The 121,896-nt window shown below is 37.3% G+C and overlaps 4 protein-coding genes and 1 long non-coding RNA gene across 11 annotated transcripts; 2 read left to right on the top strand and 3 right to left on the bottom strand.

Moving 5' to 3' along the window:
* Positions 1-1,293: 1,293 nt before the first annotated feature.
* On the bottom strand, positions 1,294-39,910 carry Rdl (Resistant to dieldrin). Of its 6 annotated transcripts, none has more exons than XM_064685469.1 (10): positions 38,402-39,910; positions 25,979-26,076; positions 25,653-25,720; positions 18,413-18,639; positions 17,130-17,212; positions 13,677-13,814; positions 10,570-10,854; positions 5,633-5,853; positions 5,297-5,548; positions 1,294-4,309 (listed from the first exon to the last, which is right to left on the bottom strand). In XM_064685469.1, the coding sequence occupies exons 1-10, from the start codon at positions 38,539-38,541 to the stop codon at positions 4,148-4,150; spliced, it is 1,674 nt and encodes a 557-aa protein (XP_064541539.1). In that variant the 5' UTR covers positions 38,542-39,910; the 3' UTR covers positions 1,294-4,147. The 6 variants fall into 6 exon arrangements, with proteins under 6 accessions (XP_064541539.1, XP_064541543.1, XP_064541551.1 ...); XM_064685473.1 differs by having other exon boundaries at positions 5,297-5,545; XM_064685481.1 differs by lacking the exon at positions 13,677-13,814 and adding an exon at positions 15,397-15,534 and having other exon boundaries at positions 5,297-5,853.
* Positions 28,709-67,927, top strand: LOC135430718 (larval cuticle protein 65Ag1-like). The gene is made up of 3 exons (XM_064685492.1): positions 28,709-28,738; positions 67,371-67,618; positions 67,687-67,927. The coding sequence occupies exons 2-3, from the start codon at positions 67,500-67,502 to the stop codon at positions 67,883-67,885; spliced, it is 318 nt and encodes a 105-aa protein (XP_064541562.1). The 5' UTR covers positions 28,709-28,738; positions 67,371-67,499; the 3' UTR covers positions 67,886-67,927.
* Positions 67,928-70,036: 2,109 nt separating this feature from the next.
* Positions 70,037-70,451, top strand: LOC135431418 (larval cuticle protein 65Ag1-like). Its single transcript, XM_064686562.1, has 2 exons — positions 70,037-70,185; positions 70,253-70,451. The coding sequence occupies exons 1-2, from the start codon at positions 70,067-70,069 to the stop codon at positions 70,449-70,451; spliced, it is 318 nt and encodes a 105-aa protein (XP_064542632.1). The 5' UTR covers positions 70,037-70,066.
* Positions 70,452-77,491: 7,040 nt separating this feature from the next.
* Slc45-1 (Solute carrier family 45 member 1) lies at positions 77,492-83,213 on the bottom strand. Its single transcript, XM_064686892.1, has 4 exons — positions 82,851-83,213; positions 78,915-80,349; positions 77,889-78,063; positions 77,492-77,753 (listed from the first exon to the last, which is right to left on the bottom strand). The coding sequence occupies exons 2-4, from the start codon at positions 80,321-80,323 to the stop codon at positions 77,532-77,534; spliced, it is 1,806 nt and encodes a 601-aa protein (XP_064542962.1). The 5' UTR covers positions 80,324-80,349; positions 82,851-83,213; the 3' UTR covers positions 77,492-77,531.
* A 48-nt stretch (positions 83,214-83,261) lies between these two features.
* Positions 83,262-83,593, bottom strand: LOC135431660 (uncharacterized). Of its 2 annotated transcripts, none has more exons than XR_010436807.1 (2): positions 83,518-83,593; positions 83,262-83,393 (listed from the first exon to the last, which is right to left on the bottom strand). It is a non-coding gene; the product is annotated as an uncharacterized LOC135431660 (long non-coding RNA). The 2 variants fall into 2 exon arrangements; XR_010436809.1 differs by having other exon boundaries at positions 83,484-83,589.
* Between the last annotated feature and the right edge of the window lie 38,303 nt (positions 83,594-121,896).

Raw genomic sequence — 121,896 nt, 5'->3', positions numbered from 1 at the left:
TATTTTTGTTTTTTTCTTTCATCTTCTTCTTAGTTTTTCGTTTTTTCTCGGTAATATAATTGAATTCCGACACCTGTATAGCTACAAAATATATATGTATATAGTATATGCCAGTTATACATATATATATATTTATGTGCTTTTCTTTTTTGTTTTTTATTTTTTGTCTTTGTTTTTATCACCGATTTCACTTGCTGTCGCGTTCGAGTTGAGTTTGCTGCCTGATTCTAACTATGTACTGAAAAAATTGTGTTCCTAAGAATAGTTTTTCATTGCTGTTCTCACTGCTCTTCGTCTTCTTCTCCAATATACCCTTGTAGGTAGGCGTTATAATCACGTGACTTAAGACATTTTCGAGCTTATAAAGCATATATATTCTTGATCAGCATCAATGGATTAGTCGATATGGCAAGTTCGATGAAATAGGCTCTGTTGGCGTTCATAGTTCGGAGCTTTCCGGATCGGACGACTTTAATAATATCGGTCAAAAACTAAGTTCTGGCATAAAAAGGCATTTTTCTTCTTTGAAATTTCCTGAAAAGGGCGACATTTATTAGACTACGATGCTTTTTATATACGAGCCATATCTTTTTAACAACGGACCACTTTAGGAATAATAGGAACAATAGACCGAAGCTTAAGTTCTTGTTTGAAAAACTTGTTTGTTTCGAATGATATCTTCACTTAACTTGGCGTTTACGAGTTCTACCAGGCTTTACACATTTGAACCACGGGCTTTTCATATCGGATGACTTTTTAAACGAGCTCTATGGAAAGATCAGCTCGAAGAATGAATTTGTTTTTGGAATCTCAAGATATCTAAGCCCAACTCTGCCATAAAAAGCTTCTCAATTCGCTTTCATATAACTGCCAAACGTCTACAAGGGTATTCAATGTTCGGCATGCCGAAGGTAAACTATCTTCTTTATTTTATTTGAATTCTTATATTTCTTCTCCTTCGGGTGTATTTGTGTAAATCAATTGCAGTTGCAGTTTATCTCAAATCCATGTAGGTAAGTACTTGGCTCAACTGATCATACAAAAATCTAGGTAAAAGTTCAATTGCTTTACTTTCACTTAATTTATACGTGAGTGTGTTCTCTTGTGTGTGTGTCTGTTCGTGTGTGTGTGTCTAGAAAGTTAATAAAGTAATTTTTGCTTGTTGTTGTTTCCTTCAGATGTATCTAGATGTATCATTAGTTAGGTTATGTTTGGTTAAGTGTATGTATTATAGGTATTAAGGGTAGCTGTTCCTTGTTGACTGTGTAGATTTAGCTATTTGTCTTTATTTGCTGCCTCCTCTCCTTCTTCTTCTTCTTCTTCATCTGTGTCTATAATATTCCTCAATTTATCGACAGTCTTGCGCCTAGAATTGTAATTTCATTTAGCTTACACTGCCAGTATACCTTACTATGGGAGTACTTTTTGCCATATACTATATATATATAAAATTAATTGTTTGTTTTTTTGTTTGTTTACATATAAAAAACTCGTGCTACATATAGGTGCTTAAATACGTTATGTTATTGTATATACTCATTGCATAAAGTACACATACATATATTATATGCAGATGTGTCTGTGTGTGTAAGTGTGTGTGTGTGTTTGTCTATATAATAGGTATATGCGTGTGTCTGTGTCTGTATATAACTATCATATTACCCATATACATAATACTACTCATACATATATGGTGTATAACTCAGCATTAGCTATAGCCGCCCCTCCTCATCTCAGCTAACTGTACAAAAAACTTTGGGCCTAGATATAGCTTCCTGCTTCCGCTTCTTCCTCTTACCATAACTAATAAATTAAAACTTTATGATGATATATTTGTTTGTTGTTGTTTTTTTTTTATGGTATTCGTGATTTCGTTAAATTTACTCAGTATTGTGCTAGGTTTTGGTATTCAAACTAAAACTCACTTTTAACTAAATACTTTTTGAGGAACTTTACCAAAACTTCAAATGTACTTATGTGTATGTGTGTGTGTGTGAGTGTGTGTGTGTGTGTGTGTGTGAGTATTATACTAAGCTTAAATGGTGCATTGTTTATATGTATTTATCGCTTTATTGACTGCTTGAACTTGTGTCTGAGTTGCTTTAACTAGTTGTAATTACATTTAACTAATTTTAATTAATTGTTATTTTCATTTTGCGAAGTTTTGCTCCTACTTTGCGCTTCTCCTGCTGCGGCTGCTGCTGCTTCATCAGTTTTTATATACAATTTGAAAATAATAAATCTTAAATATCTCCACGTCATAAAAATCAATTAAACTATCAACTATCGTCATTGTTAAACAACTATTTTGTGATGCTTATAGGCTAAGTTTCTTTTTAGGCAGTTTCATTCAAATTTGGTGTACATAACTCTATTTATTTTCGATTCGTAACTCGTCTATTGTGTGTTATCTTTTATCTACCCTGAACCCATTGAGACTGACACAAGAAAGAGTCTGGGAATTTGGAGTATATGTACATTCCACTTCTCACATTTTCATGATCGTTAAATGTCGATGCTGAGAAATGGAGTTTGGGGCATGGCATGGAGGTTACCGTAGTTTAAAGATCTAAAATTAGATCAGAATAAAAGTTAGAACCTTGCGCTTTGGTATGCACACACATTTGGGTGTCATAATCAAGTCCTGAAAGTCTCATAGAGATGGGACAATAAACACCGAAGTTATACGGGAATGCTTTTTTTCACAAGGAACAGCGCATAGAAGAAGAAGCGCTCTGCTTATAAGAAAACGTGAATATTTCCCAGGGCAGCTTGTCGCTGGGTTCAGGGTATCCCCTAGTCGAGCACAGCCGACTTTCTTTTCCACTTTGCTTTCGAAATTGTGCCGCAAAGTTGTCTGGATTTTATCTTTTTTGTGGTGTGCATTTAAAATATTCGGTTTATTCCTCCTGTTTGCATTAGTTTGCGTTATATTTTTTATAAAATTTGTTGAAAATAAAATCGTTTATTAAAACTTGAATTAACTATTTTGCTTGTTTGTTTTTGTTTTTTTTTTTATATATGCCCGATGCCTTTCGCATACAAAAGGTGCCTTTGATAGTAATGCATAAGAATTTTTCTTTGTATTTATTTGTATAATTTTCCATGTGCAAATTATTTAAAAATTGTTATTATTTTTTTTAAGAGTAGTATTATTATTTTCGTTTGTTTTCATTCGCTTTAAATTAAATGATTTGCTTAATTTGAAAATTGGTTGTTTTACACTTTTCCTACAAAATTTGGCCATTTTTCTTGGAAGCGCTAAAAAGTGTTCAGTTTTGAAAAATCAAGAAACATATTTTCGATGCCATAGATGAGGTGCCCTTTAGACGTATTTCCTGTGGAGGGTTGTGTGGGGGTTGTTGGGGTTGGGGGAAGGGGGGTTTGTTTTAAAAACCATAAACTAAATTTAGTTTTCGCCTAAACTAAGGAAGACTAGTTGACTGTCTGCTCGGGAGGGAAGTAAGGGCAAAGTAAGAATCGATACAAATGAAATGGAAACTAGTTGAAAATCTCTCAAAAAATGTTTCTTTCACTTTGGTTTTCCCTTCATTTCATTTTTTTTTTTTAAGAGTTTTTCTTTATAGTTAGGTTTTCTATATTAGCTTATGTCAATTGCATCGGGTGTATTAAAAATTTGAATTATGTGAGTCTGAAATTAATTCTTGTTGTCTGTGCTTTATTTTCTTTGCTATTTGTTCCGTTTTTTTTTTTATATCTTTATATTAATTCTGCTTCTGCTGCACCTTTTATATTTTCTACTATTTGCTTTTGATTATTCATCGTGTTGTTGCTGCTCCTCGTCTTCCTCATCTTTATTTATGCTATTTTTTTTAATATTTATTTTCTTTATTTTGCGTAAATCTATTTAACAATATTCTTTACTCTCGTCCGTAATATGTGTGTGTCTTTATTTTTTTATTATTATTATTTTAATTTTTATTTTTAGTATTTAACAATAATATGTTGCCTTTTGCATTTCTCCATATCGCTAGTTAAAATTAGTTTTTGGTTAATCATCTGTTTTTTTTTTGCTTTAATTTTTTTTTATTTTTCTTTTTTGTTGTTTTTCAGCGCCTTGCACAGTTTAACTCTCTTGTGCGCTGTTGTCCATTGTTGCCGTCGCCTCCTTGGGGGGCGTGGCGATTTATTCCTCCCCGAGCAGGACAAGATCGTCGGCAACGACATCGCTCACGTGCAGGTAGATAATCCAGTACATCAGATTGAAGCACACAAAGCACACGGGAAACACAATGCGCGAGTATTTGTCAATATCCGAGGGCGTTATGCCCAGCAGTTTGTTAATATCCTGCGAGAGGATCACAAATTATTAATATATACCATATGATAAACTAGAACTCAATATGGAAAGCAAACTAAAAAAAAACTTTGCGAGATTCTTTTAACTGAACACGGAAAACGAACAAAAGGCAATCTTAAAGTTTCAAAAAAATTAAAAAAAAAAATTCAAAATTCTTCAAAAATAAACTTGATTTAAGCATAAAAAGACGAACGAAAAACGAGCCTTAAACTTCAAGTACGATTCACACTTGTTTTTATTACAAGAATGTATAAAAATATTGCTCAAAGAACAATTTCTAAATCCACAAAACAAAAAATCGAGCGAATTTGAACTTAAAAATTGAAGTACACGCAGCACGAGATATTTGAAAATAAAATAAAGTAAAACTAGAATTCTGAAAGTAAGTACAAAACACTTGATTCAAGAAAAAAAAATCTTATTCAAATATAATAGCGAAATTTGTTAACATAAAAAATTCCCAATTAGCTTGATAAAATAAGATAAAATATTCTTGATTAAATCTTGTCTTGTTTTAAGTACAAAAGGGTGAAAATCTTAAAAAGGATAGAATTATTTAAAAAAACTTATTTCTTAAGTAAAGAAATCTTAAAAAAATAAAAGAAATTGTTATTTTTGCATATAAAATCTTGCTTTGAGTACAAGAGGATACTGAAAATAAAACAACATATAAGTAAAGAATTCTTAAAATATATATCAAGTGCATAAAGGTCTTGATTTAAGTAAAAGAGAATACTGAAAAAGAAAAACAACAAATAACTAAAGAATTCTTAAGAATATAAACGAAATCATGGCTCGGTCATAAAATGCTTCTTTTAAGTAGAAAGGAATACTGAAAAAGAAAAACAACAAATAAATATTATTTCTTGGAGTAGAAAATTAAAATTCTTGATTTGTGCATAAATATCTTGATTTAAGTAAATATAAAGTAAGATTTTGAGGTATTGCCGTATCGAGTACGAGATTTACCTTTACCTTTTTTACTTTGCCCGGATGTAGAAGATGTGCTGGGACTGCCGCCTCCGGATCACCGCCAGCATCTGGCGGTCCGCCACCACCGCCACCGCCTCCACCGCCGCCGCCGCCGCCGCCACCGCCAGGACCAGCGCCGCCGGGCACTGGGCCGGGTCCATGGGATTGGGGACCGCCACGTCCGCCATTCACCGTATTCTCCAATGTGCCGCCCTTGGAGTGTGCCTTTGGGTCGTGGACCTTGAATCTCACCTCCTGGAACAAGGGTCCCACTATCGAGCAACCGCGCGTACCAACGTTTTGTTGGATATTTGAAAAGCCGATTGGGCGGTTACTCACTGTTTGTTTGGGCGCATGCGGATGACCATGGCTGTGGGCATGATGACCATGCCCATGTCCATGCTCAGGACCGGGTCCGCCTCCGACATTCGGATTCGGATTGGCCTGCTGCTGCACACCATCTAACTGTTGCTTTTTCTGCTCAGCTATCTTTTGGATCGCCATAAATCTTTGTTTTCGCATTTGAATTCGTTTTGCCATATAGCCGACGGTGGCGTATTCTACGATTGCGATATGATATTTGGATATTGGATACAGTTTCGAATTGATTTTTGTCAGTTTATAGAATTTTAATTTTTTTTTTTTCGTAATGCAACAATTTTGATAATGGGTACGGACGGTTGCGGGCGGTACGTGGTGGTGTTGGGTGGGAGGAAAATTTAGGAGTTAATGCGGATGCACAAAATTTTGAATCAAGTCGCGTTCCACATGAGGTTTTTTTAAGATGATTGTTGAATAATTGTTGGTGGTGGTTGTTGTTGTTGTTGTTGTAGTTGTAGTTGTAGTTGTTGTAGTTGTTGTTGTTGTAGTTGTTGTAGTTGTTGTCATTAGTTGGATGGTTGCACAGTTTGTAATTTTGAAGTACGGTTTGGAACGGTTTATGGGGGGGATAAAATGGAGCGTTTTTTGGAAAATATTAATTTTTATTTTTTTCTTGTTGGCATTCATTTGTAAATGTACGTATAAATATATATAAATACATAAATATTATGCAAATATATTATGTAAAGCAAGATAAATGGCAAAAGGAAATTGTGATTTAGAAAAATTTTGGATATATGATAATATATATATGTATATGTAATAAGAAACAGAAAAACTGGGAAAGGGCTTTGGGTAAGCACTACACAGGGTAATAAAAGTCAGAATTACAACAGACGAGTGTGCTCGACTGGCCGATACCCTGTACCAAGATATCAAATGTTAGCAGCAGAAGATTAAAATTGTTGCAATTCGTCGAATATATTCGTAAATATGTATGTAAATATTAAAATTTTTTGCAGAAAGTGAGTTTAGTTGTGTTTTAAGGAATCTAGAAGTAAATCCAAGCCCAAAATTCAGGTAAGATTATAACAAACAGCAGAACTTGGAGACTCTTTTATCTCTTTTATGCTCCTCTTTTAAGTTGAATTGAGTGTGCTTCTAAAACTGAGAGCCAGATTGATTCTATAAAGTCTTTTAAATATATAAGATAAGCTATATTCTACCTAGGATATACCCACGACAAGTATATAAAGACAGACTGTTAAAACGATTAGCTTGTTATCCCCCTTCTTGACTTGCACAATTTTCCAGGGTACAGGGTATAAATAATCAACGTCACTTGTGTGTGTGTTTGTGTGCGTGTGTTTGTTGTTGTTCACGTTGGTTGGTTGTTAAATAAAAATTGAATAAATTCATATTCTGTTCGTAAGCCAAGCAACAAAAAAGAGTGTGTAGAAGCAGGTGTAGTGTGTGTGTGTGTTGGTGTGTTGGTGTGTGTGGAGGTAAGATAGGTAAGTACAGACAGAGAAAGATAGATAGAGAGCAATAAAGGTGTAACGACTAAATGTTGGTGTATGTGTGCGTGTGTGTGTATGCGTGTCTCTGTGTGTGTGTGTCTGTGTGTGTGTGTGTGTGTGAGCGTGTGCGTGTGAGTGTGCGTGTGCGTGTGTGTGTGTGCTTGTCAGTATCTGTCTGTCTGCTGCTAATGTTATTGTTGCTGTTGTTCTTTTTGTTTCTATTTTGTTGTGAAATGAGTGAACGAATAAGATAAAAAAAATTATATTTAATTTGTTGGCCAAATGGTTTATGTATTAAATTTATATCTGCTGTTGAGACCATCATTCAAGGAAAATGTTTATGTGCGTGCCTTAAATGCAAATTCATTGAACAGTCGCCTGTGTAGGGGACACACACATTTCCAGCTTTTCGTTTCGCCACGTCTATTTGAGTAATACACATATGTCAAATCCTTAACTGGACCACATGCACGGATCGTATATATGTATATATGGATATATGGATCGCAAAAGACTTACAGGATGAGCGCTATGTTTGGTTTGACCAACAATGTTTGGGTAGGGCTTTTTTTTTTGGGTGTGAGTAAATAGTTTCTTAGAACAAGTAACGAGCGAGTTTACTTACCCGATCTCCGAGCGCCGTTGCTGTAAATGCATAGAGAATGGAAACAGAGGGAGACCCTTTCGGCCTCGTATCTTACCTAACCTCAAATGGTGGAGAGTTTGCCTGGGCGTCAACATTTGCGCCTGTCATGTCTGGGCCACACATTCAAATGACGCAGACTTGACAGGCCAAATGTTATATGTGTATATATGTAGATATAGAAATATATCAAGGCAAATTTTGTTGAGGTTTTTAGATATATAGGTTCAGCTATGCATGGCCGGCACATCGTCTTCTTCTTGGACTCTATATACAGTGTAGTGTATTTTCTTTCTTTTTTTTTTTTTTTTACATATTTCTTATTACGTTTTTTGTCTATTTTATTCAATTCAATCGCGACTCAAGCCAGGTGTGACGCAAGGCATGCTGGTATTCATATTGGATTTTTTAATGCGCTCGGTTTTAGCTCGTACCCCTGGGCTGGAGATTTCAGAATCGTTGTGTTTGTTTCATTTCAGATTTGGAATTTCATAATTTTTATATGTATGGTAAGTAGCTTTTGTTTTTAGGCTGTTCGTAGGCTTTGCGTTAGAGTGGAAGCTGGGCGTATATTAATATCTGGGTACCATTGCAGGTTGAAATGTGTTCGCTCATGTGCATTTCTCTATGCAATTATCATGATGACAAAAATCTTTTTCATTCTCATTTTCATTCTCATTTTAGTTTTTTTGTTGTTTTTTTAGTTTTTTTAGTTTTTGTAATGTTTTGTTTTTGTTTTGCTTGTTGCGTGGAACACAATGTCAACCTGAGGCGACTACAATAATAGTTAAGTACGAGTAAAGCTAAAAAGGCTAAAATAATTTTTGGCATATATAAACTTGGGCTATTCAGAGTTGACTGCAAGGCAGCATAAAGTCGACTTTAACAGATGCTCCTAAGGTAAGGTCTCCTTTGAGTACTGGAACACGGCCAAATTAGACTTTGATAGATTCAACTAAGGTTAAATCTTATGTGAGTTCCAGTCTGGTTAAAGTAAACCTTAAAAGATGCTCCTGAGGAAAGATTTTCTGTGAGTACTCGAGTATGTTTAAAGTAAACCTTAAAAGATGCTCCTGAGGAAAGATCTTCTGTGAGTACTCGAGTATGTTTAGAGTATACTTAAATAAATGCTCCTAAGTTAAGATCTTCTGTAAGTATATAGTAGACTTTAATAGATACTCCTAAGCTAAGGTCTTCTATGATTATTCGAGCATGGTTAAAGTAGACTTTAAGAAATGCTTCCAGGCTAAGATCTTCTGTGAGTACTCGAGTATGGCTACATAGAGGTAAAGTACGACCTTTTGTGAGTTTACGAGTATATTTAACTATTTTCCATCTTAATTTGTTTTTAGTAAAAATTAAAAAATGGTTGAAATTTGAGGCAAATTGAATCTGATCTTCTTTGATTAACAGCGTTACCTTTGTATCATTCATTAAGAAATGTTAAAAACTATAGAAAACAGTGTTGGAAAACACAACGAGAGTCTATCATTCACTGTATCTAAATATCTTCTGGCTTACATAAAGGTGGAAGAGAGTGTGAAGTTGTCTAATTTAAGCTGCTTTGCAGGCGGTTTTCTCTGAATATTCCAAATGCTTTTTTTGTTTACTTGCAGAAGCATGCTTCGATTGTTTTAAGGGTATTCTAAAAGCTCTGCATGTGTATTAACTAGTGCACTATATGTGTGTGTGTGTGTGTGTGTGTAGGGTGTGTGTTGTTGTTTGTGTGTGTGTGTGTGTGTGTGCAAAACTTTTCGCTTGGAAATTTTGTGCCCCTACTGTTTTCGGGGGGTGGGGCAGCGCGCGTATCTATGAATTTGCATACATTTTCTTTAGATGATAGTTGCATTGTTTCTTTGTATAGAAGAAATTAACAATAACATACAAATACGAAAAAAGAGATTTTTTTTTTTTATCATTTTTTTTCATTGTTTTTTTTTTTTTGTTCTCATTGTTGTTGACCTGAGTTGAGAGTTTGTTGTTAGGTAAAAAGTAGTGTGAGTTGTTGCTTAAGATGTTAGGATTTTAAGAGAGAAAGTTAAAAGTTAGAGCATTGGACTGGACTGTAGTAGAATTGTTTCAAATATATTTCCAGAGCAGTACAAAAATTTTGGATAATTTACATAGAAAGCTGATTGGCTCGATAAATAGATTTGAAACATATATAGATATATATATATTGTTTTTTTTTTTTTTGTTTTTTTACTACCAGCATTAAATGAATTTTGTGGAAATTAAATTGAGTTGAGGGAAAAGTTGTTGAGCAATAAAAAAAATCTACTCAAAAAGTTGTACCAAAAGCTCAAGTAAATCGTATTCAAAATTTACTTGAACTTCTCATTTTGTTACTATATATATATTTATTTTGGTTTTGTTTTTTGCTGTAAAAAAAGACTGTTGAAAGATAGTGTATTTGTATCTGTGGTAGTTTTTTTTTTTTTTTTTTGCTGCAAAACGCTAAGCGAAGTTGAGTGGCAAGGTGTGGCAAGTATTGGCATATTGGCTGGTTCGAGTGCCTTTCGCCAAGGTAAGAAATCAAAAACTAAAACTAATGATATAGTACGAGATGTGTATCAAAATCAATTTCGAGAAATAAAGCAACACACAAAATTTCACAGGGTATGTGTGTGTTCGTATTGATGATGCTTCTGTGTGGTGCTGTTGTGAATTTATGGTATTTAATTGTATTTGGCTACTTGATTGGTTTGTAATTTAAATTCTGTTTTTGTTTTTTTTTTGAGGGGGTGTGTGTTGGTAAAAGTGTTTTGTTTTTTTCGCTAGATTTTGTTTACCCAGTAGACTGGCAAAGACCATAACGAAGCATGTTCCCAGATAGACGTCAATCGATTTGACGTACGAAATCTTTGGCAGCGCTGCGTTTGTTGACGACATCAAAGTGGTCATTGTCAACACGGTTGTCACACCGAGCGCCACACGCGCCGGCGTTGCATTGCGATTGAGCCAAAATGATACCCATGATATAATAACGATCAGTCCAGAGGGTATGTAGATTTGTATAAGATAATAGCCCATCGAACGCACGAATTGTATTTCGCAGGCTAAGCGCGAATAGTTGCCTGTTCTCACACACACATTTGTATATATATACAGTCAGTATTTGGTTATGATTATTATTATTATTTAATAATTGTGAATAGAAATTGTAAATTGTTTTCGTTTTCGAGTTATTCAAAGATCGAGCATATGAAAAGAGATTTTTTTGGGGAGAGAAAGAGAAAAAGAGAGCAGAGAGTAATATATTATTAGTAAATATTTCGCTAAAAATTCGAATGTATTTTTTTTCTTTTTCTTTTGCTTTTCTCTTTTAAATTGAAATCATAAATTGTTTATGTATATTAGTAACAATTATCAATATAAGTTTTCAACACTCAACAGAAAATTAATAAAAATAAATCGAATTTAAATTAAATTAACTAATTAGAAAACATTACAAATGAATTAAGCATTTTTGTAAATAATGAGCGCATTTAACTGAGAGCAACGAGTATTTCGATGGCCGCAACTCGAGGGTTGCAAACACATCGCTGTTACGATAAATCTATCGATAAATCTATCGCTTCGACAGTTAATTTAAGAGTATGTTAGGTTTGCATATGGTACTTTAAGAAATATGTGTATGTATTAGTACGTAAATACCAACAAAAGCAAAATCGAGTAAACAAACAATATATATGATAATGGGATCTGCAATATTTGAATAACATTATGTAGTTAAAGTTGTGTGTTTAGTGCTAATTAGATGAAATACTTAACGCTGCAGTCGCCTACTTGCTAAACTGCAAACTGTTTGAGTAAACGAGTATGTTAGGATATTTATTAAAACAAGTAACTAAAATGAAATGAAAGAGCGAAAACCTCTTAAAAGTGGCCGGGCGAGAGACAAAAAGAAAACTTCCAGAAAATTATTTGAAAGAAAAAGTTAACATGAGCAGAGAGCGAGGCAGACAGAGAGAGAGAGAGAGAGAGGGAGAGAGAGAGAGCTAGCCTAAGGCCCAGTTAGGCACAATTGGTTTTTGGCCTGCGAGAATTTGTATGTAATAAATATATATATATATTTTTTTGTATTTTTTTTTTTTTTGAAAGGAAACTTTAAAGATGAGAGCATGCTTGGGAGGGCGTATCTTGTATATTTTTCATATTTGTTTTATATATTTAATTATATATATATTTGATTTTATTTTTTAGATTTTGTTGCTTGCTTCTGCTAATTATCAAAAAAAATGGATTTTAGTTTTTATTTAAGTTTTAAAATTCTAGGTAGTATTTTTTTTTTCGATTTGAATGTTTTTGCAGTATTTTCTGTGTATATTTTTTTGTTGTATTTTTTACAATATTGATGTGATTGTTGCTGTTGTTGGGTTATGCTAATGAATTTTCGATAGCGTTTTCAATTTTGGCAATTACTTTGTTTTCTTTAAGTATTTAGTATTTTTAGTAAAAACTAAATGTGACTAGATAATAATGTATATAGTCAAGTGTGTGTGTGTGTGTGTGTGTTTGAAAATATAATATATAATTTGTACGAGTTTGAATGCCAGGCATAAATCGAAAGGATGATTATCTAAGTACAAAAGCCATATAAAGTTAAGCATCGCTATACTTTTTTATTTGTATTGGTGTTCAATAGATATATATATAGAAGATATATGGTAAGTATTTATTTTGCATATAAATATATATTTTACTTAATGCTTTCCATGACACAAATGTCGCTAAGTCAATTTCAGTTTGATTTCGTTTTTACGTTTTTTTCGCTTTCAAATTTTTGTCTGTTTTAATTTTTAAATGTTCTTGACGGAGCATGAGAAATTGTTCAATTGCTTTTTTGTCGATTCGTTTGGCAATGCCAATAATTTAATTTTGTTTATGAACTAATGACGAAATTAGTGAAAAGAAATCGGAATCAACTCGAAACGAAACTGAGAAAATAAGTGAATTAAGTGAAATACTAAATGAATATTAAAGAAATAAAATTCAGCTAGCTTAACATGCATTAGTCTTGCGCTTAAATATTGATATATGTTTTTATCTGTAGCTCTAAATTGCGCTCAGGCTGTTTATATATTCAAATTCCTTTGGGCAAAGAAATGCATTTGCTTCGCTATAAACTTGCAGATGTTCCGGCTGAACGCGACTTGCTGTGAATCTAAGTCCATGAAATATGGTTCATATTTTTGTCCAAGCTTTAAATTAAATATAAATTGGTTTCAGTCGGATCGGACAACTATAACAGATAGTCACAACAGGCAAGGTCGAATAGATATTCGTTTTCGAGTATTTGGCTATCTGCAAGAGTATAGAATCTTCGGCGGACCGAAGCTAGCTTTGATTCTGACTCCGATTTATTTGAGCGTTAGTTAAATGTAAATGTTGAGAGTAAGCAAAATATTATGCATACATGCATTTGTCTAATTTTGTTGCCATTTTCGTTTGGAACCGCAGATCAAATTGCACTCGAACTCGATTTAGCCCAATATATTTATATATATATACATATATATATATCTGTATATATATGTATAACTGACTGACGTTCTGGTTAGATGAGGAAGTACGAGTGCTTTATCAAAATAATTTGGGTTGTAAAGAATGCAAATGTTAAGGTTAAGCAAATAATCGAACTAAAGATGGAAACGCAAAATCTTTATATATATATATAAAATGTATATATATATATATATAAGTATTAATACAAGTCGTCATCAGCACTATTTTGTATATACATACATATGAAGCATATGTATATGTATAGGTAGTAAAGGTAAATAAGTATATGTATATATATATATATATATATATATATATATACATATATATGTATGTATATATAAAGTTAAAAGTAAAGTTTGTAAAAAAATCGGTAACCGTCTACAGGTACCTGTGGTAAGACTGATCTCCATAGCCCTTTGACGATGACCCAAGACCTTAAACTGGGGCAGCGATACCTCGCTCGAGACACCAACCGAGTTAGGGCCTTCGTTCCATTTATAGCGTATGTCACGCATCGTGTAGCCGACTATATATATATATATATATATATATGTTGTGTATATGCAGTTGGAGATGATCCATGGTTTTATAATTATCAAAGTATTTTTTTCATATGATGATATATATTTTTTATAGAATTTATTTGTTGTATTTAAGTTATTTATTTATTTTTTTATACGTATTTTTTTTAAATATTTTTTTTTATATTTTTTAATATATTTTTTTATATATATTTTTTATATTTGTATATGTATATTTTTTTATATATTTTTTTTTGTTATCATAATTGATATATTTTATATTTATTTTTGATTTATATATTGTTTATAATTTAATTGAATTTATATTTTTGTACAGTTGTTGTTCGGCGTTGTTCGGTGTGGTTGTCGTTGCGAAAAATATGCACAAAACAAAAAATACATTTCGTGAGACTATTAATGATTGGCAAAAAAAGAATTTCATAGTAAGTCTTATCAATTTTTCTTTTGTGTTTTATACTTTTCTGTTTTCAATTTTGTATTGTTTTTTTTCTTTTTGCTGTTTATCATTTGTTTTATTACGTTAATTAATAGTCTCATTCAGAACTTGTTGCTTAAAGTGTTGTCAAATATATTTTTTGATTCACATTTTAGATAGTTAGAAATATATTTTTGCTCATATATTACAATTCCGTATTACATGTATTGTACAAAAAGGGGTTATATATAATTGCTATGGATTCATAATATAGAGAGCATTCAAGAATTTGTTGAATAGTTTGCAACTAGACTTAAAGCTACTGTTTGTTCTTATTGGCAGTAGTTAGTTAATTAGTATTCGTTTTTCTTTTTCACTTAAGCACTTAAAAATGGCAGAAATTGGTGCTCTTGTGTTTTCTGTATAATATATATATATAGATCTATGTATATTTATTTTCGGTTTTAGAAAATTTTTTTATAAAATATTTGTTGTTGTTGTTGTTGTTGTTGTTGGTTAGCCTACCCAAGCAAATGCGCTAAAATGGACGGCAAACTGGAACTGGACTCGTAAGTACACACAATAATTAAAAGGAAAAGAGTTTGGAAAAAAAAAAAGAAGTAGAGTTTACGGCATACTCGCAACGCCTAGCAAAGCACTGTCTAACACTGGTCTAACACTGTCTAACACTGGACTACGAATCGTTTATAAATTATTGTTAAATTGTTTTAGATGATCAATCAAAAGTGATGTAGGCACAACAGAGGTTAGTAGAGGAGGACACTCGAAACACAATAATATATGTATTTAGTATTTAGTTAGTAGAACAAGTTACAGTTAGCACTCGATATAGGTGAAACACAAAACTAAAGAAAATGTGCATGTTGTTGGTATGTTTAATATATAGAACATATATATTGTATATATGTATATTTATGCGCTAAAAACCCTTTTTTTGGTTTTTTGAAAGGAAATCAAAACACAAAAATTGATTACGAAATGTTAAAGAAATGAGAAAAATCAAAAGGAAAACTGTTTGTCACAACAAATAAAATATATGTTAATGTGATTCATTAACAATGTTTGTTTGACTTGTTTTTTTTTTGTTTTTTTTGGATTTCTGGTATGAATTTGTAATGTATGGAGGGTACCTGTGGTTAGGTTTATTTCGGTCGCCCTCTGCCTGTGTCCCAAAACACGGAACTGCGGTAGTTCGACCTCACTGCTCATGCCAACACTACTCAGTCCATCTCTCCAGAAATATCGGATATCTCGCATCGTGTAACCGACTGGTTGTGGTTGTTGTTGTTGTTGTTGTTGTTGTTGTAGTTGTTGCAAAGAGGGGGGCGGTAGTTAATTAATTATTGTAATTGTTGTTTGTTGTTGTTGTTTGTTGTAGTTGTTGTAGTTGTAGTTGTTATTGTGAAGGTGGTTTAAGGATTAGTTTCGGTTAGTAACACTTGGATTAGTCTTAGTTTTGCACTCACATATATAGCATGAGTTTTGGGTGGTTTTTACAAGTATCTTAAGCTTAAGACTACAGTGAGTTAAGATCTGGTTTTTGCCGCAATTTTGTGGCGTGTGTCTTGACAAAGAATCATAACATATTTAAATGTATTTACATTGGTTAGCTTATTGTGTGGCCTCTGAGTAAAAGCGTGCTGCGTATGTACTTTTTTTTTTTTTGTTTTTTTTTTAATAATATACATTGAATTGTTTTAAATATATATATGGTATAATATAACGTTAGTTAATATTAAGCACATTTAGTTTCTGTTAAGTCGATCGATCAAAATCAGGAGCCTTCTGCGGTTGCTGTAAGTGAGAAGGCGACCGAAAACCAACCAATCTAATGAATTCTTTTTTTTTTTTGGCTTTTATGTTCAATTTTTTTGTTTTGTTTTTATCTGGGAGTTTGTTTTGGGGCACATGGATGAAACATGAGAGTAAAAAGAGTTGTACGTATGCTGCAGGATAAATCGTTGGAAAAATATACTCATATATATTTATTAGCTGATTTGGCGGCTGTGCAAAATGGCCAAAGAAAAAACATAAAAACTGGGGGATATGTACGCAGTAAACCCTTGCTAAATCTACAGCTAGGTACGAATAAAAGCAATGCTAAACAAGTTTTCTTTTTTATTCATATTATTCAAGTGTGCCCGATTTGTAAGAAAACGTAAACTATTGTTAACCAAATATTTGAGAGCTAGAAAACAGAGCATTGTGCCTCAAGACCTCATTTGATTAAGGTAAAAAAAAACATATATGTATATATGTATATTATGATATAGTACATAATACGCTGCGGAGATAATGACTATCCGTCAAATATCTGTAGAAATTATTGTGTTTATTTCGTAAATACGATAATTAGTAAGTATGTGTGTGTGTGTTTGTCTTCTCTGTGTGCGTTGACTTACAATTTGCTTGCGTTTTTCAACACTTTCTTTTTCAATTTTCTGCCCACACTGAACAAACAGCGCGCGGCCTTAAGCTTAGTGGCCAAAATTTGGTGCAGATGCAATTAGTTACGGGCTAGATATATATAAATATATGTATATATATGCATATGTTTTCAGATATTACTAGACTAGGCAGCTACACATGCTAAATTGGTCATGATGAGTGGGCAGTTTGAGCGTTAGCCAACACTAAGCACATCGGCACTTTACTTTGGCCACTCGGGTTCTGGTTAAGTGCTTCATATTCTGAATGAGTTCATTTCTTATCGATATTTATATCGATATAAATACAATTACAATTTTCATTTCGATATTTAATTCAAGTTTCTTTTGTCTTCTCTTTTTTTTTTGCCTTATTTACTTTAGTTTGTAGCATTTTAATTGAATAGAATAGTTAGGTAATTGGGCATAGTACTTACAGCTTTCGATCTCAATGTGACACAGTTGACGGTCCATTGGGAAATACTGCAGATTCATCGGACACGATGCGGTGATAGTCAATCTGAAAGGTCATTTTTTTCGTGTGTTTTTTTTTTTTTTTTTTTTGTGTTTTGTTGAGAAGAAGAATTCGATTAGTATGTTAGTGGAAAAGGTTTGGCATGAACACAGCTAATGGTTACAACAATTAAATAAGCAGAGGGTAGGAGCAAATAATTTACGACACTAAGGTTGGGGTTAGGGTAATTTTCTTATATAATATATATATTATATAAAATTTTTTTTTTTTTGGTTCTTCTAGTATTTGAAACAGAGCGAGTTCAATTGGTTATGAGTTAACATTCATTATTATTACAATTGTTATTAGAAATGTTAATAAATAACAATATTTGTATTTTGTAAGTGAGAGTTACGAGTGGCATTTGGTTGTACTTAGATAGTGAGGCGAGTGGCGAGGTTAATTGGCCTAAGTTCTACGCATACGTGATAAGGCATATTAGTTAAGTTTTAGTTTAGTTTGGTTTGGTTTGGTTTGGTTTGGTTTGATTTAGTTTAGTTAGTCGGCTTCCCCGTTGAGCAGCAGCAGCTGGGTAGCGATTTTGGACAGATTCTTGTTTAAAGGTAGTAGAAAATTGTATGCCCAGTAGCTACAGTAGCTACTGCGACCAGTGCAACCTTTTGGCGGTGTAAAAGACACATGGAGACAACTGCAACTGGTACCCCTCTTGAGGTTGTTGTTCTCAGTTCTACTTCTTGTTCGGATGGGGCGTGGGGGGGGCGGCGCGGGTTCAGTTTTGCAAACTTCATGGAAACTTGTCGAAATGAAATGTGCAAAAGATTCTTTTGATTTAAACGCTCGGAATATATTGCATATATATATATATATATCGCCAACTTTCTATCGCTTTCACTTTTTGCCAATTGAACTCACTTGATTGAAAACTGTTTTTCATTTTGTTGAACTTTTCGTTTCGTTTCGATTGTTTTTTGTTTTTTGTTTTGTTTTGTTTTTTGGTTAGTAAATTACAACATCCATTTATACACACACATCAAAAACAGTACAAAGTTGCAAAAAGGGTTAAGAAATAATTGGAACAAACAAAAAAAAAAATGTTTTAGTTAGTAAATAGTTTTTGAACTATTCGCAGTACATTTTAAGTTTTGTTTTTTGTTTTTTTGTTTACACATAGACATATAGATTGTTAAAAATAATTTGAAAAATTGCATTTGATTTGATTTGCTGGAAGATAGTTGATAGTTTTACCTAATACTTCTTGTTATCGATCCAGAATGATGCACTCGAATGAATTCATTACTGGTTGTTGCAATGTGAAAATATGATTGTTTTTCATTTACAAAAAAGGTGTCAGGTACCCAAATATTCTTAATGAATTCTGATCCAACCGATAGTGTTTCTACACCAGGTCGTTTTCTATACGCTAAACGAGGATCGGTCCAAAATTGACGAAAGTAAAAATCCAATGTAAAGTCCTATACACGAAAAATATCGATACGAGTATCGATCCGAATTTATCGACGACGATTTCGATATCGATTACCAAAATGGGGAGCAAAAAGAGATGTTTGTTTCTTATTAGTAAACTTAGTATAGCACTTAAAGCTTAGAGTATTATGAAAACAATAAACACAAATCGAACTGAACCAAAATAGTTTCTCATATATCGAAAATGAAAGTTTAAGAAAGTGTTTAAGAATTGTTGGAAATCAGGAAAAATTTCGCACAGATTGAAGTATTAATATCGCATATATTTTTGCTAATTAGGAAAATAATAAAAATGCGCTTTACAATACACACAAAACAAATTGTTTTTCATTTTTTTTTTGTGATAGAAACCAAAATTGAAAATTTTGTTTAACAATATCGTGCAACAATTTGTAAACAATATAAAAAGTTGGTGGACTCGGGGGGAATTTTCATTTTCTTTTTCTTTTCTTCTTTTTTGGGGGGTTGAAAATACATTTAAATTTCAGGGCATGCAAAAACATCAAATTTACAGTAAGTTTTTGGGCAGCATTAATGTTTTTATATCGAGTAAATCAGAGAAAAACTGAGAAAACAAAGTAAAAATAAAGTAAATGTAATTAAAAACTATCTTAAATAAAGATTAAAATATTTGTAATAATAAATAAGCTTATATACAGTAAGCAGTTCAGAAACCTCTCACAAATATTTGATTTGCTGTGATGTGAAGTAGTTTAGAGATATTCTGTTTAACTCGAACAAAAGATAGTTATGTACTTAATTTAAGTTGTAAAAAATTCTTGTTCTAAGGCAAATGACTGTTCATAATTCATTTGTACAGCGAGATCTTAACTGTTGCTAGCTTGGCTTGGTTTGGCTTGGCTTTTGGCTCTTTGTTGTCCTGCTGCAGTGCCTTTAAGCTAAAGCGTACTAAAAACTTAAAGGAAGCGGTTCGGGGCGAGGCGAGGCGGAGCGGTACTGGGTAGAGGGGAAGACTGGGGTTTAGTTATATAGTGGAGCAGTTCAGATCAGTTGATCAGGCTGAGCTTGGTATACGAGTCATGTGTGTGTGTGTGTGTATGTGTGTGGCTATTGGATTGGATTCTTGTTTTGGGTACACACAATTTGTATCTCGTGTTCAGGATTCGAATTTTAAACTAAGACAAAAAGAATTGAAACGAAATTCGTAAAAATGCAAGTGATATGCGTAAGAGAGCGTACTTTTGGGTACATTTTCTTGTTTTAGTAGATATGTCTAAAATGCTTGTTCGAGAAATTGCCCGCCGCACTCGTGACATTTGTTTATGCAATTCTCGGTTGGATAAATTGATTATCTGTAAGTTTCAGGCTTAAGTTAAACTCTAGCAGATTTGGTTTCCACTCGGTACAGGCACGCCAAAAACAAAACTTTAACGAAAAGATTCAAGTATAGCGAAACTCAAAATATTTCAAAGCTCTTTAGGCAGTTATTTAGTTAGTTATATAATTTTTAAAGGGTTCGAGACTAGTCGAAATCATAAATTACACATATTTATGGTACGAGTTACATAAATATACAATTAAACTCGAACGCGAGGGGTTTAAAGAGTTGATTTCCTTTGTTTTTTTGTGGGGCTAGGTTGAGTTTTTCTTACACCATTTATACAATTTCCATAGCTGCTGGCATACTTTGATCGGTGTATCTGCATCTGTTTGTGTATGTGCATTTGTATCTATATTGAGTTGCATCTGTTTTTGTATCTTTATGTATCTTTATCTTTATTCGTACAAGCATTTGGTCTGTACATATGTCTGTACTGTGTCTATAAAAGTATCTCTGTGTGCAAAGTAACTTGGATCTGTATCTATTACGGGACTCGGGGAGTATCTGTAAAAGTTTTTGTCTCTGTGTCTGTACAAGTATCTGAATCTGTATAAGTAACATAACAGTATTCTGTATTTATATCTGTAACTGTATCTGTCAAGCTGTATCTCGATCTACATTGGTGAAAGTTTCTGAGAAATAGGTCGACGAACTGCAACTGTAACTTGTAGCTGTATCTATATCGGAAAAAGTATCTGTAAGATTATCTGTAATAGTAGAATTATCTGAGTATGTATCTGAATCAACACTGTGTGTGTATCTGTGTATTTATAAGTGAAAGTATCAGTAAAAGTATGTTCATCTGCATCTGTGCCTGTATCTGTATCTATGCATGTATCTATCTGTATTTGTCTCTGTGCCTGTATCTGTATCTGTGCATGTATCTATCTGTATCTGTATCTGTGAGTCTGTATCTGCATCTTTGTAACTGTATCTGAATTTGTATCTGTTTGTGTATCTGTAACTCTATCTGTAACTATCCGTATCTGTATCTGGATCTGTATCTGTATGTGTATCTGTAACTGTATCTGTAACTATCCGTATCCGTATCTGGATCTGTGCATCTGTATTTGTATCTGTAAATGTATCTGTAAATGTATCTGTGAACGTATCTGTGCTTGGGAAAGACAGATTGTTTTTGCCCTATTATTTGCTTGCTTGTTAATTTCTCTCCATCAGTATTTTTTTTCCGAAAAGATATCTTGTTTTTTTTTATGTATTTTTGAACTTATTTGTACAGTTGTTGTGTACTAAAAAAAATAATATGTAAACTTATAAAAAACAATGCGAAGAATGTTATGTAAGAGTAAGTTTATGCGCATGTTGTTGTAATTGTGTATGCATGAGAGAAACTACAAAATTGTTGTTGCTGTTGCTGTCGATGTTGTTTTTTTGGCATGGGGCATTTGGGTCTTGTTCCGTGTGCCGTGTTTCGTGTTGTTTCGCTGCCCCATCTCGTGTACATGTTACTGCTATGTTAACCACGTTTATTTCGCATAAATTGATTGCTATTGACTTTTGATGCCAAAGCCAAACGGTGCACGTGTCAATCCACCCAGCATTGTGCTTTACATAATGGTGCAGTTAAAGTGTAGCGTATAGAATACGGTTGATTCGATGGGTGCTTAAGTACAGTGTATCTGATTTCGCAGACACATGTGCCTGAAAACTGAAACAACGTTTGGCATTGCTTGCTTCCAATCAAATGCTATTCTCTAGCGACCTCATTCTCAGTGAAGCGTGTATGAGAATGTGTTTATATTTAGCTAAAATCGAGCCAATTTTGTTTATTTGTTATTCAATGATTACAAAAGTCGTGGGTTCGAATGGGGTAAAACTATAAAAAGAGTCTAATTCAGGTAATTCAGAACTTCCATGAAGCTAGGTTTAAATATTTCGAATAAAAGCAATTTAAAAAACAATTCGAATGGAACTGTGTGTATATCCAATTGTATGTGTTATAGTTAAGTCTTTGCTTTGATGAACAAAAATGCATAAGAATTTAATAATTTTGTTGAATTTATTCAAAACTTGAAAAAGCAAAAAATATGTGAATTAATTCAATTAAATTTTGTTTTAATTTTTTGTTGCTCTCAAAGACCTGTCGAAATGAATAAAATTAAACACAGAAGTACACTTGTACACTTATATACTTTGGCTATATCGAGTATATATATAGATATGTATATCACATATGACATTGAGCTTTAATATATTGTACGAGTATGCTATATGGCGTACATTATTCATATTCATATTCATATTCATATTCATTCATATTGTTAACAAAAACGCATGCGCGCAGCCGTTGTCGACAGGACTGCTGTGATTATCTTTTGCCTTTGGCCAGAATAAAGTACAATTAACTAGTTTATGATCAATGCAAGTTTCTAGTTGAAGCATTTAACTTATAAGCTCGAAAAAGTTTAACGTTCCGATTGAATTATGAAACAAATGAGTTTTTAGGGATGCAGGAAACATATTAGACTGAGAGACTTGAGAGGTATAAAAAACTAAATATCATTATAAGAACAAAGAATGGCTATCTTCAGCAAGCCGAAGATTCAATACCCTTGTGGAAATTTGGCAGAGCTCGTAATTGCTGAGTTTGGTGAAAATTTGAGTGAGAAATAGGAAATTTTTTCAGTCGACTCTCTTCTATTTAGATAAAACCTTGCTCTGTAAGAAGCATATTGAGGTCCGATTTGGTCGGAACTGCCTTTAACAGAAAGTCTAACCAATGCAAAGAATACTGAGTATAGCTTAAGCTTAAGACTAGTTCGCATAGAAACAGACAGACGTCTATATTGACTGGGTTTATTGATGCTAATCAGGAATAAATATGCTTTATGGCGTGGCAATTGTTTCTTAATATGCACTATGAATTTGATAACAAGGGTATACAAAAAATTTATGAATTTAAAGCTTTAAGTTTTTAAGCAAGAGCAGCGCATAGTATAGAAAATAGAAAGTTTAACCGATTCAAAAGACCAACTCGATTATAAGAAGTATTGATAAATTTAAGACTTGTAAAATATAGATATATGCCCAATTTTAACAGATTGAAGCTACAAAATATTATGCAATATGTGTGTAGTTTTTCTTCCGACTGTACTTTATTTTGGCTCAATGACAAACTGACGGCATTGCAAAAACAATTATGAACACAACATTTAATTGTTAAAATTTTTTGTAGAATATATGTTTATATATATTAAATAATGTTTAGATATTGTATAATGGGTATATATGCATTGGAAAGTTGCGATTTGCTTCGAATGTTTCAAAACCAAAAGATTATGATTTACAAATAAAGAGAAAAACAAATGTGAACATAGCGAAATTAATAACGAAAAAATGTGTACACAAAATGTGTGTTAAGCAAGAGTAAAGGCAGAGAAGAGAGACAGAGAGAGAGAGAGAGAGAGAGAGAATGAGAGAGAGAGAGACAGCGAGAGAGAGAGAGTGGGGTAGATAGCTGGGGTACAGAGTTGTTAGAGAGTTAAATTAAGAAGTAGACATATGATATATATTTTTTTTGATTTAACTTTTGATTGATTTTAAGAAACAGAAAAGTTGATTTTCACTTTTTGTTAAAATTTGTTATTAATTTTGTTTGGAAATGTTTTTTTTTTATTTGGTATATTTGGTTGGTATGTACCATGAGAACTTCCGAAACCGAACTGATACTGAGGACATACATTGTGACGCCGACCTCCACAGGGGGACCTGCAACATATACACACACACAGACAGGTTTGAGGGTTTGTTTGTTTTCTTTTATCTTTATCTATTCAAATTGTCGTTGTTTTTTTAAGTTGTTCTTGTTGTTGTTGTTGTTGTTGTACTAAAACGTTGTTTGTTGTTTGTAGTTGTTGTTGTTAGTGTGGAGCCCAACATAAATATTAAGTATAAATTACACGCACACCATTGCAAAAATAACATAGACAGAGAGAGAGAGAGACTTATTGCCGTCACTGTCAACTGCCGGAAACAGGCAGCAGGCCTTGCAATTCTTTTCATTATAACCCGTATGTAAATGTATTTTGTTCTAATATTAAGCTGAACGGCTTGAGGGCAATAATGTTTAGTTTGTTGTACAATTAACAACAATTTTACGATTCCAATCATCAGCAGACTTTGCTAACGACTCTAGAATTGTAAACGTCTGGCAACCCTTTCGAAGCCTTAACTTGTTGGGAATTGTAAGCTTCAAACATCGAAAAAAGTACAGCCTGCAAGCCATAGTTCAGCTTAATATCAGTTTTCATACTCAAAAACCGATTTTTATTTGTGGTTGTTTAATTTTCATTAGCAAAATTAAATATACAATGTACAGTTGTGCGCGTTTTTCTTAGTTTTTGATATATAATTTATTTCTACATATTTTCTAAATGTGTGCAAAGGGTTTTGCTTTTGTCTTGTTGCACGCGCCGAATGAAAACCAAATCAACTATTTGAGTTTTGTTATTATTTTGTATATATTGCTGTTGTTTTTAAGGCCCAGCTATATGAAAGCTATGTATTTTTTTTTTCAGTGTATTTCGAATATATTGATAATAAAGTCTAGCGTAACATAAAATGTATTTATATATTTTTTGTATTCTTTTTGCTGTGATAGCGGATTTAACACACCATTTGGAAAAGCTTTGAATTGTACTGAATGGTTGGCAGCTGCAAGTTAAGAAAATGTATCTTAAAAGCTTTGTATGATATGTGTTGTGATCCTATAAAAACATAAGAAGAAGAAGAAGTAGACGAACACAAAAAGACCATGAGCTGAACGCAAGCAAGTTTTGCTTTCAAGTGTGAGTGTTCGGGTGGGGGAGGGGGGGAAGGAAGTAGGGAAAAATTGGTTGAATGGCATGAATTTCTATATATCGTTGGGCATAGTTTGTGTGAACGGGTGGCGGGGGATTTTTGGGGTGGTAAAGCTTGCTATCTGTGCTGCACCAATTACAAATTGTACTCAAATTGTCAACGACACAAACACACAGAGAGAAACTCGTTTCAAAAATTGTACACACTAAATAAAAGCGTGAATTCGTATTGTTAAGAAGAAGGAAAAAAGCATCGCCAATCTTTAGTTAGTTTGTAGTTCACAGTTACTAAGAGAGAGAATGATTTTTTTTTAGATTTTATTCGAATTAACTGAGTGCAGCCTCACTTTTGGATTGGTTACTTAAGGTACCTAGTTTTTAGAAAAGTTTAGTTCATAGCTCAACCTAATACGAGTCAGCACTAACTGGAAGAAACCTACGAGAAGTTTAAATAAGTTAAGCTAAATTATAAATGAAAAAGAACTAATCGAAACTTAAGCAAAGGCAGAAGAAACAAGAACATTAAAAATAGTACGAAAATTGTTCTACAAATTCGTATATCAAAAAGAAAAAGTAGTGTATGTGTGTGTGTGTGTGTGTGTGTAGATATGTATGTGTGAATAAAACGTGTTTCTTTTTTTTTTTGGCAACAAACTAAAGCATTGTGTGGCACAAATTGAATGTTTAAAGTAAAGTGAAATAGTCAGATACAAAATAAATTAAATTTCAACAACAGAGACAAGAAGAGAGAGAGAGATAGAGTATGCGAGCGAAACAGAGAGACAGAGAGAGAGAGAGTTTTAAGATCTTAAAGGTACAAAGGTCATTTAGTTTGTACCATTTTCACTTCTGAGAGCGAGCTGATTGATAGCACATACATGGTGACTCCGACTTCGACAGGAGGTCCTGAAACACGTACAGTTTGTTTTGGCATGGTTATATATATAAATATATAGATATATATTTTTTATAGGCGAAACAAAATAACGCTACTTAACAGTTAGTCAGTTCAAAAGTATATGAATTAGTTCAGCTAACATTGAACTTTACTAAATAATATATATATATATATACGTTGTGCCCGCCCACGTTCAAGTCGCGTTAACTAACCCTATTTAGTGTGTTTAACTAGTTGTTGTATTTAAATATTGCGCTTGTACTTACCACCATAATTGGGTCTTACTCTTTTGTCGTAACTAACACTAAAGGAGTCGAGTATAGCGGATATGTTTACGTCACCCAACATGCTGCCGCCGCCAGTTCTAAAAAGGGGAAGAGAGAAAAAAATGCATGTTAAATAAATGAAGTATAATCATATGAAAATAAGCTGTACTTATATTATAATAATAGCAAGAACAGCTAGTTGTGGCACAGCGAATATTAAATACGCTTGCAGACTTGGCAGGTTTTTAGTTACTACTTATTAGATATAGAGGTCTATTTTCGAACCCCTGTTCCTGTAGAAACTAGTATATGATATAGAGGTTTTGCAAAATTTGCAGGGTGTTGACAAAATATGTGGGGCGCACATTAAACAGCTGCATTTTTGACTGAGTCCTTAGCCTGTGAAATATTTACAGTAATAGTAGACCGACGAAGTCTAGAGACGCAAGTAATGGGACCCTCAAATATCCTATATAGACATGGGTCAAAATGTCCCACCCCCATAACTCGGTCAAATTTCATCCGATTTTCACGAGGTTTAGATTTTTTTTCGTGGTTTGGCCTTTAGATGAATTTGGCATCAACATCTGGAAACATTATTTTTGGTCGAAATTCATGTGAAAATGGTACCCTCAAATATCCTATATAGACATGGGTGACAATTTCCCACCCCCGTAACTCGGTCAAATTTCATCCGATTTTCACCGGGCTTGACTTTTTGTTCATGGTTTGGCCTCTAGATCAATTTTGCATCTAAATCTGGCAACATTATTTTTGGTCGAAATTCACGTGAAAATGGTATCCTCAAATATCCTATATAGACATGGGTCACAATTTCCCAACCCCATAACTTGGTCAAATCTCATCCGATTTTCACCGGGCTTGGCTTTTTGTTCACGGTTTGGCCTCTAGATCAATTCTGCATCTAAATCTGGCAACATTATTTTTGGTCGAAATTCACGTGAAAATGGTACCCTCACATATCCTATATACACATAGGTCAAATTTCCCATTTCTAATTTCTAGCACAAATGCTTAACATAATCTTTAACTTACATGGGAGCTACGAGTGACCGTGTATATCTTTAACATAAAATAGTAACAAGATTTGTTTATAAAAACTCTGGTTTTGACACCTATATTATATAGTATAGTTATCATTTTAAAAGACAAACAAGGTTAAAAAATTTCAGAAAAAACATATATTTACAATAAAATAAATGTATTTTTTTTGCAACCGTTGGCAAGCGATCTCCTAAGGAGGTGTAATATAGTTTTTATATTGTTATTAGATTTGATTCTGTTCAAAGTTAAAGTAAAAAGAAATTTGATTTGTATAACAGAAGAGCCACAACCTAGATTTTTGTTGAGAGTGTGGCAACAGCTAGGCAAACATGGCTAGACGATATAGCTATATGCTCTATATGCTGGGAAACGCCTCCTCTTGGCTGTTATCTACATTTATACAACTTTATTAAGCCCTTGTTTTTTTTTCCCAGACATTTTATGGCTGCAGGGTATAAAAGCGGATGAAATGGAAACTGCTGCTGCAGGTATGTGTGTGCGTGTACGTGTGTGCCTGCATCTGTGTATATTTCTATGTGTGTGCGTGTGTGTGTGTGTGTGTGCTTTTGTGCTACATTTACTTTATTTGGCATCAAGTGCACACACCCACGCAAAGTCAAACAGTCAAACGGGCTGCCACAACCCATAGCCAGGCACATATATACGAATATTTATTTATGTGAATGCATATATATATATGTATATATATATATATGTGTATATATGTGCTTACACATGCGAGAGTGTATATGTATGTGGCAAGAGTGTGCTTGTGTGTGTATTATTTATGGCAAGTCCCTGGCGCTGAAGGCACAGCCATGACTGTGTTTATTTGCGTCTATTCTGCGCTAAACTGTGCTATTAAAGCGCGTTTGTTGGCATTTTAACTGTCTCGCTGCTCGGCTATACACTCAAGTCTGCATGTGTGTGTGCGTGTGTGTGTGTGTGTGTTAGCTGCTGTTGTGTGTGCGTGAGTGAAATCACAATTTAATAAAAGTTACGCCTGCAAATAAACAGCCAATATGAGTTACTTTCTTCTGTTTTGTGCGCGCGCGCAGTTCAAAAATGTTTGTGTTTTTATGCCCTGCCAGAGGGTATTATCAGTTTCTCAATGAATGTGTAACACATAGATGGCAGACATCTTAGATCACAGATTATATATATATATATATACTCATATCCGTCTGTCTGTGCATCTCCCAGTCTATGTGAACGCTTCGCACTCGGAAACCCGTGAAGCTAGAGACACTTAATCTTAAATATATATTTCCTTCTATAGCAAATGCCAAAAGAGCATAGTTTTACCTTTCGACAAATCTCATTTGCATGATATCGATAACAATCGTTGTGATAATATGATATCGATACGTATCGAATATACGACGTGGTTTTTACGCATAGCTCGAAGACTATTAGAGCTGGATATACAAACGTTAAGGTTTTCGTATATCATACACAGATTAAGAATTCTTAAGCTTTTTGGGATCCCCAGAATACTTCATAATTGGAAAACAACTCATTTTTGTGGGTACAGCCATACACTTTGGTATTCACATTCATTTATTTGTCATATTTAAGCATTAACAATTTTATAAAGATCGGATGATAAATACTCGAGTTAATCAAGAATGACACTTCCATATGGAAAATATGGAGTATGGAGTCAAGAGAAGAAGAAGCAAAGCCTGGCCTAAGGTGCGCAAATTGCGGCGTGGGTTTGTGTGTATGTATGTACATGTGTGTATGCATGCATAAAGTTAGATTCTTAGTATAGGTAGGTTCAGGGTATTTGCTAGTCGGATATTCCCGACAAGATTATATAGGTTTTTAGTTTTTTTTTAATTATTTCCATTTTAGCATTACTGTACACAAATTTGAAATTTCACCTTTTGGGCTAATTATTATTAGAGCTGAATTGTTTTTAATTTAGGAGCCAGCTGCAAACTGTAATCAAGCCACAGCGACCCTTTCTCCCCCTCTCTCTCTCTCTGTCTCACTCTCTCTCTCTCCCTCTCTCTCTCTCTCTTTGCCTCTCTCTCCCCGCTCACTGTTCTCACTGTCTCGCTTGCTGTCGGCTTTTGTGTATACGCAGCGTTGGCATTAAAGCAAAAGCCGACGCGAAAAAAATGGCAGCCTATTTATAAATATGTATTTATGTGTGTATAAGTATTATTTATATATACATATATATATATATATATATATATAGATATAGAGTCTAGCTGCTAGCTTCTGCAATGGCCTGACAACAGTTGATATGCGGTTTGCCTGTGCTTTGTGGATAATGAAAAAGTTTTGATTGCTATTTGATTTGAGTCTAAGAAATGACAGCATAACAGAGCGTATGAGCACTTCGCTGCCGTACACACCGCTGCGTATGCGCAATATTTGTTATTCAGCTCGAAAAAAAAAAGAAAAACAACAACAAACGAACCCCTCTTGGCAATGTCATCAAAATTTTAATCTTACCCACTGACAGCTTGTCGTGGCAATTGCTAGCAGAGCGCGCCTCGCATTTGCTATGGACAAAATTGGGGCGTGGCCAGCTGGCAGCGCGGCGTATACGTAATATGCAAATGAGCTGGCAAGCCAGCTGAACTAATTATTATGCCACATTTGATCAACTTATTTATGCAGCTGCGCGCGGCACGACCCTCTACAAAACAGACATGTGTACACACACACACACACACACACATATGTGTGTGGTGTGTTTCTCTGTTTGTGTGTGTGACACTTGTTATTGAGTGCACTAGAAAATATTGAAGCAGCGTCCAAATATTTGCCTATTGAGACATGCAGATACACATAAGTAGAATTGACTGATTGTTATCTTATTGTAAAACCTTGTTGTGTGTGGCAAGTGGAAATGCACGACTAGCTGATGCCCTGCATAGAGGATGGAAAATATGTTGAACAGCTTACATTGAAAATATCTTTAATAGAAGAGATATTATGTATAACTAAGAACAAGTAAATAGTTCCCTTATTGTAAAACCTTGTGAGCTATGTGTGGGAAAGATAAATGACTGACTAGCTGATGCCCTTTATATAAATAGAAAGTATCTTAAGTATGTTATGTATATTTATCGAGTGTATATTTTGTATATTATATAATTATAATTAATGTTAATATTTATAATAAAAGTTTATAATAAAAGCAGAAAATGTACATTACAGGGTATACAGGGTATGCAATTAAATGAATGTTGTAAAAAACTTTTATTTATACGTCACATTGCCATTTACATACTTTACAATAAACATTAACTGTAACATGCCTTGTAACTTTAATGAATATGACAGATATATAGAGAGGTGAATTAAGAAGAAGAGGAAGGGAAGAGAGTTCAGTTCTGTGTCGCGTGTCGAAGAATAAGTAGTAAAAAGAACTACGCTTTGTCTAATTTGTTATTTGGCTTAATAGCTTTTCGGTCTTCTACAATTTATACTTTAAAAAACGAATAATAAATAGAATTTCGTTTTAATTTAAGTTGCCTATTTGGTCTAGTCTAATAAAATCTTAAATATATTCACTTTTAAAAGAAATCCATACCGAATGCAGCATACAGGATAAGCCTAAATAATATGATTTTTTTTTATATATTTTAACCAAATGATTTAAACTTGAATTTCTATGATTTTATTGCACGATTGTTTAAGTTATGCACTAAAAAAGAGTAAATTTTGTTGGAAGTCTTTCTACTTCCATAAACTAAACTATTTTATTTTAAGTCTTAGACAGTCAGCACGGGAAGCACAACTTCGCTACAATTCCATTTTTATTTTGTGTCCATTTTTCACTATGGGCATTAAATTCGCACATAAGTAGGCAACGTTTGTTTTTGTTAGTCATTCGAAAAAGGCCTAAATTAAATTGACGGGGAAGTAATAAACATACAGGCTGCGAATTATGTATATTATATTATGTTAGACTTAACTGTAGAATAAGTTGCATTGTATTTATGCATGTGCGTTTAATTAATCGTTCCCTTAATAACAGTATAATTATATATATAGTATATAGTATAGTATAGTATTTTTTCTAAATTTAAATTAAACCAACGAAATTGTAGTTACTTTTAGGGGAAATGATTAATTATAATAATAATTAATAATGGTCTTATAAGTCATTAGAGCTTTGCTTCAACTCTACTTTATGAAGAATTCTGTGGTCACCAAGTGTCTATTATGACCATAGTACTTTTATTCTTTACCATTTTTTGATAGTAAGTAATCTGATTAAATTATATTTACTTTTAGCAGATATGGCAGCAAGAGTTCATGTCATGTATTGTATTTATTTTTCACAGAAAGTGAGCATAATGCCCATAGTAGGTTTTTCTTGTTCCATTTATTTCTTTATTTAAATATATATAATATATAACAAAATTTTAGTTACTTTCAAAGGAAATGACCAGAAGAAGTCATTAAAACTTTGCTTGACAAGCTTTTCTTTTCGCAAAATGTCCATAGCAGGTTTTTTTTTTCATTTTTTGTAAAGTTAAATAAACTAACTCGAAAAGAAATGCAAGCAAGAAATCACTAGAACGAAGCTTCAGCTATGCATTAACAAGCTTTCCTTTGCATTATGCACATACTAACTTATTTGTACAAAAACCAACAAATTTATGTTTACTTTTAACACAAATGACAGTAAGACATTAGAACTTCGTTTGTAGAACTTCGCTCTGCATTATTAATTTTATTTATGCCGCTCAAAGCACATTTGGCCCATTGTGCGCGTTGCATGCAATAAATGCGCGCATAAGTAGGCAACGCTTTTTGCAACACACAAAATTGCAAAGTGGCTTGCACGAGTTTCAAGCAGCCTCCGCCTCAGCAGCAGCAGCACAATAAAAGCTGTAACAGTTACGAAAACAACAACAACAACGACAACAACGATGAGCTATAAGAAAGGCATGTCATGCGCAGGAGTGAGCATGGTCCAAGCCCAAAACGTGTCGCCAAGTGTTATGCCAACACCATCCGCCATATTATCGCTGGCCACACAGTTTGTTGTCTTATCTGAAGCTGCTGTTCGCAATGCCTGTGTGTGTGTGTGTGTCTGTGTTTATTTGTGTGTGTGTGCCTGTGGCAACGCCCCAACATTGGTGGCTGCGTAACTTATGCTGCTCGCTCGCAAATGAAAATGTAAGAAATATCTTTGTTATTGTTTGTTGCCGCTGTTGTTGTGGTTGTTGCTTTTATTGTTGTTGCTGTTGTTGTGGTTTCTGTTTTTGTTGTTGTTGTCGGCGTTGCCGTTGTCGTTTTTAGTGGCACTTTGAGCGCTGGCCCATTACGTATACGCTGCGTTGGACACGCGCCATTGCATAAATTCAAGTGTTATGTTAAAACAAAGCGGAAATGCGAAAAAACAGCTAGCTAACATTATCTTGCTGCCAGTCAGCATGCCCCACCTCCCGCTCTCGCACTCTTACTCTCTCTCTCTCTCTCTCTCTCTCTCTCTCTCTGTTCGAATCCGGGACACCCATGTCAGACAAAAGTCTAGCTGGCAACGCCAATACCAGCGCCAAGATAAGCACAACTTTGGCAAAGGCCTTTATTTTGCGCAGTAAAACGCTGCGTCTTTGTGTGCGTGCGTGTGTGTGTGTGTGTGTGTGTGTGTGTAAGTGACTCGGGACTTTTACGCGGCAATTGTGATACCCAACATGTGACTAAGCGTTTTTTAATAAAGTGATAACTTGATGCCTGACGTTTCCTAAAAATAAACATATTCCACAGCTGAAGCCTGAAGTGCGGAGCGTGCGGAGCGTGCGGGAAAAATGGCCGGATAAACATGTTTGGCGCTGACCACGCCCATGCACACACACACACCCAACATCATTTAGTGGTAAATAAAAAAAATGGAAAAATAACCAACGGAAAGGAAGATTTTATGTGGGTGTGACAACATGATTGGACGAACACATAAAAATATTAAAGCAACAAGTTATCGCAAAATTAAAGATATAATATCAAAGTTTTTTTTGGATTATCTGGCTTAAAATGAATAAACAAAAATATTGAGAGCTGTTGTCGAGTCGATTTTGGGGCTAATATTCACTTGAGTCGTAAATATTTAGCACAGTTTTACGGGGTAAAATACAGAGAAAGAGGACTCGCGCTTTGCTTTTCTAATTGCTTGACTTTTGCAATTCTCAACAAGTTAATGCTTCTTAATGGCGCTTGCAATCCTTGACTCGGAAAATTTGTTCTTTTCAGTGTACAGACAACCTGCTAATTGAGGAGTTGAGGAGTTTTTGCCTTCTCGCCCATTACATTTATATAACAAATAACTAAACATAAACCTCTAGCCGGACAGCTTATTACAAGTAATCAGAGTTCAATTAAACCAATTACCTTATTAGGGTCAATTTGACTCCGTTCGCGGGGCACAATAAAATACTTCTATACAAAAAATGGTTTATTTATAGTCCGTTTTTATATGGCCATTACTCAGATATATAATTAAAAGACTCTCAATATGGGCTTATTGCTGCATGGCGAACAAGTTTGAATATTATAATAAACTTTACTTCTGTTCAACAAAAAGATTTTTTCGGCGGTTCGGGCCGCAAGCAAGCGAAGAACCGAAGAACCAAATCAAAAGAGACATTTCAACTATTATTGTAAGAACCGATTTACTTACAATTTCTTTACTTCAACAAATATATATACGAATTGAAAATTTCTTTCGAATTTGAGCCAGCGAGCTTACGCTTGCTAGTTCAACGCTTCTACAAGATTTGACCAAAGTTTGCCTTCATTTTAAAGTCGAATTTTACAACAACCCGACTGAGTGCTCACATTCAAGCCAAAAGGAAGCAATAACATAAATTTCAGCCTCCAAGCTCTTAGGTTTTGTGTTCTGCGTTGATTACCAATCAGTCAGTCAGTCAGTCAGTCAATCAGTCAGTCAATCAGTCATTCAGTCAGTCAGTCGAAACAAATTCTTTTATAAATGTAGATCTGTGGACTCTTACTTATAATGTATTCTTTAAAAAATGCATAAAAAATTGCATTACTTTGACAAGTCCTTGACATTTCCCAAATGAACATCAACAGACAGCACACAGATAGAGAGAGGGGGAGAGAGAGATAGAGAGAGATAGAGACTATAAAAAACCAGGCTAGGGCAAATACCAGCGAGGCTAGCAAAAATAGTTGCTGGTCGAATTGCATTACGAGATACATTTGAAAGGAGAAAAAAGGCTGGCACAAAAAAAAAGAAAAAATGAAAGAAAAATATATAGATTGTGAAGTTGCCGTGTCTGGGCTTTATTAAATATTTGAAAAGCGAATAGAAAATGGCAGCGGCTGGCTGAACTGCGACCCTAAAAGGCCCCCTTTGCTTGGAAGCAGCCCCTTTGTGGATATTCTCAATCATCCTCAAAATGTGAAGGAACAACAATTTACGCTCAATGGCACTCGACGGCGAGCTGTTGTCGCAGCTGCTGCCAACGTCTCCAGCCAGCGATGATTCTTGTCATACCCTAACAAAGGGTACTCTATCTTATCGCAGGGAGTATGTAACGCTCTGTAGGAAACATTTTTAAGGAATATACTATTGTTATCTTGATGAAACTGGGCATATATATATGTATAAACATCTCATCACGAACCTGCGAGACTTAGATGTGTGTACGTCGAACTAGCAAGCGTGAGTTCGCTGGTTCAAACCCTACAGCACTTCTCTTATATCAGCTGTTTATTAGTTTTTAAGCGAATCATCATATCGAACTAGCATATTATATAGATACCATAGAAACTATCTTTTGAAAAGCTCGAACTAGCAAGCGTGAGGTCACCGGTTCAAACCCTGCAGCATTTTTCTTACACCTGCTGCTTATTAGTTTTAAAGCGAATTATCATATCGAACTAGCATATTATATGGCTGCCATAATAACAAGGTGTTGCAAAGCTCGCATGCGGCCAGGAATATATGTATGTCGAAACTGTATGCTACTTTGAAGGGTATTGAAACTTCGACACTACATTTTCTGTTATTTTTTTTTGCTGAATGATGCAGCCTGCCACACACACACACACACACACACAGACTTCTGCTGCTTCTGTCGTCAGCTGGGCGGTGTTGCTTTGTCGCTGGCACTTCGGCATTATCTGCCATCAATAAATTCCAAGTGAAGTGCGCACTTGTGTGGCAAGTGCTGCACAACGGGGCACACAGCGGGAGATAGAGGCAGCAGCAGCTACCAGTGCCAGTGCCAGTCCGTGTCCGTGTCCGAGTCCGAGTCCGTGTGCCCAGTCTCCAGCAGCAGGCAGGCAGTCAGGCAGGCAGCAGGCAGCCGGGCAGGAAGTTGAAGGGTCTAAAAGTGAGCAGCAGACGTTGGACTTTTGTGCGGGCAAATTGTGTCGTTGTGTTGCTTTGGCCTTTAACCTTTCTTAGCGGCAGCTGCGCGCGTGTGTGTGTGTGTGTGTGTGCAAGGCTGCACGGTTTCTGTGTGTGTGTCTGTGTGTCGGCCGTGTCGCCTGTGCAATGTTGCATGAAAAAGTGGCGTAAACTCAACTCCAATGCCGCACCGCCTGGCCCAAATAAGCAGCCAACTGTGCTAAAGTCGTGCCACTTGCCACATTTCCACGACATTTGCCTTTGCCTGCCGCCAGCCGCTTGCTGCCCCCCAAACCCCTTGTTGTTTTTAGCAGCACACGCGATCAGCTAAGCCCATAAACGTGCATTTGTACGTCTCAGTTCCTAGTTAGTGGCAGTCGCCTATCCGCCGCTGGAGTTGCCCCCAAACCTTTTGATTTACTTAAATTGCCTGTTTGGGCGGCTTATGCAAATCTTGTCTATGTGTGTGCTGAGAACTCAGCCATTTTCTAGCTAAATTTGGCTATATTCGGAGCTTGTTCGACAGAAACAGGCTATTTTTATCAAGCTTTTGTTCAACTATTTCGAAATATATTGAATACTCTAAAGAAAGGACGTGGGTTGATTTAAAAGAAAACAAGTTTTGCTTTGTATAATTCATTTGCATCAAACTGGAATACTCAATCGACTTAGCTGAAAACCGACAGGCGCTAGCTGTTGAGCTTCTAACTGAGCCGTGTTCGAATAAAGGATTTACCACACCCGAAGAAGATCCCATAAACAAAGTTCGAGCTGCTCAGCAACATGTTCGAGCTGCTCGAGTCTAACAACATGTTCGATCTAAGCTTGTTTGTGTTGTGTCAATGTAAGATAATGCATGTATGTACCATTAGCTTAAACACAACTGAAAACAGTCGAGTTTGGAGCTCGTTTGCTCCATCAGCTCGGGCTTACTTTTAAGATTGAACTGAGCTCTCGCTCGACTCAACAGACTCAATTGTTTTGCCTGCAACTCAAGCAACTCGAACTGAATGTAAGTCCAGAATCGTTCGAGCGAAATAACTGTTGGAGTATCCGAAATACGTTTGGGTTAATTAGAGCTCCGCTCTACTCCAAGCACTTTAAAAATTCAGCTACTTTTCAGTCGACAGTTGGCAGCACTGTTGCCGTCCCCGCCCTGCAAGGCTGCACCTAAATATGGCCTAATGAGCGTTAACTCGAAAAGGCAAAGAAAAACATTGCCAAATGCCACAAATTGTGTACAATTCTTTTGGGCCGCTAATCAAATATGTCGCATGCACCTTTCCGAAAACCAAACAACCCGAACACACTTTCAACAAATCCCCAAGCCAACCCCACCCCACCCGCCCAAGCAGCCCTTCAACTAGTTGGTAATTACAAGCGCTGCGCCTGGCAGTTGTCATTTTTCAGGCCCGTCGCATTTTAATAGCCGCCACATGCAAATGTGACGATGACGAGCTTAATAAATTGCCAACATTCATTTAAAAAAAAAAAATGGTAGTCCTCAGCTGTAGTGCTCACTGTAGTAGTTTACTGTTGACCCGCCGCTCGAAACAAGCTGTCATTGCGCCTAATTAGCCCAGTTGACCAGCTCCGAGGCTCAGCTTTTACACGTTGCGCATTTTGCAGTCAACTAATTTTGTATAATCATAAATTATCGTGAACTATGACTCCATTGGGGCACACACAACTCACACACACACACACACACACACAGGGGCCGCTGCAGTTGTGCAATGCAGCAAAGTGCCGCAACAATAAATTTATTTCTATTAAAATATTCAACTGAAGCGTTTTTTATGTCTACTTCAATCTGGGGTAAAAAACTAAATGGGTTTCATCTTGCATAAGCAGAAAGAGACTCTTGCGATCCTATTAATCATATGCATATATATATTTTCTAAGCCAAGATTAACAAATGACAAAGCTTTGCAAAGTTATGTGCAGGGGGAAATACATTACCAAAATAAGCAGAAAGAGACTCTGGCGATCCTATTTATCATATGCATATATTTTCTAAGCCGAGATTAACAAATGACAAAGCTTTGCAAAGTTATGTCCAGGGGGAAATACATTACCAAAATGCACTCATTCATGAAAATCGGTTTAGATATCAAAAAGTAATGGAAGTTTAGTAGGGGCATCTATCTTTAAAATCAATCAGTCAATCATTTAATCCCAGTTCTACTAACTGTAGTAGCGCACTGTTCTAGAACTAGTTCAAAACTGATTTGAACCTGATTTTGCCTATAAACAATCTCCATTGCGACAGCTAAAGGTTAAGTTTTTACCTCAATCAATCATTCAATTGGATCAATCGAGATTACTGCTAAAATTTCGCTCAAGAACCAATTCAAACGCGGTTTGAACCTGATTTGAAGCATAATCGATCTCTCATACTACAGATAAGTGTAAAGATTTCAATCAATCATTTAATCAATCAAATAATTGGTTCAATCAAGTTTTACTAATTGCAGCAAAACTTCGTGCAAGAACCAATATAAAATCAAGGTGTGCTTGAATTTAGCCATAATCAATCTCTAATGCGTCAACTAAATGTGATGTTTTTGCATCATCAATAAATAGATCAATCAATTATTTAATTGGTTCAATCAAATTTTACTTATTGTTTAAACCTGATTTTAGGCCTTATAAATTCCTTTTACTGCAGCTTTGCGTGAAGATTTAACATCAATCAGTCATTAAATCAATCAAACACTTGGTTCATTCAAGTTTTACTGATTTAAGCAAAACTTCACTCAAGATCCACTTGAAAAACGTTTAGAGTCTGATTATGAGTATAATCAATAACTAATACGTCTGCTAAATGTTGAGTATTTAAATCAATCACCCAATCAATCAATTAGTTCATCAATCAAGTTTTGTTAGTATGTTCTGGAATCAGTTCAATGCTGGTTTGAACCTGATTGCAAGCGTAATCTATCTTTCGTGCGACAGCTAAATATAAAGTAAGCAATCAATCAATTAGCTCAATCAAAACTTACGCAGATTGCACTGTGGTGCTCCGTTTGGGGCCCGTCTCCTGTACGATTAGCGCCATGTTTATGGCCAGCCAAATTGTTAGCAGGGGTGTGCGGGTGCGGGGCGTCAGTATTGTTAATTTATCCATTGCTGAAACACTCATGGTGGTGCAAGTTGTTGTTGCTTTTGTTGTTGCTGTTGTTGTTGTTGTTGTTGTTGTGGTGCGTGGTGGCAAAGTCACAAAGTTTGGAAGGTTGTAATTGGTAGTCGTGGGTGCGAATTATTGCTTAGTTAAAAATCTTTATGTTGTTGTTGTTTTTTGCTTTAGTTAGTTGCGTGGCATTAAAAAGGTTTTTTGTATTATTTATTTTGTTTGGTTGTTGTTTGTTTATAAAGTAAGTTTTAGTTGATGTTTTAGTTACAGTTGCAGTAATTAGTTAAGTAAAGCTTCTTCTGCTTCCTCTGGTACAGTTGAGTTGAGTCTTCTGCTCTAGCTAGCTTCTCCCTTAACTTCTTGTCTTTCTTCTGGCGCTCTAGTCTCTCAGTCAGTGAGTTAGTTGGTTGTTTTAGGCAGCGAGGCATTCAGTCAGTACATCAGTGCATGCGTGTGAGTGTGTGTGTGTCTGTGTGTGGGTGTGTGTGTTTGTGTCTGTATGTGTTTTCCTTTGCAAATTGTCTGCTTGTTGTGTCTCAATGCATGCGCTGCCAGTGCGAGATCGTTTGACTGCGCGGCCAGGCGTAGCTCAACCAGAACAATGCCAGCACGAGTAGCATCAGAAGCTGACACAACAGCACCGAATCCGATATAGATTCAAGTTCAATGGCACTCGGTATGGGCAGACTGGCATGAGCCACTGTTCCTGTTCCTGTTCCAACTGCTGCCTCCTGCTGCTCCTGTTGTTCCTGCTGCCTCACAACGGCTGCTGTTGCTCTCGTGTCGGTTGTTGCTCTGCTGCGCGCTGTTGTCCTCGGCCACATCAATTGCCAGTTGCTGCTCCAAAGTTGTTGTTAGCCCACCTCCGTTTTGCTGCGCTCATCCGTTAACTTTCTGTTTGCCTTTTTTTTTTTTTCAGCCTGTGTCTGCTTTTTATATTCTTTTAATTACTTTTCTCTCTGGTCGTTGAGCCTTCTACGTTTGTTCAGTGTGCACATTTTATGTGCTGCGTATGTGCCTAGGCTCTTTTCGGTATGCTGCTCATCTTTATCTTTCGCTTACGGTCCTTCAGTTCGTCATCCAAATAGACGCTCCATTCCATTGCCTGTTTAATGTCCTGCTTATTGTTATTGTACCACGGCGCCTTTATTGTCCTCGACCTGTAACCAGCGCCTCTTGTTGCTGTTGTTGTTTTTGCTCTTGCTGTTGTTGTTGTTGTTGTTGCAGGCGACTTGTCTCATTTTATGTGTTTGGTTTGGGAATTGTTCGTCTGTTTGTTTTGCCTTTGGCTTTAACTTTTGACATTGTTACTACGATTTTTGGTTCCAATAATTTTGAGTGTTCTTTTTTGTTTGTATTTTTACTTTTTTCTTAGTTTCTATTATTTCAAAAACACTGAAAATTTGTAGAATTAATATTGAAACATTTTTCTGTTATTTTAATTTATTTTGTTCAATAGTTAGTTTTGTGATATTTTGTAACTATTTATTAAAAGCACACATTGGTTAAATTTGAAAATTTATATTCGCTCGTTAATTATATAATTTGTATAATACACTTTGTATTTTCTTATTGTTTGTTTTGTGTGTTTTTAATATGTCAACTTTTTTTTTTATTTATGTTCTATTTTAAATGTGCTTTATGATATAGGTCACAAAACTCCAAAAACTATGTTTTATGTAATATTACTTAATTTTATCAACATATGAGTATATTATAGTTCTATATATTTTATTGATTACTTTCTCGTTTATTTGAATTCTTTTTAAAAATGACTTTTACTATTTAACTTATAGTTTTATTTATGTTTCATTTATAAAAGTTTAATATTTTTCTGCATTAATTAAAACATTTGTTTCACGTATTATTTGTTTTATATATTATTTAGTTTATTTTATTTATATATTTATTTATTTTATCTTAATTTGATTACTGATTTATTTCTTTTGAACAAAGTTTTTATTTATTTATAAATTTTTTATTTAGATCTAATTTTTGGATATTAGCTCCAATCAAAATATTTGTGTTATTGCCTTTTTATATTATTTAATTATTTTAATTTATGTATGTATATTTATTATCCAATTTAGGTTTTTTATGTAATTTCATTACTTTATCGTTATTTTGAAATATTTATTTATTTAATGATAAGTAATTTATTTATTATTTTGTTAAGATACTTTATTTGATATTTTATATTTATATGTCTTTTATTTATTTATGTTTTAATTTTTATTATAGTTCTAATTTAAATAGTTTTTATATATTCCAAAATTTTTCTTGTATTCCAATTAAGCCTTTTTCATATATAAATTTGTCAGCAGTTTGAGGGCTTCAAATATTGTTTGTTAATTTTATTTGATATTCCGAATTATGTTGTCTAATTTTGTATTTTAATTCACTTCGTTCGAAAGTCTTGACTTTTAGTTGTTTCAAGTTTATAATTTTTAAATATATATATAAAAATAACGGCTTGATTGAAGCGCAGCTGGCTTGAATCCAAATTTGTTCAGCTTCGAAAGTTTCGAAGTAAATCTATGCATATGCGTAAAAGTCTACTGACACACATAAGCACGCACTCACACACAGGCACGCAGGCACACTGACACACATAAACACACGCATGCACACACACACACACACACGCATGCACACATACACATACACACACAGAGTTATGAGCAGGCTCTTTTGTATACTTGTAATTTTGTTTGGTTTTTTGCCACTTCTGCTTCTTCTTCTTCAGCTTTCGTCTTCCTTAGATATATTTTATTTTTTTTTATTTTTATTTCTATTTTTTTTTCTGCCCTGCTGCTTGCGTCCGTTACATTTTCTCAGCTGCGCGTTTGAAAGCCGTTTGGCCGTGTTGGCAAACGGGACCAGAACCGTTGACAGTTGTTCAGCGCCAGGCTGTGGACGCGAGAGCGTAGCGCGAGCAGCGAGAGAGAGCGCAATGGAGCCAAAAATAGCCTGAGCCTGTGTGCGACAGAGAGAGTGAGTGAGAGTGAGAGAGCGCAGCGCCTGTAAGTATGCTATGGCTGCAAAGGCGCGCTCACCTCCGCCTCGCCTCGCCTGCTCGGGCTCGTTCCGCCTCGCTCGCTCTCTCTCTCTTTGCTTCTGTCTGTCGCTTTGGCCGTGCTGTGCGCTTTGGGCCATGTTTTTGTTCCCTTTTGGACTTGGCTTTTGCAGAAAATGTCACTGGCAAACTGTGGCAACCCCGGCAGTTACACTCTGTTTAGCATAAACGCTTGCTACTTGGCTCCTGCCACTAGCTGCTAGCTCTGTGTGTGTGTGTGTGTGTGTGCGTGTGTGTGTTTTAGGCCTTTTGCTTTTGTATTGTTGTGTGTGTGTTATTTTTTTTTTTTTTGTAATTTTAGCTTTTATTTGTTTTTTTCTAAGCGCATTTGATTTGTATGCCGCTTTGGCTCCTTCCGGCGCCGCGTCCTTTCGCCCCCGCATTGTAATATGCTTTTTATGTTTTTGCAAAATTCCCCTACACATATCTCGTTAATTGGTTTTGTGTGTGTATGTGTATTACGTATGTGTGTGTGTGTGGCTTTTGCTTTCAAAATTTTGCCTCGTTGCTTTGATTGCATTTGGTGGCAAAGGATTTAAATTTGGTGCCAGCCGCTAAAATGTTGTTGTTTTTGTTGTTGTTCTTGTTGTATGAGCGTGTGTATGTGTGTGCATTGTTGCCATGGCTGTTGCTGTTGTTCAACTTGTTAAAAAGCATACGAGCTAAGCCTTTGCCTTTGCCAAATAAATTACATAAGCACATGCACATGTATGTAAACATACACAATGCACTGTACAGAGTCTGGCTGAAGAGTTTTCTGGTATATTAATTAAGTTTGATATGAATATCAGTTGTTGTATTTATATATAGACGTATTTAAGCTGCAGCTAAAACTGCGTACACAGCCGGGCCTTTGTCTGCGAGTTATTAATGAGTTTTACATATTTGATGAGCTACAAAACGGAATGTTCTTATACCCCAAACCCATTAAAAAAGGTTATTAACGGCAGAAAAGCTTTGTGAAAATGTAGGTAGAAGGAGAAGAACACAGAAGGAGGCATCTCTGAGCCTATAAGGCATATGCTTGCTTGATCAGCATCAAAAGAAGAGTCTGTCTGTCTGTCCGTCTGCATGAGTCTGACCATCTTGAGAACTTTAAATGCTAGAGACTTGAAATTTTGAGTACAGTTCGATATAGCTATATGTTGCGAAAGTCTTGCAACTTCGTAAGCATGTATGCTGTGTATAGTATGTATAGAATGTCAATTATGTATAATATATATGGTATGAATAGTATGTATGGTATGAATAGTATGTATAGTATGTATAGTATGTATAGTATGTATAGTATGTATAGTATGTATAGTATGTATAGTATGTATAGTATGTATAGTATGTATAGTATGTATAGTATGTATAGTATGTATAGTATGTATAGTATGTATAGTATGTATAGTATGTATAGTATGTATAGTATGTATAGTATGTATAGTATGTATAGTATGTATAGTATGTATAGTATGTATAGTATGTATAGTATGTATAGTATGTATAGTATGTATAGGATGTATAGGATGTGTAGTGTTTATAGTGTGTATAGTAAACATAAATCTATCATATATCACATTTTGATTGCCTCACTCAAGTCTCCACGATTTATATAATGCATATAGTCTTGGGCGTTGATATGAAAACATTTTGGTATGAAATATTAAGGCCCTGTGTCTTGTTGTCTATGAATAGAAGTAAACCAGATTGATTTTAGGGTATCTCCTAGTCGAGCACTTCCGATTTACTTGTTTAATATGCAGGCGTACGCCTTACTTTTGGCCCAGTCTTTGCATATTTAATGGTCACCAACTTGCAAATTACTTAATCAGATTTTATAGACAACTCACAGTATTTTTTGGCAAAGTTTTTAATGGCAGCACCGAAATTACTTGCAATATACCAACAATTTTTGGCCAGCTTTCAAAAAGGCCTTTAAATATTCCTTACGCCCAGCTGTCAGCGTTGAGGTGCTGGCTAAGACTTTAAGCCCTTAAGCTTTGGGGCCAGTATCATTATCATGAGCGACTGTGCTTATGCCTCGTTTATCTACAGATATGCAGCAGTAAACCAGCTGTATGTGTGCAAGTGTGTGTGCATGTGTGTGTGTGTGTGTGCCTTGATATGTGGGTCTGCGCGTTTTTGGCAATTAAAAGCATATGCGGGCCGGCTGCCTCATCAGGCTAATCAACGAGCGAACAACCCAACAATTTGCTTCAAAATAAAACAAAGCCAAGTTAGCAAAGGAAGGGCGCAACGAAAGTGGGTGGGGGGGTGGTAAGGGGTGGATGGGCGAGGGGTGCCGCAAGGCGGCTGCCAAAACGAGCGTTGGAGACGCGCACGAAGACGCCGTCGACGATTTTGACGTCGCGGTGCGATGCTCCTAACTTATGCAGAGTGCCCAACCACAGGCAAACAAACGTTTATATACACACACACTCACACACACAGACACACTCACTCAAGCACACACACAGACAAACACACACTCGCGCACACACACGCGCGTTGCAGCAGACTCCTTTTTGCCTTCACTTTTGAGTATTTATTTAGGGTTTGCTTTTTTGTTGTGCTGCCTTTGTGTGTGTTAGCGTGTGTGTGTGTGTGTGTCAAGCAAACACGGCCAAAATCATGTGTGTACGTGTGTGTGTGTGTCGGAGCAAATGATTCAGCTGCTATTATTTGTTTAAATTTGTGCTGTTTCGCAAAAAATGCGCAACTTATTTTTTGATAAAGAATTTGTACTATATATAGTATATGCATATATAATATATATATATATATTTTCTAAACACGTATTTGCCGTTACACACACTCACACACACACACACACACAGAGCCACGCACACGACGCGCTCTCTACACCAAGAAATATGCATAAAGTTGGCTTCGATTTTTGCAGCTACGCCTCTTTTTTCGCCCAACGCCAGATTGAAGCACAATTGTTTTTTTTTCATATTTTTTTTATATAATTTTTTAATAATTTTAGGCACCGTCGAATTGGTTGTTGTTTAATTTTGCATAATTTTTTTTTTTTACTATATTATTACCAGAAATCGGTGTGTGTGTGTGTTGGGAAAATGTATCTATGGCTCGCTTTGAACTATTTTTGCACACAGCGTTGACGAGGACAAACGTCTGAACTCAACTCGACACGGACACGGACTCGGGACTTGGACGCCGACGTCGAGGCGCTCAGCAGAAAAGCAGCCAGAACGAACCACTGGCCCAGTGTTGTAAAACACGAAGCTGCACAAAATTCTGGGCGCGACTGGCGAGAGTCCAACACGAAGCGCCAGCCGAAGGCCGAACGCCGAAAGCCGAACGTTGAGACGAAGTCGAACCGGGCCGAAAGTTGCACGCTTCAGCTCTCAGTGTTTGTGCAAAGGGCGGGGGGTAGGTGAGTTGAGGGGGGGGGGTGGAGGGGGTTGGTTGGGTGTATGTAGCCGTAGCTGTAGCTTCTATAAGTCCTTGTTATTGTTGGCTTTAAGCGCACGCTACTGTTTCGCTGCCCGCGTCGCTGCCAGCGCTGGCGTCGCAGCAAACGTTTTGGGCCCCTCGCGCAGCCCCTCCCCCCGCTGCTCCTCCCGCAGCTGCTGCTGCTGCTGGAAACTCTGGCACTTCTCGCTCACAAATCAACATAAATCAGCTAAATCGTCAGGAAACAAGCAACACAGCGACTGCAGCAGCAGCGGCCGCCGGCTAAAGCTCTGTATTAGTAGATGTAGCTGTCATATTTGTTGTAGTTGTTGTTGTTGTTGTTGTAGTAGTAGTTGTTGTTGTTGTTGTGTTAGTTGCAGTTGTTGTTGTAGTTGTTGCTGCTGCTAGAGTAGTTTTTACTCAGGCAGTTGCTCTTGTTTGCCATTTGCTGTCTTCACATGTAGTTCATTTACCAGCACTGGCACACTTGTCGTATGCTTGATATATATATATATATATATATATAAATTGAACCAACACGCATTTTGTATGTGTGCCAAGCTGTTGACAGCCCGTCTAAAGGCGCTTTTCCAATCATTTATGCCATACAAATGCTCTTTAAATATCAAATTGCAAATTTCATTTGCATTCTCGATTACTAAATATTGTCTTAATACTAAAAGCATCAAGTTAGAGGGCCCGACTAGTAGATACCCTGGCATATATGTATACAAACGAACGCACGCTGCAAGCTGCGCGGCTCTGCTTCTTCTTCCCTTAGACCAACACTTGGTAGGAGAAATGCAATCTTGATGAACTAAGCTGTTTATAGTCCGATCTTTATGGAATTTTCAGAGCTTAAGTATGGCATACAACGGAGTATATATACCAAAGAGCAAGGCTCTACCGTAGACAGCTTCAGTTCCAACCTTGGAAGAAAAAGGGAAGGGTTTCCAAAAAAAAAGAGAAACATTTTTAATCTGTGCATGCTATACGAGAACCTACAAACCAAGTTTGGTGTATCTAACTTTTATAATCTTCGAGTCATGCTTAAAAAATTATCCATGCAACCAACCAAATCGACATAGAGAAAATCGAGAATGAGAAAACGAAGACAAGCCCACTTGCCGTTTGATTTGGGAGAATAAATATATTTTAAATTTCCAGATTACAGCATTGTTAGTTTACGAAGTAATTGTTATTTTTGGAGTTTTTCGCATTTAAATCAAATGTTGTTTCTTTTTAATGTTTAATTGATTTCTAAGAATCTTTATGAAAAATGCATGTGAGCCGTGTTTCGCAGATTCCAAGACTTCGAATATATATGATAGATATAAATTTTAAAGAAGAGTTTGACGAGAGAAAAACAATTGGAAAATAATGTATATAACATGAGGCAAGGAACTTGAACTGGGTCAGGCTGGAAAATACCAGCTAGGTAATTTATATATCAAATTAAGAGTTTTGGTTTTTTGTTGTATTTTGTTGTATGTTTTCTCATAAATCCAATGGGCATCAAAATCATCTCAATAATATAGAAATTCAATCATAGTCAAAATGTCAATTTATGCGGTCAGTTAAGGGTCGAAAATGACAGGCCAGAGATTGCGGAGGATTTCATGCTGGCGGTGTCAACCGAGTTGACTTTTCAATGCGCACTGCTGATTTTTTAATAAGCATAAATTTTGCGGGCCAAGCCCAAATACGCCAAACCGAATCACGTATACGCACTCATTCACATGCACACACAGGCACACACACAGGCACACACGCACACACACTCTCACAGTCACATACAGGCGCGCAAATTGATTGAGTTTGCCGTTGTCATTTGTTGCTGTGGCTGCCCAAATTTATGAAAATGAAATACCAGAGCTTTTACGCCTCGCACGTGTGTGCATATATATGTATGCATGTGTGTGAGTGTGTGTTTGTGTGTGTGTGTGCGTGAGTGTGTTTGATGTGTGTGTGTGCGACAGAGTCAAATTAATGAAACACATGCAGGCAGCAAGCGTTGGGTAATTTGTCATTTCGACAAATTTTGAATTATTTAAGCGGAAATCTTAGCGCCCGGAAAGCAAACAAAACAAATGCGCAAGTGATTTGTGATTGCGACTTTGTGATTGTGACTGTGACTGTGATTGTGACTGTGCCAGTGACGGTGACGGTGACGGTGACAGATATGAATGACAGTTAAAAAGAATTGTTAAGAAATCAGGAAAAAGAAAGTAGAGATGTCTCGGATGTGAAAAAGCGTAGATACCCTTAGAAATTTATTTAAAAGTTTTCCAATTCCAATACTTCTCTAATTTTTCCTTTCCCTTTGCTCCAATTACATTATTCTTGGTCAAAATTCATGTATAAATGGCCCCTCAAATATCCTATATAGACAGAGGTCGAAATTTCCCATCCCCCATAACTCGGCCAAATCTCATCAGATTCGCCCGAGGGGTGGCTTTTTGTTCATGGTTTGGCCTCTAGATCAATTTTGCATCTAAATCTGACAACAACATTGTTGGTCGAAATTCATGTGGAAAGGATACCCTCACATATCCTATATAGACATAGGTCGAAATTTCCCAACCCCATAACTCGGCCAAATCTCATCAGATTCGCCCGAGGTTTGGCTTTTTGTTCATGGTTTGGCCTCTAGATAAATTTTGCATCTAAATCTGACAACAACATTGTTGGTCGAAATTCATGTGGAAAGGATACCCTCACATATCCTATATAGACATAGGTCGAAATTTCCCACCCCCATAACTCGGCCAAATCTCATCAGATTTTCCCGAGGTTTGGCTTTTTGTTCATGGTTTGGCCTCTAGATCAATTTGGCATCTAAATCTGACAACAATATTTTTGGTCGAAATTCATGTGGAAAGGATACCCTCATATATCCGATATAGAAATAGGTCGAAATTTCCCAACCCCATAACTCGGCCAAATCTCATCAGATTTTCCCGAGGCTTGGCTCTTTGTTCATAGTTTGGCCTCTAGATCAATTTGGCATCTAAATCTGAGAACAATATTTTTGGTCGAAAATCATGTGGAAAGGATACCCTCACATATCCTATATAGACATAGGTCGAAATTTCCCACCCCCATAACTCGGCCAAATCTCATCAGATTTTCCCGAGGTTTGGCTTTTTGTTCATGGTTTGGCCTCTAGATCAATTTGGCATCTAAATCTGACAACAGTATTTTTGGTCGAAATTCATGTGGAAAGGATACCCGATATAGACATAGGTCGAAATTTCCCAACCCCATAACTCGGCCAAATCTCATCAGATTCGCCCGAGGTTTGGCTTTTTCTTTTTGTTTTAACTTAAAATTTTTAATTCATATTCTACACATTCTGGCTGCTTTTTGTGTTAAATGCAATTAAAATTTCGTTAGGTTTTGTCTTGTTCACAACTTTTTCACCCATTTCGTTTGTTCCCCAAAAATGCTGAGCTTTAAAAAAACAAATAGGTTTCCCAACCACATGGAAATGTAATTGTGTGCAATTTTCAGCAGACAAATGGCACACACGCACAACCACATACTATGTGGGCCAATTTTTTACTTACGAAAACAAGAAGAAAAAGGAAAGACCCAGAGCAAAAAATGACAAATACAAACACCTTTGCCTGGGCCCGGAGCACACGTGGCGTATGCTGCATATTGCGTATACGCGGCGTTTGGGTAGATGTTGGGAAACTCAGCTCGAATCTGAAATCTAAATTGCGCAATGTCGCATATTCATAAATGACAAGCACAAATTTGTACGCTAAAAATAAAATGTAAATAAATAATTTGCACTGCGTCATGTCAGAAATTTTAAACACATAATTAACAGCTTATTTAACCCTGTTCTGTGGCTCTGGCCGCTGTCGCCGCTGCGCCAGATTATTCCACATGGTTGGACTGTCAGGCTGACGAGGGACGGTTGGGTTCTGTATTGGGCGGGGCTGCTGTTGTTTCGGGTGGGGCGACTGCAAATTCATAAAAAACTTTTCTATGCTTGGGGCGCTCGCAGTTACAATCGTGGCCTGCACCAACACAATGCCAATGCCCAGGACTGGGGGCAGCCAGGGCAATGATGACAACGACAACAACACTCGAAACAAAAGCGACACAAAAACAACAACAACAGAAGCAACAACAGCCGCAATGGAGCAGCAAAGGAATTGCCTTGCCCCACACACACACACACCCATTTATAAATATATATTCCTTTTTTGAACAGCGGGAGCAAGAAGCTGCGCTCGGAGACTTCTGCCAGGCAGCCATTAACAGTGGCTAACAAATATACAATAATCCATACGAACTTTCATTTATTGTAAATTTAAATTTACAATTTATTAAGTAAGTGTAATACAAATGTATTAATTAAAGAAAATATTCAGTAATTATAAATAAGCATGCATGTTTTAGGCGTCTGATCGTCGGACTAAAGAAAGGCAGGTCGCTGGTTCAAATGCAGCAGCAATTTTAAAGGTTTATATTACCCAATTTAATTTGTTATATTTCCCAAAATTTCAGCTGGACTTAGCGTCGGCGCACTGAATATAAAGTTTGAAGATTGAACCCCCGTAAATACAAAATATTTACTTTTCAATACAACCTAGAAAACATAATGTAACTTGGTCTACCAATGTATGTAGAGCTGGCAACTCTGTCAGCAAGAGATAAATGTTAGACGTCTGTTAAGTAACAGAAGGGATGTTAACAGGAGCATACGATAACAGGTTCGTTGAGTTGAGTTCGAGCTGCTGACGCGATCTTGTTGACTACAAGGACGGAAACGCATCATTGTATAAATAATTATCCAAGTTTAACAAGTGAATGAAAGCCAATGTAGCCATATATTTAATTAATGGAAGAGAACGTGCAATTAATTGCTCCACTAAATCGATTTCTACATGTATATGTGAAATACCAAGGGACAGACCAAACTATCAGAGCTACGAAGCTAAAATTGTGATTAAAACTGCCTTATTTGGTTAAAAGTGAGCACAAAGACGAGGCTATGAAAATTTCGATCTGCAAAAGTGTGAAAATTAGGAAAATTATCAAAAATCTTACTTGAGCAGTTAGTTAAATGATCAAACCTGCTAAGTTGCGGGATCGAGCCCCCTCCATGCCAATCAGGGAGCTCCCTAGAGCCAAAGCTCTACAAAGATATACTTAAGCTAGCTTTTCAATTACTTTCTACGTAGCCGTCTTTTATTCAGAGTTTCATCGTCTCATTGGCATTCACCTTAAGCCTTCCCATAATTTCAAGAGTTGTTCAATAAAATGAGGAGTAATTAAAAAGAAGTTTTAATGTCTCCACATTTAAATTATCGCATCCAGCCTCACAATGCCCCACTGTGCCTGTCGCATAGGCAGCATAATGTGTCTCTGCCGTATGTGTGTGTACGTCTTCTAGCATGATATGTAGGCGTTAGGTAGGCGTGTCTGGGCCCACCTACATAGCCAGCGTGTGTTGTGCCATCTTTTAATGTGCCAATGCCCCCCGCAGCGCAGCGCATCGCATCGCATGGCATCGCTTCGGATTGCATCGCAGCAACCATCAAGAGCATCAGCAACAGCCATTGCCAGCAGTTGTCTGATGGGTGGGCGTGGCACAGACATGGCCGAGCACTGGACAAATGTGCATGTGCAACGACAGTAAAAGAAATAAAAAAATAAAACGAGCAAAAAGGAAAGCTAAAATATAGGCGACAACAACATTTGCAATGAAGCGAACATAAAAAGGCGAGAGAAAAAAAGGAGGAAAAAAAACATCGAGGAAAATGAAGCAGCAAAAAGAAAATCATTTATTTCGGTTGACACATTTTCCTTTTGGCGCTGCCATCACTGACCCGCTCAGCGAGCAATTTCAATGCGAGACATAAACACAGCAACAATACGACAAGCAGCTGGGGGAGGAGTGCGGGGGGGGAGTCGGGCTGGGAGTTGTGGTGAGGTAGGGGGGATTTGGAGTAGCGCAGGGAGCCATAGAAAGGAGCAGGAAGTGCAAATGTTTCTTTCACTTTTCGCATGCTGCTTCTCGTTTGCCAGCGTATTCATACGCTGTTCAGCGAGTGTTCAAAGGGGTATATTCGTTTTATTCAATGCACATTTGAGTGCTTGTTCTTTAGATTGTACACTTTGCGAGAAATAGTACACACATCAGGTAAAAAGGCTTTCAAAGTGCAGCCAAAGTAGCTGAAGCTTAAAATGTAGGCAAGCTTATGATGTTTTTCCTGATATGTGTAACGTATGAAGCGAGACATCTGCGACCCCATAAAGCATATATATTCTCGATCAGCATCAACAGTCGAGTTTATAAAGCCATCTCCGTCTGTCCTTCCGTCTCTTTCTTTGCGAAGTAGTCTCTCAGTTTGAAAGCTATTCTCTTGTAACTATATGGGTCTGTCTTTCTGTCGCAGGCAGTACATATGTCGGATCAGAGAACTATATCATATAGCTGTCATAGAAACGATCGGTCGAGAAGTAGGTTTGTGTTTATAACACGTGTTTTTTTGTCAAGGAAAATCAACTAAATCTGTCAACAAACTAGTTAAATCTGGCTAGGCGGCCATTAGCTCTAAGGGTTTAAAATCTTCTGTCGAAGATATCCCAACTTTCTCGTTTGCTTCTCAATATAATGAGGGCATTAAATATTCGGCTTGCTCAACATAGCTTTTCTCCCCGCTGCACAGAGTATTGCGTCGTCGATTGCAACCGATTGCAGCGTTTTAACTTGTTGTTGCTGTTGTGTTTGCTTTGCGCGCTGGCAATGTTCCTTTTTGCCTTTTGCCTGTTACTAAATTATTAGTGTGGCTCCAAGCACACACACACACACACACACACACACACACACACACAAGCTCACACGGAGCGGACACCTCTCCGTAAATGGCGCCTGTTTATCGTTGAACTTTTCGCTAGTTTCTGCTTTGCTGCCATTTTGAATTTTTAAAGCACGGCGACAAACGCTGCTGCACCTAACTCCCCCCCCCCTCGAGATAAGCCCTCCAGCGTATTTTGTGACATTTTTGGGGGGCGGCTGTAGGCGCGGTCGCTGTCTCCGCTGCGACTGGGAGCGGCTGCTGGTAGGCGGCATTTGTGCCGTAAGCGCGCAAATTGGCCAGAGCCTGTCACCGAAAATAAGTTTTTCAGTCGGCTGGGCAAGGCCTGGACGCGCTCTATATGTGTGTGTGTGTGTGCGGGAGTGTGTGTGTGTGTGCGCTTGTACGGGGCGTATACATAATTTTGGCTGGGGCTGCATGAAATTTTTGGACACATGAAGGCGCAGCGGCAGACCCAGGTAAAGCGGTAGCCCCAGAATGGCAACACTTATTATTGTTTGAGCAGCAGCAGCAGCAGCAACAGCAACAACAACAGCAACAACAACAACAACAACAACAAAAGCAGCAACAACAACAACATTTGTGGACGCTGCAGCGCGCAAGCGTTTGCCCGGGCATTTTCCGTAAATCTGAGAGTTTGTTAGCTGCTTGGATGCTGCTCTCTCTCTCTCTCTCTCTCTCTCTCTTCTGCTCTCTGTATAAGAAAGTCTCTCAGCACAGTCTGTCTCGCTCTCTCACTCTCCCCCTCTCTCTTCCTCTCTCTCTCACTCTGTGTGTGTGTGTGTGTGTGCTGCCAGGCCGCCTGCCGCACAACTTGCGCGCCGTGTTTGCATTGTAGATTTGCGTCTTGTGCGCGTGTGTGTGTGTGTGTGTGTGTGTGTGTGTGTGCCTGTGTGTGTTCATATTTCTTACACCTTATACGACCAAACAATTTTCCAACGCCACGCACTCAACTTAATTTTTGTTGCAACCAAATATTTTGTTGTCAGCAACAACCCCAAACTGCCACGCCCCCGCCCCCCGCCCATTTCCGACCTAAACCCCGCGCTGGCATCCACAATTGCGTATGTTGTGCGATTAATCTAAGGCTCGAGCAATGCGTGAGTTGTGCGTTTTATTCGCTGGCAAGAAAATTGTTGGTTGAGGGGGATTGGATTGCTGAGGGGTGTGGGAAGGGGAAGGGAGGTTGGAGAGGGGAGGGGGCGGCATTGCGTTGGCCGCTTGGTCCACTTGTTGTTGCGCTGCGCACTTGATTTGTTGTATTTGCCAAATTTTATCATTTTGATACCCTATACTCATAAATATTAACTAACTGCTTGAGGTATACAGTGAATGCTCCCTAGAGCGAATACCTGCGCTTACTCCATACTTTTCTGTCTCTTATTGGATTGTGTGAGCAGAATTAGTTCTGAGCTTCAAATAGTTGTTTGAGAAAAAACAAGCATAAGCGTAAGATTTCAGGATAATCTTTACTAATACAAAATTAAATATTTCTTAAGATTTTATTTGGCTTAAAAATTGTAGGCATATTTCCAAAATGGGTTTGTCAACATTTAATTGGTTTATGATTTAAATACAAATATTTTCTATTTAATGTTGGTTTTGGCTAGCTTTCTATTTTATAAATATTTGTTTAGCTAGACCTCGAGCCAGCTAAACAAATATTTACTTTCTATCTAGAAAAGCAAGAAATAAAGGATAAAATTAAGATCAACCTCTACTTAGACCAAATTAAGCTGTTTCAGATTGTTTTAAATATTTTTACAAATATTTTATGTACACTCATAATTGAAAATATTATTTAACATTTAGAAATATGTATACAAATATATACAAATATATACATTTTTTTGAATATATTTTATGACATTCACAAAAATTTGTATTTTCTATTTGACTATTTGAACCAGCGATCTCTCGTTTGTTAGCATAGGCTCATTACGTCATATTTTACTAGCAATCTCTGACTATTTTCTTCTCTCAATTGGAGATCAAGTTTCAGTAGAAAATTTTAGCTTCGTATCTCTTTCTATTTAGGCTGTGCATTGATGACAGTTGAGTCAGGAAGACAAGGAAAACTCAAAGAGAATTACCTAATGCCCTAAACAAAACTTTTATATCAACGAAGACTATGTAGGGTGTACATTTGTATACAAATGCTGGCTTGGTATATGCAGGCCTTACGCTGCATTTAATTAGTCGTAGCCTCACCTGTTCTCACCTTGCCAAAGAAACTGACCACGGCATACGAAATACATTACATCTATAGACTCATTTCATATATTCAAAAGCAAAAATATGGAAAATCTTGGTCTGCTTATGAGGTATCTGCTAGTCGCGTATGCTCATTGTCGTGTGCATGTGTGTGCGCGCATGTGTGTATTATATTTTATATGCTGCTTAGCTTTGAGTGCGTGACCTTTTCTTGCATTTTGTTGTTGTTGTTGTGCGCTGTCTTACGGTTACATTAAATACATATACACACATGTGTGTGTGTGTGTGTGTGTTTGTGTATATGTCTGTAAGCATCAGACACAGCACAAGACTTTGCTTTTGTGTGCTCAGCGCCTTTGAAGCTGCTGCGCCACAAGAAAACCAACAATAATAACAATAACAACAACAGCAGCAACAACAAAAGCAACAGCAACAGCAACAACAACAAGAACAAATACAAGAACCTTCTGCAAATTAGCATAATGGATTTTTTTGTCAAAGCGTATCGCGACGTCGCCTTCTCGACTTTTGTATAACGTGCGCAACAAAAATGTTGCGGTCCGAGCCAAACACGAAATGCATTCACATTTTGCCCAATCATTTGGCTAACTTAATTGTTCTGATTAGCTGGAAGGGGGGAGAGTGTGGGGCAGTAAGGGAAGGGGGGGGGGGGGGGGGGCGGCGTTTGACAGAATCAAAAACCTTTGAACTTTGAAATAAACCAAATTCCCTGCTGATAATCCATCAAGTGCTGGCAGCAATCTAAGCAAAGTTCTTTTGGAAAATTTGTGACTATAAAAAAGGAATATTTCGATAATTGAAAAAAAAATTGTTGAAAATTTAGAAATTAAAATTAATATATTCTTTATATATATAATATGTTAATTCTTATAAAACCTTTAAAATATTAAATACTTTTGTTTACAGCAGAGCAGAAATCCAAGTGAGCTCGGGGTTTACTTTCAAGCTTCTAATTTGGTTTGGATAGTTTATTATTTTCCTTACAAACACACTTAACTCTCACAAAGAGAGGATATAATTTACTTTGTCCTTACGAGAATTCAAACCCTTCATTTCATGCTCATCGTGCTTAAGCTTAACCTAACGTGCTGCTCAGGAGGTCGAATTATTCAAAACCCCATCCTAGTGCGACTCAAAAGAAATCTACATAAATTTCAATAGATATACATGTATACTTAATGAAGCCGAAGATGTCTCGTTCACATCTATTGTAACACAAGCGTATAAAAATAGCTTCAAAGATATTTTCTAAATAACTATTTAATCGCAGATTAAAACACCAAAAGCTTTTCGCTTTAAAAACCATTTCTAGATATTCAATGAGCATAAAAAGAGATATATATATATTTATAGATATATACATACGCATGCAGCTGAGCTGTCAGCTATAAATTCTCATTAATACTTAAATCAAGCAAAAAATCAAAAGTGTCCCACAATACCAACCAATACGCACACGCACACACACACATGCACACAGACATATTGTTGTGCAGGTTCCAGCATAAAAGTGTGTTGCACGACGGCAGACAGAGAGGTAGAGTGTAGGAGAGGGAGAAAGCAAGCTCTGTCTGCACACGGGCTCGCATTGAAGCTGCGAGAGAGATTAAGAGATAGAGAGAGGGGAGAGGGGAGAGCGAGAAGGCGCAAGAGAGCGCCCGTTTGAGAACTAAGAGAGAGAGCCCCAAAAGCTGAGCTACTCGCAGCCTGCTCTCTGTTTGCCTTCGGCTTTTGCGGCCATTGCACGGCGTTGTGTTTTGTGTTACGCGTATGACGTCATTAAAGCCTCTGCCACAGCCTCACCTTGCCCAAGCACGAGCTGGCGGCGGCAGCGGCAGCCATGGCCAACACAGCGCCGTCTGAGGCTGGGCCCAACCTGAACTGCGGGCCAACACATATAGCCCCAAAACAGATACCAGCCCTCCCCCTTCACACGCCCCTCTCGTTATTCACTACTCAAAGCGTACTTAACCAACGCATCTGTTAGACATCGTCGCCGTGTGTGCGCGTGTGTGTGTGTGTGTGAAATATTTGCGCGTTTTTGTACACTTTCGAGTTTGAGTTTGGGCGCAGGTTTTGCTCGTGTTTTGGGCCGTTTGTCATGCATTTTTCATATTGTGCAGCGCGCAAAATGTGAACAACAGCACACACACACACCCGCACTCACACACATACACACACACAGACTTACATGTTTCAGACTATTCAACACTCATTCCCATTGATATATGTCTCCATGTGTGCCTGTCATTTTGACATTTGTTTACATATTTATGTCAGCCAGTCGGTCTCTAGGTTTTTTCTAGTCGAGCTGAGCTTTAGCTTGCCCTCGCTCCCACTATCCCCCCCTCTCTCCCACTCTCCCCCACTCTCTTTCTCTTTTTTCTCAGTTTAGCCCCTTAACCCCGCTTTACCTTGCCATTTGCTTCTGTTTGCTCCTGCCACTCACTCTCGCCAGCTCCTGTCACTGACTTCCACATTGGCTTGGCCTGTCCAGTTCCTGTTTTACCCTCTCCCTCCCTCCAGTCGTCTGCTGACCTGTCTTTGCCTGGCTTTGAGCCTTCAGTTCACTTGGCTAAGTAACTAACACCCCCGCCCATCTCTCTGGGTCCGCTTTTATTTGTTGCTGCCTGCGCTTCACTTGCTCCTGTCTTTCACTTGTAGGTGTGTGAACGCTGTCTGATCTTTCATCAGCAGCAGCTCCGACGGGCATTGGACAGTTTTATGACTAACTTATTTACGCGAACAAACACCCTGTATATTAGGTTCCCATAGGGTGCCTCCTATCAACATGATCTGGGGTTATTTATAATGATTAGTTATAGATGAAATATGTATATATTTATATGTGTATACATATATTACTTTGTCAACGCCTAGAACTATTAAGCGGCAGGATGCTGGTTCAAAGTTTGCTTCTGTTTATTTGATATATTATTATTCATAATTTGATGGTGCCGGGCGACGCCAGGTAATTTCAGCTTGTTATATATTACCTTGAAAATATGTTTGACATAAATAGAATTGGCTTTGAATGCCAATCAACGGAGTACAGTGGAAACTCAACTAACGTACAGCTTGGTAATATTTGGGCACTATTTGTGGTCGCAAAATGTTTTCAACCGAATAAAGTGCCTACCCTTGCCCCATAATAGCTCGTTGATAACCTTTCCATTACAATGCACTCGGTGTGCCCCAACCCTTGGTGCTGTCACTTAAATTTAGAATGAACAGCCCTGAACAATGAACTACAATCGGTTCCGGCATTATAACGCGCTGCTGTGAACGAATTGTGTCAGAGTTAACAAAACTTATTTGGCCACCCCGATTGCAGGCAGCTAACCTGCAACCCCGACATGGCTAAAATCCAAAATAGTTTGGCACGCAAAACGCACAAGCTACATAACTCAAAGTCCAGCTGCTATTAATAAACCAGTGTCAAAGTTTCTGAAATTCAACTAAACGTTAACATAAATAATATCGCAGCACAGTGGGGCAAGATACAAGAAGAAACACACATGAAAATCAGCCGGAAAAGAAATGAGTGAATATTTGCCCAGCGAAAATATATAATTCACATGAGAATATTTATAAAACTGTCGCTTCGGATGGACTGACTTGCTGATTGACTGACAAGCTGATTGAATGACTGTCTAAAGGAATGACTAGCTGATTGACTGACTGACTGACTGATTGATGAAAAACGCACGGCACGAGACGTTGGAACTAGGTATCCCATTTTATTCACTGTAGTCCCCGATGCTGACAAATCCGACACTTTGGGTGGAATTAGTAAGCAAAGTGGTTGAAAGTTATAAAATTTGAAATAAAACATATTGATTGATTGATTGATGAACAACTCTCAGGTCGAAACGTAGGTGGGAAATATTTATTCCGTAGTCTTCTGTCAAAATGTTTCACAGGTTTCAGAAAATCCACTACTCTGGATGGAAATTGGCAACCAAAAAGATTAAAAATGCGAATTATTTAAATATATAAAAAAATATTGATTGACTGATTGATGAACAATGCACAGTTCAAGCCGAAGCAGATATTTTGATGGTATTTTTACCATAGTCAGCTTTTAGTTTGTTTCCGATCCTTTGGGTGGAAACTAGTAACCAAATTAAAAGAAAATGAGAAAATTTTAAATTTATAGAAAAAATTGATTGACAGATTGAAAAGCGAAGCATGACGCGAGATGTTTTCGCTCTAGGTTAAAACAATAACGTAATATTAGTGAAAATGAGCAAATTTGGAAAAAAATTGATTGAGTGATTGATGTGACCTGATATTTTCACAGTAGTCATCTCTTCACGTGTTTCACTGAATTCCGAAAATTCACCACTCTGAGTGGAAATACAAATTAATAATAGTACGAAAAATTACTGAAAAGGTGAGTTGATCTTAAATATACACCTAAGGGTCAAGCAGAACTGCTTTGCAGCTCTTTGTCAACGTATATGTAAATTATATGTAATATATATATATGTATTTATCATAAATATGTATGTATACTATTTATTTGAACGCAAAAAAGTGATCTGGTGCCACTGTGCAACAGTTTATATTTTGTTTTTCGGCTTTGATTAAACTTTTTACCCCGGTTTTGAAACTGCAACAAAACACACAAAAAGGGCAGCAAAAAGCTAACACGCAAAGCCACAAAAAAGCAACACCGATGCTCGAAAATGATGTGCTCCAAAATAAATTAAATTCATAAGCGCGAGTGTTGTGCAGCGCGAGGGCGTGGCAGCAATGGGCGGCGGATATGCGGATACGGACGGGGTCGCATGCGTTAACCTTTGGCATTTTTAATTAAGCGAACGAACAACACATAAAATATCGACACTTCAATTGCTAAAAAAAAAAAAAAGAATCGCTGGCAGGCAGAAAATTAAGCAGGCAGGCAGGCAAAGGGGCCCGAGCGGGTGCTGAGGGTTTTGGCAGGGCTGCCAAGGGGATTTAACGAACCGCACCGAACGCAGCCGAGTGTGTTGTATTGCATTAAAGGTAAAACCAGGAGCAGAAGCAGCAGCAACAGCAGCAGCAGCAGGACGACGACGCCAGGCGATGGCAAATGAACGAGCCTATTAACGGCAGCAGCAAGGACGACAGCAACAGCAGCAGCGGCAGCGGCAGCTCTTAATTAAGAACTCATGTTAATTGTAATTATTTGGCACATGAAATTTTTATTAATTTATGCCGCGCACACAACAACAACAATAAGAACAACAACAAGAAGAAGAGCAACAACAAAGGTGTTAAGCTCATAGTTGTTGCTGGTGCTGGAGTGTTAATGATGATGCTGCTGCTGCTGCTGCTGCTGCTGCTGTTTAGTATGCCAGCAAAAGGGATGTCGCCCCGCATTATGTGCCCGGTTATAGCCAGGTATACGGCGCAGTTATCAAACGGGCCCGGGACCGCGCAGCACCTGAGCAACGTTTCAAATATATGTGTATATACATATATAGGGGTATATATAAAACGAGCAAATGATGAGGCTTCATCTACAGCCTGCCAGCTAATGGCTGTTGTTGTTGTTGCCGCCGCTCTCATAAGTATGCTACATGTTGTGCATACACTACATTATAGTGTTGTGCGTATTAGATTGCCTGTGCGTATGAGTGTGTGCGAGTGTATTACGTATACCCTGTGCAACTGCAAATGCGTATAGCAGTAAAGGCGTATACATTTACTGCTTTAAAATGCACATCAAACAATTTGCCTGACAAGGAATAAAACTCATAAGCCCCATTTAAACTCGCTATCGTCTAAAAAGAGTTTAATCTGTGAAATTAGATTGTCTGTCGATGGAATTTCTTTTTATGATTACGATTAATGAAAACAACGCATAGACATATTATATTGCTTAGATATGTGAGGAACTTGTGAAGCTCGTAACTTTTGAAAATATCTGTAAAGAAAGTCTGTTTTTCATATAGAAACAATTCGCTCGAAAGATTCTTTCTATATAGATATATGGCATAGTATTCAGATTTTGATAAGATATGACTTATATGTAGGGTGTACAGTGAAACTTAATACCCGATTAAACAAAGGTGTCTTGAAAACCAAAAATGTTCTTGTTACTAGAACAAAATAATCGAACGCTCACACCTACGGCAGCTATATGATAAGTGATCAAATGTCGCTAAGATTTTGTATATATGTAATGAATGTAGTTAAACTAATCGGAACCGAGTTTTGTCCAGATATTTCATATTCGACCGACCGTTTCTATGGCAGCTATATAATATGGTCGCCTGATTATAATAAAGTTTTGTATATATGAGAGTAGAGTCGAGAGTAAAACTAGTAGATGCCCAGATTAATAAGCAAAACTGTTTAAAATAAAAAACACGCTTTTTAGCCTAGCGTTCCTATGGCAGCTATATGATATAGAGGTCCGATCCGTTCGGTTGCGAAATATATTCATATGTCCTGCAACTGAAGGACGGATGCTGATCTAGAATTCTATACATATAGTACTTTATGGGGTGGAGATGTCTTTTTTTATAAAAATTCGTAATATCATGGACAAGGATATAAGATAACTATAGACCATAAAAGCCATAAAAATAGATTCAGCATCAAATTCAGATAATGTTGTGGGGATTGAAAGTCTATGTCTAATTTATAATTCTAATTTTATCAAAGCCATTTTTAATCAATAAGAAGGAAGGTCTTTCAACAATTTACGTGCATCTAAAATATAAACTAAATATTAAGAGATTGAAAGCAACTTTTTATAGAGAACATAGTTCTCAAGTAACAATTGTCTAGGAACTACCGTGGCCACAGGGTAACTTAAAGTCAAGCACTCTCGAGCCGAGCGACGCGTACATGTTATTAATTTCTTTTGGTTTGGCATTGATTAGACCAGACAGTTGATGTCGATACACAAATAAATGAGCATATATTTCTGGGTATCTATATACATATTTTTTTTTTGCCAAAACCAAAAGCGAAGAGGGCATTGCTCGCACTCCGCCACCAGCACATGGCTCGAGCCTGTCTCCAGCCTGTCCGGAAGTACTTAGATTGACGACAGTGATAGGGCCGCTAATGGTTTCCTGCAGTAATTGGCTATTTCAACCGCGAACACGGGCTAACGGCCGCATGATAATGATGTGGTGGGCGTCGTATCCCAGCCCAAATGGCACTTGTTGTTATTGTCATGCCCGAAATGCTTCAGGTAGTTCCACTAGCATCCGAACAGCTACTGTTTCTACTCTATGACTACTGAATACACTCGGCTGATGAGTCTTTCTTTCGAATCTCTTGATAATTAGAACAGAAACGAGAGAAACAACTCTTGATTCTATTTGTTGAGCCTTGCAGAGGGTATTGATTGTGGCCATTCAGGAATTTTAAAGTCGACTTCTGCAAGCATTTTTTAAAATATTTAGTTTCAATTAGTATAAACCGATAATTAGTATAATGCCGATATGTTATAAACATGTCTATCTGTGTCCTATTAATTAAAGAACAATCAAAATCAGTTAGGTATATCATATAACTCTTATAGGAACAATCGGTTGAAAATTAATATATCATAATTGTCAGCAAATATTTTACCAATGACAAGTCGTTTTAGTGGCCTTTTTAGTATCAGGTATTAAGCAAGTGGCATATTAGTAATTAAGATTATCATAATAAAAGTACTTAACAAACGATAGTATTAAAAGTAACAATTATGTATTAGATATTCACGTTACGCAACACTGTTATTGATGACTTTTCGATATGCAGCTGTTAACAGAATGACAAAATGTTAATAAAAGCCATATAAGAGGAAGATAAACGTATTTAATTATTGACCAAGCGTAAAAGAAGCTGGTGCACATTAATAATGCTAATGAGCCGGTCCGTTCGAGGTCAACTTTGTTTTTTATTTAAATTGAATAAACAACAAACGACATGCCGATTAACTATACAGCTTATTAAAGAATCTTCTGATTCTATCATCATCAGAGACTGCTATCGACTCCAGATTTGCAGATGCCTTGTTGCCCTTTCGAAGCCTTAACCTGTTGAGAATTGTAAGCGGCTAGCAACGAAAAAGCGTAGCGTGCATGCCACATCCTGGGTCAACAACGAAAGAGCTTCGCCCTTAGCCAACTAGATAATTTATCAATAATTTTTGCTAATGGATGCACTTATTTCTAGGCATTGAGGGTGCTTTTCTAGGCGCTTATTCTAAATGTTTCGAATTAGCGGCCATAAAAGCCCTTTCAGTGCCAACAATTAAGTGCCTTTCATAATCAAAATTGCCCTTTTAAGGGTCATTTATTAAACCATGTTATTGTTTGTATCAAAAGACTGTTTACATGCATGATTAAGCTTGGGACTTGCAACCGGTTAACTATTGTTCAGTTGCTTTCAGAATATCATTATTATAAACATGTTAAATTATATACTATAGTATATTCGGAATTGTTCTTACACGCACACACACATATGTACACATGTGGGTTTGTGTCTAGTAACGGAAATGGAATTTTGCAGTCGTAACACACACAAGTTTCCGGTGTTGTCTCGCATTTTGTGATTTTCACTGATTAAACGACGCGTACGAGACAGTCGCTCTTATAGGATTAGCATTTCACAAACAAATCGACTGACAAAGGTTGACAGTTGACACACGCACACACACACACACACCTACACGCACACACACACACACATACGTACACTTGCATACAGTCAGCCAGTTGGTAGATTTTGCGATTCTTCATTTGAGGCAAACCCATAATATCATGCTTTTGATATTTACATAGAAATATTTGATGTTTATAATGATGGAACTCTTAAAATACACACACACACACATGGACACACGCCCACATGTGTAACACTCGATGACATTTTGTCACATTTATAGCTGAATATGCTAGAGAGAAAAACCCTCGATTATTCCACATTCAAATATCGAAAAATGTATTTGTGTTTGGCTAAAATCAAGGTTGCATTTGAATCAAGTTGAACCAGCCAAAGTGATTCGTTTTATGCCCTGAAACCGTTGAGTATGGTTTGGAAGGGTATATTGGCTGTGTGGAAATGTATGTAACAGGCAGAGGGACGCTTCTTCGAAGGAAGCATCTCCTATAAATATATATATTCTTTATCTGCATCAACAGCCGAGTCGATTGACTGCCCGAGGAGAACTCTGCTTTCTGAACATGGCAAACTTTCCAGTTTTATTCAGAGCATATATCGAAGCTAGTATGAAAGCTTTTGTATAGATACACAGATCCAGAATCCATTATATATATTGGATACATCCCCCCGTTCTTCACAAATTGGACTTGCGGTCTTAATATTTACACAAATTTGGTTGCATATATATGCCCTTAAAAAGAGATCAGGAAATAAACGCCCAAGTTCCCAGAGTGTGGGATTAATGGAAGAAGCACAGCAGCAACATGCATGCTTGTGTATGTCTGCTTTGCTGTAGCTGGAGGCTTAGGGTAAAGGGGCTTAGGGTATATCCCAGCGCGGACTCCTAACTGGAGCACTTTTTTGTTATTTTTTTTGCCTTTTAGAGGATATTTCCCACTTTCAGCCCGTTTCAGGCATCTCTCAGTTGTTGTTTGCTCTTGCAGTTTCGAATTTCATTACAATTTTTCTTTTGTTCCGCAGCGCGTCATGCGCTGAGCGGAAATAGCAAGCCAAATCCTCCACTGCCGCGCACCTGCCTCTAACCGGCAAGCAAAACAAAAAGCCAGGCAGCAAATAAATGAAAACAGTTTCCAGCCAGAACAACCAGGTGAGGCGCTGTGTTGCTGCTTGTGTGGGCAGGTGCTTTATAAAGAGACAAACAGTGGCAGCAGCAGCAAATGCAACCTCAACCGGGCATCGATGGCAAGCTGATAAATAAAGAATTTCAATTAGTGGCAAAAACTTGATTCGGTCTGAAATGCATTTCAGCCCAGCAAAGGAATGAGTCTTTTGAAAAAGGGGTTTTTTGTTGGTATAAAAGCTTTTTGTGTGTGTGCTCGATAAAATTTCCCTATAAAAAATATACATAAATAAAGTTGAATGAAAGCTCAAAGTTACACCGACAGCTTTCGAAGCTCGACTTCCTTAAAGAAAGCTTAACCGTTTACAGCTTGTCTTCCTTTTGGAAAGCTTTACAGTTTAGGCTTTCAGCCGTGTCCTCGTGCTGTTAAAAATAACGGCAATATAACAGCATCGAATGCTGTTAAAGATAACAGCAATATAAGAGTAACGCTATAGAACAGTTCGATTTTCGGACAAGTCGAGTCACTTCTCTTGGGACATTTGAAAGCTATCTAGTATAACAGTTTTTCATATCTAGACGATTGTTCGAAAACCGTTAAAAGCAGTTTCGAAAGTACGTTTAAAGTAACAGTAATTTTGTTAACATTAATTTGGTTAACAGTAACATGTTATAACTGCACTTCATTCCAATGGGCTGCAAAATATGAGTTTTATTCTTTTACTTATTCTTTTTGTAATTACCATATCCATGAATGTTAAAGAAAAGGGTTGTATATCATTTTTTAAATATTTTCTTTCATTTGCCAAGAATCGGCCTGCAATTTTGGCTATAACTCAAAAGTTATGGTTCGAAATAGGGTATTTATTGCAATGATTTAAATGTATACAAGAAAACGCATTTCCCGGCCCATAAAGTTTAGATATTTTTGATCAGTATCAATAGCCGATTCTAGCTAAGTAAATACTTTCTGTGAAAGTCTTAATCTCAGAGTCAGTACGAGGAAGGAAGTAAAGTTGGAACATAAAAATCTTCACATATTATCAAAGCTTATCTCCGCATTTGGACAATTTAGTTGTCAAAGTTTGTTTTCAAAACATAATCAACTGAGCAAAAATAGAGATATCTGTCTACTTAACAAACTAAGAGTCGGTCTGATAAGCGAGAGGTCGCTAGTTCAAATCAGGCAGAACATTTTAATTATCCAACAATCAATATAAATTTATTACAAGTTAAGTATGTAGATTATTATTATTTTAGGTAATACTCCAAGAACAGCATGATTTTTGCTTAAAAAAATATGCGTAGATATAAATAGGAGAATATTTTTTGAGGCAGAAGTAACTAGGTACAGGGTAAATCCTAGTCCGGGATTTCTTCTTATAGCATCTTCTTTTTGGGCTATTTTTTAATTTGTAGTTTGCAGTGCAATAACAGCTCAATTATTTGAACAATAGCCATGTTCATCAAACGTAATTTTGTATTATATTAAGATACTTTTATATATACACATATATTTTTCTATTTTTCAGAGTCGGTCTTTATTCTGTCTTCTGCTTGTGCTGTGGTCGGTGTCGCAGTTCAAATGCTTGCCGTTTGTTTCTATAAAATTAAAAAGTTTTGCCGCTCCTGCTGCGCTGTAATCTTTATAGACGCTGCCAACAAGTTGGGTATGGGGATATTGCGGGTTGGGTTTTGCAGGGGAGGGGCAGCAACGTGTTTTACCAGCAACAATTGCTTGTTGATTTGGCTGTCGCGCCCAGCGCGTTGTCTTGCGCTAAACTTTTGGCAGGGTCGAGGAACGGACCCAAGCCGACGGCGACGGCGACGGCGACTGTGAGTGCGATTCGAAACGGTCCAGACAGCCTGTTGGGCTGCCAAAGACAATTTACGACAGGACGAAGGACTTCTACAAATTATCGAGTGACAAAAAAAGAAATTGCAGATAGAAAACGTTGCAGTTTCTGTGTAGACAAAAAACTTTTTCTGTGGCCAGTTCGGTCGCTCCGATAAGAAATAATTTATTTCTTATGGCGTGCGGTCAGCTGCCCTGGCAAGGTGAGAACAGGTGAGGTGTTACGACAAATTGAATGCGGCCCCGCAGCTTAAAGCTGCCATATACCTAGGCATAATTTCTGCTAAAAAAATTACACTCCAGTGGTCAAAGGTTGTATGAAACACATAATCAAAGAGGCTGTAATAGGTCTGCTTTGCAAACTAAGAGTCGAACTGACAAGCGAGAGGTTGCTGGTTCAAATCAATCAAAATATGTCAAACATCGGTATTTTCTTCTATTTGTCTGTTATCTATGAGAAGAAAACTAAGCATAAATGTTGAAATGGAGACAATGTATATTACAATGAGAATTAAGTTATTTTGAACATATTTGAAGCTATGTTTTCTTAATTAAACAGCATTAAATAAATCAATTACAATGAATCGGTTGCATAAGAAAGGTTAATTAGTTATTGATTAAATGTAAATGTAACATATTTTTTACATTCGGAAACTCCTTGAGATTTCCAATATTCCAATTATGTTTGGCTTTTATTTTCTGCAATTTTCTTTCATCCTCATTTCTGGATCGGATCTAACGCTGGTATACACAGCACAATTACTATATGTATATCTGTGCTATATATATTTATGCTGTATGCTTTAAGGGCAGCTGCAACGCAAAGTTGACTGCGACTGGCAGCTCTCTCACTTGCACTCGCACAGAGTTGGCCCTGTCTACGGCGCTGTGTCCCTCCTCTATCTCTGTGTCTCTGTCTCCGGCTTGGTGCCAGGATATGTGTAGGATGTCATATGAAAGCCACAAGGTTGTGCGCTAGTCGACAGTTGAAAGTCGCAATGACATTTCAAATTTACGGACTATGACAAAGTGAGTTAAATGCATTTTGAAAAATGCTCGGACTACGACGAATTGAAAAGAAAATCTTATAACGTTGATAAAGTGGGGCAAGCTGCATGAAATGGTTGAAGAAGTGCTTTTAAAGTGGCCCCAAACTATTCATATGCATATTCTCTTAATCCGTATTCATTAGAGCCCTCCCGTCCTTCACCTCAACGTGTACTCAGCAAGTTTTAATAGAAACATATTGAACTTCTCTTATTTGATTTTAGTATTAAAGTCAAGAGATCAAAGCCCCGTGCAGCTGAAGGTTTATTATAATATATTTTACTATAGTCGCAGAGCATTTTTTTACATTCGTGTAATCTCAATAAAATCGGCAACTAGCGTATGATATATAACATATTCACATTAAGGCCCGTAGGCTAATTTTAATACTTGTTTGATTTTTCTAATAAATATGTATGATACGAATTTTTATTTTTGGTAATTTTTCATTTGATCTTGCTTTAGTCTCAGCTATTGTCGTCTTAAGCAGTAAACTAGTTTCCAATGAATATCGCCACGAATTAAAACTATTCAAAATACATAGTTCATTTTAGGGGCCTCAAAACTTGTTATTCAGACGCTGAACATGAAGTTCCTTATTAAAAATGCTGACCCTGAAATCGCCCACAGTCGATTCGGAAGCTGCGGCCGTGCGAAATGCAAATTTGTTTTAAAACTTTGATATAAATACGCGTCCACTTGGCTGATGTTAGTATAGTTACCTTTGATACCTCAAACGCGCAACACAAAAACCTAAAAATGAAATTCCTGATCGTCTTCGTTGCGCTCTTCGCCGTCGCCCTGGCCGCACCCGGAGATTCTGAAGCACAAGTTTTGCGCAGCGATTCCGATGTTGGACCCGAATCCTTCAACTACGCGTAATTATTAACCCTTAAGACTGGCTACCGTCCAGCATTTGCTAATCCTTTGTCTTTTTACGCTACAGCTACGAGACATCAAATGGAATTAGCGAGCAAGCAGCAGGTCAGCTGAAGAACATTGGCTCAGAGAATGAGGCTATTGCCGTCCAGGGTTCCTACTCCTTCGTTGCCGATGATGGTCAGACCTACACAATCAACTACGTTGCCGACGAGAACGGTTTCCAGCCCCAGGGCGCTCATTTGCCCGTCGCACCCGAAGCTTAAGAAGCGATGTTAAAACTTAAATAAATTGAATGTTGATCTAAAGTTTTTGTGTTTTCATATGCAAACAGACAAAAGCAGCTCATCGATCTGGGAAAGAGCACGCTACAGTTCTACTAACTCATTTGATTTTCAATTTTTCCCAGTTTGGTCTACTTAGTTTATAGTATCTTCTTGAGGAACACATCTGGATGAGTGGATAGACATTAGCATACGTACATGATTATGTCTATGTGCTGAATATCTTGACAAGGCCCTTTTAGCTGCGTTGCATGTTCTGCTGCATCTGTTATGCCTGGGGCTGCGGCATGTTGTTGCAGTTTATTGTTGGCTTGCAAAAGTTATTCATACGCCACGTTCACAATAGTAGTAAATGTAATTTATGTTGGCAAAACATTGCGTAAGTGCATCTGCTGTAAAATTCAAGTAGATGCCACCAGCCTCAGACTAAGGCGAAAACGCTGCCAACTGCCAACTGGCGGTTGGCGTTTATATAAAAGTGTTGCCGCACAAAAATGGCAGAGAATTCAATAAAATTTTCATGCAATATTTGCAGATGCACGCAAAAAGAACCTCATAGACCCATCCAACAATGTCGTTCATAGCAAGAGCCCCGCCTTGAGTTCGTGGCAGATTAAGTGAATTCTCTTTATAGACCCTTTGCGTTTGGCTTCCATAAGTCCATAAACGGGCTTGACAGAACGTGCTTAAGGCCGTTTGTGTCCGTTGCGGATCAATCTACCGACTAAGTAAATGCTGGCTAAAATAACATACTTCAATTAAAAAATATTTTTTCTAATATTTCTCTATTCTATTCGATTTCTATATTTCTCATTCACGAGGGTTCGATCCTTGCCTATTTAAATTGAAATTTTTACAATGAGCACTAAAATGGAGTTTCGGGAAAAATCTTGCCACTAAATTGGAGAAATTATATATAACTACGTACACATTTCTTGGTTCTCGACCTCTTCAAAGTCAATTTAAATTATCTTTCTCAGAATTCAATGAAGACGTGTTTTTTTTAACTTTTTGTTAAAAAAATAAAACAGCATCTTTTGTAAAAAGTTGGGGTATGGAACATAAAAGACAGTTAAATTTGTGGGCAAAACTCAGTTTTCAAATAAAATATAGTAAAATTGACGAAAATTACGATTCTTTTGCAATTAAATGAGGTCGAAAAATGGCAGAAAAATATTTATAATCTTCAACGAAAAGGACGTTGCCTTCTACAAAGCCATGCAATACTTGCCGCATATTGATAATAATTAATAAAATTAAAAATATAACAAATTGTAGTTAAGTAAATTTTTTGAAGCTATAGACAAATGTTCAGCTGGCGCAAAATCTGCACGAAATCGTTCGTTTTCGATAAAAGAAAACGAAATTGAAAACACAAACCTTAATAATATATTCGACAAAGATGCCGCAGAGACCAGTCAAACAGCTATTGGCAAAGCCGTAACCTTGGCCGGTCTAGATCTGGGCCCGGGCTTGAGTCTGGTCAAGATCAAGCGGCGTGTGCGGGGTTGTCAACCGGCGGCGCAGCAAGTGAGACGCATCTGCTTAAATCTATGTATCTATCTGCTCGTCTCTACGCATCTATGCTAGCTGAAAGTGATAGTGGCTATCACATACACAAACTATATATATAAATATATATATAGAGTTTAACATAGGCAGGCATAAGACCGGGCATCTGGAGGTGTAAACTGCCAGCGATAATGGATAAACATGTTTCAAGAACTTCGGATAGTTGCTAATTGGATTTAGAACTCAATACTTGTGAGAAGCAGAGAGAGTATAAATAAAGTTGAGGAAATCAAGAGTCACCGCAAATAATTCATATAGTTTATGTATATCAAAACATATTTTTTACTATCTATACATATATATATATATATATATATGTAGATTATGTAAATGGGTTGCCGAATTTGAATTCATTTGTCGTCTGCACGTCTTCGCCTTGTGACGTTTTTAATCAACGCAAAACATAAGACCCACTATAACAAGTTTTATCATTTCATTAGTTTTATACTTTTTTGCCACTCAATATGAAACGATAAACTAGTTTTATCCAATACGAATTTGTTGCAAGCTTTGATATAAATACGCGTCCACTTAGCTGATATTAGTATAGTTACCTTTGATACCTCAAACGCGCAACACAAAAACCTAAAAATGAAATTCCTGATCGTCTTCGTTGCGCTCTTCGCCGTCGCCCTGGCCGCACCCGCAGGTCCTGAAGTACAAATTGTGCGCAGCGATTCCGATGTTGGACCCGAATCATTCAAATACGGGTAATTATTAACCCTTAAGACTGGCTACCGTCCAGCATTTGCTAATCCTTTGTCTTTGATGCCACAGCTGGGAGACATCCGATGGCAGTTCGGCACAGGCAGAAGGTCAGCTAAACAACATTGGCTCAGAAAATGAGTCTCTTGCCGTCCGCGGCTCATTCTCCTACATTGGCGATGATGGTCAGACCTACCAGGTCAACTATGTTGCCGATGAGAATGGTTTCCAGCCCCAGGGCGCTCATTTGCCCGTCGCACCCGTAGCTTAAGAAGCGATATTAAAGCTTAAATAAATTTAATGTTGATCTAAAGTTTTTGTTTTGTCTATTTGGGAGGAGGGAGTAGCTCGTCGATCGAGGAAAAAGCGCTTACACTATTCGTTTTTTTCTATATTCTTTGCTATCGCAATTTTTTTTTAATTTCGGTAGTACAACAAATATTTAGTCTTATTAGTACGCAAGCGTGAACTAAATATTCATCTCTACCTTATGTAGAACCATTTTCATAATATAGATAAATATCGATTTTGAGAAAAGTTGTTTTGAGCACAACTCGAGGAATATAAGAGCTAGATACACCAAATTTTGCATGTCGATTATTGAATAGCATATAGATTTTCATAATATCTCATATGTTGAATACCTTCCCACGTCAACCGCAAAATTGTAAGAAACTCATATAGTCTTTGTCTTTGATATTCATATGCATTTGTATGCCCTTCAAGACTTCAAAAAGATCGGACTATAAATACCGAAGTTAATCCAGAATGCATATCCTCTACATAGAGTGGGGGACACTTTTTCGTGTACTTTACTAAATTTGTAACTTTTTAAACATATTTTGGGTAATATTTGTAGATTTTAAGATTGATTGAAGTGCCTCAACGTGGTCAAAACGTGCCCAGTTTGAGGCCAATTTACCAATGTTTAGCCACAAAGAGCCAGACAACTTTTGCAGGCAACATTTCATTTAAAACATATATACATATACACTAAATAGATATGTATATATATACCTATATTATATATATTTTGCACACATCCCAAAAACGGAATGCTCTAAGTGTAATTTATGCGCGCACACACACACACACACACACACACACACATGTATATATTCATGCTGTGTATGTGAGAGCGAGAGGAAGAAAATTGGTGAAAATGTGTAACGTTGACCTGACGCCATTTCTGTTGAAGGCTGAAGCTTTGTGGGCCTGTCTACAGTTAGGTGGAGGTTCGTTGGGGAGAGGGGAGGGGGGGGGAGTGTTTGCTGCCAGGGCGCTTGACGCTTTTCATTTTTCTGTTTTTGGGCTAAAATACCAAATTACGGCATAAATAATGCATAGATAACGAAATTTATTACATTTCATGCATCAGCCCGACTACACAGAGAGAGAGAGCCTGGACAGCCAGCCAGCCAGCTAGCGAGACTCGAGCCAGCGGACAGCACAAACAGAGCCACCCACTGGGTAAACTCGACACGTCCGGACACATCAGACGGCCTGGAAAAGGCGGCAAATGTTTAACGGATGTCGCTCTGTCGCCTTCTAATTTATGGCTCATATAAGTTGCTCTGATTAGCCACTGCCGGCAATTTTTATCTACAGCCAACAAGTATTCCTCTTGTATGTATATCCAATAGGTGAGAGTTTATGCATTGCTTTTAAATTCGAAGAATGTCTATATATGCCAACAATAACAAGATTCCAATAACTCGACGCCAGCTGAAAGGATGTGCTTATTTATGTTATGAAAATAAAGTTACCCGAAAAAAAATGAGGAAGCAAAAACAGAGAAGTTTGAGCTGCCGAAGCTTCAATACCCTAGCAGACTCTTAGAAGAAGGTGTGAGGTATTATACTATATCAGAAGGGAGACAAGTGGGAGATACCGGGTGTAGAAGAAGTAGAAGATACCCTGTATGACAAGCTATTGTAGCAGTGTAGCCTCCTTCTAGACAAACATACCCAAAAAAAACCCCATACAAGCTTTGGAAAATCCATTCTTGATTAACTTCTGTGCTTATAGTCCGATCTCTTTGAAATTTTCATGGAATACATATGCCATCCAATCCTATATGAATACCAAAGACAAATACTATATCACCCAAAATGAGTTTCTTACAATTTTGCGGGGTACGGGGGAGGTATTCAACATGTGAAATAAATTTAAAATCTATATACAGTTCGATCTACATATATACATTATGTATATCTAGCTGTTATTTTTTTCGAGTTATGCTTGAAAAATTTTATCTCAAAATCAATATATATCGTATTTATGAAAATAAGAGGAGATATCGAAAAGTTATGGACTTATTCTGTAAATAATTCCTATAGAAACTTTATGATATAGAAACTTTCTATATACTATAGTATAGATATAGTAAAGTATTACAATGTTGACAGGAATTTATCTTAGGAGCACAGAGAAGCAACAAAGCTTTTCATAACAGAACTCATGATTCAGCCGATAGTTCCCAAGCGATAGGATCGCTTTTTAATAGCGATATATAGACAGACTCTAGATAGCAAAACTAGTTGCTCAGACTGGACTATTTAAGTACATCGACGATATCTCATTTGATTCATGTTACAAACTGCTTGATATAGTTGTCATACCCTGCAATCAACTTAGTGTATAGCCAGTCAGAAATGTTGTGGTCTGCGCTGTCGCTTCAGTTGTTGCCGATGCGCGTCTGATATGTGTCTTGCTCATATCGTGAGGGAGTTGCTCATAATTGCATTTGCATATTATTTCCCTTTATTGCAAATGTCGCCCTGTTTGACATGACTTCAGTTTTGCTTAGGGGTTGGGCAACTAAAAACTTCGTAACGCCATTTTGGTTATTTTCCACTTCCGCTGATGCTGCTGTTGCTGCTGCTGCTGCTGCTGGTTCTACTCAGTGGGGTGTTTATTAAATGGCGCATGCTTGCGGCGGTAATATAAAAAAGATTAAAAAACAAACCACAAACAAAAAAACGAAACAAAGAGTTAAAAGTTAAGCGTAGCTGCTGAGAAATTATAACGAAACAATTTGCATATAAATTAGGACCAACAGCGAGGTGTCAAATTGTCTGGAGTGCGAACTGGTATCGAAACAACTCAAACAAGTTCCCATCCGAAATACAATACAATTTGTCTAATGCGTTGGATGATATTATAAATCCGATGACACAATAATAAACACGACCTGTCAACGAGATCGATCAGCTGAAGGCAATCAATTTTTTGAATTTAAGAGGCATGCAAAGATATAATATAATATACAAAAAGAAGTTCGCTGTGCATAAGATCTTGTGTTATATTTAAGGCAAATTTATTTGTGGATTCGGTTTACGGCTTGAATTAAGTAACTCAAGCTTCGGATTGTGAAGGGAGTTTAGAAAATGCATGAAAACATTTTCTTTCAAAAGGGTATTGTTCTATCTTTTTAAACCACTATAATAACGAGAAAGAAATTATATCTACGGAACGCAGAAGGTTTTATTCCCCAGTTTGGCAGATATGTGCGGGTAAAGTTCGTAATTTTATGACAAAATTACAATACCCTCGACAAGGGTATCAAAATTGCTGAACTTTAACAGTTGTAATATTTATATGACGAACTTTACATAAGGACAAACACAGTTTTCAGAAGCTTGACTATCTGTATCTCGCGTCAAGTTACCAAGGTTTACAGCAGGCGAATGTGTAAAATTGGAAAGTTCAACTGGCAACTTAATAGGGTCTTCAATGAAACGGAAATCGCAAACGAAAAACAAATAGTTTGTCAAGTATCCAAAATCATTTTGGCAACCATTTTATGGTCGTGCTCGTATATTGCGATGACTGCAGTGTCAATACTCGTAAAAAGCCGGATAAATGGATAGGTAAGGATGAAGCACCAGCAGCAGCAGCAGAGGCAGCAGCAACAGTTAAGCATAAAAGCCAGTCTCGTAATATCCTGCACAATTGTCAGTTTTACTCATTGCTTTATTGTTATTGCCATACCCTTGGCCTTAGCTTCGACAGCCCCCAAATCCCAGCCACACACCCTGCCAGGCAGGTAAACAATGCTAATGCATACTTTGACTTTGACAAGAAGCGAAGAGGTAGCTGAGCTAAAGAGAGAGCTGCACTCAAATCTGGCCGGGCTGAGCCATATTGGGTTTAGACTTATGGTTGTCGCTGCTCGTGAGCATTTGGTTCTGGGGATTTTTGGCTGTCGATTCGTCGATTCGCCTTGGATTATTTCTAGGATAAACGTTGCACATGGTTGTCCCCCTTTTTCTTGTTTTTGCGTTCGCAACAATCGAATATAAAATGAATTTACCTTTTGTTGATGTTGTGAAAGACTTTTGCTTATTGGCTTTTGGCTCTTACCTCTATTATACGAACACTCTCTCGTGTAGCTCGCTTTCACGGATTTCGATTGAGCTTAAGACAAATGCAAATATTATTGGAACGCACTACGGTTCGTGTGTATGTAGGGCGCCCCCCTTCACACAAGCTTGCCTCATATGATGAATGATTATGTGCTGCCTCTTGATTTGTTGCCGCTGATAAACTCAATTTGTAATTTGGGGCCTCAGCAGCAGCAGCAGCAGCAGCAGCAGCTGTGTGTCAATTTGGGGGGCGAGGAGGGGGCGGGTGTATCATATTGCGCATACGCCGCGTACGTCGGCGGATTGGAAGACGCTTTTTATTGTCAAAGTTTTGCGAGTGCCGGCAGCTCAAGTTGTAACTTGATTTTATGTCACTTTACAACACTGCATTTGAAGTGCCTTCTCAACATAGTGCGCAATTCGCCTTTGTGCAACAACTTGGCTTTTAAAATTTGTTGCTTCTTAACGTGCGCTTTATTTATACACTCAGAGAATAAGGCTCGTTTTAAGTTGAAGTATTTTAAGAGTAGCTCAGGCTTTGACTTTAGCCCAAACATTTTAAATATTTCGACAATTTCGAGGCTTAAATAAATCAGATAAATGAGTGCTAAGTGCAAGTTTTTACCTTTAATACTTTCTCTAATTTTTCTTGGAATTTGATACAGTGAAAACTCTTCTAACGTACATTACTCTTGGGAGGACAGTTTTTCTGCCTATCTCTCCCTGACACTTATGTAAACGTCTGGCAACCTCGTCGCATGATAATTATGATTTACGAATAAGGATAAATGTAAGGAACACGAAAGTGGAAAGTTAAGCAGCAAGCGAACAAGTGAAGAAGGAAGTTAATACTTAAAATTATAAATATCTAAGCAACTATTTGTAACGTGAACGACATTAAACTATTCTTTCTATTAACAATGTTTGTACAAGCTAAGATCACTGAGTTAACCTGGTTCTTACCCCGCTTTCTTGGGTGGACCAAAACTACCCAACGATCTCTGCCTATGTATACTATACAAGAATCTACAAACTAACTTTGGTATATGTATCTAGATATAGATCTGTTGTCCAGCTCTGATAACTCTCTAGTTAAGCAGAAATAAAACCAAGGCTAAACATCGAAATATATCGATAAAATGAAAATGGGGTATCATATCTCGCTTGCACATAAAGCAATTTCAACTTTTACTGGATTATAGTGTAATATATTTCAGAGTTAATAAATGTAAAGATATGTATATAATACCAGTTACATTATGTTTATTAAACATCGTCTAGCATGTTTTCTTTTTTTCAACGTTTACCTGCATTTTTATACAGTGTTTATTTAAACTTAATTTAAGAGATGCATTTAGCATATTGCACACAAATTGTTGAATGCAATTTCGCACGCAGGTGTTGGCGGAAATGTGTCTTGGATCTTATGACTTACAAGAGGGCTGTGTGCTGTCAGAAATGGGCGTGGCATGTGCTGCCACTAAGGAAATTGGCAGCAGTTGGGCAGTAAGTAACCAATAAGAGTCCGTAGTGCGCGACTTATAGTTAAACCATCGAGTTTTGGAGCTCAATAGATACCCATTGCCATACCAAAGCCATATTGGTATATCAAAGTCGCAGACAGACAAATTAAAGACAAATCAGTTTCGCTTTATTTATTTATATGTATACATAATTAAAACTATTTTAATGTGTGCAGTTTTTCTCAATGTTCTAATACCTTGTGCCTGTGCAATTTATGCAGGGTATAAGAAGTGCACTTGAGGAAATTAAAAATTGTATTCAAATGCCATGCACGAGCGTAAAAATTAATATCCGCTCTTGTTACCCATTGTCGGGCCATGCGGCAGCTTAGTTGTAGGGTAAAATCTCTTAAGGTGCGTGTCAAGACAATTTTTAATTTCAGTTCGCATTCTGCTTCTTTGTTTTGCAGCCAGGCATAAAAGAATCGCAGCTGAACGCAGTAAAATCTGCTGCTCTTTGAAGCATGACACGATTGTTGTTCATATGTTAATACATAAAGTGAATTTATCATTATACAGATACTTAATCTAATCACTGATTATCCTAAATTGCTGTAGGCAAAATACATATTTCAATATCTAAGCAATCAAAGCACATTTTCGAATTGAATTGATTATGATTATCGAATTGTTGCTAGGCCTGCTTTACTATATAATTTTTAATACAGTTTTTCATAAATTCTTAGAAAGTAAATAAATAAGCTTTGGTGTTTAGAAAAAATCAATTATACTCCTTGAAAAAGGAGAAAAAAAAAACTTTAATTAATAATTATTAGAAAAGTTTTTTGAAGGAAAATATATGGGCCTGTTTTAGATTTTTATTGACAAATGTCAGCTTCAACGAATTCTAACTGGATTTTCATTGCTTCTTCAAGCACTTTTTGAATTAAAATTTTTCAAAAAAGATATAAAATAAAATTTTACACCTTAATAATTATAAATTTAAATGATAAATATTATATATGTATATATATAATTAATAATTAAATAACAATTAATTTGCTGATTGGGAATTATTATTTTTTTTTATTTGTTTTTTTCATATTTGCCAATTTACTTTCCGACTGAAGGCAATACGAATTAACTTCGCTTCCGTAAAGTATGCTCGGAAAAGCAATCTAAAAACAGGCCGCAGAATTTTAAATAAATTTTGCAATATAAAGCGCTCAAAAGCATGCTTTAATACGTATTAAAATTTTGCTGCCTACTTTCAGGCATTTTTATATATTAACTACTATGTTATGGATGAAAAAACCAAATAATGAATGCTTGACGTACGATCGTGCATAATAATCATTTGCAGATGCTGCTGCTGATAAGACAGAACGAAAAATCATAAATATTATAATAATTAATACGAGCAACGCCGGGTAATTTCATCTACCAATTAACGTATACCGCCCAGCCGCGGCATTGTCTGGCAAAAAAAAAAAAAACAAGAGGGGGCCCGCCCAAAGGCGCCTAGACATAGAGCACAAACATGGCGGCAATGGCCGCGGCAAAGGATAAAAATGTCGAGGCATACAAAATGGCGCATGTGGTCTCCATCCAGGCGACGAGCGGGCCAACGCTCAGCGAGACAATCAGTTGGGCAATGAAGACCATGCTGCTAATGATGGCCACATCGGTGCCCAGGCCACGTGCCTGCTTCAGCGGCACCGTCTCGCCATTGTGCACGCGGAACTGCAAAACAAAACAACAAATAGAGACAAATAAAGGGAGAGAGAGAGAGAGAGAGAGAGAGAGAGAGAGAGAGAGAGAGAGAGAGAGAGAGAGCGAAAGAGAGTGAGCGACAGAGAGTGAGGTTTAATTACATACACAATTCTTGGCATGATAGTTGGCCACCAGTATGAAGGGCATGGTGAAGAGCGTGCCATAGAGTATGCCCGCCGAGGTGCTGAAAACGAGAACGCCCCACTTGGTCGGCCACAGGCCGAGGATCAGCATGCCAATGCCATAGTATATCATGCCGCTGATATAAACCGCCTTGGTGCTACAAGAGAAACAAGTAGAAACATTAAGCTTCGGTTTGCCGAAGGCTTTAATAACCTCACACATCAGTCAAAACGACCGATTGCCCCTAGATATATATGTATGCAGAATGTAATTATATATTGAGTTGTATAGATTAGATTAGTTAGAATATGTTGCAAATGATGAGTATGGTTCGAGCTCCAAGGAAATGGAAGACATATGATAAATATATTTTTTATGTGCTTTATATTTTATTAATACTGTGAGATCTATTCTAATCCTTGTGTAGGGTTCCAGCCTTCAAGGAGACGGACGACAAATAATAAACGATTTCTTTTTGTATATAAGCTCCAAATTTGATTGATGCTAAGGGATCTGTATAATATACTAATCCCTGCAAATCGAAAATTGAGCAGGAAGTTTACGGTTCAAGCCCCCAAGGAGACGGAAGATAAATAATAAACGTATTTTTGAATAAGAGCTCCATATTTGATCAATACTATGAGATCTATATAATATACTAATCTTTGCATATCATAAACTGAGCAGGAAGTTTTGGGTTTGAGTCCCCAAGGAAACGAAATATAAGTAATAACCTTTCTTTAGTATAAGAGCTCCATATAATGTTCATACTAAGAGATCTATTCTATATAGTATATAGTATATAGTAATCCAATTTTGATGAGGTTCTGCCCCGAGTTTCGATTCATTTGAAAAGTCAAAGAAGCCCTATAATTCCTAGGAGAACCATGAAAGACTCTATATATATTAGATACATAATGAACATCTCTTTTAACCGATTTCTTGACAAGATTTCAATATCCATTCCAATGGCATCCGTGACATGAAACACCCTTTTTTCGTACTTACCCAAACCACTTCATCAACTTGGTCACCGACATGGAGTAAATGGAGCAGGAGAAGGCATAGATGGACATGCCCCAACAGCCGAAGCGCACACCCTCCTCATAAAGCTGCAGCGGCGCCGAGTTGGGCGGCGCCGTGGGATCACCATGAAAGACCGCCTCGCCGACAAAGTCCGTAAAGTACAGGCAATAGGTGACATGACCCATCCAGCAGAAGAGATTGGTGAGTGCCAGCATGCGCATCGAGTGCGGCATTATGAAGATGCTCTTCAGATAGCCACGCAGCGAAATGGGCGAATGATCCTCCACCTGAAGCTCCGCATCGCGCGGATTCACCTTGCGGCTGAGCGCGGGCAAATAGCTGTTCTGATAGCCATTGGCCTTCAGCTCGTTGGCCTTCAGCTCGATGGCCTTCAGCTCGTTGGCCCGCTGCTGGTCCAGGGTGGAGTTCTCCTGTATATAGTAGATGGCATTGTTGTTTTTCTGCAGCTCCTTCTTGATGGCCGCCTCGGACAGTGGACGCAGCATCTCGTCGCGCTCGATCAGCTTGAGCGGAATCTCCCGGAAAGTGGTCACCGTGATGAGATAACAGATCGCAAAGATAATTGTCACCAGGCTAAAGACCGTGGGTATATTGCCGCCCAGAAAGGTGCCAATGTGTGTAGTCTCCCAATCGATGCCGCCAATGGCATAGCCAATGGTGCCGCCAAAGCCCGCGAATAAGGTGAATGTGGTCAGCGCCTTGGGCTGCTCCTCGGGCACGCACATGTCCAGCAAATAGGTGCGCGCCGGCGTCTGGCAAGTGTCCGCATCAAAGTCCAACAGCACCATGCCCAAAATGGTCAGAATCACAGCAAATTTAAAATTGGCAGCCGTTGCGCCGGTCTCCGGTTCGGCGGACAGAAAAGCAGCCACAGCGCTCTCGTTGCCAAAAGTTGGACTCAGTTCGGTGTAATTGTAGCCCACATCGCCCAGCCAGACGCCCAGATCCTTGCCATAGGGCACCAGTATCAGTCCACAGAGTATGCCCAGCGACAGCAGCGAAATGATCGGCCGGCGTCGACCCCAGCGCAGCTGGCAGCGATCGCTGACGCTGCCCAGCAGTGGGGAGACAAAGAAACCAATCAGCGGCGACAGGCCCCAGGCCATGGTCATGTGCTTGTGATCGATGCCAATCTGGAGCAGAATCGGCGACACAAAGCTCGTCTCGGCCGCGTAGGCAAACTCAATGGCCATCGCAATGGCGGACATGCGGTAGAGCTCGAATCGTGTCTTGCGGCGAAAGACATGCGAATAGTCCGCGTCTTGGGCACGTGCATGATTCTCGCGCTGCTTTAGCATGTACTTAATCATGGGATTCTTGGCCGAGGACAATTGTGCGGCCTGCGCTGTATCGGCGGCAACACCAACCATGGCTGAGCACTTGGTCTGAACTGCAGCTAAAAATATAGATATAATTCGTGTTAAGATTGGTCAAGTTCTGTTTATTGAGAGCGAAACGGAAGACATTGAAGCCAATTGAGCGGAATGTGCGTCGCGGCACGTCTAAGCAGCTGTTGGCGAAGATCTGTTATTAATTGAATGGCGTGCAATGTCGCAAGGGGTACACTCAGCGAAAAAACGGACTTAATTCGAGTTTGAACTTTGTGTAAATTTAGACAAGCTCGCAAGTTCTCAGAAACTTTTAATCGAGAGTCTTCAAAATAATTGCACAATCGTTTTTATTTGTTCTTTTTTAATTTAAATTTAATGTTGAATTTGAACCAGCGACCTCTCTCTTGTAGGCACGCAAACTAGGACAATTCTTACTTCCATTTTGATTCTAATTTCCAATTTGAATTCTCAAATTAAGTAAAATTTATAATTAATTTCTGATAACTCAACAAAGAAATGTTCATGGAATTTTACGAACAGGAAAGCATTCCGACCTGAATCTAGCACAGCGCCTTTCTCTCAGTGTAACAGCATTCAATTGATGTGAGGCTATGCCTTAACTCCAGTTCAAAGTTCGAACAGCATTTGATCTGACGGCCACAAATCCGAGCGTAAATATTGAATCAAATGCAAATGCAATTTGAAACTGAAACGTATCACTTATCGCCTGGTTCTTTGTTGTCAGAAATCAGAAATCAGAACTCAAAACCCAACACGTAAACAAAAACAAAGCAAGGCAATTGATTGTAATAAGAATGCAGAACATGATGTGGAATAATATATGAAAGCAACCGCTTTTTAATGGCCTTATTTGTTATCTATTTAATCACTTAGCTTAGAATTTGCATTCGAATAAGATATTTCTATAGAGCGCATTGAGTGCAGACAATAATGCAGCTCAAATATATCACAATTTCCTTTATACGACTCCACAGCCTTAATGAAAGCAAACAGCAAGAGCTAAAGAACTTTATTAATACACAATTATATTATAACAATTCATTAACAGAAAGCATTGCGCTAGTCGCCTCAAAGATACCCTGTAAGCAAGCCTAGATTTTTTAGTTTATTGTTCGATTTTTATGCATTATCAGGCTGGCGAAATTTTAGGAGTTACTGTCAGAATGGCATAGAAAAATTAAATATATAAATAAATAACACAAGAAAAAGCATAATTGAAAATAAAAAATGAATATTGAAAATAATTGTATCTTGTTTTTAAATTGTTTTTTTTTTTTCAAATAAAATATAAAAAAAATTAGTTCTGATTTCATATTTTTTAAAATTAATAATAAAATAAAAAAATTTTTTTAAGTTTAGATCATAAATCTTTATATTTAATTAATTAAAGTTCAAATTCTTTAAAAATCTTATTTTGCAATAAAAAAAACTATATCATAACTTTTTCTTAGGTACGATTTTAGATGTGTTAGACAAAGCTCCTAAAAATGTTATTAGGCAAAAATAAAAAAAAATAAATAAATAAAAAAAATAATAATAACAAAATAAAAACTATAATAGACTTAAAAAAGAAAGTTTCACTAATGTATAACTAGGGCAAATTTGATTGGTTTTTAAAATATTTATGTATGCAAAGTTCTAAATAAATTAGAATTTCTTAATTAAAGACAACTTTGTTATTCTGGAAGTTTCTAAGTTTCTTCGTATGTGTGCATAATCAACACCAGCCAACATTTGTGTACAGGGTATTAGAGTACAACAAAAAAAAAAAAACTGATAATTTATAGTGACGAATTTTGTGATGAACGCCCGCTCATTCCCATTATTGTCCGACACTTTGTGTCAATTCAACAAAGCCGCAGGTCAGGCGGACTGCTCTTATCACGATATCTCCACGATATAAGCTAAATTTATATATATATAATATATATAATTGTGTATATATGTGCCACGTAGACACAGATCAAAGAAATGCGAATCTGTAGCTCGTGTCGCTGTGCTGACTAGGTCAATAATTTGTCTTAATATATGCGCGAGAAATAATCAGACTGAATGCTAATCAGTTTTGCTGTTGCTGACATTAATTAGCGGCTGGTATTAGGAAGTAAGATTGTTTTTTTTTTTTGCTTTTTTTTGTTTTTCAATTTCAGTTGTAAAAGCTAATAATTTGATGGCTTTAGGTTCCGATCTTAAAATAATTAACATATTTGGCCATAAAACTGCGCACACAACAATACACAATTTCACACGTATTTAATTTAATGATGCGTTTCAATTCAACTGTTGTTGGGCTTTTGTTAATTAAGATGATCATTTAAGAGCTGCGCTTCACTATAATGAGATGCCGCTGAGAGAATTCGATTGTGTATTGGACAGGATGTAACATATATGCATATTAATTAGAGGAAAAAAACCATTCTTTACGACCTAATCGTAGCTAAACACGAAGTCGCGTTTTGCCAAAGACAATATAGATATACTAAAAAATTCTATAAATATTTATATTGTCTTTGGCTTTACACATAATTAACTATTTTCCACTTACCTCTGAGAAAGTTTATCTATATATAATATAATTTTTTAATTGATTTTCCTTTTAGTTGGTTAAGTTTCTTTTTTTTTGGTTGAAATGTTCACTTGAATTTTCACTCACTTTCCGATTTAAGGTTTAGCGTCAATAATTGAAAATGCGATAAAGTTTTTCTCTTGCACAGATTGTTGTGCAGAAAATAGATTTCGATTTTCTTAAGTTTTAATTGTTTTTTCGTTTGTTGCTTCGAGCGAGCGTGGGCGTGGCACTTTCGTTTGGGCGGCGGCAGTGAATTTGCTATCATAACTTTACCCATCCAATCGATATAACACTTGTTTATAATCACAAAATAATAATTTATTTCTCTGCCCGCTCGTGGTCTTTAGTTGAATGTTTTATGCTATCTTTTTCTTTTCGTTTTTAAAATTGTTTTTATTGTTTTTTTTTGGCTCTTGTTAAAGTGCTGACATTGACGCTGGTCGATCGTTGGAAATGTTTACAACATTGGGCTGAATGCTGGCGACTTTTTGGCAAGACATGAAAATTGCTTTCGTTACGCTTAAATAGACCAAAAATAAAAGTCACCAAAAGCAAACGCACAAAAATTTAATACATATAAATATTATAGATATATTTATATATGTATACATGTATATCTATAGAGGCTCGCTTATTCTTCTACTTGAATTGACGTTATTTTTGGCCTCCTCCACTGTCGTTCGGTATTTGCGACGATCTGGAGCTGATCTCCTCTGCCCTGCGACTGCTTGACTGAAGCGTCGGCTGCTAGACGCACGTATTTATACACAGCATGCAACATACGCACTCGCTCAATTATGGAGCGTGCACTGAGCGAAAAAGTCTGCCGCATACGTTCGACATAATATAATATAATAAATCAATTATTTATATCAAAGTGTGCAGCTACGTTTTGTTTGTAATACTGATAACATTTATAAACGAAATTAAACACCTTTATTCTCCACATCGAAAATCGAATACCCTTTTGAGGGCAGAATTGTGAGGTTCTCTGTTGGTGAGTAGTTAATTCAAATATCTTGAAGAACAAAAAAGAACTATATCAATTAATAGTTCGATGTTGAAGAGAGTTGGCTCATGTGTTAGAAGTAGGATCGTAGTCATGGTAAAACAAGATAAAATGCCAGGTTGAAAAAAAGGTTTTCCTCTAAGAACTGAATTGTGGAGCGATCATTCCGGTATGATATAGTGATCCGATCTGATCCGGCTCTCTATATACTATAAACGGGAGGATGAAGCTTTGCAAAGTTTCATGAATATAGCCTTAAGGCTGAGAGATAAGTTTGCATGAAGCAACTCACACAAATCAGGAATATATACAGATCAGAAATATCTATACTTTATCGGCTCGAAGATCTCTCCAGCGATGCCTAAAACATTTCATCAGTAAATTTTAAAACCCTTTTTCAAGGGCAAACAAATTTTGTTACTAAATAGATGACTTTTTTTCGCAGTGTAGCAGCTGCTCATTTTTGCAAATCTTCCGCTGTGTCTCACTTTATCTCTCCCTCGCTCTCTTCTCGTGTGTTCGCTCTGAGCATCGCATGCCTTATCGACAGAAGGGTGCGGGGCTTTCTTTTATCTGTTTTATGCTCATATTGCTTGCTGGGTTTCTTTTGCCCAATGCCCTAACGTAACGTACTTCAACTATTTCATTGACTGTGTAACATTTTGAGGCATAGAAGAATTGCTTGAGCTTTGAATTCACATATTCCCATATTCTAGACTCACAAAGCAACATTGATTATTAGATATATAATATAATTTTTTTTTTTCTTCACACTGTATCTATATATCTATATATACTATATCTGGGTTGAGTTAACCGTAGCTTATCGTAAACAGCAAATGTGGCTGTCATATTTAAATGTTTTTTTTTTTTGCATGTTTATAATAGACGGGCTTAAATTCCTTATAATTTTTTTTAGCTAATATTGTGATTGAAACAAATAGACATTAAATAAAATCAAGATAAGTATATGCATACAAAATACATATATATATATAGATATATTCTCAGGTATTTATAAACTTAACTTTTCATATTCATAATTCTGTTTGTTTTGATATCTTAAATGGTTGTTGCCTTTGCCTACGTCTGTTGTAATTGGCGACTAAAGTGTGATTTACAAAATATGAGTAACTAAAAAACGTGATCGTGATAAATCTACGAATTCAATAAAAACAGCTTTAATTGAGCTATAAAATTTATATACTGTCAAATAATTCCAAACGCTAATTATATATATATTTATCATGGAGGCAATTCTAATGATAGGCATCTCTGCAAGGGCATTTAATCTTCGGTATAACCAGAATGTTCGTTGCCTATTTGTAATGCACTTTGGTTTAATTTACCCATTTCATGCCAATCACAGTGCTTAGCCCGCAAAGTGCAACCTCTGACACATTTCATTTTTCTAATTATAACAAATGCAGTTAGAACCCAAATGTAAGTACTTAGCTGGAGTATTTAAACATCGCGCATCTTGCACATAATTCAAATGACAGCCTAAATCGTAGCGTACCATTTAGCGATTGACTACTGTGGCAAGTCTTTTGCAATCAAATGTAGAGCATTTCATCAGCTCTCGGCTTCAAAGCACTGCACAAAATTCTTGTATTTTTATACCCTCAACCGATCTAAAGTGGGGTATAAAGGGGTTTATATGTGTTGTGCAAATTTATGTAACGGACGGAAGGATTTTGTGAGAGGTTTCTTAAGCATAACTCGATGATTGTAATATCTAGATGTGTGTAGGTCATTGAATAGTATCCACATTTTCAGAATACCTTCCCCCATACCGTGTAAAATTGATATAAATTTAAGGTGAGGCCTTTTATCTTGGCATAAACAATCATTCTAGTGCCATATTTAAGCCCTGCAAATAGCATCAAAATCGGCCCCTTAATACCAAAGTTATATAAGAAAGTATTGATCAAAAATGATGTAAAGCAAACATTAGATAAGGGAAGTTTAGGGTATCTCCGAGTCGGGCAATCCCGACCAGAGCACTCTTACCTGTTTGCGTTTAGCCTGTCCAGAAACTACTATTCAAGGAACATGAACAGAAACTAGTTTTGGCGCTGGAACAGGCTGAAGGCCAAGCAAGCATGCTAAATTGACATCCAGTACAGCTGTTGCTTTATCTCGCTTTGGCCACACTGATACTCGTGGAAAAATGCTAGGAAAATGCCCAAAACTGTTTGGGAAATTCCATTCAAGTGTCTTTCTTTCAATTTATGTTTACGCGCAAATATTTTCGTCGGACGCTTATCTCTGCACGCGAAAGTGAAGGTTATTTTTAAGTGTTAATAAATTTCTAGTCGCCAGTAAATATCTAACCAAATAAATCTAAGTTTGAAAACATCGTCTTGTGCTTTAAATTTCCCAATTCAGTTCTAAATTTTAGGCGTTTTAACCTATTTAAAATGGGTAAATAGGGTATACTATTTTTGGGCAATTAATGTAACAGGCAGAAGGAAGCATCTCTGACCCCATAAAGTAGATATATTCTTGATGAACATTAGAGGACGAGTTGACCTAGGCATATCCGCCTGTCTATCCGTCTGTCCGTCCGTCCGGATGTACATATGAACGCGTCGATCATAAGACTATAAGTGCTAGACTCTTGAACGAAGGTCATCCTAGCACAGTACGAGTAAGTTTCCGATAGTTTCGATAACTTGCCCCTCTTCCAAGAAATCGATAAAATATCGATATAAAAATCCTGTTTTTTTTGAGAAAATATCTTTAAGAGCTAGAGTCACCAAACATGCGCTAACAGAGCTTTTAGAATCCTTCTAGAATGTTATTCACAGATCAAGTATCTTTTATTTTTTAGTTATCGCCACACTCTTCTCCTTAGCACGGAGCTGCTTTCGAAGTTCGTAGGAGAAGGTTCAGGGTATCCCCTGGCCGAACACTCCCGACTAGAGTATTCCAGTTTTATATTAACCTTTTAATATAAATTTAACTCTATATACATTGAATGGTGTGTAAGGCCAAGCCGTAAAATAATTTCTAAGAAACTTTCCTTTGGGGTCAAAGATGGGCCTTTGGATTATTAACACTATTCATTCATTCTCCCTATTTAAATATATAAAACTCGTATTTTAATAAAAGAATTAGTTTATTGCTTACTTGCAACTTTTTTAATGAGTTGCCTAAAATGCAAAATCGCTGCCAGAATCGAACAGTTAAACAGCTGTCTAAATAACTGCACATATATTTATACACATATATATATATAAAAACATATTCTAGTCTTGGACTCTTCCTAAATATTTGTATATACTGGGATTTAATAGAATTAACATGAAGCAGCTTGTTTGGAACATGTTCGCACAAACAATTAGCACAAATTTGCGACTTTTGGCATCAGCAGAGATACGTATCGATGTGGTAAGGAAATAAAAATAATAAAAAAAAAAAGCGGCAAAATTATGTAAAGACTGCGGTCTTCAGCCCACAACGATATGTGCCAAGTCATTGACTTGTCTCGACACACTCTCGCTCTCATTGGGCCCAAAGCCGCGCTCATGAAGGGGGTGTACATGTTTGTTGGACATCCGAACGAGAATCCAAAAAAACCGGTAATCGAGCCAAACAAACTGACATTTTCAGCATACAATTTGCGACCGACTGCAAAATCGACGATGACATTCTTATCGCCGCAGTGCATACATATAGTCATATCATATGATATGACATACAATGTGGGCCGGTTATCTCTCAGCGTCAGAGCCTGATAGCCGAACGGCTTTATCGCCACAAATCTCGGCCGTTTGTGTGGACAGATTTATTTCTAATTATCAACAATGCACAAATCTCTTCAATAAACCCAAAGCTGATTTATGAATGCATTTAAAACAAGTCGCTTCAAATAATTGTAAAATAATCGTAAAATAATGTTAACATAATGTTAAAGTTAGCATAGATCGCTTCACGATTCATGTTAACGCTGTGCCAACACAAAGCTCGCTGCTATGAGACTCACTGTAGGCTACTCGGTTTCTTCTGGCGCTGCTTTTTATGAAGCCCAAAAATATGCTGCAAGTACTGTGTTTTATTCTTGGTTAAAACCAATTTTCACATTTCGTGGAGAGAGAGAGAGAGAGGGAGAGAGGGGACTAGATCTAGATCTAGAGAGAGGGGACTAGAACTTTTTACAGGAGCTTCCCTTGGTCAAACTTTTTTAGAGCCTGCGTGACTTATGTGTCGGAGCGTTGAGCAAACAAGAGCTGCTCGCTGGTTCAAATTCATCAGCAATTGTCAATTTCTATATTTGTTTATTTAATTTAAAGAACCACATATTTGTTATCAACAATTAACCCTAAAAAGTCAAGTCTAGGCATTAAAGCTACGTTTAATTTACACTTAAACAGGTCACTTTAGATAAAAGTATAAGTAAAGGTAAAAGTTTTTTAGTTTTGCATATACACCACTTTTTAGTCGAACCGCACGACGCCTGGCTATTTGTTCTTCAAGCAAAAATCTAGTTCTGCATAGTTCAAATGCCGTGTCATATTCAAGAACTTTGCCTTTCGTCAGTGTCTGCAGAATTGTCTGCGGTGACATTTATTTGGTTTTTCAATCTGTTTTCCACATTTTACACACACTTTGCACATTGTTGTTGTGTGTGTGTGTTGTTGTTGCTGTTGTGTGTCCATCCAGCCATCTTCATTTGCCAGTTTTGTTTGCGGCAGTTGAAAATTAATATGTCGAGGCTCTCTGGCCCAGCAAATGTCTTAATTAAAACTTGTTTTGGCATCCGCTTCTGCTGCAGGAATGCAGCACACCATCCAAAAAAAAAAGAAGAAAACTCGAGTGTGTAGAACAGTGTACACTGTACGACAAACTTGTGCGCTTGTTTTGCACACACACAATTGTCTGGCGCAGGCAGTTTAGTTGACGTTTCATTTGCGGACGCAGTCGTCAGCCACATCACGCATACGCCGTGTAATGCAGCCCACAGAAATAACTCTAAGCGTCATTTATTTGCAATAATTATATCCAATTTGATATATCCAACACTGAGCCCAAAAGTAAATAGATTTTCGAGAGGAATAGCTTCTGGGTCACGTTTCAGCTTCAAGATTGACTTTGCATTTTAATAAAAGTTTAGTCATTTTGGAAGGTATTTTTGTGGGTAATTTTACGGTGTACAAGAAAGTACGGCTATCGTCGACACACCGAAGATTTAATACTCTTGTAAATAATTCATTCTGCTTTTACAGATATGTGAGAAAATTTATGAAGATATCTTGGACTTTGATGAACGAGTGCTTTTTATGTGTGATTTGTCCAGATTGATTGAAATAATCTTTTTACATTGGAAAACCAAATTTTGTCATTTCCGTTTTGCAAGAATATTATTGAAGAATGACTACAAAACTTACTATATTATTATAGTCGTTTGTTTGGTATAAAGTCAGTAAAGCGGCTTTCTTTGAGAAGATTCTGATTGGGTTAATTTTTCAGTCAAAATCAGGCCGAAAATATTTAGTGTATAGAGTCTAGTCCCTAGTAAATGACCCCACTAAACTTCACATTTCCATAACACGCTGCAAAAACTGAACTGAAAATTGTGGCCTTAACATCTCAATTTTTATTCACATAATTTCAACCCCCAAAACCTTATCAAATTTTAGCTAATTTTCTTGGAACATAATATTTTGACCATGTTAGGTTGTACAGCTTTATTTGGCATTTAAGTTTAAGTGCCTTGTTGTAAAGAAGAGGTATGTATTTTTGAAAGGGAAATAACCAGGCGAACGGGTGAACGGGCGACTGCTGTTGATAATGGCTTTGACAAGCAATTGAAATAATTTTTGAAGCTCTTGCCACATGGTGGCCATTAAAGGTGCTAAAGCGAGTGCCCGACAATTTGATATGCCGTACGCTCTGCCAAAAAGCCAAAGACAATAGCCAAAAAAAAAAAAAAAAACAAAAACGAAGAAGATGGAAAAAAAAGTGGAGCGGAAGAAAGAAAAAGTTGAGCTCAAAGCCAAAACTCGTTTGCCGTCAGCTGCAAAATGCTTCCTTTATTGTAATCTGCATTTAAGTGGCTTTCTTTTGTGCTGACAGTCGTGTACCTGTGTGTGTAAGAAGGTTTCTGAGTGTGTGTGTGCGTGAGTGTGTGCGTGAATGTGTGTATATTTGTGTGTGTTGCATTCTTATACCCTGTACAGAAGGCAAAGGGGTAAAGTAAGGGTATGTAATGTATGTAACAGGCAGAAGGAAGCACTTTAAAGTGTATAAATTCTTGATCAGGAAACGATCTACTCCATCTAAGCCATGTGTGATTTACTTGAGACTTGACATGTGAACTATATATGTTCCCAAGTCATGAAGACAAAAGAAAAGACATAGAAGTGTGAATGTATAAATTTTACATATTATTATTTTCAGAGTAGCGATCAATATCGATTTTTAGACGTGGTTTTTTCAACAAAGTTCAGAAATAATGAGAGCAGGGCACACAAAATCAGTATGTAATTTCTTATATGATATAAAGAGATTAAAAATATTTCAATATTTCAATACCTACACTTGGATCGACTCCAATATAAAGGTAGAACCTAGGCTTCTCTATATACACTAAATTCTTTCTGCCTCCCTTAAAATTGGATTTTATACATTTATCTACATTTAAGGGTAGAGCGTTTTAGAATATACAAACAAAGAAACTAAAAATTACATATATAAGATGATAAAAGTACCAAAAATATAATAATATAGTAATAAATAATGCAGAGTATAGCCTAGAGACAGACACACATAAAATGGTATTAATTCTTGTATGGTATATAAAAAGTACAAATATTTCAATCTTTAGGTACATCTCTAAGATCCCAATAAAATTGGTAAAAGAAAAACCAAATTTAAAGCTAGAGCTTTGCACTTTGGTATATGCAAACTTCGTACGGATTTCGAATTTCATATAGATTTCATATAGATAAATTAAGAACGCATTTCTCATAGATATGAGGTCCAGAGACAGGTTTAATTTCTCAAGATGCCGCTTGCATGAGAAGGAGGCTAACTTGGAGCATAACGCTGCGTTCAGGGTATCTGCTGGTCAGGTACGCCCGACTGGAGTGCTGTTATATGTTTGTGCTGCAACGTGCTTTTTTGCACCTTTCAATTTGGCGCACTTTTCGCTGGCGACCAATGCAGCAATTTTGTTGTATTTTTTTGCTTTGGCTAACTGCCGCTCGTTTGATATGTTAATATGCGACTCTTTGATACGATTGGTAATAGCAGTTGCCGACAATTGCCAGACAATTTAATATTCGCTTATGCTTAAGGGCCAGATAAGAAAAGCAGCTACAGCAGCTACAGCACAATGGGAACAACAAAAAACGGGGGGCCAAGTGGCACAAGCCACCCGCAGCTCGAGCGCTTTCAACAAGCTCCACTCATAAAGTAGCTAATGACTAGAAAAGTTATTTATTTCATTATGTTTTTGTATATTTATTTTTGTTGCTCTTTTGTTTCAAATGTTGGAACTCGCTCATTGTTCTCGTTAATGGACTGCCCGACGAAACGGACCCTTGAGCGCTGCAAAAAAAAAAGAAGACCAATTCGGACCGTCGGACGGTCGGACGGGTAAGAGCCTTTCAAACTGTGCCCAGTTGGTTGGCGATTTACTTGCAGCACTCGCTTTCGGCAAATTGATTGCCACATCGACGCGTCCGAATCGCGGCATGCAATTTGCTTGACCCCTCCCCTCCTCTCCTATCTACTCGAAGCTGAAGCTGTGGCAATCGAAGAGCTAGGCTCCAGTTACAGGTCATGTTAAAATATACCCTTGCGTGGGTCTCATGAATTTTACAGAAATCGTGTAACCATATGTCAGTCAGTCAATCCATCAGGCAGTCATACAGTTGGTCTGTCATTCATTCAGTCAATCAATCAATCAATCAGGCAATCAGTCAGTTAATCGGTCATTTATTCAGTCAGCCAATCAGTCAGTCAATCAATCAGGCAATCAGTCAGTTAGTCTGTCATTCATTCAGTCAATCAGTCAGTTAGTCTGTCTTTCATTCAGTCAGCCAATCAGGCAGTCAGTAAGTTAATCTGTCATTCATTCATTCAGTCAGTCAAGCAATCAATCAGTCTTTCAGACAGTCAATCAGTCAGTTAATCTGTTATTCAGTCAATCAAGCAATCAATCAGTCGGTCAGTTTGTCATTCATTCAGTCAATCAATCAGTCAATTAGTTGATCAATCAGTCAGTCAATCAATTAGCCTGTTTTTTATTCAGCCAGTCAGTCAATCAGTTAATCTGTCATTGATTCAGTCAATCAGTCACTCAGTTTTATATATGGAGCTTACGTTTTTCAACGTGCTTTACAGCACATTTAATACCCACACCTTTGCCACGCCCACTTTTAGGTTTAGATAACTTTATTGCATATTATGCCAGCGGCAAGGGTATTTAATTTCGTGCACAATATAGCTATTATTTTTTCTGTACTCTACCTCACATTTATTTCGTCTGTGCATGGCATGCAAATATGGTAAAAACGTAAAAAATTTACATACAAACTGCTGCAGTTACCCTCCCCAGCACCACGGGTGGTATGCGAGGGGGGGTGGGGGGTATGCGAGGGGGTGGGTGCATGGCAATTCAAGTGCAAATATGTTGGCAGGCCGCACTTGAGTATCAAGTTCTGTGCGCATGAAATGCAATTGTTGTGAATTGGCCGGCGCCAGGCGTTGGTCACACCCCCAAGCCAAAATCCGCCGACAGCAAATATCAATTGTGCAAGTGTGTGTGTTTGCATGTGTGTGTGTGTGTGTGCGTGTGTGTGTGGAGTAACGAGCTTGGCAACCAAGTGGATATATCAAACAACCAGCTGGCCCAATCTGATTGTTAGCCCGGCATTTAAATGTGCGCTGCAAAGCAAATAAAGAGCATCAGCTTGCGGTGTTAAATGTTGCCTTGATCTGTGCAATCAGATAATGTTTATAGTTTTATGACTTTATTTCACTCGGAGGCGTTTAATGAAAATAAAAATAAAAGAACAATAATAATGTTGTAAAGATAAAATCAGAACTGAGTTGTAAAAGCCACACGCAGAGAACATTTGTTGATATAAAGCACAAATTTGTTAGGGGAATTAAAGTTTTACTTGATAAAGAAGCATTTTTGATAAGGAATTAAATATTAAATTTGATAAAGAGTTCCGAAACCCAAGAATTAAATGTTGTGCAGAGAGACTTCTATTGGACACATTTTGTGCTTAGTTGAAGCATGTAAATTATTTTCTTTTCTTTTCTAATTGAAGCTTTCTTTTCATTCATGCGAATTGTTTTTAAAGTAACTATATCACAAAATCTATTTAGCTTTCAGGTATGGTTTTTACACATTTCAAGACTTTTTTAATTATTATTATTATACTTTATTTTTATTTAATATTTATTATTAATATTATACTTTAAAATGTATACTTCAAAAAAGTTATTGAGTCGGGGGTTTGTTCATCTTCGCTCTGCTCAACATCACAAACTAGACTATACTCATATTTCGCTCCTGGCTGACCCTATATACCAGCTCCATGGAGTAAGAGCAATCCAAGCCAAGGCAAATCCCAACTTGGACGGCCTCCCGTGGTAAGAAACAAACGATGCCATCGAGCGAGATGCTAACAAAGGTTGCAGTTCAGGTCAACCTCTTCTTACAGAGGGTCATGGCAGACCCCATCGCAAAAAGGCGCCTCCAAAGGTAAACCCTGTGAGCTACCTAGGAGGCGAATCATTTGAATACCTCACAGTATTATGTCATGTCCTCAATCCCATCCCTCAATGTATGTAAGCTACAAAATTACACCTATACCCTTCTTTTAAAGTCCCCCGCTGGGTATAGATCAGAAGGTACTGATCAAATTCCAGCGCATAATAAAACAAATCAAATTAAAATAAAACCTTTATTCCCTGTAATCAACATATGTCTCCTATGCTCCTAGCTTTTACCACGCTCCACCTAATTAATTAAAGAACATTCCATTTTATCTATTTAGAGCTACGACTTTTCTCGGAGTGTATAATTTATATTCCAGGCTAATTGTATATCTAATGCGCACAGCAACTGCTTTAACTCAGTTACAGATACAGATACAGATATATATATATATATATATTTAACAAAAGTAGCTGCAAGTGCAGTCAAGTTATCTTTTTAGAAATGTGGGGTTTTTTGCTCGGCAGACAGCTGCCGCCCGCTTGATGAGCTTGTTATTGTTTGTGACAGGCGCGAAAGAGGGAGAGAGGGAGGGAGAGAAGAGTGTGAGGGGGAGAGCGTAGCGCAAAAGCTAAGGCTTAGTTGTGGCAGTGGCAACAAAAGCAGCAGCTCGAATTATACAGAGAGCCATCAAAAGTGATAAGTTGCAGCAACAACAACAACAACAACTGCAGCAACAACAACAACAACTGCAGCTGTAGCAGCAGCAACAACAACGGATGTGGCAACAGCTGGTTGTGTGCTGCTACAGTTGCAAGTGCCTGACCAGGTCACAGGCACGTTGATTGGCCAGAGCCGGAAAAAGAAGTTATAACCATTAAGGCGGAAACGGATGTGGCACAGACGTTTCCGCCTTTTGCCAACTCTCGCCCGCACACACACACACACACAGAGAGACACTCGCTCACATGCAATTCACACCCAGTTTGAAGTTCTCTGTTGCTGTCTGGCCGAAACGCAACGCAAAACCCTTCTGTCAAATAAAATCATTTTGCATTGCAAATGTGCAGCGAGTCGAGCCGAGTCGAGTTTGAGTTTTAGTTTTGTTGGGTCGAGTTTGGCGGCTAACCGCATGCACATCTAATAAAAATATTAAAGAATTTTCTATTATATTTTTGTTGTGGTCTTTCTGTGTGTGTGTGCGTTTCAATTTTGCAACAGTTGTTCCACTTGCGAGCCTTTTTAATTAAATATACCGAAAACTTTGCCCGAACTGCTTGTGACTTTCTTTCTAACAATATTTTGTGTGCGCCTCAGAACCGAGCCCCGCCCCTCTTCGACTGCTCCGCACTGGCAATTAGGGTCTGGGCCCATAAAAAAAGTTAACTAACGTCTCGCTGTTGCTCAAATAAATAACTTGCTTTGATTATTCGGATTTTGGGCGTTTAGGTTTTTAGGGTTTCTCTCGCCCCGCAACCACAACCCAGCAGCTGTTAAATGGCCCGCAAAACTTAAGGCGCTTCAAGCAGAGCGTTGTTTAAATTTTGCTTGCTTTAGTCGGCATAAAATGAACATTCTTTTCTGTTGACAATTAAAGTTGGATTTACTGATCAGGCAGACAAGCTAATTCGATCTAGACAGGCTTGTCGTTCAATCTGTTTGTTTGTCTGTGAGAATATATATATTATAGAGCATACCAGAGAGTATACCAGAGCATGAATTTCGACCAACAATAATGTTGCCAGATTTTGATGCCAAATTTATCTAGAGGTCAAATCATGACTAAAAAGCCAAACCTCCTCAAAATCGGATGAGATTTAACCGAGTTATGGGAGTGGGAAATTTTGACTTTTGTCTATATTGGAGAGATAATAACTATATAGAGATAACAACTAAATTAATCAGGTATGTATTTTTCGTAGAGTGGGGTTGAGAAAAGAAAGTTTAGTGTGTTTTGAAGATCTTTGTAACAGTAAAAGATTCTTGGATGTGCGGAATGAATATAATATAAGTACATTCTAATGTTCTCCAATTTCGTCGAATTTAAAGCTGAATATTATAAATAGTTAACTAGTTTCTCATTTGTTAATTAAATATTTGTATATTTCAGCTGCTTTCCCGAGTTTTAATAAGGCTGACAAGCGCATTACAAATTTAACATAAATTTAACATGGTTAAATAGCGTGCACGTGGATCCCATCAGCGAGTCGCGCTTTAAAATTTGCATCTTTTGTGGCGAGCGCAGAGTTGCCCATTTTGCGTTTGACTTGCGCTGGATTGACACATTCCCCGGTCCCCAGACAAGCCAGCTGGTGGAGTGGGAGGGGGTGGGGCACAACATGTGGTGGGTGCAAAAAGTTTTGCATAGCACTGCCGTGGGGCCCTGTACTTGGCGCATAGCGCCTATGAAAACTAATAAACTGTGCAACGTGCTTATTTGCAAACATCGACAGCCCGGGCAGCCGGCGGGGAGGGGGGCAGCCGGCGGGAGGGGGGGCAGCACTTAGGTAGGCACAAGGGTACCCTACAGGGTACAACAACTTTGTCAAGGTATTAAAGTGACGGCGCGACGAGGCCGCGAACGAGAGACCAGACGCTGCTCCTCTCCAGAGGCTGTCAATGCCAGCTAGCACCAACTTTTGGTTATTATTTTTTATGATACCCTGTACCCGAAGCATATTCCAAATGAGGTGTTTTTAATGTGCGCGAAATGTATTTGAAATGAGCAAGAGAAATTCCGTGCTTCTTCTAAGCTTCTAAGAGTTTAGTTTTTTTCTTACATCGATTTAAGTTAAGCTTTCAATAATTGAAATTTGCGACAGCTTAACTTCTTTCTATTTAAACCCTACATCTGCCTGTTACATATGTACATAATCACAACTGTAATATGCCCTCTTATTCAATGCGTACAGGGTACAAAAATAAAAGGAATTTTGTGACACGCTTCCATTGAAATGTCACTTCTCAATTCTGCTAATTACAAAGCAATCGAAGTGTAATTAGCAAAGTTATTCACAAAACTCACTTCTTTTTACAGGGTATTTACACACTTCGTGCACGCCCCACTCTCGTGTCTGTGACTTGCTTTTACTTAAAATTGCAACAATCAACATAAAATTGCTTTCATTGGCAGACAAATTAGATCAGAGTCGTTGCAGCTGCAGTTACGACGAGTTCTCTACCCAAAAAAAAAAAAAAAAACCTCTCATCTCTTTGGCTCCATCTGGAGTTGGTTTTTTTTGGTGCTTTCTAGTTTTTTGGCAGCTGCTGCCGGAATTTATGGGCTGAGCAAACGTTGCCAAAAAGCGACATTTATGCCGTTTGAGATAATTGCATTTTATTGCCTTTTATGCACTGCGCGCGCGATGATGAAGGCCAGGCGTCAGGACTAGCTCTTGGTATGTACTTACACATAGTCTGGATTCGGGACAACTATGAAAACTGCTCGCACTGAAGTTAATGTGCTTAAAGTGCAGCAGACGCTTGTTTCAAGTTTAATGCGTGTCGTATTTTAGCTGCGCTTTTATGGCCGCTAAAATCCAACTCCAACAAGCGAGCGCGTAAAATTATTTCAGCTTTCAACAAAACGGAAACCAGAGCCAGAAACTTGTCGTAAGTCGCAAATTGTGAGCTGTTGTGAGGTGAAAGCATCTGACAAAGTTGTTCGAGTTGGACCCGAGGAAAATCAACAGCGAACTGTAAACAGTTCTGGAAGCACTTATCAACGGGGGGGAAGGAACATCTTATTTAAATTGATCGATTTTTATCGATTTATTGTAATTAAGAAAAGTATTTGGCTCTAGGATTTTCTGGATTGTTTATGGAGTAAAAGGTACATGTTAACGGCTCTTAAAGCAGTTGTAGACGGCAGGGGAGGAACATAACATTTATATTTATCGATAATTATCGATTCATGGTAAGAAAACAAATTATTTTATATGACCTTGGGATTTCCTGGATGGCTTATATATGGTAACAGGTATATGTAAACGATTCTTAACGCATTTATAGAGGACAGGGGCGAAATATTTAGATTTATCGATTTGTTTTAATAAGGAAAAAATGTTGGTATACCCTTGAAGGTAATAGGGATTAATATTTGGATATCCACTTGGGATTCCCTGGGGTTTTATGGAGTAACAGAGACACAGCATATTTATTTTAACCGATAGTTATCGATTTGTGGTATTCAAGAAAAACATTTGGATGTTCTTCTTTTATATTCGCAACTGATTCACTGGGCATTTATTGCAGTAACAGCGACCGGTAAATGATTATAGAAGCATTACCGATGGTAAGGGATGTACAAAATAACTATTATTATCGATTGTTATCGTGTACTGCAAGAAAGCAACATTTTTGAATATGCCCAAGATTCTTTGTCTAGTTTCTAAGGTAATATATGCATGTTAACGGTTATGCACCTTATTTATTATCATAGATAGTAATCGATTTATTGTTATCAAAATAACTGCATGGGTAAATTAGTATCTGATAGTATCTGAAATAGATGTGCCTATAACAGCTGATAAGAGTAGATAACTGAAGCTTATAAAAACTTCTCTCAAATGCCGCATACTTTGTCTCTGTAAGAACGTAGCTTTTTTCTCAAATAGAATCAACTGTAGGAGCTATCCTTTCTTTTTAAGTATAGGATAGGGCTTTAAGAAGGTAGTGTATCTTTCATTATGTACGCTGAGACACACACAGTAATAACTTATGACTATTGGGCGTTACTCAAAGCCTTTACCTCAAATTCAGTTTAACCTAATCCAACCCAACCTCACAAATTTGTTGCAGACCTTTGCAGCACAGCTTTACAATTTAAACTAAGCCTCAACGGTTGTTTATCTAATCCAAAGCTAACCTTGCAAATTTGCTGCAGAGTTATGTAAAACTGTTTTCCAATTTGCATTAAACAATGCACTTTGCTGCTGCTGTTGTAAAATAATAGGCTTAATCAGACACAACGAAAGCTGATTAGCTTGAAATTGAAATAATTAAATAATTGAAATTTCATATTGATATCAGTGCAGGCAATTAATCATGGATAATGCTCGAGAGCCCAATAAGTAATTGATGTGATATGTGAATGCCAAATAAGCCAGCCCAAGAAGTTCGGCAGTGCAAGCAAATATTGAAAGAGCACAAGCATGTGCCATAATTAGACAGACAATGCATTTGGGGTTGGGGGGGGCGCTCTGACCATTATTACCATTCGGGTCATATCAGATAGGACAGGCAGCTAGACAGCTGGCTGGAATAGCTGGCCAACACAACACAATAGACATGTTGCCCAGACAGCTTTCGATTGAGCCAAATGCACTCGAGTTTCTCATGAGAGCGTCTCAAGACATGTCCAAGGAATGTCGCATTCCGGACTCACGTGTCTCTTCGGCTGGGCCGGGATTGTCTGTTGTCAGAATTAATAACGACTTTGATATTTTGGACAGCTCTAAACAGGTCGCACCCTCACACACACACACACACACACACACACACAAATACTCACACTTACATTTGGCTAGATAATTGCGTTTTATAGATTAGGCGCATTCGAATGTTGCCAAAATTGTGGCCTTAACATAATTTTGCCTTCTAACTGCTTATGAGCTGGCAATTGTCTGCGGCACGTGCACGAGTTGCCATAAAATTTTTTCCTTCAACCATTTCTAATTAGCTGCAGTCACTTGCAATCTTCGAGCACCAGCGGATTTGCGCTACGTGACACAAAGGTTTGGCACACACACACACACACACACACACTCAGAAAGAGAATTTCTGCTCGGCGTGGCCAAAGTTTTGATTATGAAAATGCTTTCTTGCTAATTTCACAAAAGGAAATTGCATGTGTGGAACATTTTTAATAGTTTCAACGGATTTCGCCAGCGTTAAGCTAAGAAGTGCATGAAAAACATTACACATACGACTTTTCTCAACAAATTAAAAGCTTTGTCAAATGCGTTTGTATTTTGGGCAAATTTAAAATCAAATTATATATATTAGACTAAAAGAAGTTAAATTAAATTACTTTTTAAATAATGACTCTAGCTTCTTTTGTGTATAATTGCAAGTTAAAAGGCGAAAGTCAGAATATCTGCGGAACGCCGAAGATTTAATACCCTTGTAGAGACATATGCCTTATGATCATGGTATGTGATATGATGAGAATAGCGAAGCTTATGAATGCATAGATTGAGAAAAATTTCTTGGAAAACAAAAATTTCTTGCAATGTAAAAACTAAGCTTTAGTTCGATTCTTCCTATAGAGCTATATAAAATAGAAGTGCTATCCTGATAGGCTTTGGCTTACGTGTAAGCAGGTTAATTTAACTAGTCAAGATATCTTGATAAAAGTTTTCCATGCAAGAACCTACTTTTCCAACGATCGTTTCTATGACAGTTATCCGATCTGGCTTCTTACACAATTACTGACTGCAGCAGAAAGACGAAGCTATGCAAAGTTTCAATTCGAAAGCCTTAAAACTGAGAGACCAGGTCGTATAGAAACAGACAGAAGAACAGACGGACATGGCTTTATCAAATCACAAATCAAGTCGGCTGTTGATGCTGATCAAGAATATATATATTCTATGTGGTTAGAGATGTCTCCTTCTATGCGTTAAACATTTAATGACACAATTATTTTAACCTCAGCAAGCCTTATACCCTTTAAACAAATTTAAATATTGAAAATTGCTGCTGAATTTAAGCCAGCGAAATAAATACAAATTAATACATTTTTAAAGGGTAATTAAAGTATTTATTAACGATGCTTGGTAGTCACTGAAGCGTATGATCGATATTTATCGATGTTAGAGCAATAAATGGTTTTATCGAGAGAAGAAAAACTTGTTAGGCATTAACAAAGAGATAATATATTATTATTTAAAGTCTCTAGCTCTTAAAGTCAGACAATCATGACTATAACGACTCGAGATCATCGCCTAGATCAGGAATATATATAACTATGTGCTAAGAGATGTCTCCATCTGCCTAAACAAACATTTTTCAGTGGTATGAATATATAAAAGTTCATACTTTCAGCGAGAATCTCAGTTGTGTTTAATAAATAATTAATCTTCATGTTTTCTTAACAGAATTTTCATAAATTAAGTCTATATTTAAAGAGCCAACACACTCAAGTATATACTTATATACACACACAAACCCCAAGCATATGTGATGTATGCGCAGGTGAAGATTAATTGAAGCGCTTCGCAGTTGACTTGTGCGGATGTTAGGCCTGGGATTGTCACTTGAGACACATAGGCCCCGGTCGCCGCCACAAAGAGAGCAGCATTCATTAAGTGGCCGACAACATCTCGACAAGGACATATTTGTGGGGCTAACTGTAAAGGGGCACTGAGACCGCAGCTTAAAGTCCTTTGCTTTAGGTGTTGTTGAGCGGGGTTGGCTGGCCAACAATGGACCGTTGTGGTCCTTTTGGCCCCTTTGTAGATTATGCCAGCATTGTGTATTATTCATTCCATTTTATTTGCACTGACCAAAGACGGGGCACTTTTATGTGCCGTGCGATAATTATCAAACAATAAAAACAATAAACTGCGATGACACCATAAAAGGCGCCAAGCAAATGGCCCCCAGACCAAGGTGCGTCGCGGCCAAGGTGCGCCAAAGTTTTATCTCTTGCGTTCCGTTGCGTTGCGCTTTCTTACCTCACTCTCTGCCTCTTTCTCTTTCTCTCGCTTTGCGTCCTTTTATATTAATACCCTGCAGTCAGTGAAAAGGGCATATTGTTTTTGCGCAAATGTATGTAACAGTCGGAAGAAGGAGAGCGTGTAGAAAATATAAAAACTAGAGACTTGAAGTTTTGAATATATATTCCCCTATACCAGGCGAAGGAGGTGTCTAGTCTTTTCTCTCGCTAACTTCGCCTATTTTCATAATATCGATTTTGATACATGAATTTTTAAACATAACTCGAGAAATATAAGAGCTAGATACACCAAACTTGATATGTAGGTTTTCGTATAGTGAACAAAGTTTAGAAATATTCCACTTTTTTGAAACTCTCCTCTCCCCTTTTCATACAAAATTGGAAAAAAAAATAGCTCTTAAAGGTTAAGCCTTGGGCTTTGGTATATACACACTTCTGTGTGTTCCACATTGAAACCCTGAAAATTTCAAAAATATCGGTCTATGAACTGCCAAATTAATCAGGAATGTATTTCTCATAAAGTCAGGCTACGGAAAGAAGATGTACAACCAATGCGTGGATATGTATGTATAAATGTCTGCTAGAATGTTCGTAAGACCAGCCTGTCACAGGGTACAGGGTATCTTCTAGACGGTCACCGCCGACTACAGCCCTCTTGCTTGTTTTATATGCTGAAAGCTGTGACCAGCAGCAAGGACAACATCAAAAGGAGCAGCGGGCTGCGGGAGTGGGCCTGCCAAGTGCACTTTGTAAGCACAAGGAGCGCAGCTGTAAAAAAGCGTATCATAAAAGAGAAAAGGCTGAGAAAAAAAAAATAAACGTAGAGAAGACATGGAGAAAAAAAGGAAGGAAAATGCAAAAAGGGTTGACTGAGCGATAAGCAGAATTTATTTGTCTGCGGGTATTGACAAGCGCAGAGGTCGTCGAGTGGCGCGACCTGAGCCAAAGTATCGGGGTCGGGGCGGAACGAACTTTACGAACTTCGATTCAGTTCAGTTTTTAGCGGGCTGTCAAATCTGGCTGCGGGCCTTAACTCGTCGTTATAGTGGCTGGAAGGGACCGTGGGCGGGGGGGTTCACAACTATATTGGCCACTGATTAGCAGCAAATTCGGTGGGCCACTTAAAATTCAAACGGCACATCGATAATTTATTATGCAACTCTGTTTTGACTCTGGCCAACTGAATGAAGCTTTCGCCTAAACATTTCGTGCCAATAAAAGATTTACGCTGCCTGAATTTGAAATTGCCCCCAAAAACATTGCCGCATTCAATACACCTGGGAATTTTGTTAATTACGTTGAATAAATGCTGCGTATAACTGTGTGTGAGGAGGGAGGGTGGGGGGGAGGGTGGCGTGGGCAGTTGTGAAAAACAGCAGCCCAGAGGTCCACCGAATGCTGCGCTAAAGTCCCCAAAGATAAATCATAATTCCAAAAAAAAAAAATAATATGAAAAGAAATAGAATATAGAATTCTATAAATAAAGTTGGTTGCTCGAAATTCGAGGCCTTGAATATAAAAGAAATGTTGGTGGCATTTTTTACTAGAAGAAAATGGCTCAAAATGAACAGTGTTGTAAAGTGCACGCGGAGCGAACACACGTCTCAGCATTCCGCCCATATTTGTTGGGGTCTGCCAAAGAAATGAGGACCAATTCTAATTCCTTTTTTACGATTTTTTAATTTTTATCATTTTTTAGAATAATAAAGTTAGATTTGAACCAGCGACCTCTCGTTTGCTAGTTCGAGCGAGTTACCTTACTTTATTGTTTTCTATTTTGAAACATATTCTTTTATATTTCATAAAATTAACAATATGGCGTATTATATTCATTAATCTTTTCCTTTGGAAAAAGAGGGTCGTATAGTTATAGTTAGCGAGTGACCACTGTACCTGTCCAACGCGTACATATCACAGTTTCAGCAACAAACCTTGTGTTATCTTAGTTGAATAAAATTATGAATTGGGGGTTGAGTTACGTATGCGAACTATGGCCTTTATTCGTATCACACAAGTCAAAAATGCCTTGAGTATTTCATTAAAAAATTCCTGTAATTTTATCTTTGACTTCGGCCCCGTCACCTGATCCACTTGGGCGGGGGCCAAAGTGAGGCTCAAAGCAAAAAATGAAGAAGCTTGCACGCATACAAAAATCAATCAGGCGGCACAATGCGGGGCGTGGCATGGACTGTGGGGCACGAGCGATAAGTTCCAGCCCCCAAGCCCCCCCCCACCCCCAAAAATGACTCGGCAAATCGGCGTTTAATGGTGCGTGAAACGTGAAACACTTTAGCTATCGTCGAGCCCAGCGTGAGTCGCGGTGGGAGGGGGGGGTGTGGGACATTGGCTTTTTAAAGTAGAAGAAGCCTCGAGCAGAAGCTCACATGTAAAAATGGCAGTAAATGCTGTTAACTGGGGCTAAGCCAAATACTTGGCCCCTTTTGAGTAAGCCTTGAATTATGCATTTTAATTTTGGGGCCGGCACGTCAAAGCGAACGGCGTGGCACATTTATTACCGGCTCGGCTATTCTCAACACTTTCATTTAACTTTTGGCCCAGTGCATTTCCTTCGGCAATTTCTTTGCCTTTGCGTGTCGGCTAAAATGGCGCTCAAGATGGCCGAACAGCTGGCTGGGCGTACGTGTGAGAGAGAGGGAGAAGGAGTGTACATGTGTGTGTTTGAGTGTGTGTGTGTGTGTGTGCGTGCGTCTGCGGGCGTAATGGACATGTTAGAAGATTGTGAAAATGATATATGACTTTTTCATTTCCTTAATAAAATTAACTTTTGCCTTGCGTCCGTTTGCCGCTTGCCCCGTTGCCCCCCCCCCCCCCCTCCCCCCTGCTCACCCCTTGTTCCGACTGCCTTTTGCCATTTCGGCGTCTGTCTTTACATAATGTGCGCCAAATTGCGTTGATTTTTGATATATTAACAATTCATTTTAGCTCATTAGTCAGCAGGTCAGCATGCTGCCTGTCTATATATCATTAGCCCGATCACATGTGCACGCTTAACGCTTTAATAGAGCGCAAACTAAAGTCCCGGGATTTTAGTTAATAAACTTGGTTTAAGCCCTAAATAAACTCTATTAGGAACTAAAATGATTACAGCTAAATAGTGCATTAATATTTATACTATTCATATTTTGCAAAATGAATTCAACATTAAAACTATTTTTGGACTTGGAACAATAATGAACAAATATTAATAATCGAGTTATTATCTATCTAGAATATTTTGCTATATATATATATATCTCAGACTTACAGTGCATGGAAAATATGGCATTTCGAATGTAAATCAAAGAAAAGCTTTTCATAGTTTAGCCAAGGACGATTTTTCCTAACCACATAACAAAATTCCTATCTGAAGAACTTTTCTCAGTCACCAAAATTGCCAAGCACAAGACCTACAATTATCTATACAAAGCCTTGGCAAAAGCTTCTTTCAAGCCTGCAAATTCTTTAAATATGCATTCTTAAAGTAAAACTAACTTTTTTTATTTGCTTTACTCTGCGCATATAGAAAACTAGAATTTAACCTTTGCACCACAAATTTCTCTGGTTCAAATTAGATTTTATTTTTCATGCATTTTATATGCGTTTTTCATTAATAATGCAACATAAATCCCCTGGCTGATGCCAATTTAATTGGGTCACCTTACTAGCTAAATACTCTCTGCACAAATTCCGGATGCAAAAATATTTATTATTAATAACTCTCCCCTTTTGTGTTGTTACACTGCACAACAAGATGCCGCACAATGGTCTCAAATCGTGACAAAGTGCTGAGAATCTGATTGTTCGGAGAGTCTGTGAATATTGTCAGCTAGTTTGTGTGTTTGGTGCCACTGTGCAGCTGCAGCGTGGCATGAAAAAATCAGCCATTTATTTAATTGAAAATTGTCTTCGCTGTCGGCAGCAGCTCAGCTGAATGCAGCAGCCCGCCACGGCAGCAACTTAAGCGGCAAATACTTAAGTGCCAACAACAAGGCACAGTGGGGCAAAACAAGACCAATTTTGAAATGGTATAATAAGAGAATAATAGAGATTTGTTGGGCGCTGTTCAAAATAAAGAAAAGATATGCTTATTGGAAACAAGCTCTTAGCAAAATTCTTGCTTGATGTCGAACTAACAAGCGGCAAGTCGCTGGCTCAAACTTTCAATTATTATATCTCTTTGTTGAGTGCTGGAAAAAATAACTTCATTTTTCTGCGACGCTTAGGCTAAATCGGATTGATTTGCCATGTATGCAATATTTTTATTTATTTAGTTATTAAATTTATTTTCAATCTTTGTTAAACATAATAATGTTCCTTTGTGCTATTGATAAGGAATAATATATATGAAGGACAATTAATTTGAGCAATACGAATATTATCTGAATAATAATAAAACTATTAGTAATAATAATAATATGAATAATACTAATAATAATATTAATAATACTAATAATATTATTAATAAAACTAATGATAATATTAATAATACTAATAATAAAAATAATAATACTAAAAATGGTATTAATAATACTAATAATGATATTAATAATATTAATAATGATATTAATAACATTAATAATACTAATAATAATATTAATAATAATTTCATTTGCCTAATCAATTGTATTCATATTGAAACTCAGCCACCTTTTTAGTTACAAATATCTTCACATTTAAACAAGTACAACAACAATATATTGTCACTTATAAAAGTGTATTGCGGCCCACTGTGCGCTGTGGATTTTAGTCGGTGCACTTGAGCTGCATTTTTTCTAGAACCGCTGCCGCTGCCGGCAAATGAAGTTGAGTGTTGGGCTGTGTCTTGACAGAACTGCAGCTATTAGTTGTTTATATGCGTATGGCAAAAGCAGACGAGCGACGTCCTGATGCGCTACCGAGGGCTGCACGTGGCTGCTTTATAATGCCCGGAAGTAATCATAAATTCCACACACACACCCACACACAGAGACACACACGTGCGTGCACACCTACCGTGTGTGTGTGTGTGTGTTTATGTCAGTAAGCTGCCAGTGGCTGTACCTTTTATGCAGGCGCGTGGGCGTGTGCTAAATTTATGGCCGGGGAATTGAAAGTGATAGAGCTGAAAGCAGCAGTCGCCGGGACCAGGTCTGACGGTCTCTGTCAGTCTGCCGGCCAGCCAATGATTTGCATGGCAACTACATCCTGGCCATCCTGGCCAGCGGCAGGCAGCAGCAGTAGCAGCAGCAGCAGCTTGACAACTGAAGACAGTAACAAATTAGCCGAGTACGTGGCTCGTGCACAATTTGCATAATGAGCCAGTGACAAAGATGTGTGCGTGTATGTATGTGTGTCTATTATTGAGTGTGTGTGTGTGCGGCATTTGTCGAGACTTCAGTTAGATGAATGCTGCTGCTGCTCGGATTTCAGAGCCCAAACACGGTCAATAAAAGCCAAAAGCGACACCGTCAACACCTTTGCCAACTGCCCGCACAAAAATTGCGAACAATCAGCAGCTGCCAGAAGCCAAAATCTACACACACACACACAGAGACTGCCACACACACTCGCACACATTTACCCACAATTTTAGTTGATCTGGAAAAAGCCTTTTTCAACAGCTGCCAACTCGTGAGTCGCTTTGTATGCCAAGTGGCAGCAAACGAGCTACGAAATGTGCCACGGCTTGAAGTTTTTATAGAATTGCTGCAGTTCGTCTTCTTCTTCTTTTATTTTTATGCCTTGTACCCAATATTAAAAATGCATAAAATTGGGTATAACAGGCACAAAAAGGCAACTGTGACATGCATGTATACATATATTAGACACACACAATGGAAAAATTCAGAGAGAAAATTCAAAGAACTCGATAATATATGTCTGAATCCCAAAATATTATAGACTATATGTCTCAAAAAACATATGATAGACAGCCATATCCAACTTATTTAAAAAATTGAGATAGATTTCGATATTTCCCCTAGATTTGCAATTGTTATACTATATTCTATATTCTGGATGTCGATATTTATCGATTATATGGAAAAACGGCTATAGATATCAATAATTTGCATAGGCAAGACGCTACAAGACGCTAGATATCCTAAAAAAAACCAGGCGCTAGATATCAAAATTGATCTGTTTCGTGGGTAAAATGGAAATATATTGCATAGATCTGAAAATATTATAGACCTTATATCTTGAAAAACTGACTCCAGATATCGATATTTATCGATTTCGCTACAACGAAAGGAGTTATCGATAATGTGCCCATTGCTTCTTGATTTTCTTTTTTACAATTATCTATGAGTATAAGTCAAAAAGGTTATTTATCGGTCTGGAAATACGTTCAAGTCGTTTCAGTATAAACAAGTTTTTCTAAGTTTATAAAGTTTTTCTAATTTTTGGGATACAGAGAAAATAGTCAAAAATTATTATTATTGAGTGCGTGAGAAAAATTTAATAAAAATTAGTTTGGAAACGTGTTGTCTCTAGCTTTTATTAAAAAAATAGGCATAAAAAAGAGAGGCTACATATCCAAGTTTATCGATTTTCTTGATAATTTATCCCGATCTGCAGGCTTTTTCAGTCTGTTTAAAATGTTTATTGTTAATTAGGTTCATGAGGTTTTTCGAATAACTTTAATTACCAGTACATGGGCGCTTTAAGCCTGCTTATAGGGCATCTACCTGTTCATTACTCTTGTTTTTTAGCTGCTGCCTTGTTTTTTATTGATGTCGCTTAAAGTCGCTTAACTTTTGCTCATAAAACGCGACAATCAAACAGCGGAAAAGTGTTGCAAAGCGCTTCAGATTTATTTTAGTTCCACAAAATGTTACCCAAAAAGGATTTTACCTCAAGTGCTCAGCAACTTAACTTTTTATATCCTCCAAACTTAGTTTACATCAAATAAAATTGTTTTCTTCATTATGTAATAGTTAATTTACGACATTTCTTTAGTTGTATAGAAATAACTTACGCTAGCCTTAAATAAACACTGAAATATTTGTGTGCTTTTGTTGTTGTTGTGTGTGTGTTTGTGTGCGTGTATTGATACCATTTCAATTGTTTGTTATTTTGCTTGGCCACAAGAGAATGCCAACTATTTTAGCTTTCAGTTCATTAGCAAAGCGCACACGGTGCGTATACATAATGCACTCAGTGTAGCCGCAGCTTAAATTAAACAAATTTTTCAATTTTTGTTAGAAGCTGCAAACATTATTGCACACATTAATTTCCACACACTGTCGTTAGCTAAGCCAAACTATGTCCCTTTCTCTGTCTCTCTCTCACTTTATCTCCCGACCATTTAGTTTTACCTTGTTAACAAATAGAAAAGGGGTATATTGGATTCGTGCCATGTTTATTGTCTGTCTGCATAGAATATATACTTGTGTGTGCCCGCATCAGATTGCGATTACATAGCTACGCCTACTAGGGGTGTGGCAAATCGGAATAAACTATATTTTGAACTATTCAAGAGCTGAGCGTCGGACCAACAAGCAGCAGGTCGGCGGTTCAAAGCCAGCAGATATACTTAATTTGTTTCTATTTCCTTAACTTTTTATAAGATCATTTGAAAGACTTCAAGGATTCAAAAAGGAAATAAGAAGACAGCCTAAAATGTGGCATCTTAGGCCAAGTCTTGGCATAAAAAGAACGAACTTAAGGGATTATTTGATCTTGATAATATGTGTGTTTCACAAATCAAAATTGAATTCTTTTCTTCCAATATCCCAATAAATATAATATAATATGATTAACGAATATTACGATCGAGCATTACGCAGTCGTTTGTGCCCGGCTGAAATGTTTTTACTCGTGTTTCTTTTTGGCTTTGTGCTGGCCGTTGGCCAGCTTTTGGCCTTTTGCCTACGATAATTCCGTGTAATCATTTGGCAATCACAAATAACTTGTTTGCCCGCTGCTGCAGCTACCGAAAAAACCAATTATTGACCCGACTAACATGACCACGCAACGTGCAAACAATTGCGTTTGCGGCCATGTTGTTGGCCAGGCCAGAACAGGCAAGGCAAGGCAGGCGTGAGCGCAGCAGCTCGAGCTGATGGCCAGGCAAACGTGTTAGCCACGTTTCAGACACGTTATTGATTTATATATGGCCAAAGAAACTTGGCAAACAATGCGCCACATTTGCTCATTGGGTTTGTCAATATTTTACACATTGTTTCTCTGGCCCCGCAAGCGGCCAGACGCAAATCTTTAGCTACAATTGCCATAAATTTTGCACAGTGCCAAAAGTTTTTGACACGTGTGTGTGTGTGTGTGAGTGTGTGTGTGTGTGTGTTTGCATTCATTTAATAATTTAAATTATTTTGTGACAATATTGTCAAGTTTTTAATGCCACACAAATCCAACTGACAGCCAGACAAAAAAAACAAACCAAGCTAAATAAAATGCGACACCCGAAAACATAAATGTTAAAGTTTGACAAGTTGCCACACCCCCCGAATAACCCGCCTCTGTAACATGTTTTGCCTGAGCGCTTTAATATATTATTTCATTGGAAGAATAAAATATTATTTCACTGGAAGAAATTAAAAGGCATTTAAGTTTATTTAAATTTTACATTTGTTTCTAATACAAATAAATTGAATATATATGAAATTATTGAAATTTCTGCTACAATTTGAGCTGGCGACCTTTCACTGGCTAGTCCGACGCTCAGACACAAGCCACACAGGCCAGAATTCAATAAAACACTTTTAAAAAATAAAAATTGCTGGATTCGAGCTGGCGACTTCCTACTAGCTTGACCGACACCTAAGCCACACAGGCCACAAATTATTTAAACACTTTTAAAAACAATTCGAAGTTACTTGATTTGAACTGGCGACTTCTCCACGCTTGTCCGACGCTCAGACACTTAAGCCACGCTTGCCACAATAATAGCTTTCACAAGTAGAAACAATTAACTTTATTTGATTTCTTGTGTTCCAATTTGTTTATATATTTGTTATAAGTTACGAAAAGCAGGCAGACCCGAATTGGTCTGTACTTATTATTTAAGAACAATAGACAAAAAATATGTTTGAATAATGCAACTGGACGATACGTACCAAATGCACGAAGCGAACGAACCTAACTAACTCGACGAGCAGCATCGAGGCCCAGCATAAGTTAATGCTAGGGCAATAAAATGATCGTGACAGCGAAGAGCGCCAGCTTAATGTAAATGTATTCTTAAGAGCGAGATATAAGAAGAGCAAGTATTATAAAATAAGATTCAGATGCTGCTCTTATTAGTTGCGAGGTCGATCTGTGTTGGTTACGTAGCCAAACTGGAATTGAACCAGCGACTTCCTAAAAGCTTGTCCGACGCTCAGACATTTAAGCCTATAAAGGCACTAAGGCTTAACCCGTCACGTTTTTATGTCTGCAAAACTTCGACTTAGTGTTCACTTTCTAGCCCAAAGGGAAGCTTTCCTATAAATTTCCGCTTCATAACTCTTTAATTTGCGCTGTGCCTTGTCACTAGACAGAATCAACTCTTTATATATATATATATATAGATTGTTCACTCTGTAGTTCACAAATCTTGCACAATTTGTAGCACACTAAGCTGCAAAGTAATTGCGCTGATTGACCTCAAGGCCGCAGTTGCGGCTGCTATAAGCCGCAGTCAAATACGCGTTTCAATGATTTCTGCTTTAGCCTCAAGCATTTATTAGCCCAGTTAGTTGCGCGTCCTGCCAACCAGCCAGCCAGCCAGCCAGCAAGTCAGAGTGTCTGTCTGTCAGTCATTCAGTCAATCAGTTGCGTTTTTGCCGCAGACAGCTCAAGTGTTTCAGCCACAAGGCAGACGTGAAGCGCCTTTAAGCCTTTAATGATATGCCAACAAATTTCTGCGGTCGGCTTTTAAGTTGTGCAAATAAATACTTAAATATATAAATATATATATATATTTCTAGTGGTAATTGTGGTCTTGCGGCTCAAATAGTTACTTATGATAACTGAAAATGTGCGCCAATTGAATTAGCATATTCTCCAAGAAAGCTACTTACTTATGCGAATTATGTGTTTAGTTCTTCATTTGGCTTTTGTCATGGCCCAAGAGGATAAAATAGTTCTCTCCGCAAATAATAAATGCATTCAAGTTTGCCTTAAGGCTTATGTTTGTGACTAGAAGAACAAGGGGAAGTCCATCTATCTTTCTGTTGTTTATTACAAACTAGATAAACTGTGAAGATATATCATATCATATATCAGCAAACATATTCTAATCAGGCAAATCGAACTAGAGATGGGCCTAACTGTGATAGCTTGACGTAGTTATCTTTTGGACTTAATCCTGTCTTTGTAGGCTTTATCATGCCTTTATTAGTCCTGCTTTTGTGGCCATGATTATATAAAATACTATTTTTTACAATCTACTGAATTTTTTAAAATTTATTTGAACCGCAAAATGTTTACATAATCAAGTTCTACATTTAATATATATTTAATTAACATACAAGCACATTAAAAATGAGCTTGAATGTAGCATAAAAAAAAGCACATTAATTAGCTTTGGTAAACAGAGCAACATACGTTTTCCGTGGCACACATCAAACGACACGCTGGAACATCAAATGATAATAATGTCTCCGGAATAGATCAGAGCTTGCTGGAGGGGGCAGCACACATACATATATAGGGCTCTGGTTAATTATAAGCAAATAGACAAACAAGCTCAAACTCAAAAGTATCAGCGCTGACAAATTAGCCCAAAGCCAATTTAGCCTAAAGGCAATTAGCCCTGACAAGCCAATTATTTGGAGTTGGAGGTGGCGGCTCGTATTTTAGCCTGGTTAAGGCTTACGAGTTTGTTATCAAGTCGGAAAACCCCAAGTGAGTGGGAGGGGAGGAGAGGGGCGAGGGGCGAGGGGGCGAGCGCCTAAGTTTTCCGACAAACAAAACTAAATGCGAGGGCGTAAGAAAGAATTCAAAATTCAGTTTGAATTTTGCTCAATGTCATCAAAATTGAGCGACTTAATTATGCAGCAAATGCACACACACACTCGCACACACACACTCACACACACACACACACACACTCGGGCGCGCGCACTTATCTGCAATTTTTCTTTTTAGCTCTTTTTTGTTGCAAAAGTTTTCCGGAAATTAAAGTTGGCGCGTTCGTGTGGAAAAGTTGAGCGCAAAGCGTGAAAAAAAAAAAATAAAATCAAGAAAAAAAAAGAGCTGCAACAAGAGTTGCAGCAAGCTAAATGCATTAACTTTTTAGTTGCTGCGCTTTAATCCTATTATAAAAAAAAAAAAAAAAACCGATAGCACAATTTATTAATTATGTCTTTAATAAATATTGACTATGCTATTAAATGCTCTTTAACGAGCGCGACCTACACGGCGTATGTGTGTTATTTGACCGCCGCTCCGCAATTTTATGGCGAAATTCAACGCAATTTAAAACACAATACAGCCCAAGGGCAGCATCATGACGTTGCGGTTCCATAAACATTATACGATATATACACAATATATACAATATATATATATGTATATATTTATATATATTTTTTTTTTTTGGTTCTCAGCCCGGCTGTTAATTTGCCTACCCTGTAATCAAGCACATAAGCTGGATTGATGGTCCTATTAAATTGTCTAGCTTTAAGTTAAGCCTGTTTTCCATTTTCTGCTTTTGTCTAGCATCATCTATATACATATATACAGAGGAGCGAGAGGTCGCTGGTTCAAATACAGTAACAATTTTCTATTTTATATACGTTTTTTTAATTTATCATCATATAAAAGAAACAGTTTTGAATTAAGTACAACTATAATTTATACTTTTTTCTTACTTTGTTTGTTTTATGAACTACAATTCTAAGAATAAATGTATATATTTTTTTTAAATTTTGTGTATATATTAAGAAGATATATTATTTTTTAATATGTATAAGAGAAGAAAGTTCTTTGCATAGCTGAGGCGAGACAATATGAGAGAGAAGAGCATCAAGAGAAGTTATAAGATTCTGAGACGCCAACAGCAACAGCAGGAGAACAGTTTACGGTGCTGGAAACGCTCGACTTGAACAACTTGGGTAAAGCTTTCATTCATATATAATTTAAAAAACAAAAAAAAAAGAAAACATATGTAGCAGTATGTAATAAGTGCAATGTAATTTGTAAGAATACCCATGTTAAGAATCAATATTGAGATAAGTCTAGCGATAGCCAAGGGAGACGAGGCACGAGCTGGAAAGTGCGATCTCTCGAGATATCGGCGAACAATCGATATCGTGAAATTAATACCAATGAGATTGTGAATAAACGAACCAATTAAGTTATCTAAATACAGCCTACACATGAATTAATTTAAAATTTTCACTTTATTCAATAATTTCTGAAACCGGTTTGTGATATATGTAGGGATGGATTTTCCGGAGCCATTAAAAGCACTTCATATTCTCTTAGTGTAATCTAGAGACATAGATATTCCCTTACTTATTGGTACAATATTAAATGTCTGTTCCTTTAGCCAACAAGATCACGACTCTTCGCTTTAGAAGCTCGAATCCAAATCTTTTCCCTATTATCGCAAACTCCTGTTAACATCCCTTCTGTTACTTAACAGACTTCTTATATTTTATTGGCCGCTCTCATCGATATCTATAGACGACAGAGTTGCCAGCCCTACATATACATATATGCATTTAATGTTAGCATTTTGGTGCTCTGAACATTCTTTAAAGAGTTATGCCATAAATGTTGTAAAGGGTTTTACTACAGGGTATATTCTTTTTGAGTGCTTTCTGGCAATTGGCATACTTTTTCAGTGCCTTATGCTATGTGCTATAAAACGGCATGTTATTAACTGAAACCAATTAAAATATGGAATCGGGTTACATAAGTGTAAAATGCCTTAATTACTTCAGAGCGTAATGATGTAAGTGATAGGCTAAAGGATGCTGCGCCTCACAACATATCGCAACACAAAAGACGTCACCAGCTGTCGATACATGTGTGTGTGTGCGTGTGTGTGTATGTGTGTGAGTGTGTGATTGTGTGTTCCAGGTCGGGGTTGTCCTTCGAGTTGGGGCGTAGTGTAATGTGCGTTGCTAAGTGCATTACACAATGCTTCAGATAACTTTATGTACACATCATTAGGTGTCTTGTCAACAGCAATCAGTGTCCTTTGTTAACAGCACACGCACTAAAAGCATGCGACTACCCGCAATACCCTGTACCCTGTCCCTTGCAAACCCTTGCCCCGACACAAATTGAGTTAGACACACAACGCAGCCGCTTAAATTTACTGTTAATTTCATTAGTGAACACACATTAATGACATCAAACCTAAGTGGAAATGGGGTAAATGGTCTGACAACTGCCTAAGCCAATAATCCAAGCCCAAGTTCCAGCATCTGCATACACACATATGTATATAGATTCGCAGCTTGATTTGACATAGCTGACGAAAGGCATGAAAATGACATTAGTCAAGAATTTACAGACACCCTGTGACGTTAACTAGCTGCCAGACGAGTCTGCCTCCGTGCCATGTACATCTATTTTCGTTGGAAATGCGACAAATGCATTATGCAACAGCTTACGGGAAAATTTCTTGTGACAATTTGAGTGTGTTGCAACTGGCGCAGCATCTGGTTTGCCCTCTGTGACATTTATTGACATATGCCTCACAAATTCAGTCTCGCGGCATCCCGAAATGTGTTGCACTTAAAGCCCAAGTCTGGCACTGTTTCGGCATAAATAATGTACTGCCAGCCCCCGACCAGCGCACGCTGCAACTGGCGGCAGTCGAGCTCGGAAGTATATACATTTCAAATATTGCAAAAGTTGTATGTCAATTAACAATAAACTCAACATGGAGAACTTGCTGAAAGACTGAAAGGCTAAAGAAACGGACGGGAAATAGCCGACAGCTGAATGATCTATCGATAAGATAAAACTATGACAGCCCTAGTGTTAATTCAAATAAAAGCTATCGTTATCAATTAATTTTACAGCGATATAAAAACGAATTCATCTACAGATTATATAGATAATTGTTATCACGTCGTTTAATAAGCATAATTATGTATACAGAATTATACGAAATCAGGAAAACAAACAAAAACTGTGGATCTATACGAAAGCTGAAAAAATTGGTAAGCGTTTTGAAAATATTATCGATATATTTATCGATTGTCTTACAGGCTGTAACAGCCTAGGGCTGGCCTAGGAGTTTAAATAGGCATAATCATGAAAATCTTATACATTATTTTAAAAAAAAGTTATTGATTATTTTATCGATTATCTATTATATTTGAGCGCGACTTAAACGTCAAATTAGAAAATAATGGTTAATTTTATGTGTAGAATATAAAATATGATGTCTTTAGGCCTAAATTTTGCGTTCTGGGCCTCATATATTTATCTTTAATATAGTTAATGAGGTAAATCACTTTATATTAAAAGCCTTATGCCCATTGATGGCATGTACACTGATAGCTTTATATAATAATTCAAGAAGTTTACCCATTTTACACACTTAACAGGTGTGAGAGAAGCCGCAGTAAGATTTTACAGAGAAACTTAAAAAATATCGATATTTCTTATAGCAAAATCGATAATTTTCGCAACTCAATTTAACGCGAACATTGTGAACGAGAATTGTTCGCACAAGTTAAATGTTCTATATGAATTATATCAGACTTGTTCATACAAACGAATAGAGATTGAAATTATATTCGGACACAAATGGAAATTGCAATAAAGCACATTTTTAATAGAGTTGTAGCACTAGACAGATGTGGCAGTTGTAAAAATTTGACAGCTGCTGGCAGCAGTCCCAGTTGCAAAACAAGGATGATAAACCGAAATGCCCTTTCTGTGGCTAGTGTATGTGCGTGTGCGTGTGTGTGTGTGTGTGTGAGAGTGTGCGTGTGCAATAACGTAAACTTGGCACAAACCCATCAGTCCAGTTGCACCCAAAAACTTTTGTCAATTAAAATATGAAAAATATGCCGAGGCATTCAACTAACCAAGCAGAGTAGGATCCGGTCCATTCTACGTCCAAGTCCAAGTCCGAGTGGCAGCTTCAACTAATAAAACTTTTTGCAGGCCAAGACGCAAAAGGACATTGCAAGCTGTACACATTTTCGGGGTATATACATATTTGGCCAGAGAGCTTTTTGGCAAAGCGGCAACTCTTCCACTTGCAACTGTTGCCCGCAACTAGAGGACAAAACGGGTCCGAGTCTGGGCAGCATTTGCATGCGCCGCCCAGAGTGAAGCGAAACTTTTGTAATTAATAAATTATTTATGAAGAATAAATGAAAAGGAGAAGCTGCCAGAGCACAACCAACTGCAATTCACTTTATTTTAAATAATGAAAAATTACTTTGCCTCTTGGCCAGCGTCATAAATAAACACTCAATAGAACTTGTCTCAAAGATGAAAACAAGCGAAAGCGTAAGAAAAAATGTTTCGCCCCAAATGAAAGGACTCTCTCCCGCGCTGCAGGCTCTAATCAATGCTGCAGCTCAGGTCCTCCAATGATGCAGAACGTCCATTCAATAGTCACATCTTCCACTTCTCTCTACTTTTTTTGTCGGTGTGCTAATCCATGCGGAATTGTGCGACGCTCCAAGCGGCATTTCGAGCTGATTCTGATGCCGTTTCGGCTTCTGATTTGACTCTGGCCTTGTGGTGTGGGACGCTCGAGGGCACAGATTAATAACACACAAAAAAAAGGGAGAAAAAATCGAGGGGAAAGCGAAAATCGTCCACACTTTGTTCGACTTTGGGCATTTGAATTGATTGAATGCGGGTGCGAGCGAGCGAAACGGAGCTCAATATCAATTTCAATTTCGATAATTTATAGCGCATGTCAAAACGCGAACGCATTAAAAAGAACTCTGAAACGGCTGACATTGAAAATGTCGCGTAACTCAAAAAAAAAAAAGAGTTTCAATGAAGCTTTTACGGTTTGTCCTAGAACTGTGCGTTCTCTTAGTTGAGGCATAAAATAACAAAAGAAGTAGAATATTTCTATATACATAAAAGAGGACAATTCCTGACTGACAAACGTAGGAGATAGAAAGTTGAAGTTATATCGAAAGTGAGAGTTAAGATTGCGTTTGGGAAAATTCGAACTTTAAGTGGGAAAAACGGTGATGAAAGTTTCTGTGAAAGACACCAAGAAAAAAGCTGCCTTATAACAATCCTGTGCGAACGTTATGTCATCGTATCTGCGCGTTGAACTAACAAGCGACAGGTCACCGGTTCGAACTCAGCAGTAATTTATTTAATCTCTGCATGATTTTGTTATTTAAATTTTTGGTAAGACAAAACTAGATTCATATACTAGCCTGTTAAGCTAACCCGTATCTCTATTGTTCAACTATCTGAATGCCGGTTACACTTCTCATCTCATCAAATCTCTTTTGTACTATGCTCTACTCTATTGCAACTCTTAATTTAATATTTTGACTGAGTTGCTTTTTGCGCGCGAATCTCGATGCGAAAAGCTGCATCACACCTCCCGCCCAACCGACCGAGGGGCGCAGTCGTATGGCGTACGACACGAAACCGCGAAATATAAACAAAAAGCTAAGGAAACAAGATGTGACACGAGAAAGAGGAGACACAAAGAAAAAAGAATACCCAGTAATGCTTATTGGAATTCTTACGAGTGAGCATAGTTATTTGAAGAATATTTAGGAAAAACATATGTAGAGTCAATTTTTAGAGTAGTTGGAAAGGAAAAATAATATTTTGTAGTCAACTGAATGGAGTCGATGATGAATTGCTAATCTCATAATAAACCACAAATAAATCTAAGATTTATTAAAAAAGTTATAAGAGCTAGGTTATGCTGCCAGACAACAATATTTGTATATACTCAATATATTCTATTCTCTTACAGAAAGGCAAAAGCATCCCGAAAGATTAACTTTATGCCTTCGCATTTCTCACCCCCTATCGAATTCTATTTTCGCCCAACACTTTCTTCGATATTTACTCCTTATAATCAATTCCATCTTTAGTTTTTTTTAGTATTTCCACTTATAGCTGCGCTCGGCTTACCTTTCCTTAACTTTATTTTCGCTTCCATCTGCACTGTGTACATATTAGACCTTAGTTCCTGGGAGTAAACATTTTGTGAACAAGAGACCAGCTGCAGATTACATTTAGTTATACTTTGTTTGATTTAAGTAAGAATTAAAATAAACAAAGTCGCTAAAAAATAATGAAGAAAAGAAGAGCATAAAAAGCAGAGCGAATACATTCCCCTGTGACATTTGTTCGTTTAAAGCTTTAAAGTTGATGGTCATGAGAGTTTATGGGAGTGCTAGATAAATGGTTTCCATAGAGAAGACTACAACTAGAGGGGGTTTTTTATACCCTGTACCTATTGAAAATGGTCAAAGTAATGTGGTTGATTGTTTGAACCAATCTTTAAGGTAGCTCTTCCTGTACAGATCGAACTTTGCTTCAAATGAACAATAACTGATCCCTTTTTTATGAAATAGATTAAAATCGATATCGAAATTTTGCTGGTGAGAATATTTTTCTGTTTATAAGAGCCTATGGAAGCCTTGTTTATAGATAGACTCTCGTAGAGTATACACAGATCCAGAGTATACTTCGTTTTTATCCGCGTTCTACCTAAATCGAAGAAATTATTCCTGAGCTTTGGTACTTGCACCTTTTTGTATGAAAAGATTATGGCCTAAAAATTTCAAATGGATTGGACTAATCACACCGAAGGCAATTCGCACAGTGTACGGCCAAAGGAAGACACATCAAGGCTGCTTTTTCTAGGCGCATGTAGAAAGATGATCGACCTGACAGGGCATGTGCTAGTCGTATACTCCCGGCTAGCGCACTCTACCTGGTGTTTGATTGCTTTCATGCACTCAACTGTTGTGAGCGTAGGGAGTTCCGGCAGCTCCCGCTCTAATGACGCAATAATTACCTTTGTTTTGTGAGCCTGTAAATGATACCTGAGTATCATTGTTGTAGATAAATGCTGTCGCCGCTTAACGTACTGCATAATTGCGATAGGAGACAAAGCGATGTGCTTAAAGCACACAAAGCCTGCGCCTGGCGGCCGGCATCGGAAAATGAAAGTATCGCATTACGAATGGGACGACAACAGTCAGAACTGGCACAGCAATGCATTGGCAAGGAGAGACACTAAAATGCGCCAAGTGCCAAAAACAAAGTTGGACAAAAAAAAAAAATGAAAAAATAATAAAATGTGTAAAGAGGGGGAAACGCACGAACCGACGCGTCTGTCGCATAAAAGTCAAAAAGTGTTGCCAAGGCACAAAATAGACGGCAGTGCGTGAAATTAAATGTCAGCAGGACATTGAAAGCGAACTGCCTCCGGCACCAGCTTCAGTTTGGGCCACGGCTCTGCGTTTTGGCTTTGGCTTTGGCTGTGGCTCTCTGGCCACAAAACTTGGCAACAAATTTCGCAGCATAAAATTCACGCACAATTATTTTGCAACGACAAAAGTCATTAAGGCTTGTGTTCCAGTTTTTCCTTTTGCTGTTTTGTGGCAAATGCTTATGTTAAATTTATTTCGTTTCCTGTCTCTTGTAAACTAAACAAAATGAAAGCAAAAACACCGAAAAACCGCAGCACAATTGCATTCGCTGAGCCTTTAAGAGCTGTCGGACAGTTCGCAAAAGATATTTTAATATTCTTAATGCGCTTTAGCTAATCTAAGTTTAACTTGATGCTTAAGATACAATGTGAGTTGCGGTAGTTATCGCTTTTCTCATCTTTTATCGTGATGTGACTTTCAGTTTTGACCAACAGCTGAGTAAGAGTGTCGCCTGGTCTAATGAAAAGAACTATACCTGGGCGATATACATATTTACATAAGAAACTAATTTTATGATGTAGAGAAAGGCAATGTCACAAGCACTCGTCATGCTATTTACTACCTTTATTCCAATATATTATGATATTATTCACCGAACGATAGACTTTAAGCAAAGCCTTCCTGCCATTTATATTATTTCCTATCGCCCTTTTATAATATATTATTAATGTTATTTCGTTGTGAATAACAACAAACTAAATAAACATTTATCAAAATTAAGGCTCGATTTGAACCAGCGACTTCTCGCTTGCTAGTTCGACATCTAAAATCCTAATTGAACTATCAACATTTCTTACATTTTATGCGCATGTGAACTATGTTGCCTGCGCGTTTTCCCATAAAAAACCACATACGTTGAGTATTGTGGAATCAGGCTATAAGCCTTCTGATATCACGTTTGCAAGCCTTTATCCTTGGACGCATTCGCCAAATCTAAGTATTGCTGCTCACCTTCGACCCAAAAGGCAGCATCAGCAAATATTTCAGCTTCCTAAATGGCAATCAGCACAAACTCCTTTATAAAGTATATATAGATAACAGTTTTAACATGCATTGATTTATTATTGCCTGTCATAAAACAGCCCACTTCAACTATTGTGAACTCTCATGCCCATAACAGACGCCCAGCCAAACAAATCCCAGCGTCTATTAACTCATGACAACGCCAACGTGATTTCCCAGCGGCAAACTAGCAACAATTTACACACAAATTCAAATTATATTTATCTTATTTTCGAACTAAACACGCAAAGGACAATGGACAATTGCCGATGGACTTAAATTGCAGCAAGGACACTTGAAACGGCAAATCCGTCTGCATTTATTTTTCGTAAGATGTTTGTTTAATTTCCCCAGCGTGTGGCTTGCAACAAAATGCGGCATGAACTCAAAATAATTACAAAATATATGGTGCTCAATGTCAATAAGTCAGATAACAATCAAGCTTTAAGGTGCTGATATCGTAATTAATTCAGTAGAAAATTTACTTAATTTATAAATAATATATTAGAATGCATTATATTTTATGAAACATGGACTTACCGACTTGTCCAACCTTTAGGATAATAAACTTTAGCGTAGTTAAAAAATATGCTGAAAAGAAGAGAAGCTGTATATTAGCTTTATATATTTATCAATGACAATATAAACATTACAAGAGGCAGAAAGAGCGCACAAGTCGGGTATGTCCGACTAGGATTTAACTTAGGGTCCAGTGTCGAGTTAATTCTACAATCATTCAAGCTTCTTTCTTTCTTCTCTTAGACCCATACCTTATATTATGATATGCACTCTTGATGTGGCACACAAGAGCGTGTAAGTACCAGGGCGCAAGGCTCTCAAATTAATAATGTGTTCTTTCCAATTTCGAGAGGACTGAGGGGGAGGTAAAAGACTAAGTCTAGACATACTATATATGCTACCTTACCAATTTAGTATAATTCTTGAGTTTTCGATAGCCTACATACTAATTTAGCCTACATACATGGAGCTCTTAAAATTCTCGGGTACTCGAGTTTAGTAAACGGAGCTCTTAAAATTCTCGATATCTCGATAATCTACATACTAAGTTTAGCATATAAAGCCTTACAATTCTCGAGAACCTACACACCAAGTTTAGAATACAGAGCTCTTATAATTCCCAACCTATGCGCATTAAACTATGTCGAAAAGCTCTTGCCTAAAACTATCCCCTTTTTATACAGGGTATAAGATTACGTGCAAAATGTAGACAATGCAACCTAGGCATTCAGGCTGCTTTTGTTTGTGAATATTGAATATTCATTATTCACACAAATCCAAGAACCTATTAA

Source organism: Drosophila montana, unplaced genomic scaffold (assembly GCF_035044405.1).
Source record: "Drosophila montana isolate Dmon_TW-CO22-7 unplaced genomic scaffold, ASM3504440v1 contig_1455_1, whole genome shotgun sequence".
Lineage (NCBI taxonomy): Eukaryota > Metazoa > Arthropoda > Insecta > Diptera > Drosophilidae > Drosophila > Drosophila montana.
The sequence above is the reverse complement of the archived record's forward strand: the minus strand, read 5'-3'. Positions and strand labels throughout refer to the sequence as shown.

Coding starts and splice junctions, on each gene's coding strand:
- Rdl (XM_064685481.1), bottom strand. CDS start 38,541: ATGAGTGTTTCAGCAATGGATAAATTAACAATACTGACGCCCCGCACC. Junction 26,077..38,401: donor AGCACCACAGTGCAATCTGC/GTAAGTTTTGAT, acceptor TCCCCTTTTTAG/AACTGGCGGCGGCAGCATGT. Junction 15,535..17,129: donor TCACATTGAGATCGAAAGCT/GTAAGTACTATG, acceptor AACCACAACCAG/TCGGTTACACGATGCGAGAT.
- Slc45-1 (XM_064686892.1), bottom strand. CDS start 80,323: ATGGTTGGTGTTGCCGCCGATACAGCGCAGGCCGCACAATTGTCCTCG. Junction 78,064..78,914: donor AAGTTGATGAAGTGGTTTGG/GTAAGTACGAAA, acceptor TTTCTCTTGTAG/CACCAAGGCGGTTTATATCA. Junction 77,754..77,888: donor ACTATCATGCCAAGAATTGT/GTATGTAATTAA, acceptor TTTGTTTTGCAG/TTCCGCGTGCACAATGGCGA.
- LOC135430718 (XM_064685492.1), top strand. CDS start 67,500: ATGAAATTCCTGATCGTCTTCGTTGCGCTCTTCGCCGTCGCCCTGGCC. Junction 67,619..67,686: donor CCCGAATCCTTCAACTACGC/GTAATTATTAAC, acceptor TTTACGCTACAG/CTACGAGACATCAAATGGAA.
- LOC135431418 (XM_064686562.1), top strand. CDS start 70,067: ATGAAATTCCTGATCGTCTTCGTTGCGCTCTTCGCCGTCGCCCTGGCC. Junction 70,186..70,252: donor CCCGAATCATTCAAATACGG/GTAATTATTAAC, acceptor TTGATGCCACAG/CTGGGAGACATCCGATGGCA.